The sequence below is a fragment of the Lactuca saligna genome, chromosome 3 (genome assembly GCF_052625555.1).
Source record: "Lactuca saligna cultivar CGN05327 chromosome 3, ASM5262555v1, whole genome shotgun sequence".
Classification (NCBI taxonomy): domain Eukaryota; kingdom Viridiplantae; phylum Streptophyta; class Magnoliopsida; order Asterales; family Asteraceae; genus Lactuca; species Lactuca saligna.
Window position 1 is genome coordinate 43,042,602 of NC_136419.1, and position 109,646 is coordinate 43,152,247.

Consider the following 109,646-nt stretch of genomic DNA (forward strand, 5'->3'; position numbering starts at 1 on the left):
TGTTTAGATGTTTACGTGAGTGTATTTTTTTTAGAGTTAATAAAACCCAGCAGAAAAGTTTCCCAAATAACCCTTTTCATTGTGTTTTTCCCTTCCACTGTTTGTTCTATTTCTTGTGTTTAGTGTTTCTACAGAAGGAAACACAGGGTTCTGATTTACACTTGGTATCAGAGTAATCCCAGGTTACTAAGCAACATCAACATGGATGGACAGAAGAAAGACGGCTCTTATGGAATTCATTACCCAATGTTGACCAGAAGCAACTATGCAGTTTGGGCAATAAAGATGAAGGTTTTTATGCAAGCCCAAGAAGTATGGGAAGCAATTGAACCTAAGAACCCACAGAACCCCGGTGGTGTGAAGAAAAATAAGATGGAAATGGCTGCCATCTACCAATCCATTCCCGAAGACATGGTCATGTTGTTAGCAAAGAAGCAGACAGTGAAGGAAACTTGGGACACACTCAAAGCAATTTACATGGGTGTTGATTGTGTGAAGACAACTAAGGTTCAAACCTTAAAGGCGGAGTTCGAGATTTTGACTATGAAAGAGATAAAAACTATGGATGATTTTCTGCAAAAATCATCAACATAGTTAGGAATATTCGAGCCTTGGGAGACAAGGTTGAGGAAGCCTACGTGGTAAAGAAACTATTACGGGCAGTTCCGTCTAAGTTTGTGCAGATTGCCTCAATGATTGAGCAATTCGTAGACATGGAAACAATAATTGTCGAAGAAGTAATCGGGATATTGAAAGCGCATGAAGAGCGGGTATGCGGTCATAGTGATAATTGTGACATCCCCATTTTCACGGCCAGAAAAGACCGATTTTGTTTATGCTTTATGAAAAATCAGAGTACCTCTTTTAATAAAAATGTTGCGGAATTTATTCCCAGAAAAACATTATAAATACGTTATCAAAGCATTTCCAAAGAAACGTATTTTATTAATTTTAAAACATTCGGGAGGTCATCGTCAATACAAAAACATAAGCATAAACAGAACTTACATTCATTTACACTAGTGATCTATATCTCCTTAATCTCTCAGTGTAATGTCACTTCATATCGACATCTGTGATATAAATAAACTGAGTGGGTCAGGTTGGGAAACCTGGTGAGTACAAAAGGTTTTCAACCCACAATAATATAATTATTATGTTTAAACAATCAAACAATCAACCCAATTACCCATCCCCATTATCATCTTTAGTCTTAAGGATCTGCCCTAAGAATCAGCTATTCCTCGTTCATTTATTCCTATGGAATCGGCACGAAGTCCATCGTTGCCACGGTTTACACAACGGGCACTAAGTCTGCATAGTCGCCAGGGCTTAGGCACTAAGTCTGCATGGTCGCCAGGGTTTAGGCATCAAGTTTGCATGATCACCAAGGTTTAGGCATCAAGTCTGCATGATCACCAAGGTTTAGGCACCAAGTCTGCATGGACGCCAGGGTTTAGAGTACACCTGGTGAACACATCATTCACAACACCTACAGGTTGCGAGCCTGCTAGTGTTCCACTGGACTGTCTAGAATAGTCCGTGGTTGTCATCCATACTCTGCTGAATGACGTGGCCATCATTTGGGAAAGGCTTCTCACATCGTCCACCTCTCACCCTCACCTCGTGGTCTATAGCACCTTTCAACTTATCACCCAACTCATATTCCATCTATTACATCTACCCATGTTTTACCCCAACATTATCGTAGATATAAAATACATATACATTTTAAATCATTTAAAACATGTATAAAATCGTTCATCCAGCATAGACAACAAGTATTCAGATAATATGCACACATAGCACGTAATTTATATAAAATACTTCATATCTATGTGTAAGATGAAAGTAACTATGCACTCACCTGATAAGGTGATGACTCGGTACTCGGACAGCACTTCGTTACTGTTAAAACAATTTCCCTCGGACAAAACCTAGTATCATTACCACTAGAGTTTAGTCTAACGTTAACCGTGACTAATTAATAGTCTAGATATTATTACTATTATATAAGCGTTAAGAAACACTCTTATATAACTCATAATAATATCCCAAATACTAATTATAATTTCCTAATAACGTTACTATATCAAAACATAAGCTATACAAAAGATAGGGTATGCATAACTCATTTACAGTAGGTTTTTCTCAAAACCGGGCTCCGCTGGAGCAGTGTTCCCGAGCTGAAAGACTCTTCTTCTTGGAGCCGTTGGGCGCTCCGGGGCTTCCGCCTCGTGTTAGGGAGGTTCCCTAGGCTTTTCGGGGGCTAGAGAGAAGTTCTAGAGAGAGGGGGAAGTTATGGGAGGTGTGAGGAATGAATTGAGGCCTCACCACTTATTTATAGGGGTTGGAGGAAGGTTCACGTCGTGAGCCAGGCTGGCTACAGCCAGGCGCAGCCTGGTGCTGACACGTGGCATCGCACACAGGGTGGACATTAGCCGATTTTAAAAAATTCATAACTTTCGCATACGGACTATTTTCGACGTTCTTTATATCTATGCGTAGGTAAAAACAAGATCTACAACTTTCATTTAGACTCCGTTGGCAAATTCTCGACCGATCTTAAATTTAACAGTAGGAGGGGATTAGACTGCTAAATGACCACGAAGAATTCGTAACTCCTTCATACGGACTCCGTTTTCGTCGATCTTTTTACCGTTGAGTTTCTATTAATGATATATTCAACTCTCATTTAGGTTGTGTAAGCCAAAAACCGCTCGAACTAAAATTCGAGTTTTGGGTCGTGCATTGCTAAGCCGAATCTTAGAAAAATCATAACTTCCTTATACGAAGTCAGATTTGGGCGTTCTTTTTTTGTATGTTCTCAGTTTAACATATACTAAAAATTTTGTTTAGATTACTAAGGCTAACAATTCCTCTATCTTAAATTCACTATTTACGTCTCCCGGTGTCGTGCCGGTTTTGCCGAAAAACTTCGACGGGCCATAACTTCTTCGTTATAACTCGGTTTCAGTGTTTTTTTATATGTACGGAACCCTTGAGACATATTCTACAGATTGTTTAAGATTATTCGTTCTAAATAATCTTTTGTCAAAAAGCCGTTTTCGACCCCTATCATCTCTAAATTGACTAGCCCGGATCTACGGGTGTTACAATAATGATGAGAAGAATTGGCTCCTAACTCATCAGAAGTGGTTTGATAGATCTAAGAAATAAGGTGAGGACATACATGATTTATTATTAACTCGTCAGTAGTGGCTAGAATCTCGTGGTCGTGGCAGTGGAAGATCAGGCGGTAACAATAACCGAGGAGGTCGTAGGGGCAGTAGTGTCGACCATAATCAAGGAGGAGGTCGAAATTCATTTGGCACTCATGATAAAAGTAAGGTACAATGCTACAAATATCAAGATATCAATCATTATGCCTCAGAGTGTAAAAATCCAAGGCGTGAAAGAAATCAGGAGGCAAATCTAACCAAGGAGGCAAATCTAATCAAGGATGAAGATGATGACGAGCCAACACTATTAATGTCAATGTACAACTATACTGAAGCGCATGAGGAGGTATTATTGAATGAGAAAAATATAATCCGAAAGTTCAAATCTACAGGTGATGAACCCAACAGGTCCAATATTTGGTACCTGGATAATGGGGCAAGCAATCACATGACTGGGCAACAAGAAAAATTCAGAAATCTTGGTAAGACCATTCGGGGATATGTGAAATTCGGAGATGGATCAAAGGTTTGGATAGAAGGTATGGGGTCTATACTGCTTCAATGTAAAAATAGCGAGCAAAGGTTGTTACAACAAGTGTACTATATCCAAAGTTTATGTAATAATATCATAAGCTTGGGACAACTTGCACAAGATGGTGACAGAATTGTAATGCTTGGTTATTTCTTATGGATTAACGATAGATTTGGTAAGTTACTCATGAAAGTAAGACAATCTTTGAACATGTTGTATAAGATCATTTTGAAAGAAGTTGAACCAATTTGTTTGATGGGAAGTATTAGCAAACCGGAATGGCTTTGGTATGTACGCCTCGGCCATGTAAACTTCCCCGCTATGAAACAAATGTATGACAGTGAAATGGTTACTGGTTTACCCAAAATTGAATACCCCACGCAACTCTGTGAATGATTTTTAGTTGGGAAGCAATCACGAAAACCTTACCCAACACAAGCAAACTATAGAGCCGAGAGAATACTTGAACTTGTGCATGGCGACCTATATGGTCCCATCTCACCACCTACTCCTTCTGGCAATCGATACTTTTTCCTCCTTGTTAATGATTATAGCCGAGTCATGTGGGTGTATATGCTAAAATCAAAAGATGAGACTTTTGGTGTCTTCAAAAAAAATTTGCGTGCTTGTTGAAAATGAAACAGGTGTGAAACTCAAGATGTTTAGATCTGATTGGGGGGGGGGGGGAGGAGGGGGATTCCTCTAAAAGCAATTTACTACGTACTGTGAAGAAACTGGTCTAAAACGTCACTTCATGGCACCATATTCTCCACAACAAAATGGTTTCGTGGAGAGAATAAACCGTACCGTGGTTGAAATGGCAAGGAGCATCTTAAGGAGCATGAGTATACTGGGAACTTTGTGGGGTGAAGCTATACGACATGCCGTCTATATTCTCAACCAAGTGTCAACAAAGGCACTCAAAGATAGAACCCCATATGAGGCATGGTCAGGAAGAAAGCCCAACCTGGATCATTTGAGAGTTTTCGGGTGTATTGCTCACACGATGGTTGCAAGCAGCCACCTATAGAAACTTGATAATCGTAGCATGAAATTGGTGCATCTAGGTTGTGAACAAGGAAGTAAAGCCTATAGATTACTTGATCCTATACCGGAAAAATATATGTAAGTAGAGACATAGAGTTTGAAGAAGATAGATGTTGGTCTTGGGTTGAAACAGTAAAGTACCAGACTACCTAAGGAGCTACTTTTGTTCTTAAAGAGTACAACTCACCAATCCACGATGTTGAATCAGAAAATCAATATTCCACACCATTGCAATCTGAGAGCGTAAATGAAAACTTTATCCAAACACCCTTACATGAACAGCTGCAGTCAACCCCATAACCTTTTTCTACACCCATGGAACCAGGTAGCTCGGATGGTTCGTGTGCTTCTTTAACAAACTCAACAGGAAGAGAAACTCCGAAAAGGTACCGTCTTTTAACTGATGTTTATAATGATTGTGACGAGCTATTATTCTTACAAGATGTCAATGAACCCACATCATATTCCATGGCTACAAAAGATGAAAATTGGGTCAAGGCAATGAAAATTGAATTGGATGCGATTGAAAGAAACCATACCTGGAACCTGGTTGATTTACCACCAGGTCGTAGACCCATCGGACTTAAATGGGTCTATAAATTAAAAAGGGACCCAAATGGCAATGTGATAAAGCACAAGGCTAGATTGGTGGTGAAGGGCTATGTCCAGAAGCACAAAATAGATTACGATGAAGTGTTTGTGCCCGTTACACGACTAGAAACAGTAAGGATTTCACTTGCTCTCTCGGGAAAAAATGGATGGAAAGTGCATCATCTCAATGTGAAATTTGCGTTTTTAAATGGAGATTTGGAAGAAGAAGTTTATGTATCCCAACCGGAAGGATTCGTGAAATGTGATCAACCCTGAAAAGTTTACAAGTTGTCAAAGGCTCTCTATGGACTTCGACAGGCACCAAGGGCCTGGAATGCTCGTTTAGACAAATGCTTGAGAGGTCTTGGTTTTGTGAAGTGTCTTCAAGAGCATGCCATTTACACAAAGAATAGGGATGGAAAACTAATAATCGTTGGAATATACGTTGATGAATTTATTGTTACAGGTAATTGTGATGCTGAAGTGGAAGAGTTCAAAGCTCAAATGAATAGGGAATTTGAAATGAGTAATCTTGGAACATTGTTGTACTACCTCAGGATAGAAATGGTTCAACGAGAGGGTGAAATTACACTAAAGCAGGCAGCCTATGCAAGAAACTTACTTACAAAGATGGGCATGGCAGATTGTAACCCATCTAAATATCTGATGGATCCTAAGTTGGAGTTAAGAAAAAGGGAAAAAGATGACCCAGTAAACCTAACAGAATATAGAAGTATCGTGGGTGGTTTAAGATACTTAACTCACACGCGACCCGATATCTCGTATGTTGTCGGATGGTAAGTAGGTTCATGGAGAAGCCCACAGATGTACATCTTCAATATGTTAAAAGAATCTTGAGGTATGTGAAAGGTACAATTGATTTTGGCTTGACATATGCTAGAGGAAATGAAGAGAACATAATTACCGGTTACAGTAATAGTAATCTTGCTAGAGATGTAGATGATATGAGAAGTACAGCGGGGACCGCATTTTATCTAAATGAGAATTTGGTAACCTGGAGTTCTTACAAGAAATAAAGTGTTTCTTTATCTTCATGTGAGGCTGAATTTATGGATGCTACATTAGCAACGTGTCAAGGAATATGTGACAACCCGATATTTCAAGACGATATGTTGGGACGCAAGTCAAATTTAGGTCAAAATTTAACTTTCCTAAAATCTTATTTGGGTTAAATAAAGTTGTAGTGGTCGAAACAAGGATTCCGAAGATATAAAGAATGCCGAAATCCGAGTCATAACGAAGAAGTTATGACCTGTCGAAGTTTTACGGCAAAACCGGCACGGCACCAGGAAGCGTAAATAGTGAATTTACGATAGAGAGAGATTTAGCCTTATCAATCTAAACAAAAGTTATAGAATATGTTAAGATAAGAGCGTCAATAAAAAGAACGCCCAAATATGACTTCGTATGAGGAAGTTGTGATTTTTCTAAGTTACAGATATAGCAGTAGACAGCTAAAAACTCGAAATAGAGATCGAGAGACTTTTGGCCAAAACAACCCAAATGAGAATCAAAGGGGTCAACAATTCTAGCACAACGGTAAAAAGTCTGACGAAAACGGACGTCGGATGAAGAAGTTATGGAACTTTAACGGACTTTTCCTGTCCCGACCTATTAAAAATATAATATTAAAAATAAAATCAAAACTAACCGACGGAGTCTAAACGAAAGTTGTAGATCGTAGTCTCACCTTCGCGTGGATATAAAGAACGTAGAAAACGGAGTTCGTATGAGAAAGATATGAATTTTTGAAGTTTGTTAATTAATTTAAATATAAATTAAATTAAATCCCGGTATTATCCGAAGGAGGAGTCACCGGTCCGATCCCTCGTACGCCCAGCGTACCGTCGTACGCACAGCGTACTCGGATGCTAGGCTCCGGTTCGTCCACGTCGCTCCAATGTTTCGACCGAGGATGCGCTCATGCATGACGCATGAGTATGCAACGCGTACTCTAAGTACGCCCCGCGTAACGCAACCCCCTCAGACCCCTATAAATAGCATGCGAGGGTGCCGGCCAAAATTGCTAATTTCCTTCCTTTCTCGCGCCGAAGCTCTGCGTTTCAACCCTCGGAATCATCCCAAAGGCCCGGCTTTCATATCCAAGGTGGGAAGAAAGTTTTACACTCCCGAGACTCCCGAGATTTCCCGAGAATCTCGAGAGATCCGCTTTCTCGAGTAGAAGTTCTGCTCGGTTTTCGTCACGCATTCTTCAATTAATCAGGTGAGTTCATACCCCTATAATCCACACTTTTAAATGTTTTATGAATATTTTTATATGCTTTTAAGGGGGGGATACAAGTAAAACACACGATGATTATCGTATGTTATATAAAGTTTCGTTTTATACTTTTTATCAACGGAATCATATGTGATTTATAATCATTATAAAGAAACTTTTGTGTGCAAAATGCATCACGATAATATCATATCTTTCGGAAATTGAAAAGTGTTGTTATTTATATATAAATCAAACACTTCGCCTATATTGTATGTATATGTGTCCACCTTTGGTACTACAAACATACGATTATTTTAGTACTACAAACATACGATTATTTTGGTACGAAAAACATCAATATTTTGGGATACTTCTTGTTAATAAATCAATCATATGTGATTTATAACTAGTATACAAATAGATTCACTACAAGTTCAACAGTTTCACTAAACATATTACTTTAAATGACTTTCTTAAACGTTTTTACATGATTAAAGCTCGTTATCAAACTGTCTTAAATACTGTAAGCTTCCTTTCAAAATCGGTTACAAAGGTGTTTTCAAACAATGGTTTTACGTGTACTTAAACTGTCTTATCAAACAAAATTCTTTCAATCATTTTATAAACTGACATCAAGTCACAAATCTTTATTAGACTTTTCAACGGTTTTACAAAACTTCTTTATGCTTTTATATTATAAATTGCATGCCTCTATATGTACAATTATATAAGAAATGTTTAAAAGACTTAGAAAGGCTATCCACCCTATTTCCTTTTCGCGCCTTGAGATGTGGTCTGGTGGGATATTGGGTATTCGTCCGAAAGTCTTTTAAATATTAGTTATATATCATGTATACATATATGGTCATAAATGTTCCATCATTAATTTAGTTCCGATACAAATAGATATCAATGGTGTATAAACCTACTTGGTCACTCATCAATTACATTCTAGTAAACTATTATAGGAATAGTTTAGAGTAAACAAAACATTTTCACTACTACAAGAAATTACACCAGAGTCAGTTCATTCATGAGTCCAGACTACATGTTATATGAAGGAATACTTTTACATAAACATTATATGGCAAATTACTACTACATGTTATATGAAGGAATACTCTTACCTGAATACTTATACATGAATACTTATACATGAATACTTTTACATAAACATTATATGGCAAATCACTACTACATGTTATATGAAGGAATACTCTTACCTGAATACTTATACATGAATACTTTTACATAGACATTATATGGCAATTTAATACTACATGTTATATGTCTAGATACGGTTATATTGTTCGCCTTTCTATCTTTACCTTGTGATTCAATCACATCATCGACGAGGTAGACTGGGACTTTATCTCCTATTACCACATCATACTTTGAGGGACTAACCATTCCGACAACCACTGCTAGCTACAGAGGTAAATGAACAATCTACAGATGTTCTAGGTTGATACCATCGTGGGTATACATAAGGGACTAACTATTCCTAAACCCGGCTGTTAGCAACAGAGGTAAATGAGCAGTCTACGGATGTTCTAGGTTGATACCATTTCAGGTATACTTAAGGGGCTACTAATAAGAGTTAAACAAGGAAAAACCATCACATTTTCAAGAGATACGTACTGTCAAAACAGTCAGGTCTAGGTAAAAGACTACTTTCAAAACATTCGAGTCTTGGTAGAAGACTACTTTTATACTAGTAGGAAATATGAGATTTTCTAGAGCTTTTCATACTTATACTAAATGTTTCATCATTCATTTACCAGTCTTTCATATCAACTAATCAAAGTAATGACATTAAATACTTATGAACTCACCAGCTTAAATGTTGATCTACTCTTTCAAAATAACTTGTATTCTCAGGTTACAAATAAACAGGTGTCGATACAAGGTTTAGAGAAGATGGAGCACTCAAGACTCGTCTTTTATTTTGATAAGTTATTATCATATCTTGTACAATGAAAGAAAACACTTGTAATTAAAATTATACTATTGATGCAATGGATGATGTTGTTGCTTGTTTACTACTTTACATTTGTTGTGATGCATACATGACGTCCTCCGCCCCAGAACGTTTCCGCCGTTCGTGGTTTTGGGGTGTGACAGAATATGGATCAGAAGATTGCTTAATGAGATAGCAGGTAGCACGATTAGTCTAACAACATTGCATGTAGACAACAAGTCTGCATTGGCTTTGATGAAGAACCCGATGTTTCACGGGAGGAGCAAGCACATTGACACGCGGTTCCATTTTATATGAGAACGTATCGAGAAAGGAGACATTATAGTCAAACATGTGAGCAGTCAAGAACAACGGGCAAACATTCTCATGAAATCAATGGGCAATATCAAATTTGAAGAGATGCGAGATCAGCTGGGAGTAAAGCACATAACACCTTCTGGATTAGGGGGAAAATGTTGGAATAATCCAGAAGTTTGAAACTGATATTCGTTTTTATTTTGAATTTTGAGTTATTATCTTTTCCTGCAAATTTGGTAGCAGATAAACTTAGTTTGTTAGTTTTTGTTTCTAGTATAAATAGGAGTTGTTTAGATATTTATGTGAGTGTGTTTTTTTAGAGTTAATAAAACCCAACAGAAAAGTTTCTCAAATTACCCTTTTCATTGTGTTTCTCTTCCAATGTTTGTTCTATTTCTTGTGTTTAGTGTTTCTGCAGAAAGAAACACAAGGTCCTGATTTACACCAATAAACCCTTCACATTCAAGAATAGGCTTCTCCCCAAGATAACATCATCGATCATCTCAACTTTTCTCTTTCTCTTTTTATAGCAGCTCCTTGCTTCGGCTCCTTCCACCTTCTTCTCTGTTTCTCACTCTCAAACATCGTTTTGATACCTACTGGATTATTTATCGTTGAATTGTTCTTTTCATTTGCAATAGGGCTACCATGGTCGACATGAAGGCTGAGATTCAGAATTTTTAGTGAAGTGCTCAAAAGTAAAAAAAAAAAATGCTAACAAACGATCTTCAATTAGAAGCATTCAATAGCATCTATCATTTTTTCTTCAGCTGGGTTTGGATTATTGCATCATCCGACAGGATGGCCGTATACGTAAGAGGCATTTCTTTTCCCAGTATTATATTTACTCCATTTACCTTCTTCCACTATGTTGGACAACAAACATGGACCTCCTTGTCTCCCTAAGACTTGAGGGAGTGGACTCGCTACCCCTCTCGCCAAACAAGGTGCTAACATATCAAACACCACCCCTTTGGATTTGCCAAGGGAAGTGTTAAGAATTAGTCGCCAACCAAGTAGCGAGAGGAAAGAAGAGAGAGAAGATGTATTGGTTGATTATGATTGTTCATAGCTATTGTTTTTTTTTCTCTTTTTTTCTTCAAAATAAATCTTATTAATTTAACACACCACCACTCCCTACCAAATGCTAATAGTTAGTTGCTAAGAAAGAAAAATGTTGCGCCACTTAAAATAATGATGTGGCAATGTGCTAAGAGTGTTACCACTCCCCTTAGCCTTATCTGTTTCTTCCACTGTTTTGGAGGCGCCTATACCTAAGGTGTGTTCCTTTCCCCAGATAGTTGTGTCATGAATTTGATGTATAAAATACACATAAGGTTTGGTTTTTTCTGAAAGTTTGGAAACGTTAGAGCTACCATTTTGAATAATAATTATTGTTTATATATTGGATTTGGGCTTAAAACCTCCAAATATGGGTTCTTTGATTTTTTCTAACTTCTTGTTGTCCTTTTTCTTCTTGAGGGATTCGGAAATTAACAAATTCATGAACTTAATTGTTTTAGTCATCAAGAGACACCTTTTCAATTCCTTTAGGAACTAGATTGCAAGAAATGTTCTAGGTTTTACTGCTATAGCGATTTGGGACTGGAACACTCTGACAATTTACCCAATATTATTGAATTTGCAAAGGAAACATATTTGGGGTTTTTTATATGCTAATTTCAGAATCCCTCATGTGCTTGTGGGTTGTGTGTTTATGCGTATTTTCCTGGAACACTTTTATAATATTTTGTTTCGTGGCATGGGTTCTAGCTTGAATCCGCATTGACTGATTGATAAGGTTGTAGGAGTGTACCTTTATCTAATGCTTTAATCTATTTTTTGCCTTGTTTTCTTTATCTTAAGATTTTTTGCAAAGTCATAAAAATATCACAATCCCTAATTAATAAATTTCTTGGAATTACAGATCGAATCATCATTTGTACAACTCCAGGGAGTTCTAAAAGGAGCTTATTTTGGATAAGGTTTTGCATTTTAGTTGTTGCATAAATGCTTAAAGGTTCTATCAAAGATGCAAAGTCGTTTCTAGATATATATTATATGATAGGACGTTCGAGACTAATCAAGCTACGTACTCTTTAAAACAAATTCAATAATTTTTTTTTCGGCTTGTATCAACTCGTTATCTTATTTTTCATGCCTACAAGTAATTAGTTGTAGATAAATATCACATTGTTATTACTTTTTCATCATGATGTTTCTTTTTATTATTTACGCAAGATCAAACTTGTGAAGTTCATGTCTTACTTGTGGATGCTAGTGCAAATTTCGCATCTATAAAAGTTGGTTGCCTATATTATTAATTTACAGGCTATAGAAATCACATAATATTTCTCTTTAAACGTTTCAAGAACTGTCCTAGTTCTTTTTCCAGATAAAACCAAGTTAACATTGAATGTTGTTATCTAGCTCTTAGTGAAACTGATGGAAGGAGGCATTATAATTCTATCAATCCCGAGTCAAGTACTTATTTTGCATGCAATAATCAGTAAGCTAAGCTACTTTAACTACATTGACAGCTGCCATGTTTTGCTTACTTCATGGTCCCATCATCTGGTAGTTAGATGTAAATAAAATACAATCAATTTACGGGTAAGAAAGGATCAAGAATATATCTGAGGGTATTTTTAGTGATATGTTGATCTATCGAGTATAAAGGCTAACCCTTTGTCGATTATTATGTTGTGATTTTCATTTAGATACTATTGTAATGATAACTATAGCTAGAGGCATTAATATTAAATACATATTAGGTCTTGGCATAATTTAACTATTGTATTTAAGAGTCATCACTTCTAACTTGTGTTTATTGGTTAAATAAGCGATTTTCAACTCTTAATGTTAATTACGTAGAGTATGCTATCTGTTATGCAATTTACTTACATGAAACCTTAATCTATTTACTAATCAATCAAGTTTTTGACAATTCAGCTTAGATCAATGTTTGACACGGAAACAAAGAAGAGACATTATATTAATTACTAAAGTTATTGAGAGACAATATGTTCGTAGTAAATCAATTGACACTTGTAACAACCTAAAATTTTCCAATAAAATTTCTCATTTTTAATTTAACAAAGCCGTTACCAATGAACATAAAATACCAATTACAATTGTTTTCAAAATCCACAATATCAAATATTTTATTCACATATCAGAGTGTCCCAAATAAAACCGTCGGAGAGTGTATGTCGCGCCATCAAGCCGGACCCGTGCCCTTAGGCTCTGAAGTACCTGAAACAACCAACAAACTGTAAGCTAGTGAGTTTCCCAGAGCATACCCTACACAATCCACATAAACACATAATCCATATTAGCTCTATAAGTTATACATATCACATAAACCATGCATACAAACACATAATGATGACACGAAAACCTTCCAAGGTCTTATACCAAGTGCCACTGGAACCCCTACGTGGTCTTGACTACTTGCCATGAGAACTCCCACATGGTCATCGCTAACTGCCACTGGAATCCCCACGTGGGCTTAGCTACCTTCCGTGGGAACCTCCACTCGGTCTTCACTAATCAAAGAAATAACATACGAGCTAAACATGCAAACATACTAGGAAACCTTGGAAACCCTTCAAGGAATTATACCAAATGCCATAGAAACCCCCCTCATGGTCTTAATCTACTGCCATGGGAACCCCTTGTGGTCTTCCATACAAAGGTCATACTGAAATACCACATAATTAACTAACAATCCATATATCATATAATGGACCAACCTTGGTGCCTTGGACCCATTGATATGGTGAGAAGACTCACCTCTCAAGAAATGTTGAACGGATAAGATAAGTCCCAACTCGCAGCTTCAACTCAATTGCCTACAAATACCATGTGATTAACTTGTCAAAATCCCCAAATACTAAAAATACCCTCAAAGTCAAACTTGGTCAACCCTAATCAAAGTCAACAGTCCATGTTGATCCCAACTCGTCGAGTGCATCTAGTAACTCGTCGAGTCCCTTCAGTGCTCAGAAGATCTGGGAAAAACCCTATCTAACTCGTCGAGTTATCTCATCGACTCGTCGAGTTCACTCAGTATCCATAAAGCGGGGTAGCTTAATCCAACTCATCGAGTTTCTAGGGCAACTCGTCGAGTTTTCCCCCAGTCTTAACCTATTCAACCCTTTTTAGTCGACTCTATAGATCCCAACTATAGAACCAGACCCCTAGGGTGCAGTTACCACGTAAAGTTGCCAACTTTACGTGCATGCAACGCCTCAAGAGGCTACAACAACCAAAACTAAGCTTAGGAAGAGGTTTAGGGCATGGAGAAGGGCCAAAGCTTGATAAAGTCGATAGATTTTTTACTATGGGGGTTTGTAGGAGTTCAGATATGAACTTACAAGTTCAATTCATGCCCCACTTCCAAAAATGGGTCCAAAGTGGACTAAAAAGTCCCTAATCTATTGAATGGAGTGATCTAACAAGAGAAAGATCAATGTAATAGCTTTTTACTTTCAAATGGTTGCTACAACTGAGTAGATGCTGGATTTATAAGCTCCTTCTCGTAACAAGCTCTTTAATCTTTGAGTTCTTCAAGAAATGCACCAAAAACACACTCTTTAGCCTTACACACACTCAATATGGAGGGTTAGCTTGGTTAGGGTTTGCTTCTGGACTGTAAAGACGGTGAGGGAGGCCACAAATGGACCATAATTTCTTTATATAGGGTGCAAAACCTAGAAAATTATGGTTTTCCTTTCCAGCGCCTACTCGACAAGTTGGAGCTCCCAATTCATCGAGTATAGTTCTTCACCCGCGTTTAAAAAAAATATCTACACGACGAGTTGGAGTTGCCTAAATCGTCGTGTTTCAGTCCAAAACCCTAAAAACTTGAAGAAAAGTAAATATTACCTGGACCAAGCGTTACAAATCTCCCCCACTTGAACTAGACTTCGTCCTCGAAGTCTGTTGATGCGAACAAGTCCGGATAGTGTTCCCGCATCTCATCCTCCGGCTCCCATGTCCATTCTAAGCCCTTCCGATGCTGCCATTACACCTTCACTAGCTTCACCTCTTTATTATGAAGGACCTTATTTTTCCTATCCAAGATCGCAATGACCCTCGCAATGTAGTTCAAGCTCTCATACACCTGAATATACTCCAAAGATATAACTGCAGCCTCGTTAGTGACACACTTTCGGAGCTGAAACACATGGAAGGTGTTGTGAATCTGGCTAAGCTCGTCTGGCAGATCTAAACGGTAAGCCACCTTGCCCACCTGGGAGGTGATCCTAAATAGACCAAAATATCGGGGGTCCTAACTTGCCCCTCTTCTTGAATCCAATGACACCCTTCCGTGGTGACACTTTCATCAATACAAAGTCTCCCACCTGGAACTCAAGATCCGAGCAACGCTGGTTAGCATAGCTCTTTTGACGGCTCTGTGCGATCCTCAGCTTGTCACGCACCTGTTGGATAAACTCAGTAGTGTTAAGCACCACCTCAGTTCTTCCCATGACTCGGTGCCCAACTTCACCCCCAACAAAACGGGGTCTTACACCTCCGACCATACAACATCTCAAACGGGGGTCGGTTGATACTATCATGGTAACTATTGTTATATGAAAACTCTGATAGTGGGAGGTATGTGTCCTAACTACCTCCGAAATCCAAAACACATGCCCGCAGCATATCCTCGAGCGTCTGAATTGTCCGCTCACTTTGGCCGTCTATCTAGGGGTGGTATGTAGTGCTGAAGTGGAACTGAGTTCCCAACTCTTCGTGGAACTTCCACCAAAACCTAGATGTAAACCGAACATCACGGTCCGAGACCACCAATATTGGCACTCTGTGCCTGACACCACCTCCCGCACATAGATATCTGCTAATTTCTCTGCAGTAATACTCTCGGAGATCGGAATAAAATGGGTGTTCTTTGTCAATCTGTCCACAATGACCCATATGACATCCACACCCCTTGTTGTCCTCGGTTACTTCGTGATGAAGTCCATGGTGATCTCTTCCCAATTCCACATAGGAATGGGTAGCGGCTGAACCTTGCCATGAAGTCGCTGATGTTCGGCCTTGACCTTCCTGCAGGTAAAGCACCGCTCCACAAACCAAATGATCTCCCGCTTCATGCAGGGCCACCAGTAGCTCAGTCTCAAATCTTTATATATTTTTGTAGCTCCCGGATATATAGAAAACTTGGACTTATGTGCCTCCTCCAATACCTTTTGTCTCACTCCCCCAGACATCGGTACCCACACCTGGCCACACTATGTCAAGAGTCCTCGACCGTCCCTTACAAATAAGGGAAACTGAACCCGAATCTACTCTATCTTCCAGTTCTCTTTCTTCAAACCCCCCACTTGAGCCTTCTTGATCATATCTAATAGTGGAGAGACCACCACCATCGTCAAACAAACGTTCACGATTGGAGAACCCGCCACCTTGCGACTCAAAGCATCGGCCACCATGTTAGCCTTCCCTGGATGGTATAAGATCTCACAATCATAATCTGTCAATACATCCAACCACCTCCTTTTTCGCATATTGAGGTTCTGCTGATCCATCAAATACTTCAAACTCTTGTAGTCAGTATAGATGGTGCACCGCACTTCGTATAGGTAATGCCTCCATATTTTGAGGGCAAACACCACTGCCCCAATTCCAGGTCACGTGTGGGGTAATTCGCCTCATGAGGCTTCAACTGCCTTGAGGCGTATGAGATCACATGCCCCCTCTGTATCCGAACCGCCCCTAACACTGAGATCGATGCATCAAAATATACTACCAAATCATCCAACCCCTAGCGTAGTACTAGAATCGGGGCCTCATATAACCACTTTCTCAAGGTCTCGAAAGCCAACTGATGATCTGGACCGCACTGGGAAGTCACATTCTTCTTGGTCAAACGGGTCAATGGTGCGGAGATCTTGGAGATATCCTGGATGAATCTCTGATAATACCCTGCTAGACCTAAGAAGCTATAGATATCAGATGCATTTTTCGGTACTTCCCACCGCATCACTACCTCAACCTTGGGTGGATCAACCGAAATACCCTCTTGGTTGATGATGTGCTTCATAAACTGCACCTATTGCAACCAAAAATCACACTTTGAGAATTTGGCATAAAGCCTTTCTGTCCTCAGTGTCTCCATTACTTCCCTCAGATGTTGCTTATGCTGCTCCTTGGTCTTAGAATAGACCATGATATAATCAAAAAAAATGATCACAGGTCGATTAAACATCGGCCTACATACCCTGGTCATGAGATCCATGAACGCTGATGGGGAATTGGTGATCCCGAATGGCATCACCACAAACTCATAGTGACTGTACCGGGTCCTGAAAGCTGTCTTCGATATATCCTCATCTCTATTCCTCATCTGATGGTACCCCGACCGAAGATCAATATTAGAAAACCAAGATGCACCCTGAAGCTGATCGAACAAATCATCGATCCTTGGGAGAGGATAAGGGTTTTTCACCGTTAGCTTGTTCAACTCCCTGTAATCGATACACATCCTGTGTGATACGTCCTTCTTCTTCACAAATAGGATCGGTGTTCCCCATGGGGAACTACTCGAACGAATGAACCCTCGGTCTAGCATCTCTTGAAGTTTATTAGACAGCTCCTGCATCTTGGGTGGAGCTAGTTGGTATGGTGCCTTAGCTATCGGAGCGGCACCCGAAACCAAATCAATGTGAAACTCTACTTGCCTCTCCGGAGGTACCGCATGCAACTCCTTGGGAAAGACATCTCAAAAATCTTAAACAACCGCTACACTACCCAAATCTGTCGGAGTCTTAACCCTCGTATCCGAGATATACGCCAAGAATCCTGAACAACCTTGATGGAGAAGTCTCCTAGCCCTCATAGCTAAACAGAGGGTTGACCCATACGAGGCTCTCTCTTCCTGAATAACCAGTTCTCCCCCACTTGGGGTTCGAACTCTCACCAGCTGGAGCTCTCAATCTATCATGGCCACGTTGGACCCCAACTAGTCCATCCTAATGATCACCTTCAACCCTCACAATGGGATTAGAATCAAGTCAAGACGGAACCTCTCCCCAAGCACATTCAAGACACAATCTCGATATACCATCGCAGTAGTCACAGTGCGGTCATCTGTAATCTCAACCTTAATCAGGGAATCTAAAATCCCCGGAGCATCCCGAAACATCTTGCTAAGTGCAAGAGATACAAACGATTTGGTCGCCCCCAAATTGAAAAGAGCATGGGTCGACATATCATTGACCATATTGGTCCCTATATAAGAGCACATATAAACATAAGCATAACAAATCAATATTGAGCATAAAGTAAATTACGAACCAGTCACGACGTCTGACGCTGCCCGAGCCTCCTAGGTAGTCAGTTGAAATGTGCGACTCTTTACCGTAGGAGCATCTTCCTTGGCAGGGCTATTGTTGGTGATCCTCAATGTGGCAGGCGCATGCACAGCCACTGCTGCTCCTCCTCCTCCTTGCAACCTCGGATAATCATCCTTTTATGGCCAGTTTGGTTGCTATAGAAACAAATCAAGCCCTTATTGGGGAAATCCCTACTCACATGGCCCGACTGACCACAAGTATAACACACCGGGATTGAACCCCGACAAACTCCACTGTGCGGTTTCTTGAACTTGGCACACCGGCCACGACCCTGCTGGCCCTACTTGAAGAATCAGGGGTCTTAGGCTTTTTAGCTTGACCCACCGTCGTTTGAACCTACTCTGGCTTTCGCTTAGTGCGAATCTCCAACTCCATCTTCCGATCTCGGACCTTCTCCACAATCTCATTCAGGGTCTTGCACCCTGTAAAGCTCACGAAGTCACGGATATCATCCCTCAGCATGGAATGATACCTCGTCCTCCTCATATCCTCATCTGCAACATACTACAGGATCAAGAGTGCTCGTTCCTGAAACTTAGCGATGATCTCCGCCACAATCTCGGTGGTCTACTAGAGCTCCTAAAACTCCCGCACTAACCATTTCACCTCAATAGGTGGTGCAAACTCCAGATCAAAGTGTCTGACAAACTTTACCCATGTCATATCAGCCACATCGGCTGCTCCCACCTGGCTAGTCACCTCCTCCCACCAATTCCTGGCTCGTTCCCTCAACATACACGAGGCAAACCCCACTTTTTCCGCATCAAGGAAAAATATCGTGTTGGGAATTCTCTATGTCTACCACCCAACGTTGACTAGCTATTGGGTCCCTGACCCCGAAGAACTCAGGTGCCCCACACGCCTTGAACTCCCTAAATAAGGGTGTTCGGACCCCAACCTGGCCCGCAAAAAATCTCGGATCAGAAAGACCTAAGATGCTCCTCCATGATCTCCATCATCCCTTCCTTGATCGTCCCAAAATACACTGAGGTAGCGTCAAGGATGCTCCTCATAACCTCAGCTACAATAAGCTCACGCAGCCTTTCATCAATGGGCTCAGTACCATCGCCCGACCCAGATCCAGATCCTGATCCTAACCCCCTGCTCCATGTCGTGTCACCACCATACTGCACTGCAATACCATAAAAGATAACGATCAGGGTGTCCAAAAAGGGGATCCTTCCACACCGATTCTCCTTAGACCTTCCAGCTCTAACATTGGTTCGGGTACATATCCTGTGCTTTCAGTAGTATGGGCCCAATACTACCTTCCACAGATACTTGTACCTTCCTCGAGGCTCTACCTGATAACTCTAATTCGTCCCAGAATAAAACATATCTCACAGGCTACCATATAACTCAAATCCTAGGATATCCTAGGATTTGCTCCATCCATATCAAACCAAAAATCAAATCAATCATAATAGGTTTCCTTATGCATGCAAATTATACATAGAACATGATCAAATAGACTTTCAAATAATAGACTCTACCCTAGGCCCACAACCAGACAAGGAACAAGAAATAAGGCCAAATCAATCATTCTAAGGCTATAAGATCTTAACTGTATACAATTTTTAAAGCATACACATAGCAATATCCATCTGACTATCATAATCCCATATCAGTATAACCTGGCTAACATATTGGGGAACTACTTACTTGAGCTTGACCGAATACACACATTGCACTCCCCCTTTTCCAGTGTACATAGTCTTACAATTTTACCCATTCCTTCGTTTGAGTCCTGACACACCTGAGAGTGTGCCCGAATCCCTCAAACCAAGTCTTTGATACCAGCTTGTAACAACCCAAAATTTTTCATTTTTAATTTAACAAAGTTGTTACCAATGAACATAAAATACCAATTACAATTGTTTTCAAAATCCACAATATCAAATATTTTATTCATATATTAGAGTGTCCCCAATAAAATTGTCGGAGAATGCATGTCGCGCCATCAAGCCGAACCCATGCCCTTTCTCTCTAAAGTACCTGAAACAACCAACAAAATGTAAGCTAATGCTTAGTGAGTTCCCCAAAGCATACCCCACACAATCCACATAAACACATAATCCATATTAGCTTTATAAGCTACACCAATCACATAAGCCATGCATACAATCATATAAGCATGCCACAAAAACCTTCCACGGTATTATACCAAGTGTCACTAGAACCCCCACACGGTCCTGACTACTTGCCATAGGAACCCCCACATGGTCTTTGCTAATTGCCACTGAAACTCCCACGTGGTCTTATGTAGCACCCGGTTCCTGGTATGAATTTCATTCAAGTATTATTCATTCTTTGGCCTCGAACTCGGCGAGTTGTTCGCCAAATCGACGAGTAGGATCGACTTGGACTTGGGAGTTTAATGACCTACTCGACGAGTCGGCAGCCAAACTCGACGAGTAGGCCCTGACTAGACAAAACCCTTATCTAAGTTATTGCACCCTATTTACGAATCTCATTCAGCCTCCCTTCGTCTCTATTGCTCTCAAAACTATCCATATCAAACCCAAATTGTTTGTGTAAAGGTCTAAGGCCTTTGTAGTGGTTTTTGGCGATCTTGGTACATAAGAAGGAAGAGAAAGTGTAACGACCCAAAAATCACGACTAAAAATTTCTTTTAAAACATTACTAAAACCATATTTATAAAAAAGTATCATAAGTCATAACGTAATTTTCGAGTATTAAATTCAAAACACAATCTCATTATCAGAGTAAAACATTCCCCAGGCTAACTGACTATAGTGTGTGCACTGCAACCTCTCCGAGCTCCTCTTTTGAAAACTGAGTACCTGAAACCAAAACTAAAAACCGTAAGCACGAAGCTTAGTTAGCTCCCCCAAACTACCACATACCATACAATAACATATAAACACATACTGGGCCTTGCCCACTGCATCAGACCGAAGGCCGGAAACTGCATCGGACCGAAGTCCGGAACTAACCAGGGCCTTGCCCTCTGCATCGGACCGAAGTCCGGAAACTGCATCAGACCGAAGTCCAGAAACTGCATCGGACCGAAGTCCGGAACTGACTGGGACCTTGTCCCCTGCATCGGACTGAAGTCCGAAACTAACTGCAACGGACCGAAATCCGGAAACTGACTAAGAATATCATAGCATAGCATAAACATATCAACTAGGATGAACACATAAACTGCATACTGCATCGGGTCGTAGCCCGGAACACATAATACATAAACATACTTGAATCACAGAGAAACCAAGCATACTGAACTACTGCATCGGACTGAATTCCGGAACTACTACTAACTAAACGGACCGGTATTGTGGTCTTAGACCCGTTCCTACTGGAAGGAAACTCACCTCGAAATGCTGACTGTTGAAAACTCGAGTGAAAGATCCCCGACTACTGTCGCGGCTGCTCTCCGGCTATCATGACAAATCAAACACTAAATCAAAACATGAATCTTTTGATGGGTAAAATAACCATTTTACCCATGCTATGGCATGGGTCACAATATCGCCCAAACCCTCAATTCCTTCCAAGTCCATCCATGGCCCCACTATAGGCCCACTAATGGCCTAGTTTGCTACATTGGGCCCAACCCCATTATTGGGCCTCACCTTAAGCCCAAAACATATACTTGGACCATAAAAACTGACTCCTAATGGCCCACTAAGGCCCAAAGACCTATAGTCCAAAACACAACCCACACCGATGCCCAACAGCTCAAAGCCCAAATTTGGCAACGTATGTGGGGCGTACTCCTAGGTACGCTAAGCGTACTGCCTGATGGCTTGTACGCCGTTCGTACCTTCTTGTACGCCCAGCGTACAACCTCATTAAGTCAACTTTCTAATATGTTCTTAATACCCCGATTTAGAAGCTACAAACCCAAATCCAAGCCTTATTCCATGCATTAAGCCATAAAGTCACTAAGTTGGTGACTTTATATGGCCCAAACCAACCCAAACTCTCAAAACACTCTTCTACTTCCATAAAGGGGACTAGATCTCATGCATGGACTTAATAGGACCACAAAGGTTGAAACTTTACTGCTGCTGGGACTCATATGACTCTAAGGGAGGCAACCCTGGTCTTAGAAACGAGCTTAAGTCATAAAGCCCCAATCTTGGGACAAAAAGGTCCATAAACTAGTACTAAGGATATCTAAGAGGTTAATCATCAAGCTCAAGACTTTTTACCTTGAAAAAGTCCGAAATGAAGCACTTATCCCAGATCTACAAGCTCTAGCTTCGAAGGTTCCTCCTTGCCACTCTTCTTCTCTTTGCTTCCAAGCTTGATCCACCAAAATGGGTTCTCCAAGGTCAAGATGTCATAAAATGAAGGTAGGGATGTTCTAGGGTTTCTTCTGAGGTTGGGGAGGCTCATATGGGGTCTAGGGTCATAAAACCAAGCTGCCTCATTACGCTGGGCGTACCAACGCGTGTTCTAATCATGCATGAATGGTCTTCCATGCAAACTTTTCTCTGTAAGGGCCATTCTTGCCAAATCTTCAAAGTGTCATAACTCTTTCATTCTAGATCTGTTTCTGATGAGCTTTATATCCATAGAAAGGTGGCGAGAAATCCTACGCTTCTAACAACATAACCCAACCCGAAAACTTCTCGAATAATAACTCCAAATTAATAAGGGACTAAAACGCCCCTAGCCCTGGCCTCTGAAATTCCATAAACGAATATTTTAGAACAGGCTGTTACAACTCTCCCCCATTTAAACTAGACTTTATCCTCGAAGTCCGCTACGGTCAACTGACCTGCAATCCGTCTCCCATACCTTGCCTGGTGACTCTAACCCTTTTTGTCCATCACTCCAGCCACTCTCAGTGCTGGTTACTACTGCTGGTACATACTAAATGCTTCTTATTTCCATAACTTAGTGCTGATCACCCATCCCAACGAATGGATCAGACAATCATTCGAGTGAAAGATTCATCCCTGTAATGGTTAAGACTCATACGAGAGCTGCACAACAAGGTCAAACCTTCCCCTCTGAGATTATCCAACCCTGCTGCGAGAGGTGTAGCACCCTCTGTCAACTTGCTGCCTCTGACTGAATATTCTGTTGCCCCTCATCCGCCCACCGGATGCACTGAGACCACCCTGGTCCAACCAATCTGCCGATATCTGGGTTACCGGGCTCCCACGGATCACTACACCCCATCGTAACCTCCTAGTCGCTCCCAGCAACTTCTGAAGATACTCCGACTATCTATAACTGTTCTATCCACTCTGCCATTCATACTGAATCGATGCTGCTGGAACCAACCTGCTTATCTCTCATCTGACTACTCAACTTCCAATAACTCGAGCCTTCCATCCTGAAAGAAAGGCTACCTACCTAATTATCCTTGCAGATCACTTATACTTAGCAGATGATTCAACTAATCCTGCTGTGAGAGACCTCCCATTTCCAAATCAACCAACTATACTGTCAGCACTTGCATTCCAACACGAATGCTAATACTGTCCATCACACTGAAACTATCCGAAACACTGAACTACCTAGAACACTGAACTGCCTAAAGCACTGATCTTCCTTATGGCCGCTTCCCAGAATATCTCGAGACCTTCCTGATCTCCAATAATTCATCGGTTATGTGCAACACCGAGTTCCAACTCAACTGTGGAGTCCAAAGACTCCTCACTTAGTCGCTCCCACGACTTCTGAACGAATCTTACTCTGGAACTAGTTTCCACTAGTTATCCTGTCACTGTGGCTCTATCAACCTCCCGGTCCAACCGACCGGGTCAACGTCGAAACCTGACATTATCAAATCCAAGACTACAAATGATGGCTCCTAGACTAACAGTAGCTCCTAACATACACGAACCCAACCGGTCCACTGCTACCCTGATCTCATAACTGTGGTAACGATCCAACTGACGAATCGTCGGCTTAACCGTAACTGAACCATTTGGGAAATCCGAAATCTAACCCGTGGATTCCCATATCCTCACTGTTGCACCCGAACTGGTGGGTACCACTGCTTTCCCCGCGTCCAAACAACGCGATCATGCTATCTACTAATGTGATGAATGCTACGGCTATATCCGCAAACTTACAACTCCCTAATATTATCTGGATGCTAGTGAATGCTACGGCTACCCCCGCAGACTTACGACACTCTACTACTATCTGACTGCTAGTGAATGCTATGGCTACCCCCGCAGACTTACAACACTATACTATTATCTGACTGCTGGTGAATGCTACGACTACCCCCGCAGACTTACAACACTCTACTACTATCTGACTGCTAGTGAATGCTACGGCTACCCCCGCAGACTTACAACACTTTACTACTATCTGACTGCTGGTGAATGCTACGGCTACCCCTACAGACTTACAACACTCTACTACTATCTGACTGCTAGTGAATGCTACGGCTGCCCCCGCAGACTTACAACACTCTACTACTATCTGACTGCTAGTGAATGCTACGGCTACCCCCGCAGACTTACAACACTCTACTACCATCCCGAGGACATCGTGCCTATCCCTAGTCTTGCTAGTGATTCCTCATCATGATTTCTCAAAACCAGCCCTCAGTCATCGCATACTGCATCAACCTCGACATCTTATATCCTTGATATACTTAGCGTTTTGTTGAGGAATTCTTCGGCTTGGTTCCCAAACTAACCCTCTACTAATCCGGATACATGAACTATTGTTGGGAAGTTTCCAAACTCCCAACTCCTGAATCTACACAACCTTGCATACTATCTCTGCCACTAGCTACTAACACTGAAGCATCTCTTGCTAGCCCTTCTCAAGATCCTCATTCCGAATCACTAGAGTCCTATAGGTGGTCCTCCAACATGGATTCCCAACCAGCTACTACCCATCTTAAATACATGAACTAACTGTTGGGAAGTTCCTCAACTCCCAATCCTGAACTCCTCAATACATCCATCTCTGTGCTACTATCTTTTCTTCTTAGAGGTCGCGTACTCATTCTGGGTCTACGGGCTCTTATCCTTGCATACTCGGAAGGTTCTCCCCCACTTGGATCTGGCTATCTTCTTACTGCTCACTGGTTGAAGGGAATCCCCAACCTTCTTCCATTAAAAGGGTGATCGGCAGCCCACCAACGTTAACCTCTGTCGGCGCTTCAACTAACTTTTACAAGATCCGAACCATTTTTTCTATCTAACTGAGCAACCTTAAATCCTTCACTGAATTTACTTTAGTGACCACAACCTGAGAACCTGCGTTTGGGGTGTACATCCCCAACCCACTTCCCTACTGACCGCTAGCTACTCCACTAGAAGTTCTAGATTATCACTACTGAGAGTATAACTGATCATTACCCGAATAACACCCTCCGCAAGTAGTGAGACACTACTGAATCTTACACATACATGCTACAGTTACTGTATCCAAAGTAACCTTCCCTAGAGGGGACGACCTCCAATTCACCATTCTAAACCCAAGGCATGCAATGGCATATAACTTAACCATAGGTAGGTAATATAATATCCCAACACATACTCTTATTGATATCAATGAAGCAACATAACAATAGTGTCATGAATAATAATTGATAGGAAGGTAAAAGATTCGTACCACCACCATTTAGTGCTGCTCGAATCCTTGTTGAAATCAACCGGAATACTTGGCTCCGAGCCGTAGGCGCCCTTGCCTGACCTGGATGTCCGCTGGTGGCTCTCGAAGTCCCAGGGGCAGGAGCTGGCACCTGTCCCGCTGAATACAAACTCAGACAGTGGGCCTTCTTGTGGCCCCTCTAACTACAATAGAAACATATCGGTTCAAGTCCCTGGGCGATGGTAACAGTACAATCTCTGCTAAAATGGCCAATCTGGCCGCACTTGAAACATCCAACATCGCCACCACTTCTACGCCTGCACGCACCCATGTGCATCCTACCACACTTCCCGCATCGACTGCGGATCTAATAGTCCCTCGTCCTCAAATCCGACCCCTTGGGCCTCTTGCCCGAACCTGTGGCTACATGAGTCTCATCCGTTTTCCTCTTCCTTTACGACTCCCTGCCCGTCTCTCGCTCCTGCGTTACCTTGTCGACCCCATCCGTTGTCTGAACAACCGTTGCCCGATCCTGGAGCTTCGCAGTCAACCAATCAGCAACCCTCACAGCAATGTCGGGTAGCTCCTCGCGAATGGCTCACGAAACCTCCCTGACTATCCAATCATATATAGGTCTCTCCTGGAGACAGGGTGCCCCACTCACTCCTATCCCCTGATGGTAAGAGCTAGAAATGGGAAATCCCTTCCTGATAGATCCCAGAACTATATAAGCATCAGGCTCAAGACGAGCCCCAAACTGTCATGAAACTATCCCGACCCTAAAGGCCTCAAGATGACTGTCCATAAGCTCCACGATGGCCTCTCTAACCGAGCCGAAAATCACTGGAGTTTGATCAATGATGTTGCGCATAATCTCTGCGGAACTGAAATCCCTCATCTGATCATCAAGCTGCCCGGCTCCAGAGCCCGAGCTAGATCCTTCCCCAGTACTTGAACTGCTAACTGGTAACTCGCGCAACATCGCCATGCAATATAACACTTCCTGATCAATATACACACCGCTGCTAAGGGATCTCTCACACACTTTAAAAGTTCCCTGGTCTTGTCTCGGCCCCTCTTGGTTCGAGTACAGATCCTCTGCTTTCAGTAATACGGGTCCATACTACCTTCCACATATATCCGTACTTTCCTCAAGAGTTACCTCAACTCCACCAAGTCACTCTACTGCTACTGATCTCTGCTACTACCTTCCTAGGCTTGCCTTAGGGAATTTCTGACTCCAGCCAACCAGTCCTTAGCTGCTGAAGGCCTCCTTGTAATGCCAATTAGCCACCACCTGAATGCCATCACATGCAATGAGGCTCGGATAATCCTTCGAGTAAAAGACTCGTCCCTACAACGGTTGGACTCAGTCAAGAGCTACGCAATAGGGCCAAATCTAGCACTTTGAGATTATTCAACCTTGCTCACATGTGATGTGACGTATTCACCTAATGGCTAACTCCCATCACTCAGAGTCCCACAAAGCACAAAGAAAGCAACATTCGAACACAGGAAATTACTCAAGCAAATCTATTCTCATAACGAGAAACTGTACTAGCATACAGTGCTAGGCTCATACTATCAGGCATAATCTAAATAGGCTATCCTCTTACTGTCTACTCACTACTAGCATGCAATTCTCATAAGGCTGAAACACATAAACAAGCACATAAGGCATCCTCCTAGATCCTTAGTCCTATACTAGCATGTTGTTCTACTAAAGCTGAAACTGAACTGAAACTGGAACTAAAACTGAAACTGAAACTGATAATCATAAACTTGTCTGGGTAATTTGGGAGTACTTACTTGAGCTCGGCTGATTGCATGCACCACACCCTTTTTCTCTTTTCAAGTTATTTTCTTTCTAAATATTCTTTTCGCTTGTTCTAAAACTCTTTTCTTTTCTCAAACCCCTTTTTTACCAAAAATTCCTTTCGAAATGTTTTTCTTTTGAAAACCTTTTTCCGTTTCCTTAGTTTGAGTCCAGACACACTCTCAAGTATGTCCGAATCCCTCAAACCAAGGCTCTGATACCAACTTGTAACGACCCAAAAATCACAACTAAAAATTTCTTTTAAAACATTACTAAAACCATATTTATAAAAACGTATCATAAGTCATAACATAATTTTCGAGTATTAAATTCAAAACATAATCTCATTATCAGAGTAAAACATTCCCCAGGCTAACTGACTATGGTGTGTGCACTGAAACCTCTCCGAGCTCCTCTTTTGAAAACTGAGTACCTGAAACCAAAACTAAAACCGTAAGCACGAAGCTTAGTGAGCTCCCCCAAACTACCACATACCATACAATAACATATAAACACATACTGGGCCTTGCCCACTACATCAGACCGAAGGCCGGAAACTGCATCGGACCGAAGTCTGGAACTTACCAGGGCCTTGCCCTCTGCATCGGACCGAAGTCCGGAAACTGCATCGGACCGAAGTTCGGAACTGACTGGGACCTTGTCCCCTGCATCGGACCGAAGTCCGGAACTAACTGCATCGGACCGAAATCCGGAAACTAACTGAGAATATCATAGCATAGCATAAACATATCAACTAGGATGAACACATAAACTGCATACTGCATTGGGTCGTAGCCCGGAACACATAATACATAAACATACTTGAATCACAGAGAAACCAAGCATACTGAACTACTGCATCGGACTGAATTCCGGAACTACTACTAGCTAAACGGACCGGTATTGTGGTCTTAGACCCGTTCCTACTGGAAGGAAACTCACCTCGACATGCTGACTGTTAAAAACTCGAGTGAAAGATCCCCGACTGCTGCCCGGCTGCTCTCCGGCTATCATGACAAATCAAACACTAAATCAAAAGATGAATCTTTAGATGGGTAAAATGACCATTTTACCCATGCTATGGCATGGGTCATAATATTGCCCAAACCCTCAATTCCTTCCAAGTCCATCCATGGCCCCACTATAGGCCCACTAATGGCCTAGTTTGCTACATTGGGCCCAACCCCATTATTGGGCCTCACCTTAAGCCCAAAACATATACTTGGCCCATAAACACTGACTCCTAATGGCCCACGAAGGCCCAAAGACCTATAGTCTAAAACACAACCCACACCGATGCCCAACAGCTCAAAGCCCAAATTTGGCAACGTACGTGGGGCGTACTCCTAGGTACGCTAAGCGTACTGGCTGATGGCTTGTACGGCGTTCGTACCTTCTTGTACGCCCAGCGTACAACCTCATTAAGTCAACTTTCTAATATGTTCTTAATACCCCGATTCAGAAGCTACAAACTCAAATCCAAGCCTTATTCCATGCATTAAGCCATAAAGTCACTGACTTGGTGACTTTATATGGCCCAAACCAACCCAAACTCTCAAAACACTCTTCTACTTCCATAAAGGGGACTAGATCTCATGCATGGACTTAATAGGACCACAAAGGTTGAAACTTTACTGCTTCTGGGACTCATATGACTCTAAGGGAGGCAACCCTGGTCTTAGAAACGAGCTTAAGTCATAAAGCCCCAATCTTGGGATAAAAAGGTCCATAAACTTGTACTAAGGAGATCTAAGAGGTTAATCATCAAGCCCAAGACTTTTTACCTTGAAAAGGTCCGAACTGAAGCACTTATCCCATATCTACAAGCTCTAGCTTCAAAGGTTCCTCCTTACCAATCTTCTTTTCTTTGCTTCCAAGCTTGATCCACCAAAATGGGTTCTCCAAGGTCAAGATCTCATAAAATGAAGGTAGGGACATTCTAGGGTTTCTTCTGAGGTTGGGGAGGCTCATATGGGGGCTAGGGTTGGAACCATACTGTCCTTTATATAGTGCTCAATCCGAAATTAGGGTTTCATAGCTTTTAGCGTACGCTGGGCGTACGCCTTGGACACCCGCGACCAAGCTGCCTCATTATGCTGCCTCATTACGCCTTGGCGTACCCACGCGTGTTCCAAACATGCATGAATGGTCTTCCATGCAAACTTTTCTCTATAAGGGACATTCTCGCCAAATCTTCAAAGTGTCATAACTCTTTCATTCTAGATCCGTTTCTGATGAGCTTTGTATCCACAGAAAGGTGAAGAGAAATCCTACGCTTCTAACAACATAACCCGACCCGAAAACTTCTCGAATAATAACTCCAAATTAATAAAGGACTAAAATACCCATGGCCTTGGCCTCTGAAATTCCATAAACGAATATTTTAGAACAGGGTGTTACAGAAAGGCTTGAGGAATCAAGAGGATGCTAGATGAGTTCGAGTTTGTTAACCCTCTGTAGTTCTTTAGAGGTATAAAGCTGATACCTTGCTCTTTCATGTTTTAGATCCCTTTTTGGGGTGATTTAGGGCTTTTAGGAGCCATTCTTGGTGACCAATCATGAGTGCAAGCATGGTTAGGGGCTAAAACTTTAGATCCAAGGTCTTTGAGGGGTTACAAGGCAGAAATAGACTGATTTTGGAGCCTTAGAGAGCCCCATGCATCTTAAGAGTCTCATTTAGGGCCATTTGAGCTCATAGTCCCATGCATGCACGTAAAGTTTGTAACTTTACGTGCTAGATCGATCGTAGAAGCCTTGATCTATCTTTTGGTCAGGTGTTGTACATCAGAAATCGAGAAATGAGACTTGGTGATTCTCAACTCGATGAGTCATTCTTGGACTCGAAGAGTCCATGGATTGACTCCCCTTTTTTTGTGGTTCGAAGGAACCCAGTGAGTGTTGGTCTTAGAGGGGTCCGGGGGAGTGATTCAACGCATTAGACTTCACCATAGACCTGGAAATCATAGAACTCGACGAGTTGTTCATACAACTTGGCGAGTCAAGGGCAGACTTGTTCATAGGATGGGGGATGAACTCGACGAGTTGTTCATACATCTCGGTGAGTCGGATGAAGGTTTATTTGTGGATGTTTTAGAAGGAGAACTCATCGAGTTGTTACTAAACTCGAAGAGTAGGGGCGTGAAGAAGTGCAGATGAAAGGATAAGGATTCGACGAGTTGGCGGCCCAACATGACGAGTCAGGTCAACTGGAAGTTGACTTTGACTTTGACTTGGTCAGGGGTAAAATAGTCATTTTACCCTAAGAGTAGTTATCAGTGTCTGATTAAGTGTTTTATGGATGTATACCCAGAGGATCACCAGAGCAGCAGTTAGACATCGGTCGATTAGATTTTCAGCAGCCAGCCTTACAAGGTGAGTTACCTTCCAGTAGAAGTGGGTCTAAGGCACCAATGTCGGCCCACCAGTAGGAGTCGTATGTTAGATGATTGTCTTTGTGATATTCATCTAGGTTTGCTACTACCTGATATGTTATGCGCTACTATGATATGATGTTATATGCTAGTAGCAGTAGGGAGATAGTCCCCAAGATTTCCGGTCGAAGGGCCGAAGGGGCTAGTCAAACCCAATCATGCTAGAAAGAATATGATTATGTGTTACATGTTATGTGGTAGTAGTAGAGGACCGAAGGGGAGGCCAACACCCAGGTATGTTAGGTAGTATTCGGTCGAGAGGACCGAAGGGGAGGCCAGCACCCAGGTATGCTAGGCAGTATCCGGTCGAGAGGACCGAAGGGGAGGCCAGCACCCAGGTATGCTAGGCAGTATCCGGTCGAGGGGACCAAAGGGGTAGGTCGGTCACCCAGATATGCCTGACAGTATATGTATGTTATGTGATTGTATGATATGCGGTACGATGGGGGAACTCACTAAGCTTCGTGCTTGTAGTTTTCAGTTTTGTTTCATGTACCTCTTCAGCGAAGGGGAAGGAGCTGGCACGGTAGCTGCACATCATACACACACACGTTGGATTTCCGTATTACGAGATTCTTGGGATTGTACTCTGACGTTGTTATATTTATGGTTTGGTTTTCAGACATGAGATATTAGTTTTATGAAATGATATGTCTTCACTATGTTTTCTTATGGAAGTTTTATAAATCGGTTAATTAAAAATGAAATTTTTGGACTCGAAATTTGGGATGTTACATCTTAGCTACCTGCCATGGGAACCTCCACACGGTCTTCACCAATCAAAGAAACAACATAGGAGTTAAGCATGCAAACATTCTAGGAAGTCGTGGAAACCCTCCAAGGACTTATACCAAATGCCATGGGAACCCTCTTATGGTCTTAATCTATTGCCACGGGAATCCCCGAGGTATTCCATATAAATGTCATACCGACATACCACATAATCAACTAACAATCCATTAATCATATAATGGGCCGGCCTTGGTGCTTTGGACCCATTGGTATGGTGAGAAGACTCACCACTCAAGAAATGTTGAACTGAGAAGATGAGTCCCAACTCGCAGCTTCAACTCAAATGCCTACAACTACCTTGTGATTAACTTGTCAAAATCCCGAAATACCAAAAATACCCTCAAAGTCAAACTTGGTCAACCCTAGTCAATTTCAACAGTCCATGTTGACCCCAACTCGTCGAGTGCATCTAGCAACTCGTCGAGTCCCTTTAGTGTTTAGAAGATCTGGGAAAAACTTAGACAACTCGCCGAGTTGTCTAATCAACTCGTCGAACTCACTCAGTATCCAGAAAATGGGGTAGCTCAATCCAACTCGTCGACTTGCCATGGCAACTCGTTGAGTGTTCCCCCAGTCTTAACCTATTCAACCCTTTTTAGTCGACTCTACAGCTCCCAACTACAAATCCAGACCCCTAGGATGTAGTTACCACATAAAGTTGCCAAATTTACGTGCATGCAAGGCCTAAAGAGGCTACATCACCCAAAACTAAGCTAAGGAAGAGGTTTAGGGCATGGAGAAGGGCCAAAGCTTAATAAAGTTCATAGCTTTATGACTATGGGGCCTTAGGGGAGTTCAGATCTGAAGTTATAATTTCAATTTATGCCATATTTCCAAAAATGGGTCCACAGTGGGCTAAAAAGGTGCTAATCTCTTGAACGGAGTGAACTAACAAGAGAAAGATTTGTAACACCCCGAGTTCGGAAGTGCGAGTTCAGGGTGCTTGGTGTAATAAAGGAGGGATCGACTCGGCGAGTCCATGGGCACACTTGGCAAGTTGAGTCGCAATTCTGGTCACACGTTAAGTGACCAACTCGGCGAGTCGGAGGCTGGACTCGGCGAGTTGGTGCTGAAGAGAGAAAGCCCTAATCCCGGGGGTTGTGCCCTATATAAAGAACATAACACCTCTTCCCCAGCCTCTTTACCTTCCCTTTGAGTTCTAGAAGCCCTAGATTCGTGTGAGCTTTCCTTTGTGAGAAATTAGAGCCTTGGAGGGGAATTGAAGAGCAAGAGGATTTGGAGCAAGGGGCTTTGCAGAGATTTGGTTCATTCTTCAGTGGGAGCTTTCATTGGAGGTAAGAGATCCGTTCTTGAGCTTTTGTGCATCTAGATTTATCAATTGTGGGGTTTTGGAGCATAAATGAGGTCCATCTCGAGTTTGGTGTAAGATTTGAGGTTGCTACCTCGGATCTAGGCTTGTTAAGACCCTAGGAGCCATAAAGTCTATGATTAAGAGATGTAGGTGAAGTTCTTTTGTCCCAAGCCTTAGCCCAAGAGTGTATTATGCTTATATCTCTTTGGATTCACGTAAAGTTTGCAACTTTACGTGAGGAACAGCTTGTAGAAGGGTAGATCTATGGATTGGAGCCCCTGTATGGATTGGAAAGCCACTGTATGGATTAAGAACTAGAGGTACTCGGTGAGTCACAAGGGTGTACTCGGTGAGTTGGATGAATATAGGCAGGGACTCGACGAGTTGGAAGAACAACTCGGCGAGCCTGTTGAAGATTGCCTTGGACTCGGCGAGTCTGGTCGCGAAGTCCTAACCTTTTTGGTTGAGCTGTGAATCGGTGAGTTGAGCAGGAAGTGACTCAGAGTTCGTGGGACTCGGCGAGTCTTGGGGCGACTCGGCGAGTTGGGTCGCGATATGGGAGTTTTCAGAGCCTAGGGACTCGACGAGTTAGCAAGTTGACTCGACAAGTAGAGCCAGTCAGGAAGTTTGACTTTGAATGATGACTTTGACTTTGACCAAGAGTCGACCAGTTGTGGAGTTTGTGTCGGAGGTTGGAGCAACGTGATCTTATCTTTTCAAGTCAGCAGTTGCGAGGTGAGTTATCCTCACTATATCGATAGGGTCTAAGGTCATCCCTTTATCGGATTGTAATTCGGGTATTGTTGTTATGTTATTGCTTTGCTATGTTTGCATTCTGGTAGTTAGGATGGTATATGTTAGAGACCTGGTTAAGGTCGGTATCCTGGTACATAGGATGATGCTATATTAGAGACCTGGTTAAGGTCGGTATCCTGGTACATAGGATGATGCTATATTAGAGACCTCGTTAAGGTCGGTATCCTGGTACATAAGATGATGCTATATTAGTGACCGGTTACGTCGGTATCTTGTTTAGAGTGTGTTGTGTATGTGATCTGCTAGATCGGTTGATTGATGATTAATTGTTATGTGGTTATATGTTTATGTGCACATGGTTGGTTAACTGGGGTTGTGTTGAGGCGGGTCCTGCTTTGTGCTGTAGGCCACCATACCCAGGGCGGACCGGATATTCCGAAGGCCCAGAGAGCGGTCCGGATAGACTGTAGGCCCCATGAGGGTGGACCAGACGTGTCGAGGCTCGGAGAGTGGACCAGGCCGACTTAAGGCCCAGTGCGGGCGGACCAGTCATACTATAGACTCAGAGAGTGGACCAGGTGGATTGAAGGCCTGGTGCGGGCGGACCAGTCACACTGTAGACTCGATGTATATGGCTAGACTTGGAGGGTGGACCAGGTGGACTAAAGGCCCGGTGCGGTGGACCAATCACACAGTAGACCCGAAGTGCATGGTTGTTCAGTTCTGTTATGATATGTTATGTGTATGGTATATGTGGTTGGTATTTTGGGGGTATCTCACTAAGATTTTGGGCTTACAATTGTGGTTTAAATGTTTCAGGTACTTCAGGAGACCGTGGCAAGGCGAAAGCGTGATCGTACCGCTCCTCATGTTCTTGTTTCATGATATGGTTCTGGGAATACTCTGATAATAAATGTATTGAAAACCTTTTTGTAATAACTTAATGAAATTGGGTGGTTTTTGAAAATTTTAAATTGGCTTGAATTTTTAGAGTGTTACAAGATTAAGGTAATATCTTTTTACCTTCAAATGGTTGGTACAACTGAGTAGATGTTGGATCTATACGCTCCTTCTCATTCCAAGCTCTTTAATCTTTGAGTTCTTCAAGAAATGCACCAAACACACACCCAATATGGAGGGTTTGGTCAGTTAGGGTTTGCTTCTGGACTGTAAAGACGATGAGGGAGGCCACAAATGGACCATAAGTTCTTTATATAGGGTGAAAAACCAAAAAAATTAAGGTTTTCTTATCCAGCGCCTACTCGTCGAGTTGGAGTTCTCAACTCATCGAGTAGAGAACTTAACCCGCATCTAAAAAAAATCTCTACACGACAAGTTACTCGTAGAGTTTTAGTCCAAAACCCTAAAAATTTGAAGAAAAATAAATATTACCTGGACCAAGCGTTACAAATCTCCCCCACTTGAACTAGACTCGTCCTCGAATTTTGCTGATGCGAGCAAGTCCGGATAGTGCTCTCGCATCTCATCTCCGGTTTTCATGTCCATTCCGAGCCCCTCCGGTGCTGCCATTCCACCTTCACTAGCTTCACCTCTTTATTACGAAGGACCATAGTTTTCCTATCCATGACCACAACGGTACTCTCAATGTAATTCAGGCTCTCATCCACCTGAATATAATCCAAAGATATAACTGCAGCCTCGTCAGTGACACACTTTCGGAGCTGAGACATATGGAAGGTGTTGTGAATCTAGCTAAGCTCGTCTGGCAGATCCAAATGGTAAGCCACCTTGCCTACCCAGGAGATGATCCTGAATGGACTAATATACTGGGGTTCTAACTTGCCCCTCTTCCGAAATCGAATGACACCCTTCCACGGTGACACTTTCAGCAATACTAGCTATATTCTATCTCATGCTCAATCTTGCTCCATCTCCCAGTTTATCTTGGTAAGTATTTTTAAATTCAAACTCCTCCAATTCATTGAACTTTTAATAGTATTCGTGTTGGTATAAATTTTAAAATGATAATGTAATTAAGTAGCAGTAGGGGGTTCTAATACGAAATCGAAAGTAACTCGATTTTACGAATTAGATGCACTAAGTATTGAGTTTTTTGACTTATCAACTTTCTTGTAACAATATAAATTAAATTTACAAGGACAACTTTTTAAGAAAATGAACACTTCGAACTGTTGCATGATTTTAGTTATTGTCGTTAATAGCTCAAGAACCACCATCAAGGGACCAAGTGATGCAGACCATGAGTTGCCAAGAATTTGTAGCATACTAGTAACAAGAAAATAATATGTTGTTATTTTCTACAATTTTAGATTTTGTTTCAAGTTTTTTGTAGGTACCTATTTATGTTTCAAAACAATTATAGAAAACGATCCTGACAAGGAGCTATATACACATTCTCTCTGTATAAATAAGGTTGGTGTGATTAGCGTTAAATGCGGCGAGAAATAACAATGTACTTTTATTTAATTGTCTATTATAGCATTGAACTTCCATTTACTTTTAGAAGTTCTCGAAGAAAATCTTTGTGGTCCGTGCTTAGCACGACCCTTACACATACCGAGTGTGTGTGTGTATATATATATACACACACACACACACACACACTAGATGTGTGCCCGCGTAAAGCATCGGCGATACATAGTTATTTTTTGACGAATAGTTTTCTTACGGGAAAATAGTTATTAAATTTTGTTATTAGTTATTATGTAATAAGAAAATTACCACTTTTAATTAAAATACTTATGTCTAGAACTTATATTTATATTGTATGTTCATACATTTGATGTAAATTAATTATTATCTGTATCTAGTTTAAAAAATGTAAATTAACTTATATTGATTAATTTAATATTTTAAAATTGTTATCTTACTCCAAATTAATTTTTTAGTAACCTTCCTTAATTCAAGTCTTCAAAATTTTGGTAAGTATTAATGGTTTTGTTATGCATAATTGATTTATACAAAAAGTTTTGTATCTTGTACCTGTTAAAATTCAAAATATGACTAATATGTTTTATATATAGCAAAATTGTCTGTTATAGCATTGAACTTCCGTTTTCTTTTAGAATTTCTCGAAGAAAATCTTTGTGGTCCGTGCTTAGCACGACCCTTACACATACCGAGTATATATATATATATATATATATATAGGTTCAAATGTTTCTCACATCTATTGTGTGCTAGAATGCACCAATATGAATTTAGTATTAATTATATGTATATTAAATGCTATCCATACTTATAACTAATTTATATGGAAACTAATTAAATTTGTCATTAATGTCAATAATAATATTCTTTCAGAATGAATTCATATCTAGAAGAATGAAAGTGTATTCTATCAGAATGAGAGTGTATTCTAATAGAATACACTCTCGTTCTTCATATTTCATACAACTTTATTGTATTTTAAGTGAGTGAGTCCTGAAACAAAATACAAACTCATATATAAAACCTAGATGCGAATTCATTCTGAAAGAATGTTATTGCTGACATTAATGACAGATTTAATTAGTTTCCATAGAAAAAGAATTATAACTATCGATATCATTTAATATACATATAAGTATGGAAATCATTTAATATCTATATTTATTTAATTAAATAATTATTTAATTTACTAAATTTCTATTGGTGCATTCTAACACACAATAAATGTAAGAAACAAAATAACCTAACCATATATATATATATATATATATATATATATATATATATATATATATATATATATATATATATATAGTTTTTTTTTGTTTTTTTTACGGGGAAATAATTATTAGATTTTGTTATTAGTTATTATGTAATAAGAAAAATTACCACTTTTAATTAAAATATTTATGTTTAGAACTTATATTTATATTGTATGTTTATACATTTGATGTAAATTAATTATTATTTGTATCTAGTTTAAGAAATGTAAATTAACTTATATTGATGAATTTAATATTTTAAAATTGTTATTTTACTCCAAATTAATTTTTTAATAACCTTCATTAATTTAAGTTTTCAAAATTTTGGTAAGTATTAATGGTTTTGTTATGCATAATTGATTTGTACAAAAAGTTTTGTATCTTTTACCTCTTTAAATTAAAGATATGACTAATATGTTTTATATATAGTATAAGATATAAGATATACTATATATATATATATATATATATATATATATATATATATATATATATATATATATATATATATATAGACACACTCATACACATACACATATACACTTACACATACACATAGACATACACACACATATACAATTTGATACCATCCCTGAGGTGTAGGTAGATGGGTGCAAGAGTGGACTTTGGTCCACTCCACACAAATTAGATGAAATATATTATATATAGATTTTATATTTCTTTTTAGTAAAAAATGCTAAGGCTGTAAATTATAACATGGCTCATTCCATTCTAAACTTAAATTCATAATGTTGAGACATGTTGATTAAAAAATTAACTCAACAATTTTTTGAATAGATCAAATTGCCTTTCAATCTTTATAGTTGTAACATACACGTTCAGTTATCGTGTTTTGTTAGTTTAAAAATGAATATTATTAAATATTATATGGTTTTGAGCATTGAATTCTAACAAGATAGTTTTATGAGATTTGATGTAAAACTATGTTTAGAATCATTCGGGAAGTATTGAAAGTCTTATGAGATTCTGATCAAAAGTTAATTATCAAAATTAATGAAAATATAACATTTAAGTTGGAAATAAATAAAACTAATGTAATTGATGTAAATTACCTCGTTAGAAACATTTAGGCGAAAACCTCATCGAAATCTGACTTATAACAAAAAAATTATGACTTATTGAAGTTTCGCGACAGAACCGACATAATGCGATATGACGTAAAAAATGAGTTTATGATAAACTACTTTTTAGCGTTTGTGATCTAAATGAAAGTCGTAGTATTCATTAAACTGAGAATTTTCATAAAAATAACGTCCAAATCTGACTTCGTATGAGGAAGTTAAGATTTTTCTAAGATTCGGCATAACAGTACACAACCCGAAATTTGAAATAAAGATCGAGTGATTTTTTTTTGCCGGCACAACTTAAACAAGAATCGAAGGTCTCGTCAATAGTAGTACAACGGCAAAAAGACAGACGAAAACAGACGTTAGATGAAGAAGTTATGAAATTTTAAATGATTTTTCCTGTCCCGACCTATTAAAAATATAATATTAAAAATGAAGTAAAAAACAGAGCCTGTATGCGAAAGATATGAATTTTTGAAGTTTTAGACACAAACTTTGAGGCTGGTTCGAAGGATTACGCCCAGCGTACTTGTGTACGTGATCCGGAGTCAGTTACCCCTTACTCCTTCGCATGATGGACACGTGTCGTAGCCTAGACGCGTCCGAGCTAATCCCTTCGTACGCCCAGCGTAATGGCTAGTAAAGGTGTACGCCCCACGTACCTTGCTAATTACGCCCATCGTAATAAGGTGCTTCGGAGGCTTCCCGAATTTAGTTTACAATTTTCACACTTTTACACCCCTTGTTCTCTTTCAAGTTACCCTAACACCCCCTCGAAGCCTAGAAACATCCGCGACACCCGAAGCAATTCCCGACACACCGAAGACACGAGAAAATAATCTTTTCAAGTTGAAACTCTGCCCGCGCAAGGCCTAGTTTTCAACAAAAATACCGATGTCGTCAAAGAAAGTCATTTTCAGAGACGAAGTGCTGCCCAAATTATCATTTTACCATTCAGTTATTTCACGGTGAGTTCAATATAGGGACAATTGTATGTTATGTGTTATATGTGCAATGTGTTTTCCCGTGTTATTATGATAATGGAGTTATACATTTGACCATTAAGTGAATGACTAAGCATCATTTTGGTATTGGTATGAAGCCTTTAGCTATGTAGAGCATGTCTCGTATCACTTTGGTATTGGCCTTGTGTCTTTGGCCATGTAGAGAATGACTCGTATCACTTTGGTATTGACAGAATGCTAGGTAGGGCTAAAAACCTGTATATTCTAGCAAAATGATAATTCAAAATTGTATTTCTATGTCACATGGGTTGAAGTCTTATTGATGTATATCATGTTGAAATTGTTGTATTTCATTGATTGTAAATCTTTGAATCAGATTATTGGTTGATATGGAAAGTTTTTCATATGATACTTATCTATCTTTGTTGTTCTTTGTCCCTCTTTGTTTCTGGCATATATATATATATATATATATATATATATATATATATATATATATGTGTGTGTGTGTGTGTGTGTGTGTGTGTGTGTGTGTGTGTGTGTGTGTGTGATAGCGTTATATTGTAACTGTTATTGAACTCACTAAGCATCACTCGTTTATCCCTCTCAGTGTTTAATTATTGCAGGTGATAAGCATCTAGTATAGTTATGTACTATTAGAAGATGTAGAATAGATAATATTATAACTTTTTTATTTAGTATATAAATTCTTGGGTAATTATGTGATATATAAACTCTGTAAAAATTCTTAATAGTTGGATTGTATCCAATCTTTTAGTAAGTATCCAGACTTCTGTAAATTATATTATGAATATGCGTGTAACATGTTTTTAGTAATAATATTGTACAGGTATTAGAGAAGTAGTGTTTTTTTTTTAATAATGAACTCCTCGTTCATCAGATTTGTATATTAATATTTTTTTTATTATCTTAATTAATCAGTTGCTTTCAACTTAAACGAACAATTTACTTTAAAATCATATATTTTTATATTTTTTTACTATTTTCAGTATTTTGCTACTTGGTCATATATATTATTCTAAAACAAAACCTTTACTACACCATTGTATGTACCATCCTCTTTGCATAACATGTCAAACTCTTGATTGTCTCAGCAAAAAGTCTTTTATGTGTTTTGCATGTTCATATTCTACATCAGCCTTATATAGTTTCAATGCATGAAAAACTTGTCTTTTAATCGCAACAAATAAACATGCATGTAAATAATGAAATATCTCTTTATCTCTGTGTGAGTATTCCGTTTTGTTCACATATATACAAATAGATCAACTCAGGCAATGTTGTAAACCGTTTAACACTTGGAATAGGTTTTTCCAACACTATTTGAACGTTATTTTTAGATTAAATGTTGCGGATGAACATATTGGTTCATATAACAGCATCTCCAATCGTATTCCAAAAGCCGTTTCCCCCTCCATTTTATTTGTGTATGTAAACGCATTGGCTTTCTTGGGGAAGATATTGGCTTTGTTGTGGGATTTTTGCTGATTACTTGGCACGTACAATGACATGTGCAGTGATTTGGTGAATTGTTTATTTGTAAATGGCTTGTTATTTGATTTTTATTTATATTAATTCGTAAATGGTGATTTTATTACCTTTTTATTGTTTGTTGTACCCTCCATATGATAGTTTGTTTGTTTTTTTTTTTCTTTTGTGTTTTCCCTTTTGTCTTTGGAAATTGCTTGATCTGAATTGATTTGCTCTTACTATGCTCTATTTGGAATGAAATTGTTTGATACAATGACAACATTTTCAAACATATGATAAAATAGTTATTTCCTCGGATACACACAGTTGATTTAGTTCAAAAAATAAAAAGTGCTAGCCTATCAGTATTCAACAACTTAATGGAGAAAAAAACAAACCACCCCAAAGTACATAAAGTTAAAGTTACTAATTTATTATTTTTTTTTATAACAAACAGTTACTAAATTAAATAACGGACAGAATAATACTACGAAAATCTAATAGAATCGGTTCACCTTTTTCTCATTATAGCATCCATAATTGGTGAGTTTAACCGGAAAATTGAATGAGAAGAAACTCTATCATTGTGAAATGTTACTTTGATTTTTAATGGATTTGAATTTTAATGACTATTAAACTTTTCAACGTAAAAAAAAGAAAGTTTGTAATTCTTAAATATTACTATAAATTATATTTTGTAACATTATATTAAACTTTATACAGTTTAATACATTGTAGAGAAAAAATAATAAAGTTTGATGGATGTGATAATCTATTAAACTCAAACTCTATGGAGTTGAATCTTAAACGTATTAGACGATCGTAGTCGACGGGACCAAACGGTTTGCTCTTAGACGTAGTCCGTGGGACCAAAGGGTTCAAAAAGGTTAGCCAACAGTCCATTCTTTCTCATAGGATTCATACCCATGTCTTTGCACAGTTGATCATTATACCATATTTCTAAAGCACCAATTGACGATCGATTATGGTATTCCCCAGCTGATTCCTTCATATATTCATCCCATCTCTCAATATCTTTCTGCATCTCATCAACACTCGGCAGTTTGAACGCACCTTCAAGAAGCGCAACCACCCATTTAGACCTCATTTCGGAGGTGTGAATGTTGGAAAAACTCTCAGAAAATCCAATTATCGCTAGCTGCGGTATCCTTGGATGAATGCATTCCCTGTATAGAGGGATTCGTGGTGAACCAGTGATCAAGTCACCATATGTTGATGATTCGAAAATGTCTTTAAGCTTCTCAACGCCTTTGAATCCAGTTGCGAATATTATAATGTCGGCTTCTATACGCGTGTTGTCTTCTTCAATCGATATACCTTTCTCGTAAAACCTAAAACTTGGAGTTTTCTTCAACTTGATGCTTCCTTTCTCAACTGCATCGAAGAATTCCTCAGGATTTGGCATGTGGCAAATCACGCATGATCGGGCTTCTTTTGAGAAGCTTTGTTGTGGCACCATGTCGAACTTTGCGAGTGGGGTCTTCTTTTTTAAGTAGCTTTCCACAAGTTTCGAGATTCCCCAACCCTATTAATTATAATTACAGTCGGTGATCAAACTTCGAAATGGTCGTAAAATTTTGAAAACATGGAGTTGCAGTAGAGGTACTTACTAGAGGTGAAAGCAAAGTAGCCACCATACTAAGGAGAAAACCTTCGCCGGGTTTGTGAACCATAAGCTGGGAAAAGCGGTTCAAGTATAAAAGCGGCAACGGGATCCCCCAGGCAGACCATTCAGGGAGCTTCCAATGATCACGCCGGTATACTATCGTACACGGATGTTCTGGGCCTGAAAATTAACATCGGAAAGTTATGGAAGATGACCGGAGAAGGTTGAAAGTGTGAAGATGACCACCTGCAACTAACCATTGATGGAGGAGCACTCTCTTGCAATGTCGAGTCCAGTTTTTCCGAATCCCACGACGACGACCCTCTTTTCTTTGACGAATTCTTCAGCTGTGTCGTTATCCATGGCTGCGTAGTCCATGGAGTGTATCGCCGGGCCTTGGAAAGCTTCAGGGCCTTTTCCGGCGGGGAAATCCGGTATGTTTGGAACATCTTTGAATCTTCCCAAACAGAGAATAACGAAATCGACGGTGTAGACCTGGTGATTCCAGAGTAAATTAGGTAGATTAATGATGCGAGAACTTTGAAGATGATGACATATTCATGATCATGAATCATCCATACCTGGGTGGTGGCAGTTTGAGTGTCGTCCACCGTGACAATCCACTTTCCTTCCGGTGGAAATGGTTCGCCGGTGCCGTTCCAGAGCGACCATGTCCCCGACGATGGTCCGTCATATCTAATTCCCTTGACTCGAGAATTGAATTTGATGTGGGGTATGAGATCAAAGTGGGTGGCGTAGGACCGGATGTAGTCGAGAAGTTCTTGTTGGGTAGGGAAGACGTCGGTGACGGAAGGCGGCCATGGGAAGTCGGAAAACTGAAACACAAGTTTCGGCGTCTGGAGCCTGGTGGTTTTAATGGTTTTCATCCATACACCACCTATGTCGGATTCTAACTCGAAGACGATGGGGTTGAAGCCTTTGGAGAGACAGTATTTACAGGCGAGGATGCCACTGATTCCGGCTCCGACGACGGCCACTTGCTTTTTCTCCATTATCTCAGATTCAATGCAATCTCGATCAGTTATCTATTTAATTTGTGTACTACATATGCTCTTGTTACTTGTAAAAAAGGGGACTCATTTTTATTTCCACCACCTATATTTCTCTTCCAATTATTTTAGTTATTATCATTTGAGTTTGAAAGAAAACAACAGTGGCCAAATCGCCATATGATATCATCGTACAATTGTATTCCTTCTATTTTGTCATTTTCTTTTAATAATGGCCCATTTCACCCATCCATTATTATCAACGCAACAGAGAGGAAATAATGATAGTTGATTAATCGCAAAAAGTAAAAACAAACAGGAATTAATTATCATAAACGGGTTTAACTTTAAAGTTCAATAATAAGAAAACGATAAATCATCTTTCTTATCGAAACACAAAATAAAAGACAAATTTCTCAATTTCTCAAATTTGATTTTATCATCAATAAATTATTATATTAACAAAGCATGATAATAATTATATTTAAAAAAAAAAAAAAAAAAGATTGATATGATGAAAACACGAAAATAGGGGTCAAAAGAGTCACAATATATTTATATGGACGTGTTTAACAAAAATAAATTGTAATTGAAAGCCGGTAGCCGAAAATTGGATGTTGTGTCTTTTATTTTTGTTAAAGTGTTCAGATAAAATAACTGTTAGCTTTTAAAAATATAAAACTAGATAAAAATCAAGAGTTAAAAGCTCTCAAAAGATAATTGAAGTAGATTTTGGATTCTATTTTAAAATTAAAAAAAAAAAAAAAAAAAAAAGCTTCTACTATCAAACAAACATTTTTTCCGAGTTGATTTTTAAAAGTTTCATCCCAAACAAGCTCTATATCTAACATCAATTCTTTGTTAAAATACAACAATCTATTATTCATAACCTCTATTTATATTTTAAAAATATAATAATAGCTAACGGGGATAATTAAACTCATATAATGATAAAAGGGTCCGACCTTTACATTTAGAAGGTTTTGTACGAAAATCAAAGTGAAGTTTAATAAAAAAAAAATTGTAAAATATTATTAAGTAATTTTTCTACGGTTGAATTCAAAACTTAAAATTGCTAATAAATAAATTCACTACCATGACATTATGTTTTCACTCCTAAGTAATAAGTTGTAACTGTTACAACAAATTATTCAAAATAAAAAAATAAAAAGTCGTGGATTACTATTTCTAAATATTGATATTATAACACTTTTAAAAGCAATTTCATCTATTACACTTTCATAATCAATATTATCAAGAAATTTGTTCTCAATTGAAATTAAATCCAAAGTGGTTAATTTCTCTTGAGATATGGTCAAGCATAAATAAGATTTTAAAAGTTTTAGTTTTAAAAAAGACTATTTCCGTTTGATGTAACTGTAATGAAAACAGTCAATAATAATTTGTATGTTAAGCAAAAACGTGGATAAGTGTTTATCATTTTTTAAAAATTTAGTATTCTATTAACTATATTATGTTCAACTGGTAAACGCTTTTGTAACAATTACAATTCTTTAAGTAAAATCATTAGCATCGTTGTTTTAGATATGACAATTTTACAACCTATTTTTAAGATTTTACAACTTATCTTTAACTCATTAGTATTTAATGACTTTAACTTTTCTATTGTGAATAACAAAACTATAAACGTCTTCAAATTGTTTGCATTGTTTAAACATTCGTTCCAATGAACCAATAGTTTGATTAACTACGTACACAAAATTCTAAATTATGAAAGATTTTTGAAGTGAAAGTTCATGTATTGGTTTTGATGAACCAACATCATTCCTGTCAAAATGTTTTTTTTTAATAAAACAAAAAAAAATCTTCTTTTATTATTTTCCCAACGAACACCAAATCAATTCCTAACTCAGAAGTTATAGCTCTCGTACAATTCAAAGCCTTCTCAAACTCATTCTCTTAGAAGTCTTTAAAAAGTCAATAATTGCTCACACCGCTCATTACCTCATCAATATGCATAATCTCATATTAAAGTTATTTATCATGTTATTTACTTTAACCAATATAAGATACAATATAGCCACACCTTTTATAAAGTAAATTATGTGTTCATACCCTACTGGATAAATGACTTCGTTTTGATCTTTATATTTGAGTAACTATTAATTTAATGCTTTTAATCCTACTCCCCCACCCTTGTAGTTGACAACTATTTTAAAGTGATTCTCTCCGTAGGAAAAATGTATTTTAGAATTTATGATTATAATTAAATTTTTTGTATTAGATTTTTTTTTTTGAGTAAAAGGTCTTTTATAAAAAAATGAAATCATTTCCTAAAACTCATATCAGAAAAAGTATTTTTATTTTTCTTTGGATATATATACTTTCCTTAAATTAGTGATAAATTTTAGAACTATGATTAGATTTAACTTTTAGATTTTCTTTGATTTTTTTTATAATTAAAATGATTTCAAGATTTGAAACAAATGTTACATTGTGTATATAAGTAATTATGCAGTGGCGAGTCTAGAACATAAAACTACATGATTCACAATTTAAATGAAACCGATAGAAAATTTAAAATAAAAAATAAACAATACTAGTTACGGGTTCGGGTCGAGTCGTATAAGCCAAAAAAGATTTAAAGTTTTTACAACTGTATCAAACGGGGTCTTATATTTTGATATATTTTTAAAATTGTATCATTACTAATGACAGATGGGCGAGCGGCGACTGCTGACGGCCGCACCGACACACTTGAGAGTGATTTCGATTCGCAATTAAGATGGTCGATGAGCTGATGAGTGATGTTTGATGGTGATCACTCGACAATTATCAGGCTTGGATAGAAAATGTCATTTTGTTTTCATACAATTATTATTTTAATTTTCTTTATTAATTTAAGTTGTTTTGGGCTATTTATATTTGATTGGGCTGTTAAAATATAAGATATGGGCTATAAAAATACATGTATTTTAGTTGTCTAAAATTATCTAAGATGGATTAATAATTTTAATTGTATATATATATTGTTATAAAATTAAAAAAATAGGTGGGTCATGTAACCCACCAAACTTCAATGTAGCCTTGCCACTTTAACTATGACTAATTTTTTTTAATGATAATATATAAAAATGTATTTTACTAAAATACCAACATTATAACTATATCCCAAAATTCGGAGACCCCTAAAATCGAAAGTCATGTGTGACCGCACCGCTCGCACATCCCACGGTGCCACTGATGATAAAAAAAATATGAAATTTTATTATAATACATTTAGAATATATTTTTAGTGTAAACATTAGTATCGTATTTGGAGTTAAAAAGAGTTTTAATGTAAGTTTTATACAAAATTAATATAATATATAGTGTCAATGTGTCAATGTTAGAATTTGTAGAAATGATGTCCCATACTTGCACGAAATAAAATCTAAACATGATGGTCCTTTGACCCATAGTCCCATACAAGACAAGATCCACACGTCAAGGCATTGTATTTTTTTTTTTTTATTATTATTCTAATTGCATACCCATCACATGCTTAATAACAGGATGTCAAAAAAAGTTTTCTGGGACCTCATTTTTGTGGGGGTTCATTCCGTTTGAAACCTCCGTAGGATCCATTGATAAATTACACATATATTTATATATATTAATTATATAAAAATAATAAATAATAATATGATTTTGAATTTTTAAAATTCATCAAAAAATATGTTTTTTAAGTTGTTAGTATAATGTTTTTTTTTTTAAAATGTTATAACTTTTTTATTTTTAACATGTAAAATTCTGCTATAAATAATTATTTGTTACCTAAAAATAGTTTCTCTTAGCCTAAATAACAACTTCTTTTAGCCCAAAAAAAGGAAGCCCAAAATCAATCGGGGGCGGGGGCGGAGGTAGGAAGGCTGAATATTTCGGGGGGCGGGGGCTGGGGCGGAGACGGGGGAACGGGGAAATTTTGGGGGCCGAGGCGGGGAATGCACTCCTCGTCCCGTTTTCCCCTATTGACATCCCTAGATGCATAAAACCACATGAAGTACGCCCACCATGCATGCTTAGCGTGTTCATAGGGCATCGTGTAATGTCCTAAAATTAAGACAAAAAAATTTTCGTTTTTAATTTAATAAAACTATTATCCAAAACATCATCATCAAGCTATAGTGGAACAAAGTGTATCAAATACATCAGAAAACATTAGAGTAACCATAAAATGCAGAATGAGGTGGTGTACGCATTGCAATCATCACGGGCTCTTACCCTTTGAATTAGAAGTACCTAAAATATAAACTGAAAAACGTAAGTACAAAGCTTAGTGAGTTCTTCAAAATACCACATACCATACATATCAAACATATAGTGGGCCCCAACAATCATCAGGCCTCGCTTGGCATCGAGCCCCGCTCGGTATACAGATCTATCAATTATCGGGCCCTACCCAGTATACATATAATCATATAACAGATAAACACATAATACATGTAATAATCACAAAGATAAATAGCATAAATAATAGTCATCGGGCCCCACCTGACAACCATACTAGCACATAACACATGCAAGACTCACGCAGACATCTAGCATCCTAACATAACAAATCATGGGCCGGCAGTGGTGCCTTCAACCCGCTAAACACATGGATGAAACTCGCCTCTAGTTACTGAATCACTCAACTGAATCTTTGTCTTCTAGTCCAAAAATCCCCACGCTATCATCATCCAAATAACATCCAATCATTAATTAGATTTCGACCAATAACCAAGAGTCTAAGCTACTTGGCCCATAACCAGGGTAAAAGACCATTTTACCCTTTATCTAACTTGGCCTAAAGCCAAGGCCCAATTAAACTACTAAAAAGGCCTAAATCTTAAAGGGTAACCCAAAGCCCAATTTATGGCCCATTCTTCCAAATTAGGCCCAAGACTCATCATGGGCCTAAATCCAAGGAAGCCCAACATGCTAGTCCAAAGTCCAAAACAGGAGTCTAATGGCCCAATAAGGCCCAAACTTACAAACCAAAACTATGGCCCAAAATTGAGATCGTCAAGCCCAAAAGCCCATCTGCATACTCAACTCGTACGCTTAGCGTACTCCATCTAGGGCTAGTACGCGCAGGTAACCAGTTGGGTACGCCCAACGTACTCCCTAGTTTGCCAACCTACTCTATTAAGCACTTAATTGGTTGAGACCTCAAGCCAAACTCTCAGATCTGGTCCTAAAAGGGAACTTATCACCTAAAGTTGGCAACTTTACACTTATGCATGGCTTAATGGGACTTAAAGCTCAAAAAGAGCTTAATAAAGGTCTTAATACTTGCATGAACCAAAAACATCCATGAAGTTTGCATTTTTATGAACATGGGGCCTAAATGGAGCTTAGGTCTAGCATCTAATACTTCTGTAGTAGATCAAATGCTCATCTTTACTTCAAAAGACTCAAAAATGCCCAAGAAACACCATAAAGTAGATCTAACATAAACGATCATCAAGGTGAGATCTTTTTACCTCAAAAAGCTTGCAAGTGAGAAGGTGATCTTGGATATACAAGATCAAGCTACTCCTCTAAGTGTTCCTCTTCTTCTTCTTCTTCACCACAAAACACCAACAAATCACTATTCAAACTAAAATCTCAATAAAAGCACTTAGGGTTTCGTTTTCAGAGTAATGGGAGATGGAGGCTAGTCTAAAATGTCCAAGAGATGATATAATGATTCTTAAATAGGATGCAAACCCTAAAATTAGTGTTTGACCAAACTATACGTATGCCCAACGTACACGGGTGATGCCCGCGATCATCATGCAGCTAGTACGCTAAGCATACTCATGGAGTATGACCCATGTACTAGCTGAGGACCAAAATGAAACGAATTTGCATTAAAGGGGGGTGTAAAGGAAACTTACCGAATACATGAGTGTTACAGTTTAATCCTAAACCCCACCTACCTCTCTAGAGGAACCCCAGACAAATCATTTGGAAACACATCCGGGTATTCCCGTACACTCAACACATCATCCACGGTCGCCTTACCCTTATCCCGGGTATCCATACACATAGGCGACAAATCTGGAACATCCCTGATGAAGCTAACATCTGATCCTAGCCATTGAACACAAAATCAGCACACGCTGAGCTCTCTCCCCCTGAACCACCAACTCTCCCCCACTTGGGCTCCGTATATGCACCAACTGATGCTCATAATCGATCACCGCCGCCATTGGGACTCAACCAGTCCATCCCTATGAAAACCTTGTTCCCATGCAAAGGAATTGGAACCAAATCAGTCGGATACTGCTTGCTGAACATCTAATGAACACATCCCTGATGAACCCCCGATACCCAGAAATATCGATCATCTGCAATCTCAACGTCTAAAGAACAATCCAGCTCCCTCGGAGCTCCAGCATACCTCTTGCTAAGCGCAAGCGATACAAAAGATCGGGTACACCCCAACTCAAACAATACCAAGGCAAAAATACCGTTCACGAGGAACGATACTAAAATAAAACACATAAATATAAGCAAGTAATTCAATATAAATAAAGAGATGATGAGAAGATAAATACTCGTCACCAAATCAGGTGATGTGCGAGCCTCCTCGATTGTCATCTGAAAATCCCTACTCTTCACCACAGGTGCATCCAACTTGCCATGAAGGCCATCAGTGATCTGTAGAGTCGCAGAGTGGGTGTTGCCACCAGTCCTACTGCATCTAAACTCCGACAATGGGTCTTCTTGTGGCCCCTCTGATTGCAATGGAAGAAAATCAGATCAGATAATGGGGTGATGGTAGTAGTAGCAGTGCAATCCCTGCTAATGTGACCCGTCCGACCGCACTTGAAGCAGCCAGAACCACCCACCCTACACGCTCCCTTGTGTGTCTTTCTGCAATTACCCTAGTGGCTCCGGCCTTGCTGGCCTCTCGATCTCGAATCAAGCACCTTGGGCCTCTTGCTCAATCCCCCTGAAACATGAGCCTGATCCGACTTCCTCTTCCTCTCCATATCATGATCAATATCCCACTCCCTAACTCTTGCAATCATGTCCTACAGTGTCTTGCAACTGGATCGACTCATAAATTGTCGAATATCACTCCTCAACATCTCATGGTATCTTGCCTTATTCATCTCCTCATCCATCACATACTACGGAACCAACAACCCTCTCACAAAACATCACGATTATCTCAGCCACCAAATCAGTAGTCTGGCGAAGGTCATGAAACTCCATCGCCAGGTGTTGAACCTCAATCACCGGTGCGAACTATGCTTGGAATTTGGTAGTAAAATCATTCCATGTCATCCAATCAACAACCTCATCACCAACTGAGTACCTAAACTCCTCCCACAAATCTTGAGCTCTATCTTTTAGAAGATAGGAATCAAGTCTGACCTTTGCCCCATCGGGATAACTGCTAGTGTGGAAGGCGTTAGTGACATCCACTAACCAACTCCTGCTCGCAATCAGGAACTTCTCCCCATAGTAATCTGGAGCCTCACATGCCCGGAACTCACTGAAGGTTAGTGAACATGCCCTAATCAAAGCCACAATCTCAGAACGGAAAGAGCCCAAGCGCTCCTCCAACACCTCCATGATACCCTCCTTGATTGCACCAAAGATCACAAAAGTCTGATAAAGTATGTTGCGGGTAAACTCAGACGAAATGAAATCCCGCGTCTGATCATCCAACTGCCCAACTCCAGAACCCGAGCCTAAACCCTCACCAGCACCAGAACCACTAACTGTTATGCCTCGAAGACTTACCATACTGAAAATAGACCATATAAACCATAAGAATAAGCATCAATATATATATATATATATATATATATATATATATATATATATATATATATATATATATATAGAGAGAGAGAGAGAGAGAGATAGAGAGAGAGAGAGAGGAATCTCATACTCTACAAGCTTCCTGGTTTCATCATAGCTCTCCTTGACTCAAGGACGAGTCATTTGCTTCCAATAGTACGGGCCCATACTACCTTCCACATCTATCTGTACTTTCCTCATAGATTTCTTTGAATCCTCCAAGTCACCCCTTACCCATACAAATAATCCTCCATAAGACAAGGCTCCAAACACTAAATCTATTCCTAGGTTTTCCTGGGAATACAATTACCAAAGAATTCTTCTAATGAAAGGTCTCATACTACAACGGTTGGACTCAAACAAGAGCTGCACAATAGAGTTAGAACCTAACCTTCTAAAATTATTTAGTTTCTGTAGTATGTAACTTAGCAGTTAGCATATTCACTTCTAGTTAGTTGAAGTTAGTGAGAACTCCTAAAAGCACAAAGCAAGCAACATTTGAGCATTGGGTAATCGTAGGGGTGTAAACGAGCCGAGCCGAGCCCGAGCCTAACCAAGCTCAAGCTCAGCTCGTTTAATTTTGAAGAAGCTCAAGCTCGAGTTCGAGCTCGATTCGAGCCTTAAAATGAAGCTCGAGCTCGGCTCGTGAATAATTTAGTGAGTTCGCGAGCCTAAACGAGCTTAAACGAGCCTATATATATATATATATATATACACACACACACACACACACAGATATATATATATATATATATATATATATATATATATATATATATATATAGGCTCATTTAGGCTTGCGAGCCCACTAGCTGAAGCTCGGCTCGAGCTCATTTAATAAACGAGCCTCATATTTGGGCTCGAGCTCGGCTCGGGCTCGTTTAATTCGATCTCGAGTCGAGCTTTTAACGAGTCGATCCCGAGTAACTCGCGAGTAGCTCGGCTCACTTACACCCCTAGGTAATCGGAATCAACCTTAACCTAATGAGGCCATCCTACCATTGACTGATCAGTACTACCATGCAAGTCTACAAGCTCATACAATAGTCATATAAATGCATCTCTCCTAGCATTCTATCATGCAAATCCTGAGAAGATCCTTAGCCCTAACTAGCATGCAATTCACATACTCATTACTCAAAACACATCATAAACATGTATGGGTATTTTAGGAAAACTTACTTGAGCTCGGTCGATTGCATGCACCACACCCTTTTCTTTTTGAAAAAATCTACCAAACCCTCAGTTTGAGTTCATACATACCCCATAGTACGTCCGAATCCCTCAAGCAAAGGATATGATACCAACTTGTAAAGTCCTAAAATTACGACCAAAAATTTTCATTTTTAATTTAATAAAACTATTATCCAAAAATAATCATCAAGCCATAGTGGAACAAAGTGTGTCAAATACATCAGAAACCATTAGAGTAATCATAAAATGCGGAATGAGGTGGTGTGTGCCTTGCAATCATCCTGGGTTCTTCCCATTCGAACCAGAAAGTACTTGAAACATAAACTGAAAACCGTAAGCACAAAGCTTAGCGAGTTCCCCAAAATACCACATACCATACATATAAAACATATAGTAGGTCTCACCCGACACCAGACCCCGTCCATCATTGAGCTCCACTCGTTATACATATTTGTCAGTTATTGGGCCCCACCCGGTATACATATAATAATATAATAGATAAACACATAATACATGAAATAATCACAAATATAAATAGCATACAAAAAAGTCATCGATCCCCACCCGGAAAGCATACAAGGACATAACACATGCAAGAGTCAAGCAAACATCTAGCATTCTAACATAATGAATCATGGGCCGGTATTGATGTCTTCGACCCACTAAACATAGTGAGGAAACTTACCTCTAGATTCTAAATCACTCAACTGGATCTCTGTCTATTGGCCCGAAAATCCCCTCGCTATCATCATCAAAATAACATCAAATTATTACTTGTCTCATAATCATGGTAAAAGACCATTTTACCCTTTATCTAACTTGAACCAAAGCCAAGGCCTAAATCCTAAATGGCAACCCAAAGCCCAATTTATGGCCCAATCTTCTGAATTAGGCCGAAGACTCATCATGGGCCTAAATCCAAGGAAGCCCAACATGCTAGTCTAAAGTCCAAAATAGAAGTCTAATGGCCCAATAAGGCCCAAACTTACAAACTCAAGATATAGCCCAAAATCCCATCTACTGAGTAAGCAAAGCGCACTAAACTCGTACGCTTAGCGTACTCTATCTGGGGCTAGTACACACAGTGTACCAACTGGGTACGCCGAACGTACTCCCCGGTTTTCCAACCTACTCCATTATGCACTTAATCGATTGAGACCTCAAGCCAAACTCTCAGATTTGGTCCTAAAGGGGAACTTATCATTTAAAGTTGGCAACTTTACACTCATTCATGGCTTAATGGGACTTAAAGCTCAAAAAGAGCTTAATAAAGGTCTTAATACTTGAATGGACCAAAAACATTCATCAAGTTTGCATTTTTATGAACACAGGGCCTAAATGGAGCTTAGATGTAGCATCTAATACTTCTGGAGTAGATCAAAAGCTCATCCTTACTTCAAAAGACTCAAAAATACCCAAGAAACACCATAAAGTACATCTAACACAAATGATCATCAAGGTGAGAGTTTTTTACCTCAAAAGCTAGCAAATGACAAGGTGATCATGGATCTACAAGGTCAAACTACTCTTCTAAATGTTCCTCTTCTTTTTTTATTTTACCACAAAACACCAACAAATCACTATTCAAGCTAAAATCTCAACAAAAGCTCTTAGGGTTTCGTTGTCAGAGTAAAGGGGGATGGAGGTTGGTCTAAAATGTCCAAGAGATGATATAGTAATGCTTAAATAGGGTACATACCCTAAAAATTATGGTTTTCCCAAACTATGCGTACGCCTTGCGTGCTCCCACGTACGCCCAATGTACGTGGGTGATGCTCGCGATCATCATGCAGCTTGTACGCTAAGCGTACTCATGGAGTACGCACCACGTACTAGTCGAGGACCAAAATGAAGGGAAATTGCATTAAATGGGTCGGGGGGGGGGGGGGGGGGGGTAAAAGGAAACTTACCAAATACATGAGTGTTACATATCGGGTCTCACACAACTAGATTATGCCCCTCTATAGGCCATGCCTAAAATTTTCCTATATGGTAAGACCCTCGGGTATACGATACCAGGCAAGAGAGTACTCTATGACCCCGTGGCAATGCTAGCATGATCGTGCATACCGTTCCCTTCTTCCATTGTGCAACGATCCCGGTATGTGGCACAATGGACCACGACTAACAGGAAGGGACAAATGCATGATTTCATACTAGGTGTGGCACGGAAAAAAAATAGTAGTGGCACAATATTAGAAAAATAAAATCAAAGATATTTGCACAATGTACACGGAAGTTAGGCGTTGTCGATGCTACTGTGGAACACTATATATATGGAACCGCCCCTGCTAATGGGAGAATGTTGCTGCGGAAGGAGAAGGTGGTGAAGTTTTCAGAAGATGGTGCTACGAGCACTACAAAAATAGAGGCATTATGTTGTCGGTAAATGCCCCATTTGTCACCAATACTACGTTCACTCGTGACATGATGTAGCCGGTACCTGTTACTACTCCATGTTGCCAGTAATGCCGATCATCGGTGCTACTTATGTCGTCGATGAAACATTTTTTTTTAATATTTCTTCTAATCTATATAAACACTATTTAAATCTATAAAAATGGTGTTAAAATTGCATAAATGCAGAATCCACATATTATAATCTAAAATAGTTAATAAAAATCCATAAAATTAAAATCGTTAACAAATGTACAACATTAACTAAACGTAAACTAACTAGTCATCCTCATTATCTCCGGTGTCTTCAAGCCCATCATTCTCATCATCATCACATCTGGTATCCTCACCATCTTCGCCCCCACCTTTTTTTTACTCAATCGAAACCACTTAAAAAGTTTCTTGCTATATGTCGGGTTTTTATCTTTTATTTTTTATAATATCATACACATGATCGTCCGCCTACGAAATAAATATGGGCATTAATAATATCATCCTAATTGTCAACATACCAAAATACTAATAAACATGAACTAAATTAGATACCAAACTTCCTATTAATTATCAAAATTACCAACATACCATATACATATTATCAGCATAACAAAATACCAAACTATATATCAAACTTCAATTACAAAAGATATCAAAATATCAAACAAACATAAACCAAACTACATATCAAACTCCCGTTTAATCACAAAAACTAAAAAGATACCAAATTAACAAGTTATCAATACATCAAACTACATATCAAACTTCCAATTACCAAAGATACAAAACTAACATAAACTAAAACACCAAAATAAGTACATAAACCAAACTTCCAATTACCAAAAAATATAACAAATCATCAATGAGTATCAAAATTACTAAAACATGCCATATTTATGTGGAATTAGCGTCAATTAAGTCGTCAGTAAAGCTACTTGTACCAACTAAACCCTAACCATGGGATTTATTAGATCAATCATCGACCGGCAACTTATAACACAAAAGTAATCATAAACTAAGAATAACATCATCTTCGATACATATTTCACAATAAGACCACAAATTTAACAAAATAAGTTAACCACAAATTTAACAAAGTAACCACAAATTTGAAAAATATTCAAACGACCACATATTTCACAATAAGACCCTACAAATTAAACTTGTGTGGACCCTTTACAGAATGTGACAAACTACGAAACATTCTGCTTTGATTTAGGCAAGATATCCAACCATTTAATTAATCTATCATCTTTCATACATGGTTGCAATGATAATATAGCATGTGCCTTACTAAATAAAATAGGATCAAGCCCAACACTTGATAAGACCCAACTCCATGACATTCTTACCAAAAGTTAATATTATTGATTTGATTCAGAAAAAAAGATGGACCATGATGCATGACTGTTCGGGCACATCATTAGGCGTAATCCATGGGACCATAAGGCTCAAAAAGGTTAGACAACCCTCCATTCTTTCGCATAGGATTCATACCCATATCTCTGCACAGTTGATCATTGTACCATATCTCTAAAGCACCAACTGAAGAACGATAATGGTATTCCCCACTTGTTTGCTTCATATATTCATCCCATCTTGCAATATCCTTCTGCATCTCATCGACACTCGGTAGCTTGAACGCACCTTCAAGAAGCGCTGCCACCCATTTCGACCTCATCTCCGATAAGTACAGATTCGAAAGACCCTCTGAAAATCCAATTATCGCTAACTGCGGTATGTGTGGATGAATGCATTCCCTGATAACATCATTAACCAGCAGTATAAGGTCTCATTTCTGGTTCTCTGTTTTACTGTAAATGAATAAATAAATAAGTTAACCTGTAAAGAGGGACTCGTGGTGAATCAGATATGAACTTTTGAAACGTTGATGATTCGAAGATGTTTTTCAGCTTTTCTGCGCCTTTGAATCCAGTTGCGAATATTACAATATCTGCTTCGATACGTGTTTTGTCGTCTTCGATCGAAATACCATTGTTGTAGAAGGTAAAACTTGGTGTTTTCTTCAACTTGATGCTTCCGTTCTCAACATCGTCGAAGAAGTCATGTGGATTAGGCATATATGTAATTAAACATGCGCGGGTGTCTTTCGAGAAGCTCTGCTGTGGCACCATGTCGAGTTTGTCGATCGGAAGCTTCTTTTTGATGTAGCTTTCCACAAGTTTCGATATTCCCCAACTCTGTTACATTTGGTGATTAGAAAAATGTAAAAAGACCTAGCTTTGTTATTTTAATAATGAAGAATTGGTGGGACTTACTAGAGGTGAAAGTAAAGTGGCGATGAGATTTAGGAGAAGACCTTCGCCGGGCTTATGAACCAAAAGCTGCGAGAAGCGATTGAAGTATAAATACGTGAGTGGGATTCCCCATGGAGCCCAATCCGGGAGCTTCCAGTGATCGCGTCGGTATACTATCGTACATGGATGTTCTGGACCTGAAAATCAACATTAAAAAGTTAAGGAAGATCACCGGAGAAGGCTTAAATGCGCCGGTGAGCAAGTCTGCAACTAACCGTTGATTGAGGAGCACTCTCTTGAAATGTCGAGTCCTGTTTTCCCGAACCCCACGACGACGACCCTCTTCCCTTTCACGAATTCAGCAGCTTTTTCATTATCCATGGCAGCGTATTCCATGGAATGAATCGCCTGGCCTCGGAAAGCGTCAGGGCCTTTTCCGGCGGGGAATTCCGGTATGTTTGGAACGTCTTTAAATCTTCCTAAGCAGAGAATCACGAAATCCACGGTGTAAACCTGGTGGTTTCACATGAATAGAGTTCAATTTCGTTAAGTAAATCGATGAATGCAGAATACAGATAATAGATAATTATCGAAATCCATACCTGGGTTGTGGCAGCTTCAGTGTTTTCAACAGTGACATTCCATTTTCCGTTGGGTGGAAATGGTTCGCCGGTGCTGTTCCATAGGGACCATGGCTCCGATGATGGTCCGTCGTAGCTGATTCCCTTGACTCGTGAATGTAATTTGATGTGGGGTATGAGATCAAAATGGGTGGCGTAGGACCGGAAGTAGTCTAGCATTTGTTGGTGGGTAGGGAAGTCGTCGGTGACAGAAGGCGGCCATGGGAAGTCGGAAAACTGGTACAAAGGTTTTGGAGCCTGGAGCCTGGTGGATTTGAAGGTTTTAGCCCATACACCACCAATGTCAGATTCCAACTCGAAGACAATGGGGTTGAAGCCTTTGGAGAGGCAGTACTTACAGGCGAGGAGGCCACTGATTCCGGCTCCGACGATCGCCACTTGTTTTTTATCCATTGTTTCCGGCGATGGAATCTCAATATCTGATGCCATACTTATAATGTTGGTTTTTGTTTTTTTCTTAAAAAGTTATCCAGATCCATTTCCAATTGTCCATCTCCACGTGGTGGAGATCCGTGTATGATGACGAATTTATTCCTTTGACCATTAACATATAAATCTAGTCAATAAACTTGAAACGTGTCAACAATTTAGCATCACATAGAGTCAACTTAGTAAATATATAATTTTTTTTTTCTTAATTAAATAGGTGTAATACCCGTGTAATAAACGGATTTTTTTTAAAAAAATTAATATATTTTATTAAACATTATGTGTTTTGTAGTATTAATTTAACATAAAGACAAAAATATATAAACAATAAATTAACTATTTAGAAGTATAAATAAATAAAATAAAAACGTAATTATTTATAAAATGATGATGACAATAATGTTATAAACATTAAACATTAATTAAATAAAAATTACTAAATATAAAAAACAAAATGATGAATAAGTAGGTAAGATAATAAAAACAAACATAGAAATATTGAGACTTGTTTTTATGAATTACAAACTTTCAAAGACTTCTTTGAATACCATATTAGATGTCTTATTGGTAAGTTTACCATCTTTATCTAAAATTAATATTTTTAATCCATCTTTACTCTTCACTCTCGACAATGCAAGATACAACTGCCCACGAGGAAATACTGGTTGTCTCAAAAACAACCCCACCTTCGATAGTGATTGTCCTTGACTTTTATTTATTGTCATCGCAAAACATACAGCCAACGAGAATTGTCGTTTTTAAAATATGAAAGAAATCCTTTTATCTGAAGGCGTCAAAGACATTCTTGGAATAAACGTATGGTTTCCGATATTACTTCCAGATATTATCTCAGCTTCTATAACACGTTTGCCCAATGCAATAACCCGTAGCCGTGTTCCATTGCACAATCCGGATTTTTGATCAATATTTCTTAGTAACATAACTGGAACACCGACTTTTAATACCAACTTATGAATTGGCATACCTGAAGGTCTAAGACCATTTAGAACATCAGGGGAGTATAAAGTTTCATCGATGTTATCATGAACAAAATCTGCATGTGAAAGACTATCTGAACTTAAATACTCCTGTTGGGCTCCTGGAAATAATTTTAACAAACGCTCGTTAATCTCTTGAACGACTTCATTCTTCGGTGCAAAGATTGCTCTTTCTTGAAAATAAATCGGATTCTTGGCATTTTCAACGATAGAAGGATAGACAAATTCAATTAATGAACCAATAGGATCAATAGAATCAACAATGAGAAGATCATCAGGAATATCAATAATTGTCTCTCCATTATTTAAACCACCAACTTTTCCTTCTCCTATATCCAAAATCCATTTAGCAAAAGTTGTCGTTTCTTGAATATTGGATGCGAGAACACTTAACCTCATGTTTTTTTTGTCAATGTTAACACTTTGCAATTTGACCAAATGTAAGAGGAACATAAAGAAGCATTAACAATCTCTTGCCTGCTTCCGTTAGGAATAACATGTAGAATTTGTCTAAAATCTCCTCTAAAAACAATTGTTTTTCCTCCAAATGGCAACTTTGAGTTGGTACGAAGATCACAAGTGAATATATCTTTCATAGAGCGATCCAAGGCTTCAAATGCATGCTTATGAATCATAGGTGCCTAGTCCCATATAATCAATGATGTTTTTTTTAACAATTCGGTTACATCACTGTCTTTCCCAAAAGAACAAAAAGAATCCTCTGTAAGATTTAGAGGAATTATAAAGCGTGAGTGTGCTGTTCTACCTCCGGTTAGTAACAATGAAGCAATACCACTTGAAGCAACATTTAGGACGATATCACCTTTAGATCTTAAAGATGCAGATAAAGTCTTCCAAAGGAAAGTTTTCCCAGTACCTCTATAGCCATAAACAAAAAACACTCATCCTTTTTTTTGTTTAACAGCTGTCATGATTTCATCAAAAATTGAGCGTTGTTCAACTGTTAATGACTCAAGTAACTGATGCGATTCTTTTTGTAGAATCGTTATATCAAAATCTAACTCCTCAGTAATTAAACGATTGTTTGTAGAAGATGCCAAATCATGATCAGGGTAAGGCATCCCAACAAAATCTCTTAGGCTTGAACTATTTTGGAGTAGAATTTTTTCAATCTCATATAGCATCAAGTTTTTAATCTGATCATCATTAAGTGATAAACCTGTACAATAGTAAAGTTAATTTAAAATTAATTGTATAATTATTCACATGAAAAATATATAAATAATGTGTGTAATGTAAATAATGGAAAAAATAATAATACCTGGAGTCTTTAATCTTATTCGTTGATTGTAGAGAATTCCATCAGATAAGTATTGCCAAGTATTTTCCCAGACATAATATGGTCTAGACAAACTATTAGACTTTAGCATGGTTGCAAATAGAAACCGTAAATAATAACCAGATCCTGAGTGACTTGCTTCCTCGATGGCATCAATATATTCTCTATCATCTTCTAAAAGTCCAAGCGCATAACATGCATCTCTAAAAGTAGGACAGACTTGTCCATTAACCTTGCGAATATCTTCAAATGATTTTGGCCCTTTGACTTTATTTAAAAGAATTCTCAAAAAATATGCTTCACCTAGATTAGGCAAGACTTTGTGAATTCTTCCAATAGAAAACCCTTGTTTTCTTGGCTCCCAACAACGATCTTCCTGTTTCCATACAAATTTTGTAGGAAACTCAACATAAGAAAGTTTTCGTGCATCAACATTATGTTCATTACAGGTCATCCAAGATAAGAACATCGAAGAAGAAACAGATTGTTTGTTGAGGACATCTTCAATATAATCGTCTGCTCCATATACAATATTTTGTTTTCCAGGGAGATGGAATGGAAGCCTTACAATAGAAGGATATCTGTAATGAACATCAAATGCAAATATACGCCATGAAGCTTCACATGCAGACAAATACCTACAATCATAGTAGTTTTGTATTTCATCAACGGAAACATCATCATTATCATCTCCGTTGTTTTGAACAACTGCAACAGTAGCCCGATCAGGACCCTTGTTAATATATTTAAACAAATATTTGATGGAAGCCGCTTGATTGCACCACTCAACATTAATGTGGGCCTGATATCTTTTCAAAAGGGCTTTATGATATGGAACGACACTTCTGTTGTCTAATCTAACACCAGACTTTTCAACAAAAGATCCATCATTACGTCTCCTATATATAGGATAACCATCAGAATCGATTGAGGTATTTTGTAAGAATGACTTTGGGAAATTTTTTGAACACTTGTTGTCACTCATGCATGGACATTTAGGATTATCGAAACCACATGGACCATGCATCACAAACTCACTCACAAGTGCATACAATTCTGGATCATTTTCTTTGTTTGGAATTTCAGCCGAAATAACTCGATCAATATGTTCAACAGTTGGGAGTTTGTAATCAGAATGCATGAATAAACATATATGTGCATAAGGCAGACCGCGCTTTTGAAACTCCACAGTATAAACAACTGTAAACTATTAAAATAAATATAATATTATAATATAATAAAAAAACATAATGATAAAAAGTATTGTTGTATTATAAGGTACCTGCTTGGACCCGACCCAATAACTCGTTTTTCTTTAAGTCTTTAATCAAAGAATTCAACTTGATTTTGAATAATATGGAAAGGATATCGGGCCTATCTTCGGGATTAAGTGTGGTGTCAGCAAGAAACCTTTTAATTTCAGGTCACTTTGGATTGCATGTTACGGTTATGAAAAAATCTGGGTATCCAAACCACTTACAAAGCGACATGGCATCTAAATATTTTTGCATCATGTAGCGTGCACCACCCGTAAATGAAGAAGGCAAGATAACACGTTTTCCGATGTTGGAAATATCAGTACCACCATCACTTTGTACGTTTCGTAATGTTTCATACGATTCACATCTAAGAACTTTTTGCTGATTACGTATGTAATATAGTCTCTCAGTTTCAATCATGGTATAAGCATCAACCAAAAATTGTTGAAAAAGCCTTCGTGAATTAAGAATTAATGAAAAAACATTAACTCTATCTTGAATTCTATAAGAAAAGAATTCTCTCATTGTACAATTACGATGTTTGCTATTCGTTAAATCATCAAAATCTCTATGAGGGATGTCAACTCTATATCCATCATCCCCATATGGAAATAGTAGTGGGTACTGAAGAGCAAGGTACGAAGGATGTAATTCGTTTATACGTTGTAGACTTCCTGATTTAGTTGTTACGATGATATCTTTGTTATCAATTGTATCACCAATATCACCAACAATTAAAGCAACAACTTCAGAAGCAGAAGGTAAGTTATATGTCCTTCCATCTTGTTGCCTTCTTCCTATAAGACGTAACTTTAAATTAAATTTCTACAGATGAAGAAAGCGACGAGACCAAACTCCAAACAAATACATATAATGAAGCTTAGCACACAAAGGTTGAGCGTAACTTTAGATTTACCCACATCTTCATCAAGGACAAATGCAACAAAAAGATTAAAAAAAATACATAAACTTTGCATTGATTCAACAATAAACTACTTTGCAAAATAAGGTAATCATTAAACCAAAATGATTTGCCAATCTTGTGAAGATGTTTCTGTAGAATTTTGATAATGCAAGAGTAAATGTTTGAAGAAAAACCATATGAATTCGAATTCAACAAGTAAAAGTAACATAAAAAAAAAATTCTTTGAGACATTTAATCGAACAGCTTATATGCAGTGAAACATGAGTAAATATTTAGTACATAAATCTCTACAATTCGATATTATCATGGAAAGGAGAAGCTGAAAACATGAAATCTTCAAATCTTCAAATAAAAAAGAATCAAATCATTGTCCAGAGAACACTAATTGTACCGATAATTACATATGCTAACCTGATGAAGATATTGTCAATAATGGACTATGATGATGAACGTGGTGATGCTGTAAATCTTCAATCTCTCAATAAAAGTCGACATATGAATGAGATTTTAGCTATATATATTTTTCAAAATTGAATTTGGAAAAGATATGAATAATAAAATGAATTGAAATTTGATAAGTTTCTTCAATTAAAAATCAATTTGGGTGGTGATTTTCGAGAATTGTGTATGTAATTTAGGAAGAGATATTTGGATTTAATGTGTTTTTTTTGACAAAACCATAAGGGATATTCTAGTTTCCTTTTTATTTGTATATAAAAAGACGCATAGATGGTATACGTTTTTTTTAGTAGTATTAATTAATGATATTTTTTAATCTACTATAATAAATGAAGGTTTTTGCCACATATCTTCTCCTCATTCATTTGGACACATGTCATTTTTCTAGAATTTTTAAATTTTCTATTTTCCACTTGTCATTTTATTGTATTTTTTATTTTATTAAATTAAAATTTCACATTTAATGTGTAAGGTAATATATATGTAAAATATTTATTAGAAAAAGTTTATATATGTAATGTATTCAATACATTAAAGTCTTTATTAATTTTAATAATTCAATTTTTTTTTTATTTTTCTTATAAATTCAAACTTTTCAAATTGTTAGAATTTCATATTTATTTTTTTTAATTAAACATATGTAATACATGGGTCTCACACCTAGTTTCATAGAATACCAAAAAATCTACAATTTGCCAAGTGGAAATATATTTAATTGAAAAAATTATGAAAATACCATGTGTCATATTGAATGAGAAGGTGATACATGACAGAAAACCTTCATTTATTAAGGAAGATTCAAATCCATTTCGATCACAATCTTCCACCACATTCATGTATAATAGCAAATATCATACCTAAATTATTTATGGTAAATAAAATAATTAAAAAAAAACAAAATTTCACAAATAGTTATTAATCTTTTAGTTTGTCCTTAAAATAGTGCTTGTGATTTTTTTTTTTCTTTGCATGGACAATTTCTATATAGCAAAACTTAAACACAAATAGTCATTGTCATAGATGTATATAGCAAACCTTTATACACAAAGTGATTGTCATAGATATTCGTTATATAAATCACATAAATTAAAAGAATTATAGATAAATACAATTTTATAAAACTTGCCAAAATATTATTTATGAAATTTCATCAATGGCTATTTGTGAAATTTTAAATAAGTCTATTAGACATGCATTGTAGTTTGAATATTAGATGAAGTCTAGACAACACAATAACAAAAATGTTCTTTATCTAAAATTCACAAATAGTTGTGAAATTTTAAATAAATCTATTAAAATTTCACAAATGATCATTATGCGAAATTTCATAAATTGTCTTGGGAAAATTTCACAAAATGATAGAAATAATCCTTATCTATTTAACTAAATTTTAACCATTGGATCAATGAAAAATACAATCATTTAAAAAAAAATACTATTACATTTAATATTATTAATTTTTTCAAGAATTCAAATTTCAAAAACATGATAACATAACATCACATTTTGTGTATCCTTATTTTAGACAAGACAATAATGAAATCTAGATTCTTTTGAAATATATATATATATATATATATATATATATATATATATATATATATATATATATATATATATATATATATATATATATATATATTGCAAAAAAAAAAAAAAAAAAAACACTCAATCTAGTAGAAATATTTTTGAGATATAATCAAATACACTTCATTCTTGATAGAATACATTTTTATTCTAAAAAAACATATGTTTTTATTGTAAAAACTAGGTTTTCCGATTTAAAGTTTTCGAGTTTTACCACTAAGAATAAATTGAATTAAAAACATAATAATTAAATATAGACATTCAATAGTCAAGAAGAATCAACAATCCCAAATGGTTTCCAAAAAAACAATTCTCATAGCATTTACATAATAATAATAATAATAATAATAATAATAATAATAATAATAATAATAATAATAATAATAATAATAATAATGAATTATTGAAAGAGTATATTTTCATTGTTCAATATTTTTTTTAAAGACATGCTGATACTTTTGAAAGAAAGTAAAAGGTCATATTTTCTAGATAAAGAAACCATACAAAAATATATTCAATTTTAACTATTTTTTAAAAATATACTTCACTTTTCAAAAGAATGCATTCCATTCGTGAAAAATACAATCATTCTTGATTTTGATTTTGACTTTTTTTTTAAATTTTTTTTCTGCATTGCATTGGTAGTAATTCTTGAGACGCAATATGAAGAATCTTCATTCTTAGCCACATAAAAAGTCACTCGATTTGGATGAGATAAGCATATATGGAATTTAATTTTTTTTTATAAAATTTCATAATTTAGTCCAATGGTTTACAAAATATCTCAATTTAAAAACTTTCATGGAAAACATCACATCAATGGTCCTGTGGTTTGAAAAAGTTCATGAGTGGCTTTTCTGCCATTAAATCTAACTTTTGAGCTATTATAATTTTATAGAAAATACTATCTTACCCTTGTACCAAATTATGAAATTTTGTCTAAAATTTTTTCTTTCTTCTTTATCGTGCTTAAATTTTGAACATGCTTCGAAAAAGCCTTCCACCAAATTAGTTTTATTCAAAAAAATTCTCCCAAATTAAATTAGGGAAAGAATATAATAATATAAACCTAAATAATCAAATAAACAAAACTCTAACAATGTAATTTGCATTAATTTTTTGTTTACTTTAATGGGTAAATGCAAAATTATGGTAAACCAAGATAATATTATGGGAGTGTTTGGATAAATTAGATTATACCTTATTAGTTTATTGGCGGTGGAAATAAGCATTGTGGAAATAAGCAAGATGGGAGATGTTTATTAAAATCAACTTATTTAGCTTATCGCTACCACAATAAGCTGATTTTTAAGGATTCACATCCAAACACTTAAATTTAGCTTATTGTGATAGAAATAAGTAATAAGCAATAAGTAACATCTTTTTTCCCTCTCCAAACACCCCTTATATATAAATATATTTACAACCTTTCTTTTTCCAAACCTTTACCACGAGAAGCACAATAATTCACCATTTTTCTTCTCTGAAGTATTTGCCACATGACCATGGATAAGCATTTCATTTTTATGGGATAAACATCACCTTAAAATTTACAAAAATATTTGATCGAAAATCCGTTTAAAGTTTGGTGTCTTACGTACAATCTACTCGAAGACCCACAAGTCATTTTGATATTGGGGTCTAATGGTAGACCATAACTCTACAACTAAGCTCAATGCTAATGCTAAGGCGAAAGGAAAGGTTAGATGAGGCCAAGCACAAGACCTAGGTTATAGTCGAGGCCATCCTCAAAGCCAACGCTAGTCGAGCCACGCTTGAGGGTAGAGATGAAACCAATGCTAGCTGAGGCCAAACTCAAGGCTAGTTGAGACCAAAGCTTAAGGCTAGCCAATACAAACCATAAAAACTTATTTACATTTTTTTAAGTTTTAGAACAATACCATTTGATTATTACAATATAACAAAGTGAAATTAGATATTATAAAATGTTCCAAAATATATTCCATTAAATCATGTGGAAGAGCATGATGTAATACACATCGGGTCCTTTCTAAATAATGTAATATTCGTAATTTTTAATTACCAACTTGCAGTATTTTAGTTTTTAATTTCTAATTTCTGATACATTATATTTTCGAGTTTTATGCAATATTATTAGGAAAACTGATTTAAAATGGTAATCAATAACAAAAAAAAAATTTGTTTTCTAGGTTTTAATTGTATCCAATAAAAAATCAACATTTTATTTTGGTTTTAAAATACAAATGTAACATCCATAAAAATTCAAAAAAATTTTAAAACTTTTTCTATCTTGGTCAACAATCCTCGACTATCCTGCACAAATCGGGTGATATCGCCTCTAATTCTCTCAAGTTTTTAGTTCTCCTGTTGTACACCCTCGGGTTAGGCCTCCCTGATCAAGACCACAAGTAGAGAATTCACAGATATCCTCATACACGTTGCCGAAACAGAAGATCCATTATCAATATTATTAGGGAAAATGACTTACGGCTCAAGGCATCTGCCACTACGTTCGCTTTACCCGGATGGTTAAGGGTTCCGAGTTTACAATCCTAAGACAGGGGCACTATCAACACTAATGGAGTTCAATCATACTTCAGCCTTATTGGACATGGATACGTATGTCGAAACCCTTGAGCTGCTTCACATGGGGATTGCTTACCAGGAGGCAAACCCTCTTTTCTTGCAGGCTACTTCTTCACTTAAATGAAAATATCAAATAAATTATTTATTTTAATATGAGAAGTTGAGCGACTTACTAAGCTCAAATCTCTTAATCATAATCATAGTTACTTTTGGAATGATCCTTATTAATGGACACATTATTGCATCTTATATAAAACTGTCATGGGGTAATCTTAAATATTGCTATACAATATACACGAACTCTTTTCATCATTAAAATTTCAATCATCTTCGACATCAATGCAATCATAAACCCTGCCAATCCTTTAATTAACCCTTGAATATATAAATAATAGAAAATTACAAATTTAACCAAATACACTAATTATTTTGTGGAAAATAGCTAAAAAAATCAAAATTGTATTTTTAGCCACTAAAATTGCAGATGGGTACAATCCATCTATGATTTCGCCATTCCATCTCTAAACGTACAAGTGACTAAAGCACAAACGTGTTTTAGCCACTTGTATGTTTGTAGGTGGGTTTTTTTCGTTGTATATATAATCCCTTTCCAGCCTAAAATCGCAGATGGACTATGTCCATTTACAATTTCCTCTCTATTCACCTACGATTTTGTGTGTTTTTTGTTTTTTAAAATTTTTTTTTAATATTTTGACTACAAAATTGATAGGGTTTAACTACGAAACAACCTTATTATATATAAAATTTTTCAAAAAATTATTATTTTTGTGTTATTTCCTTAGAAAATTTGTTTAAAACCTCTCTAAAAAAATGAATGAATATTTTGTTTGCGTTGTAACTGATGGGAGGTGGAAAGAAAAAGTTTCTCTAAAAAAGATAGTGAAAAATGAAGGGAAAAAAACTTTTATACAAAATAGCTACGAAATCACAGATGGAATGTACAAATTCACAGATGGACTGTTCCATGTGCGAACGTACAAGTGCCTAAAGCACAAATGTGTTATAGGCACTTGTACGTTCGCACATGGAAATGCGAAATCACAGATGGACTTAGTCCATCTGTGATTTTAAGGGTTATTTTTGTAATTTGGGTTTTTTTAACTATTTTCTACAAAACAATTAATATATTTGGCTAAATTTGCAATTTTCTCTATAAATAAAACTAGGAAAACATAACATAGTAAAAAACATAAACAAATTGCATTTTTTTTCAAGGTTGTAAAAATCGTTTGACGGTAGCTCGACGGTCGACTAGTGTTAATGGATTAATCGGTCTTGGTGGGGATTAATCGAGGACTAATCGGGGACCATAGATTATTAATAAAATATTAAAATTAATTAAATATTAATATATCTTAAGAAAAACAAGTACTTCATAATTAGAAAATAAGAAAAATTGTAATTTGGAAATACGAAAATATGAATATTATAGTATAATATTTGAAAATTTGAAAATTTTGGAGTAAAAAAAGAAAGTTGGTTTTTTTGAATTTTTTTTTTTTAAAAAATTGACTTTTTTTTTTTTTTTTTTTACTTTTTTCGATTATTTTGACTTTTGTTGACCGATTAATCCCACTAAACCTGATTAATCCTAAATTTCTGATTAATGACCTAATTCTCGACGGTTGGAGAACGTCAATCGATTAATCCCGATTTCTACAACCATGTTTTTTTCTTTAACGAAATAGAAAATAAAGATAAGGACAAATAGCAAGCACTATCGATCCCAGCCTCTTGGTTACATAACCTAATCTGCGAATTTCATCCATGAGTTTCTTTTAATTTTATCCCATCAGCAAACACTGATACAATAAAGGACAATTTGAGTCAGCTTTTGAATAAAACTAGGGGATATCCCGAAGGGTAGAAATATGCCTTCGCCTGTGGTATTTTCATCCGAAACAAATCAACAAATTCATTCCTTTTAAGCAACTACTTAACTAGAAAACAATATATGTATATCAAGTTATTGGCTTCCAGTCAAACAATTCTCCACATTAGTAAAGACCATAAACCTAAATCATCATGCATCAAACATGTTACCTAAAGCACATAAGCAAAATTAATGATCAGTTGATGCAATTGGATTTTAAAAAGAAGTCTCAGTAAAGCTATATAAAGTCTTATTGTATGTGCACTTATGATAGCCACGATTTCATCCGCATTCACTTCTCGATCCCCACAAAGACTCGTCTTGACACACCTAGTTAAACATAAATATACACAATGATATCACTATACCACCCTTTGACGTTACATGCAGAAGATCAATTGCAGTTGTGTTGATACATTGGTATAACAGTAGTCAAGTTTCCACTCAGAAATGTCAATATTGTTGGTTCATGTAATGGAATTCTCTGTCTGCTTAATTGTGAAAATGGTGATATTAGTCTATGCACCAACTAATTTCCCTGCCACAGTGCCCTCAAAGATGCATTTATGGGCTAGGGTTGGGGCTTGGTTTCGACCCAATCACTGATGATAACAAGAATGTGAGTATACCTATATTTGGAGGAATTGTAGAAAATACATTTGTTTAGGCCATGAAGACAAGAGTTTGGGGCCCTTATTCTATAGTGAAATCAAGGGCATGTTATATAGAAAGACATACGATTTGAGCACTTATGTTTTTTACATGATTGCTTTGCCAAAACCCAGTTGGCCAATCCACCAAGTAACAACCATCAAAGGTTCTCCAGCTGTGATTTCTAGGGTTTCCATTGACAATTGGATTTGGGTGAGGACACATGCAGATTGAGATGCTCCTTGGAACCCACAATATTTGAACCATGTAGGTCAGGAATGAGATCCCAAATGTTGTTGGATCTAAGAGCACTCATTTCTGTTGGAACTTTATATATCAAGGAATTGCAAGTTGGCAATTTCCTTTGTATCCCACATTGGTGGGGGGAAGAAACTTTTGTGGATTTATAAGTCTATTCCCTTGGTAAACCTTCAAAGGCTTTAGTGGATCAAAGGAATGGGCCAAGCCCACGTGCACGCCTAGCCTAGCCTAGCACTAGCCGACACCGCGAGTGCACGATTTAGGCGCACTTTGCATCGGTTGCTGGGAGCTAAGGAGCTTTTATTTTTGACCGATTCGGTCAAATGGTTGACCGTCGTTGATTTCGTGGAGGCCAAGTCAGGGTATTCTAGAAGGATCAGGAAACGGATTGCTTGGAGAGCAAGCTGTCGCCCTAGGGTTTCTGGGGTCGACCTATAGGGGCCCGTTTGATGCCTTCTAGGGTTACGATACCTATAAATACAGCTCCCTAGGAGCCATATGGATACTCTCGAAATCTGAAAGCTTCCTCCCTCTCTCTGTGTTTTTTCCTAGTTTCCAAGTAGTCGGTTTTTGTATTTATCGATTTCCAGTGCTGTTGGACTATCGATAAAGCTGCATTAAATCCTGGGGTTTTTACTCTGTTGCTTACAACCAGTATAAGCGAAGTAAAAACCTTTAAGGACAGGAGTTTGATCCGTGCAGTTGTTTCAAGATCAAGATCAACAATCAACAGGTCCGTTTTACTTTTCTGTCTTGTGTTTAATTCGTCCAATAACAGGACAGTCATCTTCTACCTTTCTTATAATCGGATCTAATCGAGAAGGATAGATCTAGTTTCTGGACGAAACTCGGTAAATATAATAATAATAATTGGATCTATTATTCGCAACTAATCTACATATAATTCTCAATATTATTTGTCGGTTTCCTTGCGCGTCTATTAGTTTGTTATTCACAACAATTTCTTCTTCCATAGTGACTGCAGATTTGAACCATTGGGGTTCTTTTGTAGCAAAGAGAGTGCATGCTCCAAGTATATATGCGAGGTGTACAAGATGTCTTGGTTTAAAAATTCTTACAGAAGACCGGGTTATGATAGGATGAGTGGAGGCTGAGGTAACAACTGGAGTGGCGGCAAGAGGCTCTAGCGAGGCAGTAGGTGACAGTGAGGGACCTGATGCGATGCAGGTATAGACGGAGAGGACGTAAGGTGTTGACCAGCTATAGAAAAGTTCCTATTCGGTCAAAGGGAGCACAACGGAGCTGGCTCCAAATTGTGGCTTTGAGGAGCTGGTAATGAAGGTGATGGTGGAGTCACAATTGGTTCTTGAAAATCTATGAACAGTAACTTTCCTTGATCAACATGTGGCGAAAATCCTTTAAACGGGAAGGTGTTTTCATCGACTGGAGGTGGGATCCAAACAACGATAACCCTTGTAATGGGGGCTAGATCCGATGAAAATACAAGAACTGTTGCAAGGAGCTAATTTGTTAGCCGAATAGTTGTGTAAATATGGAAAATCCCAACAACCAAAAACCCTAAAAACATCATAATTTGGTGGTGAGTGAAACATCTCGAATGGGGACTTTTGTGCAAGAATTTTTGATGGAAGACAGTTGATAATGTAAGTGGTGGAGATGAAGGTGTCAGCCCGTGCACTAGCATTGAAGAGCATTGTAAGGCCGGTTTTGATAATATGATAATGTTTTCTTTGATCAGCTTGCCGTTTGGAGGGCGTATCCCCACAGGAGAGGCTCTTAAAAACAAGGGAGTTAATATTGGCTCTTCTTGTTGTCCTATGTGCAAAGTTGAAAGTGAGACTGATGATCACATCTTAGTATCTTGCCCGTTTGCTAAAGAGGTGCTGATATGGATCTTTAAATGCTGTAACATTCCCCTTCCTTCAGCCTCTAAGGTAGAAGAGCTTATCAACTTCGCCTGCTTTGTAGGGCAATTGTCCGAAGAAAAAGAAATTATATCTCACCATTACGGGTTCCTATGGCTTATATGGAAGAAAAGGTACAAGATGTCTTCTTCCCCTGCTAAAATTGTAGATGATGTAATTGAGTTGGTGTACATGGTTTAAACATAGGGGGAAAATATGGAAATTGTAATTGTGTGACTTGGTCATGCTCTCCTTTTTCTTATTTGAGATGTTGTAAATTGTTGTCTTATTGTTTTTCCCCTGCCTAGTGCCTTGCTAGGCATTGATTTTTCGGGGAGAAAATTCCTCAAATAACCAAAATGATCATGAAAAACACAATTTTATTAAACGACCACGACTTTAGCAGAGAGAGGCTCTGCGGAAGTCTTTACACTCTGAGGAATCAGACACATGAGGAAAAAAACAAAAAAAGTGCTTTTACATAGTTCCGCAGAGAAGGGTATGCAGAAATGAGTACGCCTTTGCAGAACGTATGTACACCTATGAGGAAATGGTAGCTGAAAGCATTAATTTTTTCTGACATTTCCACAGAGCAGGTCTCTGCAGAATGATGTACGCTTCTAAGGAATGATTACTCTTCTACGGAAATGGTTGGTGATATTACGAAATTTACCTTGCCACCTTATTTCCTCAGTGATTTTTCCCATTCCTCATAGCGTAAGGACTTCTGTAGAGCCCCTCTCTTTAAAAGTAGTGATCATTTAATAAAATTGTGTTTTTCATGGTCATGGTCATGTGCTACAAACAATCCCTCCTTTGGTCATTTGATGAATTCTCTCTTTTTTTGGTTGTTTAATAATAAGGTTTTCCAATTTAAGCAAATAACGGGTCAGCCCATTTAGTGAAACCTGTGTTAATTGTGGCGCATATAAGCCCTATAAAGCCTTGCACCGACCGACATATTCATGTAAGCGACGGGATCTTAATCAATACAACCTTCTTCATCGCAGTCGAATTCACTGTTCCTCTTTTCCGGTAAGTATTTTTTATACTCTGTTTGATTTTCTTGGTTCATTAAATTTGTGAGGATAATAATTTGCTTAGGCTTTTAAAGAGATAATTTTTCTGAGTTATATATACGAGATATGTCCGTATGTGAAAATGGGATACTAAATTAGTATTGCTAATTAGGATCTTTAGTTACAAGTTGAAAAATACAACGAAAAAGATAATAACTTTATTAGTATTGTGTAGTTAACTTGCGATTTTGCATGTTGTAGCCAACATCGATAATCAAAGTCGATATTTTCTCTTTAAATAGCTTTATAATTAAATAGGGTATGTAAACTGACTAAGGTCGGAATCAAATCAGAGTGTTTATACAAAACCACATAGTAAAAGTAAGATTTGTATTGATTTTAAATAAAATTTGATCAACATGCATCACTAAAGTACAAGTTCTGGAATCTGGATGAGAAATATAAATCCACTTTGAATTTAACAATTAGTAATGGAATATAATTTTCTTTCTACTGTCATGGCAAAGGCAACACAGTTCAATTTGAAGTTTTATGCTTATCTAGTGAATACTACTATTGCTCTAGCAAAGAGGAATTTACGTAAATGTTAATTAGCACCTTGCTTTGAGAATATATTTAGAGATTATATGATATTTTGTCATGGATACCCTTTGTTTATGGCCTTGGACACATGTTGTTTTAGGTTAAATCAATAAACCAGAAGAAAAAAAAAAGCACAAATCTGAAAAGATAGATAGATTAAGAAAAATGCAAGCAGAAATCAGTAAAAAGGAGAAGAGTTAAATTTGTAAAAAAGAACACATCTAAACTAATAAGAAATAAGTAAAAGACGTAAGATAGCAAATAAATATGGAGGTTGGTTCACCTCTCTAGCTACTTAATAGCATGCAGTCTTAGCCAGATTGAATATATGAAATCTAACCTCAATTGTCCCTCAGTTGTAGGTCATTGCTACTACTTTTATAATTTATGTTTGATTTTTTTTTGTATTATTGATCACATCTTGACCCGATAATAAACTTTTTTGATAAGTTTAAGTGGGTGTTTGGGATAGCTTTTAAAAAAAGCTTATTAGCTTTTTAAAAAGCTAATAAGTTAAAAAAGTGTTTGTATATTTGAAAAATGTTTTTTAAAATAGCTTTTTGGATAGGAAAAAGTAAAACTTTCAAAAAGCTAGAAAATCCTAGCTTTTTAGCTTTTTTTTTAACTATTTTACTCTTGAAAAAGCAGTTTTTCGCTTCCAAACACTTGAATAAGCACTTTTCTTAAAAATCACCTTTGACATAAAAAAGCTAACCCAAACATACCCTAAGTTTGATACATGTTAGTTTGAATCATGGATTTGTCATTGTGCTTTAGTAATCGTTATGAAATATTTTGTAGATTTCCTTCAAAAAGAAGGTATGATTTGATTAAACAAAAATACTTTTTGAAATCTTGAAAACCAATGGTTTTGATTATATCATACTACTACTAATTTCTATCTTGCTGGAAAACACAGAATTACAGAAGAATGTCACATAATTTATGTGAAGAGTTAGTTGATGGTTGAAATCTTGACAAGACTACCACCGAAATCCCTCCTCCGGTTTAGATCCGCCTCCAAATCAATATGTTCTTGTATCGATAGCCCCGGTTTCATCCGCATGCACACTTCTCGATCCCCACAAAGGATCCTCCTCACACACGTAATTAGACGTGAACACAAAAAAGAATATGGTGTTGCCTCCTTTTATACGTTACATGCGGAAGACCAATTGCCATTGTGTGGATACAAAGACATAACACCAGTCAAGTTTCCAAGAAGAAATGTCAATATTGTTGGTTCATGTAATGGAATTCTTCTACTGTATGAAAATGGTGTAATTAGTCTATGGAACCCTTCAATCATGCGCCAACTAACCCTGCCTTATTGTCCTCTTCGGAGGTGCTCTGGTGAGATGGCGATCGGGCTTGGATTCGACCCAATGACTGATGATCACAAGGTTGTGAGTATTCCTGCATATGGAAATGGAAATGGAGAAAGTTCATTCGTTTACACCATCAAGACCGGTGCTTGGCATACGATTGCTTCGCGTATGCCTTTGTATGATGACGTGAAATCAACGACGAGTTATCTCAACGGTGTATTGCATTGGGTGGTGGGACATTCTTTGCCTAATTCAGAAAAAAGACAACTTTGTTATAATATAATGACATTCGATTTGAGCAGTCATGTTTTTGGCATGATTGCTTTGCCAAAACCCAGTTGGCCAATCCACCAAGTAACAACCATCCAAGGTTCTGTAGCTGTGATTTCTATGGAAAAGCTTTTCGATGACAGTTGGATTTGGGTGAGGAGAGATGCAGATGCTTCTTGGTCTGTGATTTTTAAATCGAAAACAAATCAAATTCAAGCAGGGGTAAAGACAGTTTTGGGACTGACCAACAATGGTGATTTGTTGCTAGAAACTTACTTCCAAGGGCTCCAAGTTTATAATCCTAAGAAAAGGTCGAGATCAAGTCTAGTGAACTTTAATGATGATTCTTTTTTATTCGATATGGATACGTTTGTCGAAAGCCTTCAGTTGCTTCACATGGGGACTGCTTGCAAAGTAAACCATCTTTTCTTGCAAGAAACAAAGAGAAAGTGAAGCTTAAACTTCTTAATCATAATCATATTTACTTTTGGAACGATCCTTATGTATGGTATATATACACATTATGATGTAATGGACATGTAGCATCTTACATATTACTGTCTTGGGGTAATCTCATATATTGCTATATAGAACTCTTTTCATCATGTATCACCTCAAATTTTCAATCATCTTCAACATCAGTGGAATCATAAACCGTGTCCTTCTAATAGTTTTTTTCTAATTTTATCCCATGGGCTGCTAGTAGCAAAGACAAATACTTGAAAGTTGCCCACCTCCTTAACCACTAGTTCCACAAAAAAATGGAACTTCTTTGGGAAGATGAGCCAGTTTTTGAATAAAATGTCATAACCTAAGACTTTAAAATCAAGGAAGCCCCATGAACATCCAATTAATAATGAATGACAATACAACTAAAGGTTGCCAGTTCTTTGTTTTCTTCTCCTAAAACTGCTTATGTTTTTTTTTTTTATCAATCATATATAACAATGTACTTGCATTTTGTTATTGATAATAACATACTTTATGTTTTAGCACTTAAATTTTTTATCCATAAATAAAGGCAATGTGTGTATGTTATTTCTTTGCATTATGTTACATATAAGATCAACTCTTTATGGTCATTTTTTTTGTATTTTATTAAAGATTAAATTACTGAAATCGTTCCTGTGATAAAGATTAAATTACTGAAATCGTTCATGTGGTTTACCAAAATTTCGTGTTTGGTCCCTATCTTTTATTTTGCATTCGGACCTTCCATAGGTTTTGATTTTGTTTCGGTGTCAGTCCCTACCTTATTGGAAATGACTATAATAACCTTATCGTTTTATTTTTTAGTTTTTATTTTTATTTTATTTAATTAAAGAAAATTAATTAATTGATTTATTGACAAATAGGACCCACTTGCAATCTTACTCCCACTCCCACTCCTACCATCGGTCACCAACCACCGATGACCACCTTCACCATCCGCCACCGGCTACCGGAAAATAAATTCATAACCTGCAACACCACCACAATCGAGATATGCTATCACCGTAGGAATACAATCACCCATACCTCTAACCATAACTTACAACACAAATCCAAGATCTCTCCCTCCTTTTTCTTTCTGCCCACTATCAGATTTGGGGAGACCATAACACCATAGAAATACCACAAGACACCACTATCTCTGATTTGAAGCAGGCACCTTCGTTATTTTGAAGTCACCACCAAACAGACCTAGCCAAAGATGGACCCACCATAACCAGTTAACCCCACCATATGTTCCTCCTATTTCTCTCATCGATGAAAACCATTTCAGTAACCATCCAGAAATAACATACTAACATCCAAATCTATAACATAATAACATTTAAATCAATTTTTTATACCGTAAACCTGGAAATAATATGATCTATTTTTCAATCAAGATTTCAGAAAGAGAAATGATAAAAGAAATCAATTTCATGACGATGATGCACTACTAGAAAATTTGTGTAATAGCTACAACACAATCCGTAGCTATTCCGTAGATATAAGCGGATAGCTACGGAAAAATGTCTGTAGCATAATGGCTCGTAGCTAAATTATAGTCACAGATTAGCTACAGAATCGCTACGGAATAGCTACGGAATTTTCCGTAGCCACCATAGCTACAAAATAGCTACAGGAAAAAGATGGCTACGGATTTCCTACGGAATAGCTACGGAACGAAATAGCTACGGATCCAAATAGTTACGGATCTAAATAGCTACGGAAATCCGTAGCTAACTTCGTTTTATTTATAAAAAAAAATTAAAATTTAAAATTTTCCAATTTTTTCTCAAATACCACATTCAATTCACATTTGACCCAAATACCATATAAAATACACCAAAAAACGTCCCTAATACCAAGTTTGACACATTCCATTACTTTGTCTAAAATATCATACAAAAGTAAGCACTAATTAACAAAACAAACAATACCAAATGTTTACAAATTTAATTGTTCCAAATACTTATCAATTGTCCTCATGTGGATTATTGGGGGGAGCACGGGGTTGATTTCCAGACATATTCATCATCCTCATATACATTTCCATTTGTTCTTTCATTTGTTGTTGTTGTTGTTCCATGGTAGAAACTTGTGCATGCAACCTATCAACCTAAAAAAATGGAAACACAATTCAGTAGTTAAACAATATTAGCAATGTACTTTAGTTTATTATAACAATGCAGTTTTTTTATAATACTTATAGCAATATGCTTAAATTTTAACAATAATAACAACGTACTTATGTTTATTATCAATTAAATCAATATTATCAACAAACTACCTAACGTTTAACCATAATAGCAACGTACTTTTGTTTATTATCAATTTAATCAATATTATCAACAAACTACCTAACTTTTAACCATAATAGCAACATACTTTTGTTTATCATCAACTTAATCAATATTATCAACAAACTACCTAACTTTTAACCATAATAGCAACGTACTTTTGTTTATTACCAATTTAATCAATATTATCAACAAACTACCCAACTTTTAACCATAATAGCAACATACTTTTGTTTATTATCAATTTATTAAATATTTCAACAAACTACCTAACTTTTAACCATAATAGCAATGTATTTTTTTATTATCAACTCAATCAATATTATCAACATACTACTTAACTTTTAAACCATAACAACATACCTCTTGTTGTGTACTATCTGATTGGGTGGATTCGGAAGATGGACTCCCAGAAACCAGAAAATGTATATATGATGCTCCTATGCCATAGATATCACCCTTCTTCTTTCCTTTTCTCTTAATTTGGGTTTCCTCCCATACCCCTGTATCATCTTTATGGTTCGAAGGGTCTTCTCCGTATTTTTTGACCAACCCTTGTAGATATGCCTCCTACAAATTACCAAAACAATATCATTATCATATACAAAAATACTAAGACAATCAATATACATAAATGTTAAAAGATAAGTTACTTGTGCTTCTTTTGCAGTTTGTAAGCAATATTCGAGATTTTCATGATCTCCCACAAAAGATTTTTTTTTTCGACTCAGTTGTGCCATGTGTCTTTATGAAAACATCAAATTGTGTAGGTGGTTTATCCATCATCTTTTCCTACATAAAATACAAAGTATAACTGATGTATTTAGTGTTAAAAAAATATAAGATAAATTTATAATTATGATACTTACTAAGTGTTTACAGTGCTCATCAAATCCTATACTACCCGCGATGTGTCTTGCTGTAAAACCATTAGCATTTGCGGCTTTGCAGTTCTGCTGAGCAATTTTTGAATTCTTTCTCCACTTATCTGTGGACCAATGTTGTGAAAAAGAAAAAATATATAAGTATACTAATGCAATAGGAAATTAAAACTCAACAAAATAGATAATAATGTAATATATCCATTACATTACACATTCTCCGGTACGCGCTTTGGCGGTAGTTATGCATCCTTCGAAGTAGGTACTATGACTTGGGGGGACGGGTTTCCCTTCATTTATCGTCATGTCCTCAGATTTAATCCTGATATGCTTCATCCGATCCATGTATCTATCCTTGAGAACACACTTGAAAGCATCAAATATGTTAGTATTCCCTTGTGAATGCCACCTGTACATGGTCTGTAAAAAATAAAAAGTAAATTTAAAATACAAACTAAAAACAAATGAGTATAAGAAATTAACCAAACATTTTATCAAATTCAACCAAAATTTAACCTAAAACCTTAAATTCGGCCTAAAATATAATCTAAAACCTCACATTCAACAAAACAAATCAACATTATCAATGAATAAAGCATCTAAATTGTATACATTAAGTAATTTAATAATAATAATAATAATAATAATAATAATAATAATAATAATAATAATAATAATAACCTAGTGTTTTACCTTTTTGGGGAAGAATCGAGTAAAGAGGCTAAGAGACAGGAGGGAAGATGCGCCGGGGAAGAAGGCGAGTCGGGCGGCTACGGGTGGTGACGACAACGTCGTCGGAGAAGAGGGCTGCGATGAACGAGAGTTGTGGTCACCTTCAGTGGGTTTTTTTTTCTGTTCTCCGAGTGTGTTTTTTTTTTTCTTTTTGTTCATCCCAACGTATTCAATCCCAGCAAAAGATGAGGGACGGATTTTAATTAAAACAAATAGCTATTGTTGCCCGTCCGTAACTAATCCGTAGTAGAGATTGAAGTTGGGCCATAGCAAATCAGTAGCTATTTGTTATAATTAAAATCCCTCCATCATCTTTTGATGGGATTGAATACGCTGGGATAAAAAAAAAAAAAAACACTCGGCGAACAGAAAAAAAAAACCCCACTGAAGGTGACCACAAATCCCGTTCATCGACGGCCCTCTTCTCCGTCATGTGCGTGTATATCGTATATGAATGAGTTGTGGTATATGTGTACGTGTATGTGTGTATGTATATGTGTATGTGTGTATGTATACGTGTTTGTGAGTATTTATATGTGAATGTAGATCATAAACATTATAGTGTTAAACCATTAAACGAGTAATAGATCTTGTATGTGCACACGACTTTATGAATGATATTAATAGCTATAAGTTTGTGAAAATATAGATAATCATGTATAATAGAGGTGTGAAAAAAACGAAGTGGAAAAAACGACGTTTGGTGCCGGAAAAATAGAAATAACAAAAATCTGTAGCTAATTAGCTACGAATTTTTCTTATTTTTGATTTTTCGGGCACCAAAAGTCGATTTTTTCGCTTCATTTTTTTTCACACATCTATTATACATGATGATCTATATTTTAACCAACATATAGCTATTAATATCATTCATAAAGTCGTGTGCACCTTCGAAATCAAGTACTCGTTTCACAGTTTTAACATTGCAATGCCTATATTTTTCATCAACTTGTGATGAGTTTATGTTTGTATATGTATTTATATGTAGATGAAGGAGTTGTGGTATATGTGCACGTGTACATGTGTATGTATACGTGTTTGTGAGTATTTATATGTGAGTGTATTAATAAGCATTATTTAAACCATTAAACGAGTAATAGATCTTGTATGTGTACATGACTTTATAAGTGATATTAATAACTATAAGTTGGCGAAAATGTAGATAATCGTGTATAACAGAGGTGTGAAAAAAACGTTGTTTTGTGTCCGAAAAATCGAAAATAAGAAAACTCCGTAGCTAATTAGCTACAGAATTCTTACGGATATTCCGTAGCTAATCCGTAGCTAATTACCTACGGATTAGCTACGGAATGTGCTATCTGTTAGAATTCTGTAGCTAATTAGCTATGGATTTTTCTTATTTTCTATTTTTTGGGCACCAAACGTCCTTTTTTCTGCTTCCTTTTTTCAAACCTCTATTATACATGATGATCTATATTTTCAACAACTTATAGCTATTATCATTCATAAAGTCGTGTGCACATACGGGATTCATTACTCGTTTAATGACTTAATACTATAATGCTTATGATCTACATTCACATATAAATACTCACAAACACGTATACATACACATATACACGTACATATATACCACAACTCATTCATGTATATAAATATACATATACAAACATAAACCCATCACAAGTTGGTGAAAAGTATAGTCATTACGTTGTTAAATTGTGAAACGATTACTTGATCCCGAAGGCGCACACGACTTTATGAATGATATTAATAGCTATAAATTGGTGAAAATATCGATAATCATGTACAAGATAATTATGAATGATTATCTATATATTCATCAACTTATACCTATTAACATCGTTCATAAAGTCGTGTGCACCTACGAGAGCTTTTACTCATTTAATGTTTAAATATTGTAATACTTATTAATATTTGCGATTTTTTATATGAATACATGTAGACAGATACACACATAGATAAACATTAACATACACATACACATTCAAATACACACATACATTTACATACGCACCCACATTAACGTACATACACATACATACATACATAAATACATACATACACATACAAATATACATATTTCCCTTTATTATTAATCATTTTTTATTATTTATAAATTAAACATATAACATTTAACCTTATTGATATGTTAAACGTAGTTTTTTTTTTGTTTAATCGTTTGTTTGTGTGTTAAACACATTTGTTACAATTATTATATATTATTATGATATTTATAGATATTATTATTAATAGTATTATTAGTATGATTTTTAATTGTTCATGTCTTAAATATGTAAGAAAAAATGATCCAAAAAAAAAATTTAAGAGTCGAATAATGCAAAATAATAATAATAATAATAATAATGGAAATTATAAATTCGTCGCTATTTCGTAGCTGTTTTGTAGCTATTTTCGTCCGTCGCTAGCTATTCCCTTTCTAAATTAGGGCGTCCCATTTCCGTAGCTGATCCATAGCGATTTCGTAGCTAATTAGCTACAGTAATTTTTCATAGCTATTTTCCTTAGGAAAACCCCCTATTTTCTAGTAGTGATGTGGGAGTTGGTGGTAGAGTGTATGGGTGAGAGAGAAGAGGCTCATGGCGGTGGCGGCGGGGTTAGCACCCGTGGATCTGAACAACACAAACATTAAATTGGAGTCTGCAACTGGGTATGATGGCAGATTGTTTGCTCTGGTGGCGGCAACGTAGATGGGTGAGGTCACCGACGAATCTAGGTCTCCAGCGGTGCATTTGTTTTTGGCATCGGTCTCTGGTGGATCCCTAAACCATTGAAAATGGATATACAAGTATCAATGGTGAAGAGGTTGTCGACATCGATCTCCGGTGGAAGCCTAAACTGATCAAATGGTTAGCGTTGCCGACACTTTAGGTTCTGCATATGGCATACATAATCTAGAAAAAATGGTGAAGAGGTTGTCGACATCCATCCGCAAAAAACTTTCTTAACCTCAAGGTATTTTTGGTCAAGCAACCCAAGCATACATAATCTAGAAAAAATTACACTTTTGATACATAATGGAGCTCTTTGAATTCTTTACTTTCTTGAACATTTGATATTTGATTTCTTGAATTCACCACCTTTTTGTTTGATTTTTGGTATCTTCAAATTTTTGAATTCTTCAGAATTTTGATCTTCAATTTTCATACTTTGATTGCTCCAAAATTCTTACAACTTTTTTCTTGTAATTCTCTCTTTTTTTCACATGTATATCACTTTTTTTCACTCAATACCTACATGCTTAAGCAAGGGTGCTCAACTTCAACCTTTATTGGTTAAAGGTATTAGTCTTCCTGGATACATTTCAAGTACACGATGCTAAACATGTTGTATCCCTCAAACTAAGCGAGGTTGTGTTTTTGTCCTATGATTTCACTAGAATAAAGGGGGCCAAAAATTCATTATAACGTATATAGGCTCAACTAAACATTTAGGTGCTCAAGGAATCATCAAACACAATACTAGCATGGAATCCTAATTGCTTTTACCATAGTTTTCTAAATTAACCTAACAATTTTAATGCAATTTTTTTAAAATTATACCAAAAATTAGGATTCTAATTTAACTAATATAACCAACCCCCCTACCCCACACTTAATTCATGCAATGTCCCCATTGCATGTTATGCATGATAAAGAAAACATTAAAAAAAAAGAGGGAATTGGAACAAACTCCCCTGGGATAGTAGTTTTGATGTCGATCTTCTTCTTGTTAAGCTCCATCTTCAATTGACTTTAGGTATGGGAACATCTCATCCATGCATTGCGTATCCAATCTCGTGTGATTTACAACTCTAAATATGCAACAAAAACTCTTGGAAATTCTCAGGAAATGATCTTCAAAAGTATAGTCGATTTCCATTATTAAATCATGAGCTTGAAAGTAGAAGACTGAGCAACTCACCGAGTTCATATAGGGACTTGTCGAGTTGTAGCGTGTTTGGCAGAAAAGTCGTGTTTTTTAACTTGGACTCGCCGAGTTGAGTATATGGACTCGACGAGTCAGCATTGTATGCAAAAAAAAAAAAAAAAGATTTTGCCATCATTTCCGTTTCCGGGGTGTTTGAGTAATATCAAGTAACACTTCCCCTTCATTTTCCTTTAATAAAAAGGCATTGTTAAGTGTTCTATTCGTCGGACTCGTACTCGAACTCTATTTGTCTCATAACTTCTATTTCTCTCATCTAGACTCAAATTTTCTTGGTTAGCCTTGACTCCATTCTCTAGCATGCATTCCTTACCCTCAAGCTGAAAAGATCAAAACAAACATAAGTGATAGGAAAGAAAAACAAATAAAACATCCTACATAGTTCCTAATTACTATATGTTCAACATCAACCAAAAGCAAACAAATAAAACAAATAAAAATTTTATCAAACCAAACCACAAAAATAAAAATAAAAAGATATCTAATCTTCATCTCCTTTTTCATCATCTTCTCCCACTCCGCTTCCTCTGGCTCCGCTTTGTCTATGGCTTATCCTCTCATCCCAATTCCTAACACGAGGGATCCCGGGTCCATCCATTGGTAATATTTGCAAATGACTCGTCATATGAGCAAGAGTCATGTGGCTATAGTTCAAACTATAACCCAAATCATCTTGGTACCCCTTTACTTCCATGTTGTACCAATCCATCGGCACCTCGTCATCCGCTCGAATTACCGGTGGGTATTCATGTATATCTTCTTGTCTTGGTCTAACACGTCGACCTAGCTCCGCGGGTGTTACAACCGCATCATCACCCGGAATTGCAAAGTGACCACCTCCATAATCTTCAACTATTCTCACCCTCTGGTAAAGCATAATGCTAAATGGAGGTGTAGGCACCATAGTGAGCATGTTCCCGACTCCTTTTTCCAGCACACCATATGACCTCGCCTAATGGGTCATTAGAGCAAAGTGAACACCTCCATAATCTTCAACTATTCTCGCCCTCTGGTAAAGCATAATACTAAATGGGGGAGTTGCACTCGGTTGTGATGAATCAGAGAATGGTGGATGAGACGCAAGGATAGATCCTTGGATCTCAAGTATGAGTATACCCGAGTTATGTTCATAGAGGTATTACATCCTAGGGATGACCAGACCCCATGATTGATTGGATCTGATATGTTTGGTATTCCAACCCGAGGGTTGATTGGGCCAAACATGTAAGGGGTACGAGGGTATTCTATCCTAGGGATGATTAGAGTCGTCTTAGGATCGCTTGGTAATTTAGCCTGAAGCTGATTGAGACAAGCATGAGTCTTCATATTCATTATTGGATTGATTATTTATGATATTATGAGAGCTGAAGGATGCATTATTATATTAGCAAGAAGGGTTCACTCCAGGAAAAAGGGAAAGTTGGGTTTCTGATATGTTGGATCATCAGGATTTTTTCAGTTGGCAAAGTGGCTTGTAAGTAGGCCTTTTTAAAAGGTTTGTTTGTGATTTGCATCACCTTTCACGATTTGCACTTGTGAAAGTGTGTCATGGATCAGGAGGCGGTAGTATCGTTGTATGACATTCAGGTTGCTAAGCGCCTAGATTATGTGGAGAGGCCTATGGCCATTCTGGTCAGAGGGGTGAAGGTTTTACGGGACAAGGAGGTACCTTTGGTAAGGGTGCATTGTGAGCACCAAAGAGGGTCCGAGTGGACGTGGGAGCTGAAGGAAAAGTGCGGGAGTACTATCCGAGGATGTTCACTGCAGCAGACTTCGAGGACGAAGTCTAGTTCAAGTGGGGGAAAATTGTAATGCCCCGATTCTCGAATACCAATTTATGGTTATGAATTCTCATGAATTCAAGATCTGCTCGACAAGTTGGTTGCCTGGCTCCTCGAGTAGCAGCAGGTTTGGGCCATGTGTTTAAGTGACTAACTTGCCGAGTCGGAAGAGTGACTCGGCGAGTTGGAGCTGGAAGGTGAAACCCTAATTTCCAGGGTTTGGCACCCTATCTAAGGGATCATTAGCCTCCCTTAGTTCCTTTGCAGCCTCTTGAGAGTCCTGAAACCCTAATTTGTGTGTGTGCTCCATATTAGTGTACATTTCAAGGTTGGAAAGAAGACCTTGATGCAAGAAGCTTGAAGATTAACAAGTTGGAAGCAAGAATGTTTTTGGGTATGAAGTCTATCTCAGCTAGCTTCATTTGAGGTATCAATTCATGATTCTTGGCCCCATTCCTTCCTAGACCTCTTTGGATGAAGTTAGGGCTTCTTGGCTTGGTTATGAAGCTATTCTTGGGTTTGAGCTTAGATTTGAAGTTGTAACTTCAGATCTGAACTCTCTTTCATTTATAAGTCCATAAAGTTATCAGCTTTGGCAAGCATGAACCCCATTTCATGCTTGGTTTTGGAATTTTGAGTCATTAGAGCCTTGCATGCACGTAAAGTTTGCAACTTTATATGATAAGCATGCCTTGGGAGCTTGGATCTGTAGTATGGAGTCTTGGCATGGCTTAAAAAGCATCTGTATGGATGAAGGACTGAAGGGACTCGACGAGTCGCATGGTAGACTCGGCGAGTCATATGAAGATGGTCATGAACTCGACGGGTTGGATGAACAACTCGGAGAGTCTGATGAAGATTGACTTCGACTTTGTGAGTGACATGGTGACTCGGCGAGTTGGCAAGTTATGCAAGGAACTCGGCGAGTAGCTGAGGGTACTCGACGAGTTGAGGGCAACATGGACTGTTGACCTTGACAGCTGACTTTGACCTCGAACCAAGGGTTGACCAATTTGACTTTTGAGAGTAATTGGTAAGCACATATTTATGAATTGGATCATTGATGGTTATAGGTGTTGGAGTTTGGGGCGGTGTTTCGGGAGCGTGATTTCGTGGTTCCGTCCGGCATTGCAAAGTGAGTTATCCTCACTCTATCAACAGGGTCTAAGGCACCAAGGATGTTCCTTTTCGGATTTTGTACTTGTACTTGTTTGATATGATTATGATTTGTTAGATCGGTATCAGGATAGACAGTATGTTGTTATGCTCTTATGATCCGTTAGGGTTGCTATGTCAATGACCTGGTTTAGGTCGGTATCCTGGCATATAGGATGATGCTATGTCAGTGACCTGGGTTACGTCAGTATCCTGGTATATAGGATGATGATATGTTAGTGACCTGGGTTAGGTTGGTATCCTGGTATATAGGATGATGCTATGTCAGTGACCTGGGTTAGGTCGGTATCCTGGTATATAGGATGATGTTATGTTAGTGACTGGTTAGGTCGGTATCCTGGTTAGGATGTTGTTATACTATATGAACTGCTAGATTGGTTTTTTTGTCTATGGACTGTTATGTGATTATATGTTATATATGCACATGGTTATTTGCTTGATGTTGGGTTGAGGCGGTCCTGCTTTGTGCTAAAGGCCAACATACCCTACGAACGGTCCGGATAGACTGTAGGCCCGTATGGCGGTCCAGTCATACCGAAGGCTCAGGATAAATCCAGATAGATTGAAGGCCCGGTGCGGGTGGTCCAGTCATATTGTAGACTTAGAGAGTGGACTAGGTGGACTGAAGGCCCGTTGTGGACGGACCGGTCACACTGTAGACCCGAGATGCATGGTTGTTCTGTATTTGTTGAAATGATATGATTATGGTTATATGATGTTGGTATTTTGGGGGTAACTCACTAAGCTTTCGGGCTTATATGTTTAGTTTATTGTTTCAGGTTCATCGGATGGTCGCGGGTAGGCAAAGGCGTGACCGTACACTTCCTCGATTGACGATTATGATTTCTGGGAACTTTGATGTATAAACTATTTCGAAAACAGATTATAATAATTGAATGGTTTCAACGAATTAAAAAGTTTTAAATTGGCTCGAATTTTATTGGTTTTACATGAAGCTTGACCCATCTTTACTCCATAGATCAATCACCCCGTATGGAAAGACATGCTTTATTGTAAAAGGCCCGATCCAACAAGTGCGTAATTTTCTCGGAAAGAGCTTTATCCTTGAATTGTACAAGAGAACTCTTTGTTCTTCCTCAAACTCTTTACTACCCCTTAACCTTGCATCATGCCATCTTTTGGTCTTGTCTTTATAAATCAATAAGTTAGTGTAAGACTTATTTCTCAATTCTTCCAAAGCATTCATTCGCAAAAGTCGATTTGCACGCAACTCATTTGGCTCAAAATTGCATGTTTTCAAATCCCAATAGGCTTTGTGTTCAAGTTCTACGGGTAAATAACAATTTTTACCTTACACTAGCCTATAGGGTGTGGTTCCAATGGGTGTCTTGAATGCAGTCCTAAATACCCAAAGTGCATCATCCAATTTGTCCACCTAATCTTTTCTATTATTTCCCACCGATTTCTCCAATAATATTTTGAGTGCCCTATTTGTAATTTCGATTTGCCCATTTGTTTGTGGATGGTAAGGTGTTGAAAATCTATGGTGTGCCCCATATTTTTGCAACACTTTTTGCAAGTTGATCATTAGCAAAGTGGGTACCCCTATCACTAATTAAAGCCTTAGGCACTCCAAATCTAGAAAATAATCTCTTTAAAAATATTACCACAAGCCTTGCATCATTGGTTGGTAATGCTTACGCTTCCGCCCACTTTGAAACATAATCCACTGCCACTAGTATGTATTTGTTGCCTTTGGATGAAGGAAATGGTCCCATGAAATCCACACCCCATACATCAAAGATTTCACAAACTTGAATATTCCTTTGGGGCATTTCATTCCTTGCCAATATATTACCCGTTCTTTGGCAAGCATCACATTCCCTTACGTGAGGCCTTTTGGAAGTGTGTTGTACCCCATGATGTATTACTTGTTCTTTGGCAAGCATCACATTCCCATGAAACCCGCATCAAACACTTTTTTAGCAATGTATTGTACCCCATGATGTCCTCCTGCAAGTCCATTGTGGCAATGCTCTAATATGTCTCGAATTTACTTGCCAAAAACGCATCTTCTTATGATTCCATCCGCACAACTCCTAAAAAGATATGGCTCATCCTAGAAACAATATTTAATTTCTAAAAAGAGCTTTTTCTTTTGTTGATGCGTGATGCCTTTTGGAAGGTAGTCGCCAACCAAGTAATTTGCAATATCCGCATACCATGGTTCTTCCACCATGACCACCATCAAATACTCTTCCGGGAAGCTATCTTCAATACCCATATTGTCTATCTCTTCCCTTTTTGGATTTTCTAGTCTAGAAATATGGTCAGCAGCTACATTCTCCATCCCTTTCTTGTCCTTGATCTCGATGTCAAATTCTTGTAGTAAAAACACTCATCGGATCAATATTGGCTTCGCATCTTGCTTGGCAAACAAATACTCAGAGTGGTCAGTGAAAACAGTGGTTTTAGATAAAATAAGATAGGCGTGGAATTTGTCAAAGGCATACACCACGGCTAATAATTCCTTTTCGGTTGTGGTGTAGTTTTCTTGGGCCGGATTTAAAGTCTTGCTTGCATAATAAATGGGTCGAAAGTGATTGTCAACCATTTGGCTAAGCACAACTCCTAAGTCAAAATTGTTTGCGTCACACATTATTTTAAAGGGCAAGTTCCAATTCGGGGCTATAATGATCGGGGCATTAGTTAATTTTTCTTTCAAAATCTCAAAAGCCGCTAGACACTCTTTAGAAAAATTAAAATGTGCATCTTTTAAAAGTAATTGAATTAGAGCTCTAGTTATTTTAGAAAAATCTTTTATAAAACGGCGGTAAACACTCGCGTGCCCTAAAAAACTCCTAACGCCCTTCACATTAGTCGGTGGGGGTAATTTAGCAATAATTTCAATTTTTTCCTGATCCACCTCAATCCCCGCCTTGGATACTTTATGACCTAATACTATGCCCTCTTTCACCATAAAATGACATTTTTCCCAATTTAGAACTAAAATGGTCTTTTCACACCTAGCAAGCATCAAGTCAAGGTTAGTAAGACAATTATGAAAAGAAGAGCCAAAATAGAAAAATCATCCATAAATACTTCCATAAACTTTTCCACCATGTCGTGGAATATCACCGTCATGCATATTTGAAAAGTCGCGGGTGCATTGCATAACCTAAAAGGCATGCGTCGATAGGCAAAAGTCCCACTTGGGCAAGTGAAAGTCGTCTTTTCTTGGTCAATTGGGTCAATGGGTATTTGGAAGTAACCTGAAAATCCATCTAAGAAACAGTAATAGCTATGACCAGATAATCGTTCAGGCATTTGATCAATAAAAGGAAGGGGAAAGTGGTCTTTACGAGCGGCATCGTTTAGCTTTCGGTAATTGATGCACACCCGCCAACCGGTTACCGTTCGAGTTGGAATGAGTTCGTTCTTTTCGTTTGTCACTATATTCATCCCTCCTTTCTTAGGCACCACTTGAATAGGACTAACCCATGGACTATCGGAAATGGAATATATGATCCCCGCATCTAGAAGCTTGACCATCTCCTTCTTGACCACTTCTTGCATGTTTGGTTTCAACCTCCTTTGATGTTGCACTACCAGCTTTGCTCTTTCTTCCAGGTTGATCTTGTGAGAGAAATAAGAAGGGCTTATCCCTTTAATAACGGTGATTTTCCATGCAATGACATTCTTTCTCTTCTTTAAAACTCGAACTACCTCTTCTTTTTCAGATTTGGTGAGGTCAGAAACTATAATTACAGGTTTTTGTTCACCTTCTTCAAGAGATGCATACTCTAAATGATCAGGTAAAGTTTCAGCTATGATTTCGTGTTTTGTACACTGAAACGTCGAGTCCAGTAAGGGGACTCGTCAAGTCCAGGCCAAAGTCCCCGTTTAATCGCGGTTTCTCACATGGACACGTCGAGTCAGTGATTGCGACTCGGCGAGTTGGGCTTTGAGCACTTCTGATTAATTCATTATATTCAGCTTCTTTGAGTAGTCTCTTTATCTCCATCAGGTCTCGTTCAGCATCAAAATCATCGTCAAAGGCAGTGGTAGACTAGCTTGGATTGTCTTCTTCCCATTCTTCCATTAATTATTCCAATATATCAACCAAAAATGTCATGTCATCACTATACCTTGCATGCTTGATGGCTTGATCAACTCCAAATGTAACTGATTCGTCTCCCACCCGAAGGGTAAGTTTATAATCTCGCATGTCTACTATTGCACTTTCGGTATTTAGGAAAGGTCTTCCAAAAATGATTGGGACTTGAGGATCCGCTTCCATGTGTAATACTATGAAGCCCGTGGGGAACACAAACTTATCAACTTTCACCAATAGGTCCTCGCATATCACCCTTGGAAATGTCACCGTTTTATTCGCTAAGTGAATTTCCATTCGAATTGGCCTTAGCTCTGGAAGGTCCAATTTCTTAAAAAATGAATATGGCATAAGGTTAACACTTGCCCCCGAATCAGCCAATGCATGGATAGTTGATAAATTTCTGAATTGGCAAGGCAAGGTCAAACTACCCGGGTCACCCATCTTCTTAGGTAATTTGTTCAACATGGCGGATGAACAATTTTCATTGAGAACCACCTTCTTCACCTCTTCTATCTTCTTTATATTTTTAAGAAGCTCCTTTAATAATTTGGCATACTTAGGCATTTTTGCAACCGCATCGATGAATGGCATATTAATTTGAAGGGCTTTTATGTGTTCCAGGAATTTTTGATAATCAATATCGTGCTTATCTTGTCTAGCTCGGCCTGGAAATGGCAATGGATGCTGATATGGTTTAATAGGAGGCTTATTTTTCTGTTCTGGTGGGGGACTCGACGAGTCCATGTCTGCGACTCGGCGATTCGAGTCGGGTTCTTGCGAGTTTTCATTTTTTTTTACTTTACGCTATATTTAAAATCATATTTTTATATAAATAAAGTTTTACATATTCAACCAATAATGTTATCTATAGATATGTATTATTTTTATTATAACCGTATTTTCATTAAATAGACATTTTAATATATATGATAAATGAGTTTACCGGTCAAATGGTCAAAACTGAAAAAATATATATATATATATATATATATATATATATATATATATATATATATATATATATATATATATATATATATATATATATATATAACTAAATTATAAAGGAAACATAACACAACATCAAATAGGAATTTTTATAAAAACATAACAACTTTATCTAGTTAACCTTTTGGCCATTGTATTAAAAACTAGTTTAAAACACCGATAGATCGAACCATTTGGACTTGGAACCGGAGAAATGAGCGGTTCAACTAGCATCAGTTTTATGTCTGTTTTTGAACCGAAATGAACCAACCGGATTTTACAAAACCCTCGTTGAAACGGTTAAATTAAATAAAAACATATGAAAGTAAATCATTTTGCATAACAAACTTTGGTGTTTCTGATTACATCTATTTATATTTCTTTGAATAACATACAGTAAATGTTATGAAGTTTTTTAATCTGTTTGTATTCATTTAAAACTATATTTTGATTCCATATTATACTTTATTTTTATTTTTGACGTACGTGAATTAATATAAAACTTATGATTATGTGTTTTTTTAATGTACTTGAATTGATCTACAACTTGTATTTATGTATATTTTTAATGTTTAAACTTGTGGATGTTTATGTATGTGTAGGATAATAGAAAAAGGGCTAAATTATATCAATTGTCCCTCGTACACATGCTAGAAAGCGTGTTTAGTCCTTATTTTCAAAAATTAACTCGGACCGTCCCTCATTTGCATAAAACTTGCACTTTTCGTCCCTGATATATGTTTTTGTTGTGCATCTAGTCCATGAGAGATCTAAAATGGCCATAATGCCCTTTGCCTATTTCTTTTCCAATAAATTTAATGTTATTATTATTTTTTAATTAAAAGAAATAAATATGGCCACACCTTTTTAAAACTCTTAATTTAATCTCTCTCTCTCTCTCTCTCTCTCTCTCTCTCTCTCTCACACACACACACACACTTTAGATACCATCACTGGGAATATTCACCACCACCGCCGTATATCTGAACCACCACCAAAATCTCTATCTCTGGTGTGTCGCCGTCACCTACCACCATCTCACATCTTTGTCTAAAACCCTAAAAAACCACTTGAATATCCGCCTCCACCGCCATCAAAAGCTTCATTGTTCAAAAACACCTCACCTTCTTTGGAATTGTCATGTTGTTGTGATTGTCGCGTCGCCGGAGAACGTGACCTCTTTATCAAATCTACACCATCGTCATCTCCGTCACCATCACCTTCATCTTCGTGACTTTTTCTTTTCTTGAAAACCTTCTTCGTCTCAGATCTACACCATCTCAAATCTACGCATTCGTTGTCACTACCTGTTCGCCTGAAAACCTATTCGTTGAAGCTTGCAGATCTCGAAGTGGTGGTTCGATGGACTATCAGATCGAGAGACGAAGGTGGTAGTGTGTCAAAGATCACAAATCTGGAGGACGATGTGTACCATTTTTGTCTCAGAGGTGAGTTGCTTCGAACCTTCATCGTCTCAGGGTTGGAACATCACCGCCTTCACTGTATCTGGGTTCCGATCTGAGGTTTCTTTACACCATCGCCTAGGGTTTTGAATGCCACCTAGGGTTTCAAGTTTGGTTTGGTTTGGTTAAGTGGTGGTAGATGGTCGTTTCTAATTGTAGTCGACTAGCGGTTGTTCATGAGGTGTTAGCAGTGATAAGTGGAGGCGCCTGAGGTGGCTGGTGGCTATAGGTGGATGGTTGCAGGAGGTAGGAGAGAAATATGAGTGACATATGGTGCTTTCTACGGTGGTGACAGGTGGTGGTTTCTGGTGGTGATAAGTGGTGGTTGTCGGAGTTGAGAAAGAAGAAGATAAGAGATATAATAATGGTGGTGGTGGTGGTGTTTATATTTAATTAAACAATTTTTAATAGATTACTAATTAATAATTAATAAACAAATCAAAAAAAGAAATAAACAAGGGCAAAATGGTCTTTTTATGTGTTGAGGGACTAAGAGTGCAAGAAAAAACAACCCGAGTGACGGTCCGAATTAATTTTTGAAAATAAGGATTAAACATGTTTTCTGACATGTGCACGATGGAAGATTGTTTAATTTTTGAAAATAGAAAACAATCGAACCGGTTAAAACGATTGAACCTGGTAACCGATCGTCATAGCAGTTCAACTAAAAAACTATTTTTTATACATGGTTTTATGATTTTATTAGAATATTTGTTAAAACATAAGTATGTTATATTTGGCAGGTGACTTTCTTTATACAGGCGGGTGTCGCCTATGTTTCCCGTCTGTAGTAGATCGGAGGCTTGGAAACCACCACAAATCGTATCGCCTTGTTGTGAAAATTTAACATTTGAAATTAGTTTTGATTCTTTTGGGCTATGCATCCTTTAGCCGTTATATCAAGTTCAAAACTTTCCAACTGGGTTTCAAAGATCAAAGAGTCATCGTTTAGTGGGAGATGGCAAGATGTATTGTCGTTATACAATGACATGAACAAAGCAGGAGTTCGATTTACAGAACCTTCATTGTTCCATCCGATTTTAAAGGCCTGTTCGGCAATATCTTTGGCACATGGGAAGTCCCTTCATGCATCTGTAATTAAGCTCGGAGCGGAATCAAGCACATCTATTGGAAACTCTATCATGGACTTCTATACAAAAGCTGGGGATATGGGTTCCACAATTAGCGTCTTTGGCTGCATGAAGATCAGGGATTCTGTTTCATGGAATATTCTCATTTCTGGGCAGATTGATCGTGGTGATTTGGATCAAGGAACACGTTCGTTTATTCAAGCTAGAGCAACAGGATTTGAACCCAATGTCTCCACTTTAATCCTTGTAATTCAAACCATTCGAACACTCAAAGCTTTACACGAAGGACAGAAAATCCATGGGTATATGATTAAAACCCAGTTTCTAGCCATCTCTTCACTTCAAAACTCCCTCTTGTCTATGTATGCAGATACGACAATGGAGTGTGCACAGAAGCTGTTCGATGAAATGCCAAACAGAGATGTTATCACTTGGAGTGTCATGATCTCAGGCTATGTTAAAACTAATAAAACCCATCTTTCTTTAGAGATTTTCAAGAAAATGCTATCACAATCCGGACCTGAACCAGATGAGCAAACAATCCTAAGCGCCCTCAAAGCCTGCACCAATTTAAAGAATCTTATTACAGGAAGAACATTACACAGATTCATCTTTCACAAAGGTTTTCATCATGACACATTTCTAGGAAACTCGTTGATCGATATGTATTCCAAATGCAATGATCCAGATTCCGCATTACAATCCTTTACAGAAATCCCTCTTAAAAACATCATTTCATGGAACTCTATCATATCCGGATTAGTATACAACGAGAAGCATTATGCAGCCATTCATCTTTTCGATTCAATGCAAAATGCCAAATTTGACCCTGATCCAGTCACATTGGTGAACCTCCTACAAATATGCAAACATTTTACAGATCCTTTAATTTGCAAAAGCATACACACTGTGATAATCCGAAGAAACCACGAGTTAAATGAGTTAGTAGTGAACACTCTAATAGACACATACGCAAAATGCAACCTTATATTCATCGCACATAAACTCTTCACTTTGATCAAAATCCACGATGTTGTTTCTTGGAGCACAATGATTGCAGCTTTCACATACTGTGGATTCCCTCATGAAGCAATTAGGGTTTTCCATGAGATGATGATCGAGTCGCAACATAAACCAAATGCAATCACTATCTTGAATCTTATCGAAGCATGTTCATACGATTCTGATTTAAAATTACCAAAATCGGGTCACGGGATTGCAATCAGATTAGGGTTTGCATCCGATACGATTGTTGGGACTTCAATCTTGGATATGTACGCGAAATATGGCGATATAATGACATCAAAAAAGGCTTTTGAAATGATTTCAAATAAAAACGTTGTGTCATACAGTGCAATGATTGGGGCATACGGTATGAACGGTGTTCCTCACTCCGCTCTATCTTTACTCACCGAAATGGAAACACATGGTGTAAAGCCCAACTCCATAACCATCCTCTCAGTGTTATCAGCATGCAGCCACGGAGGTTTAGTACACGAAGGGCTATCACTTTTCCGGAAGTTGACCGAAACCCTAGAAGTCAAACTTGGTGTAGAACATTACTCATGTTTAGTAGACTTATTAAGTCGAAGTGGGAACCTTGATCTTGCAATGAAAATGGTGGAAGGACATGAGAAAGGTGGTGTGAGTGCTTGGGGGGCCTTGTTGAGTGGTTGCAGGTTGAGCTTCAATGAAAGAATTGCAGAAAAGGTGGTGTCTTGTGTTCTTGAAATGGAACCCAATAATTCAAATGGTTACATGCTTGCATCAAACATGTATGCTAAATTGGGATCTTGGGAAGATGTTGCAAGGATTCGAGGGTTAATGAGAGATAAAGAAGTTAAGATTGTGGCTGGATTTAGTATGATAAATGTGAATAATAAGAGTTGTAGGTTTGTTGCAGGAGATAGAAATCAAGTTTTGTTAGATGAAATACGTGATACGATTAAAGAATTGCATGAGTTTATGAAGATGGATCATTGATTATATAAATATATAATATACTACATAAGTACAGATGATCATCGATTGTATATATGTGTATAGATATACATAAAACAGATAATAATAATACACCCATAATTTAGAGGCTTAATCTTAAATCTAAATCTGAAATTGGAAACGTGGAATGATGATCATTAGGTGGGGGTGAATTCAGATCGAACCTAAACGGTGTTGTTATTGGTGTATTAACGGCGTCGTCTTTCTCCCAGTGACATCGTTTGTGTCCACCGAGTGCCTGCCCGCTTGAAAAGATCTTTGAGCAAATGCTGCATCTGTGTTGCTGCCCGCTGCCCAAAACCATCACCATGTTCATGTTGTTATCTACACCTTCAAATTCTCCATCTTCAACTTCATCGTTTCTTGTTATTGCAAAACAGCCTTTCACGTTCTTGTGACTTGCCCGGTGCCCGCCTAACGCTTGGTGGGACCCAAAAACCTTTTTGCAACTAGAGCACTCAAATCGGGTGTCCGGATCCTGGTGGTGGTGGTGGTGACTGGTGGATGGATGGGCGGCGATGGTGGTGGTGGTGGTGGTGGTGGAGTTAGCGAGCATCAATAAGCATGCGGCCACGTATTCATCTTCTTCAGTTGTTACATTGATGAAATCGTGATTATCCGGCGCCGGCGGGTGGTGGAGATTTGGCGGTGGGTTGATTCCCCGCCATGGTCGCTCAGGGTGGCAACGCATGTGGCCGAAGAGGGCTTTCCATGACCAGAACCGCTTTCCACATTCAGTACAGGGACGAGTGATTTTTGGAGCACTTGGGTCGGGTTTTTTCTTTGTGATGATGCCGGAATGGTTGCCGGAAGTTGAACTGCCGCCTGCAACACCAACAATGGCTTTGCTGTTGTGGAATCTGATCATCTTTGTGCGTTTCTTTCTGGGGTTTTGTTGGTGGGGGCGTATGGTGGTGATGGGTTGGATGTTGCCGATAGAGATGTCGGAGGTGTCAAGGGTTGGCCGGAAAATCTCTTGAGCGTCAGGGGACGCAGGACAGAGTTGTAAGTCCGATGAAGTAGTGGAGGTGGTGGCACCCATGATCGTGTTTGTGTTCATAATGTGGTTGCTAACAGAGACAGATGGGAAAAAGTTGAAGAAGTGGCGGATGGGGTTACTTAAGGTGGTGGTGGTGGCGACGGTTACACACAGTAAGTGTGTGTGTGAGAGAGAGAGGAGTAGTTATTTTCAGTTATGTTTGATGTTTATCTTTTTGGAGCTATCGACTTCGGGAAGATGAGACTGGGCCAGGCTTTTCGGAGGTTGTTCTTTGTATTTACACTCACCACCATGCAAATTTTGGTTATTTACTGTTTTAATTCAGAAACTTTTAACGTAAACTGAATCTACTCTCATTCACTGTTAACTTCATCTCATTTAATTTCGATCTGCTGTTAACCTTCGTTAATTGTCAAACTTTATACGCAATATAGAGTTTTTCCTTGTTGGTATTTTGTATAGAATATTCTGTTTCTATTTCTCTTAAAAATATATAATTACATTCAGTTCAATTTGATTAACTGTTTTTCTTTCACACTTTAACGTCCATTTACGCAATAACATTTGATTTTTTGCTCAGCATGCAAAAAAAAAAAAAGGTTTTTTTACATCAAATTTTACTCTTTCTTATTTAGACTAAAAACAGTACCCAAACCTTATCGTAACACGCTTGGTATATTATTTACAAATCAATACCATCACTTGTAAATATAATGACTATTCAATTGTAAAAAAAAAAAAAATCAAAAATATAGCAATTATTAACAATTCCATCAAGGACTTCTAAGAACAAAAAAAAAAAAAAAACTATACGTATCAGTAGTAAGTTTTGACATGTCATTTCACTTGTTTGAGTCGGATATCCATTGGGCATCAAAAATCTTTGCACGTCGAACCTCTTTTGCTACAAATACACAGAAAATGATGCAAACTTTAGACAAATGGTGTTGGTGTGTGTTAGGATTTATTATTGGTATTTAATATTACCTTCTTCCATTGAGAGCCGAATGGTTCTCCTTTCTAGTTCGACTGCAAGTCTACTAAGGTCAACTGAGGAGAGAGAGCGAAGCACTACCAAATAAGATTATCACTGTCACTGAGTGAGGGATCAAATTTTGCAAACATGAAAATGTAAAAATTACTAAAAGCATTCAACCACATACTCTGGAGATAATCATCTTGTGTTGATTGATCAACAGCCTTCAAAAAGTTTTGCAACAGAAGGTATCGCTCTTCCCAATTCTGAACACTCAGTTTCTTTGTGTAATCCAATTGATGAGAATTGGAGGTGATATCGGTTACTGAAGGAAGTGCAGAAGAAGTCTCTGGAATATTTATTGGTGAATCCTTCATGGGTGATTGTTCTTGCTGTTGATTGTTGTCATCCTGTTCAGATAGTGTAATTGGAAGATGTTTTGATTTGTTGTTACAGATGGTGTTTTTATGATGTTCTGATTCTGGTTTTCTGCGTACATAGACCAGATGCAGGCCATTATTTCTGATAGGGGTTTGTTGATGAGGAGAGTTCATTATTCATTAGGCACTCTGGCTAGGGCACAATGATCCTTTTCTCATCTTTCAAATCTCACAAAAGCCTACTTTGGAAACCCAGATTTTGCACTCCAATTTTCTGAAATTAAAATCAATTGTTAAACATAGAGTTACTTCATAAGATGTGATTTGAATTTTGAAGGTATATATGTCACAAATCCTTTTCAGAATCATACACAAAGACAACGTCGATTAGGAATCACCCAATCAAACAAATAATAAGCGTTAGCAGTTCACGAGATCTATCTATACGAATTGCCATCAAATTCCCAAAAGAAGTTTGAAAAGCATTTAAGAAATCGATAACAGAAGGGAGCAAAATTCATCGATTTTTAATATAATTCAGGAGATTTCGATGTTCCCTTACATCAACAGCTAACCTAACGGGAACAAATTCAAAGCCTATGAGGGTATGAATGAGTGCGCTTCTTAGGGAATGGAAGATTTAATGGAATTGAAGGAGAGAATCATACCTTGAGAGCAATGGAGGATTGGAAAGCAGAGAAATTGGGTCTGTAAAGTGGAAGAGAAGGAAGGTTTGGCGTGTGGATTGGAAAGGCGTTCGTTAATTTGCCGTTAAAACATGTGCGTTGACGGTAGTGATTTTAGTTCTTTATACGAGATCCATAAAAGGATTAACGCCACCGATGTTGGTATGTTTTCTATCGGTGTTGGCCACATTTAAAATGTATATCATTCTAATCATATTTTTTGCGTGATAACATCCATGGGTTATTGTTGTTATAGCCCAACAATGTTACGTATAATTGTTTAAATAGTCCATCGTGACTATTTTTTGCATTTTAAAAACATAAACTTGTTATTTACCGATTGGGAAAGTTATCTTACTCATTTTAACATGTTAACCTGCCTCGTCACTTGCCATGTATACATATGAGGTAACCCACTGAGTCAATACTGAGTTGATTCGATGACACAGAAGCTGACACATGCAAAGAGCAATTACCGTCTTTAATTTCCACCAACACCCCAACAACCTTACACTGTCGATTTGATTGAGTCTCTGGCACAAGTCTCGAATTATAAGGGGACATACGCATGTGGGGTTTGAAGTAAAACAAATCTAAAACTTGTTTACCATATTCGGGCAAACAATCCTCTGGAAGAACCCTTAAAAAGCAATAATGTCGGCTCCACCACCTTCACCTGACTCTTTAAATTCTGGTGAAGACATCAACTACAATGTGCTCCACTCAATTTTCTGTGATTGTGGTCCGAAGATTACAGAAAACCAAACTGAAATGAAAAGGTTGAAGGAGCAGCTTGGACAGGAGTATATCGTTTGTAGGATCGACCACATCAGTCTCCAGCACAAGCTGGATGACCATGATCAGAAGTTTAAAGTCGTTGGTGTTGCTATGGGTGGCATGATGGTGGGGATGCTCTTGTTGTTGGTGGTTGTGCTCCATTTCCTTGTTAAGCTTGGGTGATGGGTTGATTTGCAGCTAAGGCGGTTCATGGTTAAGAAGGTTATTAGTATGTAGTGTTTGTGTGTGTGTGTGTGTGTTTTTTTGGTATTTTTTTTTTTGCCGAAATATGTGAAAGACCTCTCTTAATAAAAGACATTTTGTAAGTGAAATCCAATGATTAATGAAAGACCTATCTAAATGATAGGCATTTTGTAAAGTTGGGTGATGTCCTTTGTTGATTGTTTTGATCTTAATTAGTTGTTAATTTTCATTGAATAATCTGTTGAAAGTGTAATAGAATTAGGAAGAAGGAAAAAGTGGGGATGTTAGGGACCCCACTTTCCTTGTACAGTGGGGGTAATATAATCTTTTACACGCACTACTCTTTCATATATACCAAGTAGTTTCATTCTAGCACATTGTTTTCTTCTTCAAATACTCTCCACTTTGAAGGTACATAATGAAGAACATGGAATATGGATGTGGAGTTGAGGTTATAATAAGAACATCCCGTACTACCAATAACCCAGAAAGGCCCTTTTATGCATGCCCGAAAAAGGTAATTTACCATTTATTCAAATTCTAATGTTAACCCTATTTTTTAAAATGTATTAATTCAAGCAAACAGTTGGAATCAGGATGCTCGTTCAAGTTTTATAGCTTGGGTTGATGAAATGCAGTGTAACAATGAAGGTGTGATCATAAATGGATTGTTTAAGTCGAACAAAAAGCTTCAAGCTGAGGTCTTTAAGTTGAAGGTTTAGCTAATATGTAGTTAGGTATTTTTTTTTTCTATTTAATCATGTACAAGTTGTAATGAAGGTCAATTGGACCACTTGTAATGTAACTTGTAATGCACTTTGATGTGTTTTGAAACTTGTAATGTACTTTATTTCGTTTAAGTTGTTATGTAACTTGTAATGTACTTTATTTTTTTAAGTTGTTATCTTTTAGTTTTGATGTGTTTTGTATGCACGAAATATGAACAAGCAAATTAAGCAAAGTCAGTTACAACACAACCAAGTTAAAACATAACAACTTGTCCAATTTCAAACTTAATAACCTACTACAACCCAATTCCAAACTTAACACTTAAATCCAACCAAACACAACCAAGTTAAAAGATAACAACTTAAACGAAATAAGATCCTAATCATTAAGCTCCAATGGGTTTGCACTGGTATCTCCTTTCCCATCTTTTCCCTTCACCCTCTTAGCAAGTTTCATCTTTATGATTCTCTCTGATTTCTTTGTTTTACATCTCCTTCCAACAGCAACACCTTCTGCTCCTTGACCCTTTTGCCCTTCATGCACTGATTTTGCGCCTTGAATCTTTTTCCCTTCATTGACACCTCCTGCTCCTTCACCTTTTTCATGGACACCTCGTGCTCCTTCACCAACTTTAGGTTTTTGCACTTGAGGTCTTTCAACTTGAGGACATGTGACCTTGTTATGCCCTACATTTTTACACACACTGCATGATATTTTTTTCCCTACCTTAACACAGTGTGCCTTGGTAGCTTCTCTGATGCATCTCTTCTTCTGTTAAGCTTTGGTCTACCTGGAATTCTTCTCTTCATTGGTGAAAGAGGTGGTATGAAGTCAGTAGATGGCCACATATTGCTACCATTCATCCCCTGAATTAGATACTTATAGGTGTTCTTGTAGACTGCTCCATGGAACATTGTATCAACATAACCACCAACATATCTATTGAGAAATGGTATAGTTGCAACTGAATGCACACATCCATACCCATTATGTTGCCACACTCTACAAGTGCAAGTCTTCTTGTCCAGGTCAACAGCATAGGACTCAGCCATGTTGCTTGTTTCAAATTGGTTTACACCACTTGGTAAAACCTGCCAATACCTAATGTAGACATAACATAAGTAATTACATACAATTATGAGTTTACAGATTAGAAAGTACCTTTGAGCTTTTTTTAACTGATTCAGTAGGAGTGTAACTGATGGGCAAGGCTTATAATCAGGCCATGAACTACCTTTAATCTTTAAATTGTATATTCTCTCCATAACATACAATCTAATCTCCTCTAACATGGTGATGATTGCCTTTTTCCTAGCATCCCTTATCACACTGCTGAAGCTCTCAGATAAGTCATTCTCCACTGCATCACACATCTTTCCCTCTTGAAAAAAATCTTTACTCCAAGATTTAGGGTTTGTTTCCATAAGATAAGCAATGGCCGCAGGGTTAAGCACTTCAATCTCCTTCATGGCAGCATTGAATAAAGGCTCACCGGATGCCTTGCTTGCCTTCCAAAACATGGTTTCATAATGCACACCACTGAATATTTTCCTAAAGTTGGCAACAATATGCCTTGCACACTGCCTATGTTCAGTAGTAGGCAGTATTTCCTTCACAACCTCTAACAGCCCCTATGCAACAATGATAACATGTTATATAAAATAAGACTAGAATTTATTAAATTAGGAAGTAAAACAACTTACCTTATGCTGATCTGACATTAATGTTATACCAAAACCATTATCCAGTTGAAGGTCATCTCTAAGGTTTTCCAAAAACCATTTCCAATTTTCTTTGTTCTCTACACAGACAACTGCCCATGCAATTGGAAATATGTGATTATTGGCATCTCTTCCAACAAAACATATTAGCTCTCCATTACATAGGCCCTTTAACAAACATCCTTCTAAATTTATAACCCTTCTGCAACTCCCTTTCCACCCTTGCTTAAGCTCATCAAAACACAAGTAAAGTTTGCTAAAATAATTCTTACCATCTGGCATAGAATTGACATCAATTTTGACTGTTGATCCTGGATTTGATCTTCAAATCTCCTCACCATATGACCACAACTTTGTATAGTGATCCACTAGTGTTCCTTCAATCAGTTCAATTGCATACTTCTTTGCTCTTCTACACTGTCCCATACTCACATCTATACCAAATTTCTCTTTAACCTCATCCCTAAGTAGCCTCACACTAACCTTTTGTTTCTGTAAGAATTGTGTTGTGTAATGGGTACCTATCCATGAATAATTAACAATTGAAGCTAACTTTAAGTTTCTTGCACAATTATGCTCATTTATTATACTCTTTATCTAGAAAGATTTTTCCTCACTCATCCAATAAGCCCACATCCTAAACTTGCACTGCCCAGAACAATATTTCACTAATAGTCTCCTATTATCATTTTTTTAACATAACTGATAACCATTTGCTACAGCATAGTTACAAATCATATGTTTCGGTTGTTTAGGACTCACAAATCTCATACCTAATACAGGTTTTTGCTTTTTCCAATGAACTTCTTTCATTGTAAATAGCCTAGTCAGTAGAAATTACCTCGTCTTCTTGTGGTGGATCATATGTATCTTCACGAGGTGGACTGTGGGGGTAACTTGCTCCTTTGGGCACAACTTACTCAGAAACTCATCATCCTTTGTCTTGTTCATAGGAATGCACTCATCAGGTTCACTGTCCACTTCCTTGTGAATGCCATCATCTTGCTCACCCTGCAAATCCTCATTTGGACCTAGGATATCATCCATACCACCATGTAAATCTTGCATGTCGATTCTATCATCCATATCCATACGACTATGAACTTCTTCATGATCTTCATTTACACCAAATAATTGGTCTAAAGAACTGCCAACTTCTGCTTTCTCTTCAAGAATCCATTGATGTACATTAACACGAAGATGGTTAATATATACATCAATTACACAATCAGAAGCATACCCCATTTCGGTTAGTTCCATGTAATCCATGTCATTCGCGATTAACCTTAATCCATCAGGAAAAACAATATCGGGCATGCAAAAGTACACATTCACGCATATCTCACATGCGAATCTTTCAAGGAACTCGAAAAATTCCTTGTTGTCCATTCCAGCAAAATCAACATCATCAAACCTTTGCTCTGCTCCATTTGCGTAAGCAATAAAGGGGTACCTGGTAAAATTCCAGCAAAATCTAGATCAATCTTCATGACAACGACCATAGCAACAACAAAGTTCCCCGATTTGAGTGACTAACACTTGAAGAAAAGGATAGGACCGAAGAACAGATCAACAACAAATTTCGATGCGGGGAAGTTAAAGAAGAAAGTTTTAGAAAGGGACAGTTGAGGGGTTTAAATGTACAGTATCTCTCATTAACTCCTATGCACACGTGGCAATGACATGGACTAAATTAATCTATTTGGATATGAGGTGGAAATAAAAAATTGCTAGGTAGGATGGGGTCACCGAGTGACCCCTTCATTTTTCCAATAGTGCCCTTTTAAAATAAGAAATACCAAGTTTATGCCCTAAAATGCAAAAATTAGTCATGATGGACCATTTAAACCATTATACGTAACTTGGTTGGGCTAGAGTGACAATAACCCTAACATCCGTTGTGTAAATGGTCAAATCCAAATATGATAACACCCACTATTATTTATTTATTTATGTATTTATTTTTATTTTTTTGGTGTTTTTAATTTCTATCTTTCTAATTTGTTTTATTTTTTAGTTTATGTCATAATATTTTTTAAAATACATATAAATTAAATTAAATACTTAATTAAACATATCATTTTAAAAATAAAAAAGATATTACGAAGGAAAAAAAAAACATTGACCGAAAACATATGATAGTCTTAATAATTTTAAAAATATAAAACCAATACAATATTATTCGTCTAAATATTTTCACTCGATCTTCGCCTTAATTTTTCAAAGCACCTCCGCCCATCTCGGTGGCATATTTAGTTTGAAGAATCGTCAAATCTTTCGCAATGTAATATTCCTCGACTTAACGACGAAAGAACTCCAAATGCTCTTGTTGCAATTCATATCTTTTATGCATGATTTCATTGTGATCTTTAAATTATTGTTTCATTTCCGCTTGCTCTCGACGTCTACTTTCTCCTTCCTCCACATGTTGATGAGAATTGTTATCGAGAATTTAGAACAGAAAAGATAGATTTTAATGATTTAAGATGATGAACACAGGGAGTAAATATTAATCAGATCTTATATTGATAAAGTCTTATTACAGAGTTAAGCAGAAGTGAGTTCAAGCATCGTTCTACAACTTCTAGCCTAAGTCCCTATTTATAGGGAACTATCAAAAAGTATACTATGTCTATACATTTTATCTTCGCATAAAAATGACTTAGTAAAATAACATAAAATGCGAAACTATACAAAACACTCTATTCGACTTTTACAATATACATCAACATTCTCACCCTTTGTAAAGTGAATTGCCTGTCGCACCTCTCCATACCAGGAGATCACCTTCTTCAAATCCTTCTTGTCTCCTTCATTATTTTTCTTGCAATTGTTCATACGTACAATAAAGTGCGTATATTGCGAAGAATTATATCTTTCAATCTCAGAGACCTTGAACAAAAACTTCTTTGGATTGCCTTTAGTGTCTCTGCCTGAAAACACCATACCAAATGGTTTGAGACAGATTTCTCCAACAGCATACTTTGACAAAGCAGATTGTGTCAAAGTCTCCTCCCATGGAACTTTCACTTCCCTTCCCACAACATGTGCTAATTCATCATCAGTAAGGGCTAGACAATCGAAGTAATTGTCTATGAAAGTCTTCACATGTGCGAAGCCAGCTTTGAACACATCTGTATCAGAGCCTTTGAGATTGTTTTCTTCCATATGCTTCAAAATCAGTGCTACTTGAATCAAAACATTGCAATTCATCAAAGGAAAGTCAACAACTGTGAAGTCATATTGTTTGTTGTCAACTCTGATAACAAAGTATCTAAAATTCTGTAACATCTCTTCAAACATAACATCTTTCTTTATCGTCACAACATTCTTGATCTTCATTAACGACCAAACTTCATCAGGTTCCTTCCCCAAGACAGCATGAAATCTGATTTTCATTTGAGTGTAATCATTCGGATTATCAAATTTCTCACTGATCTTGTATTGTGCATTGATGAAAAGCATTTCATTAATTGGGAAGTCCAACTGGCAGTGATCTGAGTTCGCAATATCATAACTTCTTTTCGGCTTTTTCTCGAACTCATACATCTCCCTACAAACAACTTTTGACTCTATGGTTTAGTAAGAGTAAAGTTTTGCGGGATCTCCTTTGTTCATGGAAGGAGGATCACTTGTCCGTTGCCTCATAATGCTCTGGACTTGCCTCATCTTTTCCATTTCAGCCTCAGCCTCTGCTTTCAACTCTTCTTTTGATTTTTCATATAAAATTCCTTTCCCTCTTCCTACAACATCATGTTGGGGTTTTGAGCTTGAACCACCTTCATGTCTTCCAATAACAATACCCTTAGTAATTGTTCTTGTGGTGATTGTTGTTGCAGAAGTCGGCTTAGAAGGAATTGGAAGAGTAGCAACAAGTTGAGTTGATATCACTTTTCCCACAGTTTTCGCATCCTCTTCTTTGCTTCGTCATTCTTCTCCCCCTTGCACCCCTGTGGAAACAGGCGGAGCACCCTTTGGAAGTAAAGAAGTAAAACTGGTGAATGGAGTAAGGGCTTTGTGAATAGCTTGTTCTAAAGTATTAATCTTTAGAGACAAGAATTCTGGGGTAAGAATTTGAGATGATGAAGAATGCGAAAGAGTTGTTTTGAGATCAGTGACCAACTGGATGAGCTGATCAAATTTCATCATGATTTCGGCTTTGTGATCCGCAAGAACAGGAAGAGTATGCAGCTTTTGAAGCTGAGAAGAAATATCCACAATTTGTTGTTGAACGACATCTTGTTTGTTGTGGACATCATGAAGATCTTTCGCAAGTTCAGACTTCAACTCCTGAATTTTGAAGTTGACGTCTTCGCGAACCTTTTTAACATCTTGGACAAAAAGAACATGACGTTCTTTTGTAACTGCCCGAAGATCTTGAACTACAGAATTAAAATTATTGCCTTGAGACATAATTCTGAGCTCATTGTTTTTATCAGACTGAGCAATTTTTTCCATTATTCGTTTTTCTGCTCCTTTAATCATGATATCAACCTCCATGGCAGATATTGACGACATTCGACCTGAATCAGCTTGTGATTGAATTATGGTCTTCAACTTTTGATTCAGTATTTTAAACTGTTTTCCTATCATCAGCATATGATCAGGAATATCTTCTTCATCTGAATCAAAAGGAATATCATCAAGTATCCCCCCAAAGGCACCTCCTTCGACTTCTGGTTCAGACATTGGTTGCGTAGGTTGCGAAGGTTGAGGATTTTCTGGTGATTGCGAAGGAAATAGTGTGGTGAAAGGGTTTTGTAGAGCATGGTCAAAAATATTTGAAGTGGTAGATAAAGTGGTAACAGGTAAGGAAATGGGTAAGGTTGTTTGAACAGATGGTGCATCACTCAGGATAGGTGCCCCCGTATCAGATACGTTGACAACCATATCAGAAATAGGAACCTCCTCAGTAACTGATTTGGTAAGAACTATTTCGAGTGATTTGGTTTGGGAGATAGTGGTAGAAATTTGCGAAGTGGGAATGATAGGTAAAGAAAGAGGTACCATTGTTGTGACAAGAGGAGTTTCTGGGACAATCTCTTCTTTAGATGATTCATTACGAATCACCATCTTCCTTTTCTTGACCATGGTACGTTGCATGTTTTTCGCAACGTCTTCCGCTCGTTGTCGCTTCTTCGTGGGAGATACTGGGGCTGGGATATTGCGAATAGTAACACCTTTACTACTCACTTCCACTTTGCGAATCTGTTTTAGTACCCCAGATTTTGAAGGTAAGATTTCCTTCTTCGACTTCTTGGAAGGTTCCTCAGTTGAAATGACTTCTGCTGGTACTGAACAAGACGAGCCCTTCGCAAGTTTCTTGCCAGCCTTCTTTGTTTTAGATGGAGTTGCAACATCTAATAAAACTCCAGTTGGCTCATCCGTATCAACAGTTCGCAAATATCTCACCAAAATTTTGTGGGTGGGAGAGACCTTGCGAAGCATTGCGTCTGGAATACGAGCTACATGGGTGAAGATTTCTTCATCATCTTCTACAGCTTTAGGAAATTGATAAAAAGAAAATTCAACAACTTCAACATTTGACAACATCGGAATCTCTTCTTTCTCATACACGTGTTCAAGAATCAAACTCCAATATCTTGCACACGAAATTCCCTTCTCCGGAGTTGTGTGTTCTAAACTCTTGACAAATTCCTTCCATAACTGTGTTGCATAATCAACACTAATGTCATAGTATATGCCCATCACCATGGCATATACTTCCATCCTTCCTCTATCTAAGCCAACGACTCTGCCTGTAAGACACCGGAGAAAAATTCCAAAAAGAAAATTCTACATACACGGCAACCCTGATTTTCTGAAATCACTGATTTTTGTTAACTCCGGTTGATGCCCCATTTCGTTAAACATATGAATAACCTGGGAGTTAACAGTTTTGATGAAGGGAGGATTGTTTGGAATTTGTAGAATTTCCACAAACAAGTTCTTCAATAGTTTAACTCTTTTGTTGTTGATGAGATTAAAAGTAATCACATCGGCTGTGTGATTGTATGAAGCCGTGGAAGCAGCCCGTGATAACCAGACCATTGGAACCGGAGATGAACTGAACATTGCGGTTGCCAAAGCAGAACGTTTTAGGGCAATAATCAACATTTTTAACCCTTCAGGATAAGCAAAAACTTTGGGATCAACTTGGTAGTTTGTGCTTTGAATCTTCATCAGAGACTGAGAAAGAACCTCATCGGTGTTGGAAGTAGTGGCCGCCATTGTTAGGTTTTGGAAAAAGAAAGTTGAAGTTGGGATGAAGATTGAATCTTGAAAGTGTTTGTAAGAGTTCTTGTTTGCGTAACCGTAACCAGTGTTCTTGAATCCCCTTTTATAGGTTGCTCAAAATTGATTTGAAATTGAAGCGGGATACATTTAATGTTATCCGACGTGGCACCTTGAAAGTCGGATCATGACTGCAATAGGTAACAACATTCCAAAAAGTAACTGTCACATCTCCTTGAAAACCGGACAAAATACCAATGATTTTGAGTATACAGCCTGTCAAGTATCCATTATAGAACAATAACCGTTAAAACCCTTCGCATGGAAGCAAGGCTCATTTACTTTTGGGATTTAAAGTAAATTCATATGCCAGACTTGCGAAATCATCAGCCTGAGTTGGTTGTACTCAGAACCTCAAGGATTTCGTGTGTGCATTGTGCCAAACGAAATAAGATAAGAAACAAAGATATTAGGAATGTTGTGATGTCAATAATTCAAATTGACATAAATTCAGTAAAACCCTAGGCAAAGGTTACTTCATTAATTATCAAGAGAGATAATCAACTGCTTGTATAGTGTCCC

The 109,646-nt window shown here is 37.5% G+C and overlaps 10 protein-coding genes across 10 annotated transcripts; 3 read left to right on the forward strand and 7 right to left on the reverse strand.

Annotated features, from left to right (window-relative positions):
• The first annotated feature begins 3,492 nt into the window (after window positions 1–3,492).
• Window positions 3,493–4,110, forward strand: LOC145035429 (uncharacterized). Its single transcript, XM_078983973.1, has one exon. The coding sequence runs from the start codon at window positions 3,493–3,495 to the stop codon at window positions 4,108–4,110; it is 618 nt and encodes a 205-aa protein (XP_078840099.1).
• A 37,674-nt stretch (window positions 4,111–41,784) lies between these two features.
• On the reverse strand, window positions 41,785–43,882 carry LOC145036083 (putative flavin-containing monooxygenase 1). The gene is made up of 4 exons (XM_078984562.1): window positions 43,332–43,882; window positions 43,008–43,245; window positions 42,755–42,930; window positions 41,785–42,669 (listed from the first exon to the last, which is right to left on the reverse strand). The coding sequence occupies exons 1-4, from the start codon at window positions 43,761–43,763 to the stop codon at window positions 41,974–41,976; spliced, it is 1,542 nt and encodes a 513-aa protein (XP_078840688.1). The 5' UTR covers window positions 43,764–43,882; the 3' UTR covers window positions 41,785–41,973.
• A 12,264-nt stretch (window positions 43,883–56,146) lies between these two features.
• On the reverse strand, window positions 56,147–58,473 carry LOC145036085 (putative flavin-containing monooxygenase 1). The gene is made up of 5 exons (XM_078984565.1): window positions 57,991–58,473; window positions 57,664–57,901; window positions 57,410–57,585; window positions 56,973–57,331; window positions 56,147–56,890 (listed from the first exon to the last, which is right to left on the reverse strand). The coding sequence occupies exons 1-5, from the start codon at window positions 58,456–58,458 to the stop codon at window positions 56,554–56,556; spliced, it is 1,578 nt and encodes a 525-aa protein (XP_078840691.1). The 5' UTR covers window positions 58,459–58,473; the 3' UTR covers window positions 56,147–56,553.
• Window positions 58,474–59,216: 743 nt separating this feature from the next.
• LOC145035430 (uncharacterized) lies at window positions 59,217–62,992 on the reverse strand. Its single transcript, XM_078983974.1, has 7 exons — window positions 62,932–62,992; window positions 62,202–62,812; window positions 60,739–61,963; window positions 60,438–60,636; window positions 60,143–60,335; window positions 59,934–60,097; window positions 59,217–59,844 (listed from the first exon to the last, which is right to left on the reverse strand). The coding sequence occupies exons 1-7, from the start codon at window positions 62,990–62,992 to the stop codon at window positions 59,217–59,219; spliced, it is 3,081 nt and encodes a 1,026-aa protein (XP_078840100.1).
• A 10,166-nt stretch (window positions 62,993–73,158) lies between these two features.
• Window positions 73,159–75,998, forward strand: LOC145036086 (F-box/kelch-repeat protein At3g06240-like). The gene is made up of 2 exons (XM_078984566.1): window positions 73,159–73,281; window positions 74,788–75,998. The coding sequence occupies exon 2, from the start codon at window positions 74,831–74,833 to the stop codon at window positions 75,917–75,919; it is 1,089 nt and encodes a 362-aa protein (XP_078840692.1). The 5' UTR covers window positions 73,159–73,281; window positions 74,788–74,830; the 3' UTR covers window positions 75,920–75,998.
• Window positions 75,999–90,803: 14,805 nt separating this feature from the next.
• On the reverse strand, window positions 90,804–91,559 carry LOC145035431 (uncharacterized). Its single transcript, XM_078983976.1, has one exon. It carries the CDS (start codon window positions 91,557–91,559, stop codon window positions 90,804–90,806), a length of 756 nt encoding a protein of 251 aa, XP_078840102.1.
• Window positions 91,560–94,040: 2,481 nt separating this feature from the next.
• On the forward strand, window positions 94,041–96,876 carry LOC145036087 (Tetratricopeptide repeat (TPR)-like superfamily protein). The gene has a single exon (XM_078984567.1). The coding sequence runs from the start codon at window positions 94,144–94,146 to the stop codon at window positions 96,337–96,339; it is 2,196 nt and encodes a 731-aa protein (XP_078840693.1). The 5' UTR covers window positions 94,041–94,143; the 3' UTR covers window positions 96,340–96,876.
• Window positions 96,440–97,667, reverse strand: LOC145035432 (zinc finger protein ZAT3-like). Its single transcript, XM_078983977.1, has one exon. It carries the CDS (start codon window positions 97,415–97,417, stop codon window positions 96,440–96,442), a length of 978 nt encoding a protein of 325 aa, XP_078840103.1. The 5' UTR covers window positions 97,418–97,667.
• Window positions 97,668–98,013: 346 nt separating this feature from the next.
• On the reverse strand, window positions 98,014–99,536 carry LOC145036089 (uncharacterized). Its single transcript, XM_078984568.1, has 4 exons — window positions 99,382–99,536; window positions 98,521–98,987; window positions 98,345–98,428; window positions 98,014–98,261 (listed from the first exon to the last, which is right to left on the reverse strand). Exons 2-4 carry the CDS (start codon window positions 98,885–98,887, stop codon window positions 98,200–98,202), a joined length of 513 nt encoding a protein of 170 aa, XP_078840694.1. The 5' UTR covers window positions 98,888–98,987; window positions 99,382–99,536; the 3' UTR covers window positions 98,014–98,199.
• A 1,951-nt stretch (window positions 99,537–101,487) lies between these two features.
• On the reverse strand, window positions 101,488–103,112 carry LOC145035433 (uncharacterized). Its single transcript, XM_078983978.1, has 4 exons — window positions 102,813–103,112; window positions 102,271–102,740; window positions 101,900–102,210; window positions 101,488–101,795 (listed from the first exon to the last, which is right to left on the reverse strand). The coding sequence occupies exons 1-4, from the start codon at window positions 103,110–103,112 to the stop codon at window positions 101,488–101,490; spliced, it is 1,389 nt and encodes a 462-aa protein (XP_078840104.1).
• Window positions 103,113–109,646: the final 6,534 nt, after the last annotated feature.

Excerpts from the sequence above, each read along its gene's own strand:
- LOC145035430 (XM_078983974.1), bottom strand. The coding sequence starts at position 62,992 with ATGCAAAGTTTATGTATTTTTTTTAATCTTTTTGTTGCATTTGTCCTT. Across the intron at positions 60,336-60,437 it reads CTACAAAAAGAATCGCATCA|AGGTACTGGGAAAACTTTCC; the intron begins GTTACTTGAGTC and ends TTATGGCTATAG. Across the intron at positions 59,845-59,933 it reads GTTATTCCTAACGGAAGCAG|TGTTCTCGCATCCAATATTC; the intron begins GCAAGAGATTGT and ends CATGAGGTTAAG.
- LOC145035429 (XM_078983973.1), top strand. The coding sequence starts at position 3,493 with ATGTCAATGTACAACTATACTGAAGCGCATGAGGAGGTATTATTGAAT.
- LOC145035433 (XM_078983978.1), bottom strand. The coding sequence starts at position 103,112 with ATGCCAGATGGTAAGAATTATTTTAGCAAACTTTACTTGTGTTTTGAT. Across the intron at positions 102,741-102,812 it reads TAATGTCAGATCAGCATAAG|GGGCTGTTAGAGGTTGTGAA; the intron begins GTAAGTTGTTTT and ends ATTGTTGCATAG. Across the intron at positions 101,796-101,899 it reads AATGAAGAGAAGAATTCCAG|GGCATAACAAGGTCACATGT; the intron begins GTAGACCAAAGC and ends GTAAAAATGTAG.
- LOC145036083 (XM_078984562.1), bottom strand. The coding sequence starts at position 43,763 with ATGGAGAAAAAGCAAGTGGCCGTCGTCGGAGCCGGAATCAGTGGCATC. Across the intron at positions 42,931-43,007 it reads AGAGTGCTCCTCCATCAATG|GCCCAGAACATCCGTGTACG; the intron begins GTTAGTTGCAGG and ends GTTAATTTTCAG. Across the intron at positions 42,670-42,754 it reads CTACTTTGCTTTCACCTCTA|GGTTGGGGAATCTCGAAACT; the intron begins GTAAGTACCTCT and ends TATAATTAATAG.
- LOC145036087 (XM_078984567.1), top strand. The coding sequence starts at position 94,144 with ATGCATCCTTTAGCCGTTATATCAAGTTCAAAACTTTCCAACTGGGTT.
- LOC145036085 (XM_078984565.1), bottom strand. The coding sequence starts at position 58,458 with ATGGCATCAGATATTGAGATTCCATCGCCGGAAACAATGGATAAAAAA. Across the intron at positions 57,332-57,409 it reads CCACTTTACTTTCACCTCTA|AGTTGGGGAATATCGAAACT; the intron begins GTAAGTCCCACC and ends CAAATGTAACAG. Across the intron at positions 56,891-56,972 it reads CCACGAGTCCCTCTTTACAG|GGAATGCATTCATCCACACA; the intron begins GTTAACTTATTT and ends TGATGTTATCAG.
- LOC145035432 (XM_078983977.1), bottom strand. The coding sequence starts at position 97,417 with ATGAACACAAACACGATCATGGGTGCCACCACCTCCACTACTTCATCG.
- LOC145036089 (XM_078984568.1), bottom strand. The coding sequence starts at position 98,887 with ATGAACTCTCCTCATCAACAAACCCCTATCAGAAATAATGGCCTGCAT. Across the intron at positions 98,429-98,520 it reads ACAAGATGATTATCTCCAGA|TGCTTCGCTCTCTCTCCTCA; the intron begins GTATGTGGTTGA and ends CTTATTTGGTAG. Across the intron at positions 98,262-98,344 it reads TCGGCTCTCAATGGAAGAAG|CAAAAGAGGTTCGACGTGCA; the intron begins GTAATATTAAAT and ends GTGTATTTGTAG.
- LOC145036086 (XM_078984566.1), top strand. The coding sequence starts at position 74,831 with ATGGTTGAAATCTTGACAAGACTACCACCGAAATCCCTCCTCCGGTTT.
- LOC145035431 (XM_078983976.1), bottom strand. The coding sequence starts at position 91,559 with ATGGACTCGTCGAGTCCCCCACCAGAACAGAAAAATAAGCCTCCTATT.